The following is a 135,453-nucleotide window of genomic DNA, read 5'->3' as shown; positions in this document are numbered from 1 at the left end:
TCGCCTCGTTGTAGTAGACATTGACCCGCTCCAGCTGGAGATCTGAGTCCCCCTGATACCGACCCGTTGAGTCGATCCCGTGTTCGGCGCAGACTACTTCCCAGAACTTGGCTCCGATTTGGTTTCCGCATTGGCCTCCCTGTATGTGGAGAATTTCCCTCATTTTCTTGTTTTCCTTTCTAGTTCCTTTTTCTGGGTAAAATAATGGGAAATTTTGAGGGAAAGCTTTGGAGCTGGGAGTGGAGTGAAAGGTTGGTGAGAGAGACACTTATAAAGGAAGAGTTGACGGTTTCCGTTGAGGGAGTGACGAACGTTTGGTTTTTAGTGGGAACTTGAAATTTTTGAAATTGGTTTTTATTGCATGCTGGTGAAACTATTTTGAGATACTGCACTTTGACACTTGGCGACGAAATACTGGCCTCAAGATTCATGAATCATAAGTTGCTTGTGATGAAGGTAAGGTGCAATACACAAGAGGAAAGGTTCATTCAGAATAGATAGTGACAAATCCACTTTTGCTAAATTTATGCATAATAAATAGAACGAATTACAGTTTAATTCTTATATTTTAATAAAACTGACAAAACGAAATTTTCTGCTTTGTAAAATTAATTAAATGGTCCCTCTAATTTGAAGATAATTTTTTATTTGAAAAACCTCTCTTTAAGTGTAATTATTTTGCCATGATATTAATAAGACCATGATGATTAGCAAAAAATGGGGAAGAAAAGATTCATTGCCTATGGTATGGTCGCTCGCATTGGAAACTGTCCACTATGAGGGAATCAGAAGACACATGATGGAAGAAGATTTTGTGGTTTTGAAGCAACCTTCTTGTGGCTTAAATACGGTACAAACAGACTCACGGAGATGAAAGGAAACTTGGATTTTACTCATTGATGGCACTTGCTGTAAAAAGTGGCGCCCACCAGGGACAAGATTGTAGAGGATCACCTAACGAAAGCTGTTAAAATGGACAGCTAAGGATGCAAAGAGTTCATCATGCGAGAGCGAGACCAGACTTGACCATTACTCACAACTCACACAAGCACATTCCACCCACTGTTACTAACCACTACCCACCAGGCCACCCTTTTCCTTAATCTAAATTGTACAAGTGTAATTAGATTTTAATAATCATAAGACCATAAGATTATCATATCAAAGAAAATTGATATGAACAAAAATGACTCAAATCTCTTAAATAAGATGGAGGTAGAATATTCGGTAAATAAAAAAATTTCCACCAAAAAGACCTTTTTAAAATATTGAATTATTCTGTAATTTCTCGTATAGTGATGAGTTGTTAATAATTGTAATACGGATAATATTGGGATTTTTGGCCAAACAAAAAGCTGCTATTAATTTCATCAGTGTTTTGCTTCAGTATGGTTGTAATGATTGAACAATCATGAACTATACCTACTTGTTTAAGTGATTTTTACTCAATTATTTGACCAATTTCTCTCATAAAACAAAGGTCATTGATTAATCATTGGATGAAAGAATGTGGTTAATTTTGTGATACCCTTATCCAAAATATGCCTAATGTCAACAGTAGTCTTTCTATAAATATCATAATTAGCCAACCAATCATGATCTATGCATATGTCCAACCAAGTTAAGTTTCTTGTTTTGGTATGGAAGTGACCATATCTACCCAAACTGAAAAAGGGTAAGAGTCATTAATTTTTCACACTCTTCACTGACTGAGTTTAGGCAGTAATTACAAAAATTATCACTCCCTACTTCACTCTACTGTGAGTTTAGAGAGGAATTCAAGCTTTTTATATTTTCACCATCAATGCATATTTGGTTTCTCGAAAATATATTTTATTTTTCCCTACCTAGACTGTGTTATTTGTGCAATGAAGTTAATCTAATATTGTCTCTAGTAAAACAGATAAAGGTACTTAAACAGTTAATCTAATGTTGTCTCTACTAAAACAGTTAAAGCTAATATTAAGGTGCCCATAGTTTCTAGGAATATCCAAGTTGGAAGGATTGAAGCCCGGAAAGGTATAACGTAGTCAGGAAGCAGGAGGTAATGACCCTGGCGATTGTCAAACTAGTTATTGGTCCACTTAACCATTTCTTTTCCGTCAAGCTTGCTATATTGATGACTAAAGTTAAAGACAGACCTAGTCAACCTTTTTATTTATGTCTACTATCATAGATAGGTTACTCTTGCAAGAGCCAATAATAATGCTATTTAATTTTTGTTAGCAGACAAATTATGCATTTAATTTGGATCTAATCAGATTTTAGAAAAAAAAGGCAGTGAAAGCAAAAACCTAACATGACAAGCAGAATTCTGGCACAAGTGTGAAGCAAAGAGAATTTCCCAGTTTGAAACTCAATAGGAAATCATTAAACCAGCACTTTGCGAATTGTTGATACGATTTTCTGAAAGATGCACATCAAGGAAACAAGCAATACAACATTGCTGGAAATAACTCCACATACAGTAAACTCTTAGTACCAATATTAGAAAGGGTATAACAGAAATCCCAATATTCCATGTCTCTAGACCTCTTCTTGATATTCTTCTTCATCCTCATACTCATCTCCTTCCTCATCCGCTGTTGCATCCTGGTACTGCTGGTATTCTGACACCAAATCATTCATGTTGCTCTCAGCCTCTGTGAACTCCATTTCGTCCATTCCTTCTCCAGTGTACCAATGCAAGAAAGCTTTCCTGCGGAACATAGCAGTGAACTGCTCACTCACCCTTCTGAACATCTCTTGAATTGATGTGGAGTTGCCAATAAAAGTGGAAGCCATTTTCAAGCCTGTTGGAGGGATGTCACAGACAGTGGACTTGACATTGTTGGGGATCCATTCAACAAAGTAGGAAGAGTTCTTGTTTTGGACATTGATCATCTGCTCATCCACTTCCTTCGTGCTCATTTTACCACGGAACATTGCTGATGCTGTCAGATATCTGCCATGGCGAGGATCAGCAGCACACATCATGTTCTTGGCATCCCACATTTGTTGGGTCAGTTCTGGTACCGTGAGGGCACGATATTGCTGAGATCCACGGGATGTGAGAGGTGCAAAGCCAACCATGAAAAAGTGAAGCCTAGGAAACGGAATGAGGTTGACAGCAAGCTTGCGGAGGTCTGAGTTGAGCTGACCAGGGAATCGAAGACAGCATGTAACACCGCTCATGGTGGCTGAAATCAGGTGGTTTAAATCCCCAACTGAAAAAACAAGTTTTGCCAATTAGTTGACATGAAGAATCCATGCATTTGTCCATAGGGGAGGGAGTTTGCATCATTGCATTTTAGTGCAGAGCCAAAAGCACAAAAGAGGAAAGAATATCTCCTAATGAAATTTCTTAAATGTGTTTGTAAACAATGAGTACCGGACAAGCAGCTACTCATGGCTGTTTAAAATGCATACAAGCAAGGATAGAGTTGTTACATAAATTTACTCGGCAACACGTATGCTAATAATCTGATATATTTCTAGGAATAAAGCTCAGGTAATGAAACCCACGTGCAAACGCAGCATTGTTCGTGCGAAGATAATAAGAAAATAATCTTAAAGCCATGTGACCCAAGCGGCCCACACCTAGAACACAGAAAAGTTTACCACTTTTGCTTTTACCAAGAGAATACAACTGTTTATTCACACTTACAGATGCATTATTGAATATTGTTGCATCAGAACATTCAATTATCAGTGGCAAACACCCATCAACTCTCATAAACGAACGCACAAACTAAACTAAACTACAAAAAAGCTCATTAATCGGCCATTTTACTTCTTTATTGAACAAATGAAGTACAGATCAAGAACAATTAAAAATATATATATATAAACAAAGAGCAGAAAGAAAGAAAGGACTTACAACTAGGAGTAGTGAGCTTCAAAGTGCGGAAGCAGATATCATAAAGAGCCTCGTTGTCAAGAACCATACACTCATCTGCGTTTTCAACGAGCTGATGAACAGAGAGAGTGGCGTTGTAGGGCTCAACAACAGTATCAGACACCTTTGGAGATGGGAAAACAGAGAATGTAAGCATCATTCGATCAGGATACTCCTCCCTTATCTTTGAGATCAATAGAGTTCCCATTCCAGATCCAGTACCACCGCCCAAGGAATGGCAAACCTGAAACCCTGAAACCAAACAAAAACATTCACAGTGAGAAAGCATGTTTAAGATAAATAAGCAAAGAATCAGAGAGAACTGTATTTATTTGTTCTTCTGCTCATATTTTCTCTTCCTTTCCCACATTTACCCGAGAAACAAACAAGTAGCAAATAGAGTGGACAAGTAAGAAAATGCTTCGATTTATATTCTCTACATTACTCTTGTTTCCCCACCAACCAAACAGACCTCATCGAAGTTTCGCAGAGAATCAAACAGAATAGGAAACCAAAATACCAAAAGCAGCACCAAACACCCCCTAAAACATTTAAATAAGTTGCCCTCACTTTCCCCAGAAACAAACAGAAAAAGAAAATAGAAAACCCTAAAAGTCAAAATTACCTTGCAAGCAGTCACAGTTCTCAGCCTCCTTCCTCACAACATCAAGGACGGAGTCAATCAATTCAGCTCCCTCTGTATAATGCCCCTTGGCCCAGTTATTACCCGCACCGGACTGCCCAAACACGAAGTTATCGGGTCTGAATATCTGCCCGCAAGGGCCAGATCTAAGGCTGTCCATCGTGCCCGGTTCCAGATCCATCAGCACAGCCCGAGGAACAAAACGGCCACAGCTCGCCTCGTTGTAGTAGACATTGACCCGCTCCAGCTGGAGATCCGAGTCCCCCTGATACCGACCTGTCGAGTCGATCCCGTGCTCGGCGCATACTACTTCCCAGAACTTGGCTCCGATCTGGTTTCCGCACTGGCCTCCTTGGACGTGAAGAATTTCCCTCATTCTGTTGTTTTACTCTTTCTGGGGAAAATGACGGAAAATTAAGCTTTGGGGCTAGGAGTGAAGTGAAAGAGTGGTGGTGAGGGGGGATCTTATAGAGGAAGAGCTGACGGTTTCCGTTAAGGGAGTTACGACCGTTTGGTTTCAGTGGGAACTCGAAATTTTTGAAATTGGTTTTCATTGCAGGCTTGTGGCATTACTTTAAGATGCTGCACTTGGACACTTGGCGAGAAAATATTGGCTTAGTGATTACGTGTGTTTTTCTAATAAGATACAAGTGTCGACTTTTACCAAATTTATGAATAATAAAAATAATGAATTATTGTTTAATCCTTATAACTTAATAAAATTTACAAATCAAGATTTATATTTCCATATTAATTAAACGGTGATTTTAATCTTATCATTTAGTTATATAGTCTACTCCTTTCTCCTTTCTTCCGTTCCGTCAAATTTAATAATTTTTTACTTTTTACAAATATTATAAAAATATTATATCACTTCAATTTTTAAAAAATTAAAAATAATTGACTAAGATATCCTTTAATTAATGCACATTGAATTGAAACAATTTTTAGATAAATATGTAGATAAAAGTAAAATTGAAATAAAATAATTGATACTTTTATAATTTTTTAAAAGGGTCATCAAATTTAGTAGAAAGAAAGTAAATAATATTTATAAATTTTGTTAATTACTTTATTTTGTTAAATTACGATAAAACATCGATTTTTAATATAAAAAAATGAGACTTTTAGTTTAGAAAAGAAAATCAATTATCATATTTTATCGGTCATTAATCTTTATCAATAATCACAAAATCATATAATTAGCTAGTGATGCATGTTCACCACAAGGCTAATTATTTTACAAATTAACTAACTATTAGTCTTGGAATGAATATAACATTCAATGGAAGTTGAAAATGTACTTTCTTGAAAAACCTCATATTGGTGTGATGATTAGAAAAAATGGGAAAGAAAAATGACGATTCATCATCCATGAAAATGATGGCTCGCATTGGAACCTATCCGCCATGACGGAATCAGAAGGCACGTGATGGGGGATTTTGTGGTTTCGAAGCAACCGAACTTGTGGGTTCTATACGATAAAAACAGATTCAGAGTCACAGAGATGGGTGGAAACTTGGATTTTACTCATGGATGAACTGGGGGTCGCCCACCAAAATTGCAGATGGTCACACCTAACCCAAAGCTGTTAAAAGATGCAAAGGTTTCATCATTCGAGACCAGACTTATCTATCACTCTCTACTTACCTATATTCCAAGTCAATAATTAATTATCATCTAAAATATTAATTAATTTATTATTATTTTGTCCGTTTATTTTTTAATAAAAAAAAATATTACTTTTGCCTCTATAGTTCACGAAAGACATATGCATGGTCATGACCAAAAATAGACAATTTAATTTAAAACGGACATATATGTATGGCTAAGCATTAGAAGTTCCATAATGTGCAATGAAAACAAGAATTGCGGGCATCGTTCATCTTGTCCACTAAATTCTTTCATTTTCCACCTTCCAAAACTTCCACCATTAGTAGCTCCTAACAACAAGGATCTCTATTCTCTTTTTTATTAATTCTCACCACTCTCTTACCACCATTATTCTTACCTTCCTTCCTCTGCTTTCTTCTTACACATTTCACAACAGGCCCCTCCTTTCTTTTCTGGCAAGATGGTATGTTTTTCCTTCCTACCTTATCTATATTTCATTTTCTTATGAATTTGACTCAAATAATGGAATTAAAGAGATCTACCAACATTTTTTATTTGTTTTGGAATAGGCTAATTCTGCATCTGGAATGGCTGTTCATGATGACTGTAAGCTGAAGTTTCAAGAACTAAAGGCGAAAAGAAGCTACCGGTTTATTGTGTTCAAGATCGAGGAAGGGATTCAACAAGTGACTGTCGAAAAGCTAGGAAAACCTCAACAGAGCTACGAAGATTTTACTGCTAGTTTGCCAGCCAATGAGTGTCGATATGCTGTCTTTGATTTCGATTTCACAACTAATGAGAATGTTCAAAAGAGCAAAATTTTCTTCATTGCATGGTAATATCAAGAAAACACATAACAAATAGTACATGACATACGTAACAGAACTGTATTATGTTATGTCAGGAAAATGTTCGACGTGAACGTATAATTTCAATTGCATTGTTTCTCTTTTAAATAATAATAATTGTTTGGAATTTTCAGGTCTCCTGATACATCAAGGGTGAGAAGTAAAATGCTGTATGCAAGTTCAAAAGACAGATTTAGGAGAGAGCTTGATGGGGTTCAAGTTGAATTGCAAGCAACAGACCCAAGTGAGATGAGCTTTGACATTGTTCAAGGCAGAGCCCATTAAGAACATTATCCTTCAAAAAGTTCAATCTTGATGCTTTGGAGGGGCCTCTCACATTTAATTATTATATATATTACTATGAAGAGCTCACTTAAATTGCTATTAGTAGAATTGAATTTTTAGATTATGATGATGGGTAGGGACTAGCTAAGGGACTATATATATCATCCTTGTCCCACTTGCCAATGTGATTATTTTACTGCCCCTTAATTGGTTTTTACTGCTGGGGTGGATTTCCTTTTTCTTTTTTTTCTTTTTTTTTTTTTTTTTGTAATGCTTTATTTATTTTCCAATAAACAAATAGGATGAATTATGTATTTGTATAGTTATATAATTCATTGGCAATTGACCCAAAAAAATTCCTTAATTTTATTGCATGGGATCATTTTATTTTTTCTGTTTTTTCCCTTTTTAGTAAATAGTTTCTCATATATATTTATTTGAATATTAATAATTTTTCATACTTGGGTTTTATAGAACAATGTTACCAAAGCAACCAAATAGAAATTAATAATTGCTGATTTTATGTGGTGATACTTCCAATTTTAACCCCCCCCCCCCCCCAAAAAAAAAAAAAAAAAAAAAAAAAGGCTTCCAAGCATTCAAGCATGATGATTTTTTAATTGATTTTATGATTAAATGAACTAAGTTCTATTGGCCAAATGTACAATTTCATTGAATTATATAGTAGCTGCTTAAAATGTAAAGTGATATAATTATTTTTATAGAATATTTTTTATTATATATTTTTATTTTTAAAGCGAATATGATATTTTATATTTTAATATGTTATATAAAAATTTTTTATTTAATTTTATAATAATATTTAATAGTTATTTATTATTTTTAAATGGTTGTAAAAATATAAAATATAGAAAATGAAATAAATAACCGATTCAGATTTCTATATCATCAATTTTTTTTTCCAAATGCACGATTCAATTATTGATTACAAACCATGGCATTTTTCTCTTATTTATATTCACTTTAATTGTATTTTTATTAGATGAAATTGATTTTATATTTTAATTATTTATGTATGTTTCTTTGTTTTAAAAAATATTTTTCATATTTTATATTATGAAGTAATTAGGAAAAGTTAATTAAAATATTTTTTTAATTAATGAAAAATTTAAGTGATTTTAAGTAATTAAATTTGTATTTTCAATAATTTATTTTTGAATTTTGACATAATTGTAACCATTAGTTTACCATTTATCAATAACCACTAATATATATATATATATATATATATATATATCAAGGAACAAATGCACGTTTCAAAAATACGACGTCGTTTTACTCCTTCTTATTTGATTAATCTCCCTTGCTAGTTGCTAGGGTTTTATACTCATAAATCATAGGACATACTCGCCTCTTGCTTCGTCTCTTACCGCACACTGAGCCAAAACAATGGAGGCCTCATCGTCTCCATCCTCAACAGCTCCATGTTGGAGCAACATAGTAAAGACTCAGCAGCCACCGCAAAACAAGGAAATTTCAAACACAACAAATCAAATATTGGTTGAGAGCTGCAAGTCTATGAAGGGCATATCAATGGCAGTTATTGATGCTAACGCCGTTATCCAGGGCGGTGAAAAACTCCATGATTTGGCCGACAAGTTCGTTACTGTTCCCGAAGTTCTCGCTGAGATTCGTGACCCCGTTTCGCGCCACCGTCTCTCCTTCATTCCCTTTTCTATCGACTCCATAGAGCCCACACCTGAAGCTCTCAATAAAGGTTCAAACTTTTTTCTGTTTTTATCAAATTTGCATTGTCGTTTTAGTGTATTGCTATTATTGTTAATTTTATTCAGAATTTTATATGATACTATTGGAAGCATTAAACTTATTGATTTCTATTTTATTGCATTTTATAGTTTAATTGAAAAATTTGTGCTTGAAATGATTAGTATTTAGTTGGGGTGGATGCTATATAAAGTTGATCCTCGAAAAGGTAGTGGTTTGGTTACAAATTTGTGTATCATATGGCAGTTATCAAATTTGCAAGAGCAACTGGTGATTTGCAGACTCTGTCAGATGTTGACCTTAAACTTATTGCCTTAACTTACACATTAGAGGCACAGATTCATGGAACTAAACGTGTTAGGGATGCTCCTCCTCCTATACATACAGTTAATGTGAAGAGGCTTCCTGAGAAGGACTTGCCTGGATGGGGTAATAATGTGCCTAATTTGGAGGAGTGGGAAGCGTTGGAACATGAAGGTGGGGATGGATCAAATACTCATTCGCGGATCCTTCCCTTGAAAGAGATGAGCTTGAATGTTGTCCCTGGAGATAATCAATCTGAAAACGGGTCAACGGTTGCTGGAAGTGAAGCACATTCTGAGAACCATGAGAATGTTGAGAACGGTTTAAGGAACTATAGGAGATATCCACCAAAAAAAAGTGAGATAAGCATTGAAGGGAAGATGGTAGCAGATGGCATCGATGCATCTCAAGGGGAATTGGATGATAATGCTGGTGATTGGAGACCCGCTGTCAGTCGAAGTACTCATAGAAGATATCTTAGAAGGAAAGCTAGGCGTGAATATTATGGGGCGTTATCTGAAAAAGATAGTCAGCAAGATCTGGAGAACAATATGGATAACAACAATATTAATGAAACTAATATCCCAGGTTCACTTTTGCATCAAAATTCTGGAACAGTAGATGCTGGAAATGGTATTTCTGAGGAGAGCAAGGTAAAGAATGATAATGAAGATCTCACATCAATCCTACAACAAATGAGACTAGAAGAAGATTCACTGGAGGCTCATCAAGAAGGGGAAGAAGAGAACAACACTTCTGCAGGGCTTGAGATTACTGATTCTGAGGTGATGGAACCTTCTTCTGACAACAATGCAAGTAATGTTCTTGAAGCTTCAGAAGATGATATTGATAATGCAGAATTAGATGACCAAGGGAACTTAACCCAGACCAATGAAACTGTCGATGCATCACATGCAGATGATGATTCTAGTGAGCAGAGCTGGATTCTTAGATCCTTATCAGAGTCTAGTGTAGCTTGTGTAACTAGTGATTTTGCAATGCAGAATGTACTTGTGCAAATGGGATTACGACTGCTGGCACCGGGAGGAATGCAAATCCGCCAGCTGCACAGGTATAAAATTAAAGTTAAGCTTATATGGGTGGTTCATAAGTTAAGGTTTTGTATTCCAAAAACTATTTTTTTTATAAAGTTTTGCTTTCATCCGAAGTAAAATATGATAATAAGAAATTGTCATATTTTATTTGCTTATCTTTAAGATACTTGTACTTTTAGGTGGATATTGAAATGCCATGCATGCTATACTGTTACTGCTGAAATTGGAAGAATTTTCTGTCCGAAGTGTGGAAATGGTGGTACGTTACGAAAGGTAGCTGTTACAGTAGGTGAGAATGGGATAGTATTGGCAGATCGTCGGCCACGGTTCACTCTGCGTGGAACAAAGGTAAGTCTATTTCTAACTAAAAAGATGGGAACAATCTATGAGCAAATAGCAGGAATTTCTACTTATTCTTTGTGTATTGGTTTCGATTTATATTATTACTTGTTTGTAGACCTCTTCTCATGTTTTCCAATTTTTTGCCTTGTCCAATACTATCTTTTACTAGATTATGATGTTTGTTGAGTGAAATTATCCAATTATTGGGCGAGCAATAGTTTTATACTTCAGTCCATTTTACAAAATGTAGAACTCATGAAAGAATGTGCATTTTACATTTACATACTCCTAAATGGATAGAATTGGAGGAAAGTGCATTCCTGTTGATTGGTCGTGGCATTGAAAGCCAATCTGGATAGTCAGTCCACCATGTCTTAATTTTTGCATCATTTGTGTTCTTGGCCATACACATGAATGTGAATACTCTGATTTGTTTTTTCTTTACTGAGCACTTACTCATTAACATTTATTCCATTCAGTTTTCATTACCTTTACCGCAAGGTGGAAGAGATGCCATTGCTAAAAACCTTGTTCTGCGTGAAGATCAACTTCCACAAAAGTTCCTTTACCCCAAGACAAAGAAGAAAGTGAATAAACAGGTTGGCTTCCGTTTTTTTCTTTTTGTGTCTTGTTATCGTCGTTTTGGTCTGTTTTTGCATCACTAGATTTGTTTGCGCTTTTTCCTTTCAAAAAAACATAATTGTGTTTAAACAACTGATGCTGATGTATTTAAAATTAATCCAGGGAGATGATTTCTTTATTCCAGACAATGTCTTCAGCCACCATAATGATAAAAAGGCCCCTTTTCAGCCTCCAATGCGAAAAGCATTAGCAGTTTTCAGTGGAAAGAGGAATCCCAATGACAATCACTACTCGCGTCCTAAGCATTGATGGTAGTTTCTGTAATTTCGTTAATTTTTTCTTGATTGTTTATTATCTCCGTCTGTTGCTTGTGATAGCAATTACATTATAGTAACTTGGGGACCTAAGCCCATGTCTTGTATGTAAGATTGCTGATCAAATGAGCACAATTTTGGTATGGTTGTCTGCCGTCGTTCATGTACTCACTTGTGATATGCAAATGAATAATAGGGAAATTTCTTCAATCTGAAGAAACTCTGAGCCTTCTGCTTTCTTTATTCCGATTCCCTCTTATCGAATCTTTTGTTAATGTGGTGAGGCTGCACGTGAGAGAGAAGATGAAAATGAAAATTTGAGTTCAATGTCACTTTTGTGCAATTGGTTTAACTAAGATAAACTCTCGATGCTTGTAGGACAAAAGAAATTGCAGGGATGGTTCTTGTCTACTGTTTTTGTAAAATCAGGGAAAAAAAAAATTTGAGAGAATTTCTCAAGGGAAATAATTAGCAGCTGCACCAATTATCCAGGTCCAAGCTAAAATAAAATGACTGCAATAAATCATCTTTCACCATCTTCTTTTCCAGGGAGTGGGAGTTGTGACCCTGTGCACTCTTACAAAGTGGAGCTCTACTGTATTGGGCCCTGTAGAAAATTAGCATTAATGCTCTTGAAATATGTAAACTAGTAATACTCTTGAAATATGTAAAATTAACGTCGGAAGCAATTTCCATTATAATTTTGATGGAAGAGCTAATTAAATTTAAACTTTTTATTTATTTGATAATGCTACAATTATTATTGGAGATCAATTTTCTTTTGGACCACCGAACCACATCAAATGTCTGAAATTTGATGCATCATATCCTGACTCATAAGCTTGATAACCGGAGTATCTAAATATATCTCAACTTTTGGAGCGTTAACAGTTTCATGACCCTCGTTAACAATTATCAATCGTGCACAAAATGAATTATATAGTGTGCTCATCTGAGGTCTCGGGTGGAGGACCATATACTTCTCCATCTCATTCTATGTATGTAGCTGAATCTGCCGATCCAGTGAAAATTTTTTGCGGCCACCACCATCCAACTTGCGTGCTGTACTCTGACCCGAATTCAATTTGAAAAATCCAATCTCCGTATCTGCATCCTATACATAAGAGAATAAAAATTGTGTAATATATCAGCCTAAAATACTTTGAAAATGTAAGATTGAAGTTTAAGACAATAGCTTACTAAACAAAGAAGTGTTCCATATATGTTGGTCCACCTTTTGTAGAAAAGATCAGGGAAAGCAAAATCAAGAGGTATATATGCTCTATTAACATAAATCCATTGCATAAAATATTGAAGCACTGACTGTTTCGGGCCTATTATGAGACAAAGTAATAGAAAAATAGTTGTTAATATGGAATAAATACAATTAAAATAATTTAAAGTTATAAGACATAAAACACATAAGGCTTACGTTTGTATATAAAAATAGGCGAGTCCGAGTATCTCCATATACCATAGGATTGACCTAAGAATATCATAACATCACAAGATAAAATGAAATTTACATTTAGAAAAAAGGAATAACAAATAGTTTACTTTCAGTCCACCCAAAAATAAGACTATAAGGACCATTTTGGATTTTAATTTGACTTGAACTGTACTGAGATTTAATATCAACCAACTTTGGATTGTGCAAGCTAGTAGTTCCAGCTCCATAGTACTTCCCATTTGACAAACGATCACCTGCAAACTGTTTCATGCATTAATTACTAGACTAGTCAGATTTCAGCAAAATGTTAAGAGGGTATTAATGCAAATATGTAGACATAAACTTACATGAACACCAGGTCTATTAGCATTTTGAGGATTCAAATTTGAAGCATATATTTCTGCAGCTGATTTGGCTCTCATCTCATGTAGTTAGATGTTTAAGCTCCTCACATTCTAAATCCTCTTCTGCTGATAGTCTTCTACCTACAACTCCGTTCCATCTTTGTAATAAACACCGCGAAAACAAAATTATTAGAGCAAACTTCAGAGCCATAATAACTCTAAGAAATTAGATGGTTTATGTTTATTTGTTGATGAAGATGAATGATAACGATTTTTATATATATGGATGTAGAATAGGTTAATTTTTCGTTAGGAAAAAGAAGATCTTAACGTTATATTAGCTAAAATAAAACTGAATAAGTGAAAACAAGTGATAAATGGTAACTGTTGTTAATAAAATTTAATTTTGCGTTAATGAAATTTGAATTTGTCATATAACGACAAGATAATTCCTCTTAATTACTCCATTCATCCCAAGATTACTTCTGGCATTTCAAGATACAAGCGGACTGCGGGCATGCAGAAAGTTTCTTAGTTTTTTGACGTTCATGTAATTTGATGAAGATATATACAAAATCTAAGTAAATTTGATCTCGTTACTCAATCTATGAAGCAGCCTTTGTCTCCCGCTGATCATTTCCAGCAAAAGCACATCGAAAGGCATATACATTGCCTTGCACGTTAAGATGGCGCCCATTTAAGAGAATTTGCAAGGAGATGCATTGCATAACCAGTAAATGGACCAATAGTCCAAAAGGAACTGAGTTTCTAATTCCACCATTATTATTGTTTTGCTTTAAGAAATCTCCAGAAACTAAAACGAGTTTACTATTATTATTATTATCTTTGGCTTTCGTTCCAACTTCAAACCAGAATGACAAAGATAAAATATTGAGAGTTTTGAAAACAAGGTTCATTATAGTTTGTGGGGTTTGTTGTTCTTTGAAGTTTGCTTGAGTAAACCGCTTTTGGTAACTTAAACAGTTTGCTATCCGGAGATTCTTATTGTTTGTTGCTATGCACGTTATTTAACCAAAGCGGTTTGTCGTAATTAATATTGAGTCTACTGGCGAATCTTTTGATTACAATTTAGGTTGACATGGCTGTGTTTTGCATCACAGAATCAATGAAATTATTCATATTCTCATTTGCCATCATTCTATATAAAGATAAACTTTTCATTCACTTTGTCATATTGAACAGTTTCATGTTTTAAAATTGTGAATTTGTGAAACTTTAAGAAATTTCCCATCTTTTATTTCTCATTCTCCTTTCTTCTTTCCCATGAAAAAGATTCAAAACTCTAGTTTCTTGAAATAATGAAGTTTTCAGGTTGAAACTACCTAGAACACATTCTGACAGTAAATACACTCATGCTTGGTGGCTGGATTGATGCGTGCCTATTTCTTGGCAATTCTGTCAATAATATTTACTTTTTTGAAACTTCAAATAGTTCATCAAATTTTATGAGTTGCTTTTTTTTTTATCACTTCCAATTCAGACAGTAGGCTTGGTTTATTTTGCACTGTTTGTCAGGAATTATCAACAGATCTCTCTCTTGCTTAAAAAATAAATTAATTAAATAGATATTAATGACATCATTTATAGATATAGATATACATACCTTTCGAAAAACAAGGTATGGATATTAAAAAAAAAAAAAAAAGCAAATTTTCAAAATGGGAAAAATTTTTAAATATAATAATTAATATCATCAATTTCCTTATAATTTAAACAGATATTAATGATTGACGAATTAATATCCTAGAAAATTTTTATATTATTAACAATAATTTATTTATTTAGTTTTTGTTTAAGCTGCTACTCATTTATGTATTTTTTTTTTCCTACAGTATGAGGTGGATACGTATAGTGATCGTATCGAGTTTATTACCAGTGGTGGGAGTACAAAAGTAAATTCACCCGACTTTAAGTGTCCCGATTAATTGGGTTCTCGTTGTTGTTAAATGATATCGAGCTTGTACACTCAGTATCTGTTTTTGAATCATTCCCTGTTCATCCCTTTCACAACGAGGACGGCCATAAAATTGTTCCATCTGCCTAGTAGATTACACAGAAGGAGAAGATGTAAGAACTCTCCCCGAGTGTAACCATATTTTTCATCCTGGTTGTATTAAAGAATGGGGGAAAAACATATACTAGGTGCCCAAATTGTCGTCATAACTATAGAACCGTTAGAAATATATAGAATTGTAAATACTTTGTTAAATAAAAGAATACCACTTATATTTTTCCAAATGAGCATTATGGTTTTGTTATTTTCTCTCTGCAAAGTTCATATCATTGCCAGAGTTAGACGTGGTTGGTCTTATCAGGAATAGAGACCAAGTAGTGCATTAGTGGTAATTTATTGTTGATGAATAATGATAAAAGAAAAGAAAAATGACTATTACAAGGGCCACAGTCACAGATTAAAAAAAGCTCAAACTGTGATAAAAGAAAAATGAATATTACAGCTCTCTATATATCTATTTACAATGTGTTCCTTCCACTTGATCATCACGATGACAGTGCTAGCTCAGCCCAGGCTAAAGAAGATGCCTTAAACTCGAGGGACATGGATGTGTCAATTTTGCTCTCCAACATGTTGCTTACTTCCTCCATGGATGGTCGCTTGGCAGGATCCGGATGGATGCAGAGGCTTATCACTTCACATATAACTTTGAGGTCCTCGTATCCAAAATGTTTCAACTCAGGATCCACCACATAAGACATTACTTCTGGCATTTCAAGATACTCCCTGGCCTGCAGAAATAGTTTTTTGGCATTCATGTAATACGATCAAGATACATAATCAATGTAAATTTGATCACTTCAATTATTCCCAGAAAGGAAAACTGAGATATGTTTTTAAATTTGTTAAGGATTTCTTACCCAATCTACCAGGCATCCTTTGTCCTTAGAGTAGGGAGGTCTCCCGCTGATTATTTCCAGCAAAAGCACACCGAAAGCATATAGATTGCCTTGCACGTCAAGATGGCGCCCCTCTAGAGAATTTGGAAGTATACACATAGCACCTTGGCTGCCTATGGATCCTGAGTTCTTCTCCGATCTTGCAAGGATACTCTTCCAACTTTCAAAATCAACCAGCTGTCATAGACAGTAGAGATTTTTCTCAAGATCACAAATCTCTATGGCGTTTACAATTTTGTTATTCAGAAAGATAATAGAGGACGACAATCTATTCTAGCTGCTCTAGTAAGCTGATCAGCATTTTTATTTGCCATTTATCTGACATGCCTTACAGATAGTTTTATATTTGCAGTTCTGAAAGATTTCATTACTCAAGGGCACTTCTTCATGAGAATGAAAAAAGGCATCGGGTGTACCTTGGCAGAAAAGTCTTCTGTGAGATACACAGCACTAGAATTCAGCTCTGATATGGTAAATGGCGGATCAAGTTCTGTATGAAGGTATTTGAGTCCACGGGCAATGCCTATAACAATTCTCATACGTCTCGACCAAGATAACTGGCATTCTTCTCCATCTGTATATGCAGTAAGGTGACTGCTCAGCTTTGAGCTAATTAAACCCAAAACTAATGACCTTACAAAGAAACTTGACTTACAATGGAGGTGCTCATACAGTGTTCCATTTGATGCGTATTCAAAAATCAGCATCCTCGTAAACGGAGTGCTCTCTCTACAGTAGCCCAGTAATTTTCCTGTATTATCATGGTTTAATCTTGCCAAATCTGCCACCTGAATGTTGTTTGAACGTAAAATGTCAAGACCAGTCTTGAACTTTTCAGCTCTTGCATTTTTCATATTTGGTTCCTTTTACAGAAGCTCAAAGTTGATGCAGCAACAGTAGTAATGATCATTTACCTCTTTCTGAAAATAGAGCTCAAGATAGCCTGTCCAGTGTTCTTCTTTGATGCAGAGGGATATAACAGCAATCTCAGAACCACCTTTCATGGTTCCCTTGTAAACCACACTGTCTGGAGAAGAGCCAATAATGTTGCTGAAGTCTTCACAAGCAACTTCAAGCTCTTGTCTACTGAATCTCACTACATCTTTCAACAGCTCTGAATCTGTGCAGAATCAGCACTAACAATTCAAGTAATGTACTGCTCTAAAACAAACATCGTCGAAACTTCAGTAGCACAGAGAAACAAGGAAGTAAACCTGTGTATACTGCCATTTGGTCATTCTGACTCACTGATTTCTTCCAAGGGATTATTATAGAAGATTTGTTATTACATCTTTGAAATGCTGTTAAAACAGCAACAAGGAAAAGAGAGCCAACCATGGTTCCTGTTATGATTTCTAGAGCCAAAAGCCAGGCAGGTTTTGATGCCCCTGGATGCTGCTTGGATGCACTTTCAGCAGGCCGGTGCTTTGGGTTAAATGTTTGATGGGTTTTGGCGAGTGATTTGTGACCTACAAAAAGAGTCTCATTCATTTTAATTACCATAGCTGGTACTAAATTATTGCCACCCACAAGATACAGCTAGTATTATCAAGTTCAGTTTGATAAAGGGCCATGAATCTCAAATTACTCCAAATTGAGGGTCAAGTTGACTGTCACAGAAATACTGAGGAGCAGGGAGAAGTATAATTCCTCATGCAATTAGTATTTACCTTTGAAAATCTTCCCTGATTAAATACAGACCAAAAGCATACAAATGAATTTTTCTTTCAAAACATGGAGCCTCTGAAGGGAAACATTGATTAACAAAGTAGGAATGAACCAAGATCTTGAAACGTAATATTTATTTCTGGCGTGGACCAAATCAGACAGATAAGAGTCAGACTAATTAATAGAAGAAGTTAAGCACTAAGGAATCTCATACTCATGTTTCCATATCCAAGAGGATTGTTCTTCCCTTCAAATCCTTAAATGACCATTAAAATATTAATGAATTCATGTAATCCACTCCACGGTTCTGAAATGTAAGGAAATAATACCAAAAAGAAAGCTCGTTATACACACCACATTGTGCAGCCGAACGCTGTTTAGGATCTCTGTTTTGGAGGCAGTTTCCCTGGAAGCTTATGCTGCATGCATGACATAAATCAAGGAAAACATGAGTTTATAGAACATAAAAAAATAAGAAAAAGAAAAAGAATTCAAGAGAAAGAAACAGAAGCATACCTTGGAATATAATTCAAGCATTTAGGTATGCTCCCAACAAAGAAGTTATACGATAAATCTATCACTTTTAACTGTGATGCTTGACACAGGCCAGTTGAATTTGCGCTTGATGCGTACCTGAAGCAGGTATGGAATATGAGCAACAAATTTAAGGTCTTATATGACTTTATGTTCCATGTAATTCACCTACTTTAGTTTCTAGTATGATCCAGTTTTAAACTTGTGATTTTATGTTTACAAGAATTCGTAGATGCAAGAATCATTATAATAATCCTATTCAAAAGGGAAAATATGCCATGAGATTATGGACTAAAATTGACAGATACCACATCATCTGCCAGACTGATAAAGTGACATATATGCACTGAACATGTAGCCAAAAAGTCAAAATGGGTTAGGAGTTACGCAATCAATACATTGTCGTTAGTTCATCAACTATTCTGAGTCTCAGCCATGATGAGCTTTCCAAATTGAGATAGAAACTGTTTTTCTCATATTTATATGCAATCTATGATATTTTACATGTAAATCATTCTCTAAATAACCATAATCAACTAATTTTGCATGAACAAATTCCGGACTCGATAGAATGTTTCTAATTGGATATTCTACTTACATTCCGTGTGCATTAGAAGGGAAATCTGAATTGACACCTGCAGGAACGGCTCCTTGAAGTCTATTCCTATCCAGCCGAAGCTCCTCAAGGTACTTCAAATTGCCCAATTCAGCAGGCAGATGTCCTGTAAACCCATTGGACTCAAGGTTTCTACAATGAAATAAACTAGGAAGTAAGAGGAACTCAACAGTGCCGGGCACTAAAGTAACAATCACTAAACCAAATAAGAAAAAACTATTACATTCTCATAACACTGTTTAGATTAGCTATCTCTGGAGGAATAGGACCCGTTAATCGATTCATTCCCAAATCCAAAACCTTGAGGTACTTGAGCATTCCCAGCTCTTTTGGGATTGACCCGATCAGATTATTACCATGCAAGATTCTACAAACATCAAACACGAGAAACCAAAGTTCAAAAACAATGTATAAAGCTAAAATACACTGTAGATTCAGTATCATATGCAAGAAGAAACATACAGTTCTTGCAGGTATGTGATCCGACCCAATTCGGGGGGAAGAAATCCCCTCATAGATGACCCAGATATGTTTCTGCAAGAGAGAGAGAGAGAGAGAGAGAGAGGAGAAGAAGAAGAAAGACATAAAAGCATAACATCATTCACCTATACTGCAGGAAAACTCGAATGCAGCTTATCTTGAACCTAGTAAAATTGATAATCACATCTTACATTTTTAAAACATGGTCTCGAGAAACATTGCAGGAAATGCCAGACCAGTCACAAGGATCTGCGTCTAGGGTGTTCCAATCAGACAAAACCAGAAGTGGGTCTTCATATATAGCTTCTTTGAAGGTTGTAAGCGCCGAAACTGAGAAAAGACCTAGTCGGTAAAAGAAGAAATAGGACTGCAGGAACTGGCTACAAATGACATCAAAATCTAGAATTTTTCTAAATTAGTAAATCCTAGCATCAGCACATTGTTTTAGACATCAGTATCACACATGCTCTGTTTAGTCGCCAAGAAAACGACTAGAATGCAAAAACTTAAACCTTGAGACTTCATATTTGTCATATGCTCAGGAGACATAAATCTAGTAACACTCGATTTAGCCATATGAAATTAGTTAACTGGGCAGAAAAAGAGTATGTCCTACAAGGAAATCCAAAACTGCAAATGATATAAGATTAAGAATCCTAGCTACTTTAATTTTCCCCTATTTTCCCAGGAAGCAAACAGCTATTTAAACCCATGAAGAATCAAGATCTGAAAAAAAAAAAAAAAGCAACACATACCTTCATCTCTCGAAAATGACTCACAGGTCACAAAAAGAACAAGAAAAATCACAAAGAGAAGTCGTAATGAAGTATGTAATTTCATTTTCTCCGCAAAAAATCTCCACCAGTCTCTAATTATCACTACCTTCTTTCAAACTTAACGAAGAAGACCCACAAGAACTCATTAACCCAGCACCAAGGATCCACCAAGAAATGGGAAACCCAAGAAAGAGCAAAATGTTGAAAAGAAAAATGGATGAAGATAAGAGAAGAAAAAAGAAGTAGCTTCTTGAAGATACAGGTTCTGAACTAGGGAAAGAAACTAATCTTTAGATGGTGTAATAAAAAAAAGGGTTGGTCTGTTAATCCTTAAACAATACTTGTGTGAGTATAAATCCAAGAATTTGCAACTACCCGTGAAAGCAAACTCACTTGAATGATGAATAAAGAAGAAATGTGGAGCTGTGAAGCTTAAAGAACAGAAACCCAGATTTGAGGGAAACTTGGATTCAAAGAGAGGTTTTGTTACTACTTACTGGTTAAAAAAAATTTAAAGAAAAGAAAAGGACGATAAAGAGAATGTTGTTCTGTTCATTGATGTTAAAGATGGCGTTGGCGGTTCCATTTTTCTTTCCCCTTTTTTTTTTTAAACCTCCTTTATCTTTTTCTTATCATTTAAAAATTTATACTATACGTTTTAGATTTAGTGGAACTTTTTTATGTTTACTGCTAATGATTGCATTAAAACAGAGGCCTAAACTGTCCATCAAGAGTTATCATAAATATCGTGAGATGAGAAATTGAAAGCTATCTTTCACCTTTGGGTTTTTGTTATTGTGCGAGTCAGAACATTTTAAGTTTTTAGGCTTGCTGATCGAGCGGGCAGAACTAAGATGGGTCCTTCCTCTTCTCTTGGCGATGATGATTTCATTTTTTTTTTTTTAATGCAAAGTATATTTGAAAAAGAAAAGTGTTTTTTTATTTTTTAATTAGGTCAATAATATTTTTGGATTATATTAACCATGTTAATCCTTTATTAGTTAATTATATTAAATTCTATGATCATTTCAGGCCAATTTAAAATCATCTAAAAAATTAAATAAAAAATAATTTTATATTTCGAGTTAAAATGAACTAAAATCATATTGGAAAAAAAATCTCTAAATCCGATTTTTTATTTAAAAGAATCGAAATTGAAAATTCAATAAATTCTAAAATTGGCTAATTCCATATTATATTAAATAAATTGGAGATAATTGAAAGTGGGAATTATTATTATTATTATTATTATTATTATTTTGAGAAGAATGTGTAATTATGTATTGGATTAGAAGTTTTTGGAACGTAAGCTTTAGCAGTAAGCACCAAAGCAGCTTATGGGCCCTTAAGCGTTATTTGCGCCAGTAATCATGCACCCGCGTTCTTAGCGCACGTTAGTGTCACCCGGTTAATTATTAATTTATTATCATTATGGTCTACGATATAAATATTAATATATCTTATAGTGAAAATATCACGATATCATGCGAGTCAAAGACGTTAGTATTTGACATTTCACCGTCTAGGAGTCTTCTTCTACAGTCATTCATCCTCTGGCTAACACTCTCACAGTAGGTCTGTGACAATGACTTCGTTTTCATTGCGAGAATATCTTTTTTTGGAGTCAATGCTATTATGGGAAGGTATGCCTAAAAATTCATGTTCATGTATATTAATGTGATTATTAGTTTTTCTTAGTACCAACTTAATTTTATTTATTGTCCTAATTTGGTTAGTCTTTCTACCTCTTATAAAAATCATAGAGAGTGAGAAATTTTGAGTTTTAGTCGTCTCTACTCTAATAATTGAGAGCTATTTAAACAGTTAATTCTATGCTTTAAGAGAATAAAAGAATTTTATTTATTATCGTCATTTAGTTGGTCTTCCTATCTCTTGTAGAAAACGTAAAGAGTGAGAAATTTTAAGTTTTAATTCTCTCCACCGTAATAATCTAAAGTTATTTTATGCTTTAAAAGAATAAAAGACGGATAAAAAGATCGAAATTTCCACATTACAGTTGTTATCCAAAAGGGGGAAAAAATGTGAGTGACTATTAGATCCATGAGCAACCACTCCTTTCTTTTGTGTTTTAATTTCAAAAAGAGAAGGAAAAATTCCCATAAAAATAATACACAAAATTGGACAAATTTGACTAATAACAACATTAACACATGTCTACTAAATAAAATGAACATTAGTGAAGAGGCAAAGTTGTTACATATGGAGACCATAATATTTAATTTAATAGAGTTGTTGTTGATGACCTTTTTCTGTTTTGGCATGAGAGTAAGTTCCTATTGTTTATTTGTTTAGTGACACAACACAACATAATTATAAATAAAAAAGCATCACTCACAAAGCTTCCAAGCAATACCCCCCCCCCCCCCCCCAAAAAAGTTATTAGAGTAGTTTTAAAGCAATGATCCTTCATCTTTATAGTTTTATATTCTTTTTTTATCCATTGTCATAGAATATGTTCAATCCCATGGACTTGGCTAGTTGTCAAAATTTCATTGGTCCAAAAAAAATTTTAAAATTATCAACAAGTGTTGATTTGGGTGGTAAGTAATTTCTATTCCTCTGTTCGGCTTATATTGAAAGTATTTGGCTCTTATCAATTCCACTAAATAGCAAGACAAATAAGTGTAATATTGAAAATACGGTTACGAGTATACTGAAAGCATTTGGCTCCCATCGATTCTGCCAAGATAGCAAGACAAATAAATATAATATTAAAAATAGAGTTAAGAGGATAAAAGATGTGTTTATTGCAAGAATATAAATTCAATTTTTAAAAAACACACTTTATTAAGAGAATAAAAAAAAAAAACACTTTCCACTATACCCGGAGAGGATTACAGCTCCAGGTTAAAAAAAAAAAAAAAAAAAAAAAAAAAAAAAAAACTTAGAAATTGATTGATGGGTTGAATTGTTCACTTCACTTTAAATTTGAAGGATGAGACAAGTTGGGCCCCATGATTTGGGCTGGGTTTTCAATGGTTGCCAATTGCCATGAATACCGTCCTGCGCTTTCGCTTTGACAAGGACCCTCTTTGTCTTTTTAGTTGATGCAAATTATTTGCAAAATGCGAAAAATAACGACTTATTTGTTTTTATTTTTTCGGACCTTCCTCTTAGCTTTTGTTGCTCCAAATTAGTTATTATCATCATCCCTTCTTTTAATCTAGGCTGTCGGAGCTCTTTCAGCTATGGATTGGAACGTTAAGCTCCATCATATTGGTTTTACGTGTTTTTATTATTCCAATTTTCATCATTTTGGCATTCGATGTTATCTCATTTATAATAAATTAGGTGTAGCTTATATCCGTAATTTTATCTAATTTTCTTTGTATTAATTATATATATATATATGATTACGTTAAAAAAAATGTTCAAGTAACATAAATATTAGATTTGGACTAAGCATTGGATGAAATTATCTTGAAGGGTAACTTTTAATTTGACCTTGTAACAGACATACTACAATTTGTGAACAATATTGCGTTTAATCTCTTTTATTTATTAGTTTAAAATAGAGTGGGGATTAGATAGGTTGTTCCCTTCATTGTCAAAAATGGATTTTTCAAAGTTTGGTTAGACGTGAACAAGTATAAAAGATTTGGTAGAGCCAAACCTAGCGTACTAAAATGGCTAAACATCATTGATTAAGCTGTTTCTTATCAACGTCTCCTACTAATTACAAATGTAAATCAATATTTGTATGTCTGAATTCGAATTATGACTATCAATAATGATGTTCCTTCCTGGCAAAAAATAATAAAAAAAAAAAGAAAAAGAAAAAGAAAATTCTCGTTTGATACTATTTGTTTTTAGGAGCCTTGTTTGGTAATTTAAAATTTGAGATGATGTTTTATATAGCTCTAACGTTGTAGTTTGATAATTGACGTATTACACTGAATTGCATTTGTATATCGTTTCAATATTTTAAAAACATACAGAACTATATAAGATAGAATGAGAACAAGTTGTAAATCTATTTTCGAATCCTAGTTGGAGGGATTTGATTCATTCTGAATTCTTTAATTCGGAATGAAAGAGTTCATTTTGACCGTTAAGATTAGGTAATCCGTTCACTGTATCTTTCTTTCTATTGCATTCTATCTCATCATATCACACGTGGTAAGGTAGAAATGGTCATTTTCATTCATTCATCCAGATTTGAAACATAAGAGACCAAATCATTGAATCATGTGATATTTCAACGGTGATAAAGCTCACAGTCACAAGTTCTTGACTCAATTAACACTACTGGTCCCCAGAATTTGGTTTGGTTGGTCGGTTGGCTTCTTAACTGTTTGGTCACACCTATTTATTGTCCACAGGAAGCAAGGCAAATGCAAATGTGTCCGACAATGAATTACTGGACTACAGAGCCCAAGATTCAGGCCCAATCTATCTTTATTGGAGGAAATGAAATGGACCAGTTGAAGGCTTGTCTTTCGCTTTGGGAGAGAGTGGGCCGATTTGCAACTTGCGAGCCCAAATTCCTTCTCGATGGAGTTTCTCCTACCATTCATGTCTAATTGACCTTCTTATAGGTAATATATTGTTTAATATACTCATTTTCCTACTAAATTAATGGTAATAAAATGACACGTGACTGTAAACAAATTAAATAGCTGCACGTGGTTTTTCATTTTTCATTTTTCAAAGTCCATAATCATATGAATGATTATAAATTAAATCGCATTAAGTCATGATTTACATATTAAATGGCCATCACAACTAACCATAGCAAACGCGAGTAAGGATATTTTTTCTGTCCTATAATTTTTGTTCTATTTTCCTTAAATAAGGATATACAAGCAAATCATTTGTATTAATTAGACCTTAGAAACAAATAATTGTTTGTAGAATTAATACTAATTGCAATTAATGTCAAAAATATACAACTAAGAAATTCAAGATTAGATAATTAAAACAAAAATTAATAATGTGGTAGTTTGGATTGAATATAACAAAGTGGTTTAAATTTCATATTAACAAACAAAAATATATATTGAATTAAGAAATTTTACCTCTAAGGTGGAATTTTTCTCAATTCTGAAACGGTGAAATTGAAGTTATAATAAAAATTTTTCAATTTCTTGGAGTTTAATCTATTTTTGTTAAATCAAATGAAAATATCAAATAATTTTATAAAATGTTTAAATTTTATCGCTCAAATTTCACTATCTAAACCATCTTATAATTATATAAATTATTTCCTTAGATTAATGGATAAGATTGCATAATTTGTACATGAGGACCAAACGACATTCAAAATGTAAATAAATGGTTTGTGACTGTATGCATAAACGTCACCTTTTAAAAGTGGTTAATTGAAAAAGTAGATAGAAAGAAGGCAAGAAGGATAACTATATGCTCTCTTCAACACAAGTCAATTTCCTAAACGACAACATGCCTTTCACACGCTAGCTGAAGCCGTAATCAAAGCTGGTATGCTGCCTCCAGTTGACTCACTTCTCTGCCAATCGATTTGCTCCACGTCATCTTTATAATTGCCCTTTCGCTTTATTTCTTTGTTTTATCAAAAAAAAAAAAAAAAATAAAAAGGAGAAGCATAAGAAGTGGCCTACCATACTCTAACGTGGTCCAAAAAGCATGGTGCAAATAAAAATCAATTAATCCAATTTATTTATTTATTTTCAATAAAAAAAGAGCTTACTAATCCAGAAGCTTAATTTTAATATTACTTATTTTGATAATAAAATTATAGATTTGCTGTTAATTTATATTATATAATATAATTAACCCCCAATTATCTCTTATTAATGCACAATTATATATATTATATATATACACATAAAATATCCTTGAAGTCGTGCACACACCATATTAGCGTACGAACATAAATAAGTCATCTTCTTCGTCTTCAGAAACTCAAGTTTCCTTTTCTCTTGTTAATGGCCAAAGTTTTCCCTCAAAAACCCATATTTTCATCTTTCATGACATTTAAAAGAGAAACATTTACAGTATGGATGAAATCTTTAGTTTGCCATACAAATGGCTGCACTGTCTTTGATTCTAATGGTGAGATTATTTATCGCGTCGAAAACTATGATCAAAAGTGCAGCAATGAAGTATATTTGATGGATCTTCGAGGCAGAGTTCTTGTAACCATAAGAAGAAAGGTATATATTTAGTTATTTACATATATATCTTACAAAATTCCATTTCATTTTCTTTGGAAATGGCTATATAAAAGTATAAATGACGAAATGGGTTTTCTTGTTTCTTGATATTTTTGCAGAGATTACTAGTTTTTGGACGTTGGTATGGCTACAGATGGAATCCTTCAAATATAAATAAAGAGAAGCCATGGTTTCAAGTAAAAAAATATTGCAGAGTATGTATTGGAAATTCAGTTTATTTTAAAGTTACAGTAGGGTTTCAGAAGTACTGGGTTGTGAAATTGGGACATAAAGCAGCAGAAGCTTTCAGGATTGTAGACATAGATGGAGATGTCGTTGCAGAGGTAATTATTATTAATAGCTATACATAATTAATATTAATTAATTGGATTTTCTGATTTTGAGATGGTTAATATATATATTTGCAGGTGAAGCAGAAGCAATCATCTTCAGGAATTACATTAGGAGATGATGTGTTAAGTTTGATAGTGGAATCTCATATTGATCATTGTCTAATCATGGCAATAGTCACTGTATATGGATTAATTAATTACAAATTGTAGATATTATATATATATCGATTTTTCCAGGAGTTTTAACTATCGGCAGCTTCATTAATTTGTCTCCTTTTGTACATCTATACTAAATTTTTGTTCGACATTATTAATTAATTTATTACTTATTTCTATTTCTAGCAAAATTTTTGGAACAAATATAATACTCTATTGGTAACAGTTTATTCTTATGTTGGCACTTGGGATTGGAAAATATGGTTTCTATTACGTTGTAAAAGTTAATAGATTGGGGATTTGAATGCGAGATGTTAAGTCGTTGATCGAGAGTCTTTGACTTGGTAGCTAAACTTAACTTTCATCGACACCGTGGCTAATAAATCGGGAAGTGACTCCTTGGCAAATAAATAGCAGGCAAGAAAGCAGAGAGGTGTATAATCAAGAACATGATAATTTCCAACAATCTCACACATATTGTGTCGTAGAGATGAGGCCAAGTTTCAAGAAAAGACAAACTTTAGTTGTGTTTGGACATCAATCCAATAGCAGGTGGTCTGTTCTCTATTTGCAATAAATATAAAGCTAAAGCAACACAAAAATTCATTTACCCAGAAAAATAATGTATGTGACAAATACACTTCCACTTGTCACAAACAAAGGCAGCAAGAAAGGCCATTGAAAAGAAATACCAGTCCATCTGTAGAATTTTTAGACATAGCATTAAATAAATGTTTCCCATTTAGCCCAACATGCCAACTACTACTACAGTCTACTCGACAATTTGCTTCCTCTCTTTTTCACGGGCAGGCTTCAATTTTAAGTGCCATCATCCACAGCTGTATGCTATATAATTCTTTCTAGCCAATAGGAATTTGGTGAAGCTATTATTGCGTAGTGGCACCCACGTTAATTATAACTCTTGTGTATACACAAAAGTCCTATAATCCTCGTTTAGTTAGTTAATGCTGCTACTAATTTGTATTTCAAAGAGGTTGACTCTTATTGTTTAGAAATTTGAAATTAAACTATTAGTTACTTTCATTTTAATAATATTTACTGAAGCATTTGTTCTAACTCTTAATAAAACCGATTCGACAAGAATAAAATTTAATCCTAACATATTAGATCGAGAATATTTATCCGGTCGATATAAAAAAAAAAAAAAATCATTCCAATGTTTTTTGGGTATATGTGGACATATCACATTACCCTCAAACAAAATGTTTGAACATTGTGTAGCACATATATATCCTTTTTCATTAATTTTCTGTAATGCCTAATTGTACTAACATATCAATGTAATTGCGTACTCAATTTTATCTAGAAGATGACACAATCTTGTCTGTGTCTGTGTGTTTATACAATTGTAAAAGCAAAAGCGATCGTAAGCTCTGAGTTACTGAATCTATATATATATATATATATAGAAAATAAAGCAGCTTTGTGGTCAAAAACAAATTAAGTTCCAAGAGGAGAGGCTGCTTGGTGGCTGGGTGGGTCTAGTCAGCCATGTGGCTTTCTTACATCTTCCTACGAGTGAAAAGCAGTTTCAAACGGAAAAAGGCATAAAGTGATTTTTTTTTTTTAATACTTCTTACTTTTCTTTTATTTGTCTTAATTTATAGTTTTATTTGCTTTTTTTAGAAATAAATAACATTTAAAGTTTATTTTTTTATTTAATATACTTTTTTTCTTAAAAAAAAAAATTTACTACACTGCTAATAGTTAAATTTTAATATAAATAAAATTATAATATCAACGTTTAATCATCACCTTATAAATTAGTCAATTGGCTTGATTATTGAAAAAATAATTATAGTTTGATTGATCTCAATAATAACAATAAATAAATATGGATCATTTCGTTTTAATGAATATCAGTACTATATCAGAAAAAAATTAAACAAAAACTATAATTTAATTATATTAACTAAAATTTATTAATTTATGTGTATAAATCAAACCAAAACAAGTATTATAGATAGAGGAAATATTATTATAATCATCTAATAATTAATATCTAAGACTTATCTTTCAACCATATTAGATATATAAAAGAGTGAGAATTAATTAAAAGAAATGAAATGAAGAAATTAATATGAATAAAGTAATTTCAAATTTACGCACATTGGATATATGCACCTACATTATGTTAAAAAGAAACTTAAAAAAAAAAAAAAAAAAAAAAAAAAAAAAACATGTAGATAAGAATCATATCAATAAAGTCAGATGAACTAATTACTTAATTATATCTAATGAGAACTATTAAAATGAGTTAATGAAGTTCTCCTGTAAAGTAATATAAATAATAATAAATAATAATAATAATAAAATGAATGAACTGACTCACCTTTTTTTTATTCTCCCTTGTTTACGGCTTCACCATATATATTTGGACAAACCACAACCATTCAAAAACATCACCAAAGCTATAATTGATTACCTCTCTCTCTCTCTCTCTCCAAGAATCCAAAGCAACCTAACTCTTTCTCCCTCATCAGCTTCAAGAATGGCCAAAGTTCACCCTCTGCCTCTATCTACTGAATCTACTTCTTCTTCTCCTTCTTGTTGTTGCTCTAACTCCTCTGATAATTACTACACAACTTCAAAGAAAGAAACTTTTACCATATGGATGAAATCTCTTGTTATGCAAACTAATGGATGCACTGTTTATAATGAAAATGGTGAGATCGTTTATAGGGTTGATAATTATGATAAGAAAGGAAGCAGCGAGGTCTATCTCATGGATCTTAAAGGCACAGTTCTCTTTACTATTAGGGTATGTTTGTATTTGTGATTGATTTTTTTTTTTTTTTTTTTTTTTTTTTTTTTTTTTGTAGCTTTTTAATTACATGTTAATAAGACTAATTGTTATCATACTTAGTCGCAGAAACTGATTTTCTTTAACTGTTCTTTTGCAGAAATTATGGCTCTTTAGACAATGGAAGGGTTATAAAAGCGATGGGTTGAAATTAAAAGCTCAAAAGCCTTGCTTTCAAGTTAGAAAAAATTCAAGAATTTTAAAAGGAAGTTCATCCTGTGAAATTTCTATTAGATCTAGTAATGGTTGCTACAAGTTAGAAGCTTCTACTGGAAAGTCAGCTTTCAAGATTATAAACAGAAATGGAGGATTAATGGCTAAGGTGAACATTAACTTCTTATTCTTTTCTTTAAAAAATTTTTATTTTAATTCAAGATTCAAGATTATCTTTTAATTATAAATAATTAATCAGATTTTGTTTAATTTGCGTGCAGGCCACAAGAAAGCAAACATCAACAGGAGTAGTATTAGGAGATGATGTACTAAAATTGGTGGTAGAGCCTCAAGTTGATCACTCCTTTATTATGGCTTTAGTGACTGTTTACGGATTAATACATCACAGACTCTGAGCAGAGAGCATTCCTCCATAGTTCCTGTGTATACAACGATGTAGACAAAGAATTTTTTTTTTTTTTTTCCCATCTTCTTGTTTTGACTATCAAATTTTAACTAATCTTAGGTTATTTGATAGATTTTTCTCATTTTTCTCGAAGAGTTAATGTTTTTTTTCCCATTTTCTTGTGTAATACAGAGTTCAAATATATATGGCTCCAATTTTGTATTAAAATTTAAAATTATATTACAATTCGATCAAGTTTCAGTTCCTATTGAAATATTTCGTTGAGTTCCCCCTCAGGAATTACTCTTGCAGATCATTAGTAGTGTCAAATAATTATTTAATTTCAATTAAGAATGTCAAAAATGAAATATATAAACTATTAATCTTGATGAAATCGATTACCCTTTGTATCAAAACATATAATCCTCGTCCACTTAGACCTTGTTGTTTAAGATTTTAGTTGGGTGTTTAAAGAAATAATTAAACCACTCAAATTATAATTAATCTCACTTAATTATTCTAATTTTAATAATTTTCTCTCCATTAATCTTTCCCTAAAATTAAATTATTATGTTTAGTAGATATAAAGGTAAAATTGAAAAAAATTAATCAAAATTTTTAAATACTAGTAAATATAATATTGGCTTAATTACGTATAACTTTAACCACACTCAATTGTTAATTACTATCATTTTTTTTTAAACTTCAAAGTGTCAGATTAGTTAGCAAATCCCGATGTTTAATGATTTTAATACTCTCATAAGTCATAACATGACAAGCAGAAACGCTTTGGAAAGAGTTAAAATATTTGAATTTGATTAAACCTTGGAACTTAAAAAGGATTTGACTCTTGTAAGTTATAACTGGAACCTATAAATATTAAATATAATTAAATGTCTCTGTCTCCGTCCTCAAACCATCCTCCAAAAATTCAACAATACCTCATTTTAGTTTATTACAGTAATTGTTTTTTAGTATTTGCGGTCGAATAACAAGTCAAAAACAATAGATTAATAACCCAAAATAATTTAGTCTAATCGGTGAGCGAATTAGATCTTATCCACGTAAGTGTAGAATTCGATAGTCGAGAGATGGGAGAACACCTTTAATAATATATATATAAAAAACAATTATAGAAGAGAAACGTGCATAAGTATGATAAACATAAACATATAGCCAGATGCGTACTATAAACGTGTTGGAATCTCATCAAACAAAACATGGCTAATTATTTTTTTTTTAGAAAAAAAAAATCAAAATCTTGAGTGTTTTGAATTATAGCTCGTGAATCCTTAAGATTGGTGTCAATTGTCAGAAGTTCCGAAGAGAATAGTTGGTAGGTGTTCTTAAAAAAATAAATAAAATCAGAATAGAATAATATACCATACTTGAAGAGATAGAGGGAAGGCTCTGTGAGAAGACAAAGATTGTTGATTGTTCTTCCCTATTTTTTTGCATATATTAATTAAATCATAATTGAATATTTTGCATCACATGCTAATGAAAATGTATAGATTAAACATTATTTGTTTAAACATAGCATGCAAATCCAGAATTGTTGCCCTGACCTGACATTTCATATTAATTATTATTGCATTGTCTTTCCAATTTTCTTTGGGAATCACGAGAATCTCATTCAGGATTCTGTATTCTCTGCTGTTTATTCCCTAAAGTAAGAAGCAATTCATGAAGAAATCTTATGTCTCTTGAGCCTGATTAAGGCAAAAGAACCTTCATTTGTTATCAAAATTTCCTGTAATGGTACAAAGTTACAGAAAAGAAACCAAAATCCCTTCTTCTTAATGTTTCAACAGAGTAAAAATTGCAAAGAATTCATTAGTAGAAAATAGAAAACATCACCATATATAACAACTTGACAAGATGTGAAAGAATTACAAAAATAGCATGAATTAAAGAAATCTTACCTACATTTAGATTGCCAGTAATATTTTTTTTTTTTTTTTTTTGGTATTAATTTTGTACAAACTAATTATTCACTCCGATAGGACTGTCAGTGTTTAGAATTTCCATTTGGGCACAACCAACCATTTAAGCTATACAAAAGTATATAAGGTTTTCTGTATGTTCACTTCTTGGCATTCTTTAAGTTTCTTACCGTCATCACAAGCTGTTGCCTTTCACCTTCTACCTCTGCAAACTTGAGACTTATTTCTGAATATCTTTCTTGCATCTCCTTAAGTTCATTTTCCATTGATTTGTTTTTCTCCTTCAATGATTCTAATTCACTCAATAACTCATTAGCATTGTAATCGACATTGCTGATGATGCAAGTCTTCAGTTCTTTCTTTGACCCATTTGCACAATTGCTGGAAAAAGGTGAGATACAGAGAAATCAATAAATTGCTAGCAATGCGCTAAAGTTATATCTATTGCAATGGTCATAATGAAATACTGATAACTATGTGCAAAGCCAGAGCAGAATTCACATGACTTAAAACCTTCTTGTTTTAAAAAAATAAAAAATTACCTCTTGAATGATGATTTTGCATTTCCATTTTCAGTTAAACCACCATTTAAAGTAAAGTCACTGGTGTCCTCAGGTAACTGCATCCCAAACTTAATCAATCAGAAATGATGGAATAATATGCAATTTGATGCCGATCATGCCATCTAGAAGCAAATATAGATACTTATACCTAGATAAGCACTTGAGAATAGGGAAAATGGAACGCTGAAAACTGTTGATAAAAAACTCATCTATGTCTACGCATTAAAGGAAAGAGCAGAGATGGCCAAGTAATACTGTTCTATAGGGAGCAATGATTCAAGAAGCAATGCTAAAATGTAGTCATATATTTGAGGGTATATCAAAGTTGGACAATCAACATGGTGCAAACGAAATTGCTTGGACACTTAAAAAAGCATTGTAACCTTTTGGCATGAGTTGTCATGGAAAATGCTGCTTAGATTGAGTTCCTCCACTCTGCTCTCTAATTCTTCAATTTTGTTTAGAAGATCCCTTTCTTTCTCCAAAAACGAATTTGCTGAGTTTTCTAAAGCAGTTTCCTTTAGTTTTACCTGCCCCTGTCAGACAAAATTATAAATAATGAGTACTTAACCATCATGCAACTACAGGTCGCAAAACGTGAGATATTGTATGAAGATCAAAATGCACTTCAAAAGCCATAAATCTCTTGTGAAAATAACTATGCATTTTTCCTTCTGAGTAATCTAGTATTTAAGGTTTTAATTTTAGTGATTATTGTTGTCATCTACATGCGTCCACCGGAGAATATTCTAGTCAAAGCTTTTAAATTACTGCATAATTTGGAGTTATAGAATTACCTCAAGCACTTTTATTTTCTCCCTCAGATTTGCAGCCTCTTTAGAACCATTAGGAGCTAAAGCAGATTTATTGTTTCTCAGAGTAGTTTTTGTGTTGTCAGAAACTGTCGTACGTTTGTTGCTTTCTTTGAGTTTCTTCTCAATAGTGATGATGGTATCTTCCTTCTTCTTAACATCACCCTTTAACTGGAATACTTGCTTTCTAAGTTTTTCTTTCTCCAACTCATCCTCAAAATGAGAATCCTTCATGTCATTATACTGGGCTTTTAGTGTTTCTACCTCCGTCTGTAAGATATTCACCGTGGTCTCCTTCTCATCCTTAAGAGATTTCATTCTAGTTAGCTCCTCCGTCAACTTTTGTGCTTCTTTCTTCATCAAAGCAAGTGTACTCTCTAGTTCATTTCTCTCTATATTGCCTTTTTGTACCAGCTCTTCAGTGTGCTTAACTGAAGCCTTCAACTGTTCCAATTCAACTCTCATATTTTCTTTTTGTTCTGCTTGTTCAGAAAGCATTCTGTTGTCTATTGTTAATTTCTCAAGCTCACTTTTTAAATTTGATATTTCCTGAGAGAAAGATCCAACAAGTTCTTCCTCATGTTTCTTTTGACTTTCCAGCTGCTTCGATTTGTCATCAATTTCCATCGACATTTGCTCTATCTTGTCCATTTTCAATTTTAATTGGCTGGAAATGTTGTGCAGTTTTGTCTCATAATCATCCCTAACTGATAGAAGATCTTTATTAGTTTGCTGAAGCATTTCTTCAAATTGACTTTTCTGCAATCGTAGTTCATCAGCTTCTGCCAGTGCTTTCATAGCCACCCTCTCGTTTGCATCAAATGTAGAGGCCATTTGCATGGACAGCTTTTTAAATTCCTCCTGTAGCCTCTCAGCTGTATTAGCATTCTTCCATCTTGTCTTTCTCAAGGCCTCCTCTGCTTTGATGGCTCTTTGCTCCTGCATAATTTTTGCAGAAGTTACAGCTTCAAGATCAGCTTCAAATCCTTGGAATTGTTTCTCCAGTTCGTCTTCCAAGCTCTTGATATGGGTTTCAAGTTCTTTTATGGTCAACAAAGAATCAGAATATTCTTTGGACTGCTTCTCGAGTTCATTTTCAAGGCTCTCTATCTGGCTTTCTAGTTCATTTATATTTGTAAAAGAAGAGCATTCATACTGCATCTTCAGTTGTTCTTGCAGCTGACTTTGCTCTAATTTATATGACATGTCATGGTTCTCCTGCTTCAATATCTCATAGTCGAGAGCAAGCTGCTCTATTTGTATCTCTAGTTCATCTTTATCTCTCCTGTAGATCTCTATCTCACTGACGAGATCCATGACCTTTTGCTCTAGCAGGTATGTTTCCTTAGCATCTCGATGCTCCTTAACAAGCTCTTCCAACGCCTTCTGCTCCTCATCATCATCAGTGTCACTTCTTGATATGGCATTGTAAGAGGATCTTGATTTGTTTGAAAAATCGGACATCTCCTTATTTTTCTGTTCCACAATTTCTTCCAAGTCTTTTACAGCAAGTATCAGCTCAGCGTTTGATTCCTGGGTCTTCCGTAGCTGTAATCGAAGATTAACATTCAGTTCCTTCTCATAATTAAGTTCTTGTCTGATTTCATCAAGAAGAGCCCGAGGATCCCCACAATCAAATTGTGATTTGTTTTTGCTCTTTGTCTCCTCTATGCGTTTCTGAAAGGCCTTGAGTTTCTCACATTCTGCCTTAAGAACATCTCTCTCCTCTTTCAAGACTGTGACTTCTCTTGAGAGATCCTGCCCCCTTTTGCTTTCTTTTACAATCTGCTTTCGAAGGGTCTGCAATTCCAAATCTGACATATCTACTTGTCTAGTCAAAGTAACGATTTCAGCCTTGAGCTTTTCAATCTCAATATCTGAAGTGTGTTGAGACCTTTCTCTTGCAAGGTTGCCTGAACTGTTCATCGAGTCATCAGTGATTACTCCATGATCAGAATCTACTGACCACTCCCACTGTGATTGCTGATGCTCTTCATAGATTGTTGCTGAAGCTTTTGTGCTCGGTTTATGAGGAGCTGAGTTGAGGCTCCGAGATGATAGGAAGGTAGTCGGTTCCTGCAGGACGGTATTATTTCTTAATCCAAGTTCACGTGGAGTGTTAAGCCCAGAGCTGCTCTCAGAACTTGACATTGTAATGTCAGAACCACTGGATGTTCTGCAGTCCCCATTAACTTCTGAATTGTGGCTGGCGTTGTTAAGTGGTCTGACCTGAAAAATAAAAAAATGGACAAATAGATTTTCATCAATCATTTTGACACTTATAGATTTGTAAGATAGAAGAAAGGAAAGTTAGGATTCATATTTTTGTTGTCAATTTTTATCCTGCACTCTTTAATTTTCTCAATCATGCGAACCAAAAATGAAATGACTTCTAGCACTAGTTGGAAACTAACTTCATTAGAATTACTCTTAATGCCTTTTTCCACGTCACTATTGCTTAAGAGGGTGTTCAGAGTACTGTTCGCAATTTTGATGTTTGCATCTTCAGTTTCCTCCCCATCTCTGTAAAGCTCTCCAGAGAACGCAAAAAGCACGGTTAAAGTCAGTCCAAGCAAACTCCAAAAATTGGAAAAGTGCCATTATAATAACTACGATATAATTGTTACCTTTGGTCAACATTTCTGTGCAGCTTCTGAATTGAAACCTATTGAAAACCAATAACTTGAGTTAAATTAAAGAAATCAATTGAAGTCGCAATTTGCTATGGAACCTGGAGGTCTGAGACTAATTCCTAAATGCTAGAAAGAAACAGGCAGACACTCACGTGCAAAAACCCATTGGATTTTGAATTCTTCAGGGGCAGAGAAACAGTGGAAGATTTTGTAGCCTCTGCATAATTAGCAAGATCAATTGAAACTTCCCCAACCAAACTATTCTTTGACGATCCCTATAACAATCCAAAAAGATCGAATTACACAAAGAAACACTCAACAAGTATCAGAAAATAATCCAATTCATGCTAATAAGTTTCTTACAGTTGAGACAATGAAATGGTATGTTCTCTCATTGATCTTCCCAGTTCTTGAGTCCCGGGTGAATTTCACAGTTTCATAGACGGGATATTCCCACCCACAGGTTCCATCTCGGAATATACCCTTCTCTAATCTTGCTGTTGGCTTTCCAACGTCCCCAGGGACCACAGATATCACCAATGCATCCACATTCAGCTGGGTTACCTATCAGATCACCAGAAAATTTTAATTCCTCTGATTACTCGATTACATCGATTTGACACAAAATGGTACACATCCAAGAGGGAATAGATGGTTTTGAGTCAGTGAACCAAATCAAATCACTAGGTTAAGACTCAAGTGAGGAACTCTCTGGTTTGTGAGATTCCACTTAACACATCCAAAATTTTAGAAATCGTATTTCTTACTTTTCCCTGAAATTTTAAGCATTCAAATAGGACCTAGCTGAACTTAACTTCAATTATAGATTAAAAGGAAATGTGTCACTACATCTTTATACTGAATTTGAAAGCGAGAGTACCTGAGTTGCATGGAACTGAAGTTTGAAGACTGCTTTGATCTTATTCTTCTCGTTCCTCCATCTCGTGGACCGAAACATCTTCTCCACCGGCGAATTCGCCGGAAAATCCAGCCAGTCACACGAACTCCGGCTTAACTAACCAGAAAATCACCATTTCCACGATCAGTCCATCCAATGCAGCCAAACCAATCAGCCTCCGGGCACTATCTCAAAATGCACATCCACAGACAGACTGTGTACATATGATAAATAAATGTTAAAGTTAGAGTTAGAGAAGCGAGTCGACTGAGTGGACGAATGCGAAGTAGAAGAGCGGGTGAGAGAGCGAGTTAAGAAGACGGGTGAATAATCAACAGAGCAGATCTGATGTGAAGCTGCTCTCAGCTGTGTGCTCTTCAACTTCTAAGGATTTCTTCCTTTGCAACAGTATTTCAGATGATGACGCATGTTTTATTTTAAAGCTGGAAAAAAAAAATAAAAAGGGGAGAGAGAAGCTTCTCCTTTATTAATTATTTAAATTTAAATAAATAAATAAATAAATTATTAATATTGTATTAGAGCAGCTATATAGTATGCTTCGGGTCAAGGGAACAGTAAGTATAGCTTAGTTCCTTCATTTTGGCTTTTGACATATTTACCCTTCTACTTTTAACAGATGATATGATCCCTCTTCTTTTCTTTTGTTTTTTTTTTTCCTTTTTTTCCTTAAATTAAAAAAAATATATATTTCCATTCTTCACCCAATGCCCAATGGTGCCTGTAGTTTGTAGATTTAATAAAATAACAAAAAAATAAATATATAAATATAATTAATGTAGCTTTCATTTTAATGTTTCCCACGTGTCATCCAGCTAGGAGTGGGGCAAAATTCTATTGTAAGCTTCTAAAAAGCTTCTGAACAAGGCCAGAAAAGGAAAAAAAATACAACAAATTCAGAAATAAGTTTACTGAGACTAATACAAAAAAGAAGATGCTTTTTACATGGAGGAAACTACAAATCTAATTTTTGTATTTTACATATACAATCTTGCTTTGCTTCCATAGATGACCAAGCTCAAGTTGCCTTTGTTGCACTTATTTATTAATCAGTAATTAATGTACTGATTTTATTATTTACTTTGCCTAATTATCTTTGTCCATTGTAATTAGGGGATGAATCATGAAAAATTACTCTTCTGTCCACAAACAAGCGTCACATTTATATTTTTCTTATCTCTTAATAAAACCATTTAATTTATAATCAATTATTGAGTAAATTGATTATATTACTTTATTTACAATAAAAAATAGATTTTTTTTTTAAATTGTAATAATTAATATTGGTCATTTGCAAATGGTAAAAATGAGAAAAAATTTATTATTTTAAAATTCATAAATATGACACTTATTTGTGGACGGAGGGAATATTCATATATTTTGAATTTGATAAATCAATTTATAAATCTTGAATTATTGGTTTCTTAAATTTAAATTATAGTTAGGTGGTGCCATTATCATTATAATGTAAGCTTAGGGGTACTAATTACAAATTAATAAGACCCCATGTACAATTTTTCTGCCTAAAATGGTGAATGAGTAGGTGTTCATTAATCTAGCTACTTAAGCCATAGTCCTTGCATAAATTCATTATTATCCTGTCCTCGTTTGTCGAGTGATTAAGAAGTAATGTTTCATTAAATGTGGTACATGAAAAAGGTCAAAACTATGATATGGTCCTTAATAATTATTTCGCTTGCAATGACGAAAAGACCCTAGCTAGGACCATAGCACGATATGTACAACTCAATCATTTTGGTTGAATGACTAATGTTTATTTATTGAGATTTTTCATCAAACTATTATACAAGAATTTTATAAAAATAATTATATTTTTCTTTTTACTTATTGATGAGAGTAAATTGAGAAAATACTTAACAGATGCGTTTGTTATTATAGTATAATTAGACTATGACTGAACAAATAACTTTTATGATAAGAATTTTAATAATAAATACCGAACAAGAATCTCAATCATTTAATAACTTTTAATGATTCTGCTCACTGTACGTTACATTGAGCGTTACACTTATTTAAATGAGATTTAGTTACTGTCCGGAGCTTAACTAGTTGCTCGGTCTCTTGCACTATTCAGACTTTGGCTTGCTCAGCTGGGATCATTTTCCTATCACTTGTTATTATATTTGAGTGCAATGTAAAATAAATCCATGCCGTAAAAAAAAAAAAAAAAAAAAAAAAAAGGCTTGGCAGCCGGCATTGGTTTATATTAAAGGGTATTGTAGTCATTTGAATACTTATGACTGTAAATAGACATTTTATACCGCCGAGTGCCAAAAGCAAAATGCCAAATGCTGAGACAAGTGACGCAAAAAAAAAAAAAAAAAAAAAAAAAAAAAAAAAAGCAAAGGCCAACGGTCAGGTCTGACTTATTAATATTTGTTTGACAATTTTACTTTTTTTAGTGCTAATTTAACGAAAATAAATTCTTGTTTAGCCCTTAATATAATTTTACCAAATAACGTATCTATGCTTTAATTTTGTAACGACATAATTCATATAATGTTGTTGGACAAACACTAAATAAACTAATTTATTATTTTTAAAAAAATTGCTGATATTTAAGCATTTAATTAATCTCAATCTTGCTAGAGAATTTCTGAATTAGTGCATTGAGTTAATAATAATTCAGATGTTTAAGTTGTTATAATTTATCCTTTGAATAATTTTAAGAAAAAGAGAAATAGAAATAAAATTATTGTTCAATTATTTTGACTGGGGTTTCAATAATTTTGGCTTTAATAAAGCTGTGATGGAAAATTCTTTTATAAATGTAAACTTTATTTCCTTTTATGCATTGAATAATTGATTCATACCATATCTCTTTTATTTAAGCATTACAAATTTAAATTTAAATATCTATTAAATTGAATATATACTTAGAAAAAAAAGGGTCATTTTACATTGAATACACTATTTGAATTTTTTTTTTTTCGTGCTTTCATGTTCAGACCGAGACGATATTCATTTATTTTTAATTTTATAAATAAAACTGTTTTGGAGATGTAATATATTTTTATAGATCCGACCGTGGTAAGGACGGACAAATTAAAATTGGATTGAGGAGCAATTAACATTGAATTTGTCGATATTTGTTAAGTGAAACATATGTTTCCTGAGATTTTTGTTTTTTAGGTAGTTGCATATTTTGTAGGCACATAAAGTAAAGACAATGCTTAACGCAAACGCACTCTTACCGCACATTTATTTAGATTTTGGATTCTCACCTCTGATCATTTCTTAGTTTAAACTCATTCAACTTTGGATACTTGTACAATTGATAGAGACATTTATATATATAAAGTAGAATATTTTTTCTACAAAGTTAATTAACAAAAATAAATAAATAAATAAAATACCAATATTTTAAATTTGGCAGATTATTTATCAACAGAAGAGACACCAGAGCCTGTAAATATTTATAGTACGTATATGTACCTGCCGTTTGGTATTGTGAACAGAAATGTATATCCTTCAAACGGCAAACTCAGCAAAATATGTTACTGAAGTATAAAGCTGGTAAATGATTACTGACAGGCATATCATTTGAAGGCATACGACAACAACTATTCAACATTTTTGTTAGGTCGTCTAACAAAATGGTTGATTCTTTTATCGGAATTTTTTTTTTTTTTTTTGAAAAGTTCTTTCAAATCATTAGTTAGAAGAGGACTTTGAATGTAGTCCTGATATCATTCTCGATTCAAATCATAAGTTAGAACAAGACTTGGAATGTGGCCCTAGTTTCAATCTCGAGTCAGTAAAAGTGGCAACGATGATGCTTTGTAAATATAAATACAGTTTACTCTTGTTGATCAACTGCGTTTATTTTAGTGAAATTTGATTTTAAACACTTAATTTTAACTAATCTCATTTTAAATTTTAGATGTTTACATCGCATTTGTATTTGTATTTTTTTATGATTAGAGAAAAGAGGTAAAATGACCCGAAAAGATAAATGAAAAATTAAAGTTAGATGGGTATTTGTGGCAAAGAAAAAAAGCTTATTGAAGAAAAAAATAGAAGTGGTTGCTTTCTTCATATTTACTTAGTTGCTTGGCTTTAAAGCTGGTCATGGGCAGAGCGTGAGGGTCACAGGCTGATATCAAAAAAGAGTCTCCGTGACTCCATGCGTGCGCGTATACCCAATTAATACCGTTCTTATGGATTTTACATTTGGCGACGCTCCATCTAATCACTAATCTCCTTCCCAAGACTTCCACAACTGCCTGCCACTCTTAACGACCCTTTTCTATTGGGGTCCACTTGGACTACCAAATTCTAGTTTCTATTGTCTTTTAAAAATTTAAATTATATATTTTTATATTCAATTGAAAATAAACTCGAAAAATAATATTTCTAAAATAATTATACGAATAAAATTATTAGATAATGTACAGACCAGTGAGAAAATGAAAATCATGAGATGGTCCCCTTCAACCTTTACACGTTATTTTAGAGAAGGACTCTTAATCCTCTGCTTCATCATGACTTCCATCCACTACCCTGTGCTACCATAAAAATTACATTAATGGATTAAAATTATTGGTCGGGTTCCCATTCTAAGTACGTTTAATTGTTACTATCAAATTGCAAACAAAGAGAGGGACCTTTTTAGGGTTATAATTACTTTTTAGTTTCGCTAATCCCAATTAACATGCAAGAGAAAATTATCTGCATATCTTCTTCCTAACCTTTCATAAAATTGGAACTTTTTTTTTTTTTTTTTTTTATTTTTGCAATTTTTTTAAAACTCGATTTACGTTAAATTGAAGTTGGTTAATTAGTCAAATCAAAGTCTTGATTAACGGCGAAAAAGTTGAAAAGAAATAGTAGATGGATTTGGAGAAAGAGGGGGACGTCTCATCAAATTTTGATAAAGGAAAATGATGAACACTCTCTTTGTCAACTTTTGCCAAACACACTGAATGCAATAAGAAGCTTCAGGTTCACAAAAGTCTGGATTTGTAAAGAAATTGAATTTGATATTAGTCTTCAAAGTATTGCAAATGCAAATGAATTTCACAAGGTAGAAGCCATAAATTTTTGTTTATTTTATAATTATTTTACTTTTTTTTTACCTGATAATCGATTAAACTACTATGAATTATGCAATTAAAAATAATTTTTTCCACATCATCAATTTGATAAAAGTTTTCATCAGAATAATTGATTAAAATATCTAAATTTTTAACATCTGTCACTTTGTTTTAGCTAAAAATCAACGTATTAAAAAGTCATTTCATCTATAATATCTTCCAAATAATTTAATTCACTATTATTTTTGGCCGCATTTTCTGCTAAAATTATGGATAAGCATAAATTTTTATGGCGCTCAGACTAATTGGTTTCGCACCTGACAAACCCATAAAGGACGTAAAATATTTAAAAACTTTGGTTAAGAAATAAGGAACAGTTATAATTCCATCTTACATTTGGAGTGTAAATAAATATAAAATTTATAAACTTTAAGCAATGTTTCATTCAGGTGATTTATTTTTAATAATTAATTATTTTAGGATGTAAGTAATATAAATCTATAATAATCAATGAGTCTGAAGATATTTAGGCAACACTATAACATCACGCACACACATAAAAAAGTTGAAAATGTCATAAATCTGTGTTTAGAAAAGAAGAAAAAGAAGACATTGTCACAAAGAGAGAAAAGAGAAAGTGAGAGCAATGATGAGCTATCTCTCCACATGAGAGACAACAGAAGGTGCTCACGTGATGGTTGGTGGTGGATCCCATTTAGTGTCACAATGTGCCCTACGTTTTAAGGGGTCCCTCCCAATTGAGAGCCTACGACTTTCTTTAGAAGGGTTTTATCACATTTCTTGATTTTGTTTTGTTCCAATTTTTATCCCATTTAGGGTTTTGTTTGGGAAAAGACGAGGCAAGAAAGAATAGATGCAAAGATATGTAGTGTTAGTGCCAAGAAAGAAATCATCACGTGCCAAGACAACCTAAAAGCCTACAAATCTCATGTGATCGAACGAGTTATCCCGCAGTCCACATGTATCTGCTTTATGGGAATGGGTGGAAACTGGCTACTAGAAAATCTTGTGTTGTGTGGGTCATGGCGGGAGAGAGTTTTATCCACAACTCACATGTGCACCTTGAAGCTTTAGCTGGATCTCCAAGTGGGAGCTGCGGGTTATGTCAATCTGGTCTCATCGCCCGACTCAAAAATTCATTTTTATTTTTGCTCTATAATTAAATCAGGATTCCACGATTATAAGATTATTTCACATTGAATGTTTCAAACTGAATGATTCAACTCTCTTTTCAAGAAGATTGTGATCATTCGAAAAAAATTTTATCTTAACTTGAGTTTACTTGAAAAATCTAAGTGATTTGCTTCCCCTCGCTCTAGGCAAACTACCTTAATATCCCATTCTTGTATTGAAGACTAGGAAGACGAAAAACAATAATACCTCATAGACCCACTTGTTTCCCTCGTTTAATTTAGTTTATCGTTTTTGTACTTTTCCGATTACTTATTTTATAAAGGCATCAAGACAAATCTTAGGTAATTTGATGACTTTGACCTTCTTCCTTTAGGCTAATTTTTCTACTCAACCTACGTTTAGGCTTGTGTGTCTGAATCAATATAATACTTTCAAATTTGTGCCCCGCGTGTGATCAAATAGGTATCCCATTTTGTTTGGAAAGGATAAATAAAAGGTATGAATAGGGAAAGTTGAATTCATTAATTTTAAATAGAATTAAATTTCATGGATTTGAAATATTTTATGGTCTCTAATGACATGGATGATTATTTCTGCTATCCGTTGAATGTTGTTGAAAGATTTTCTTTTGGTTGAATTTTCCGATTGCGATTATGGAGAAAAGAAAATATGATAATCGTAAAATTAATCCATTAATTTTAAGAAGCTTATGCTCCTTAGGAGTTGGAAGTATACCCGAGCAGCAATGGCAGCCGGCCAAGTACCCGTTTAAAATACAATATCCTAATCCGAACCGAATTAGAAATTAGAAATGTAAACCAATCGAAGTTGCCATCCTTGGAAGAGTGCACATGATAGCTCATTGATGAGCTCAAGATGAACGGGCGGGCTAAGCAATCTGCCGCAATTTGGGCTGGGCCTAGAATGTGTGGTACACCGGCCCTATTAATAAATACATGTGAAGTAATTGTGCTTTCTTCGGAATCTTTCAACAATGCAAAATCCTCCTGTTGATTGACTTTCTCACCAGCCACAGAAGACTGGCTTGACGCCTTCGAAACACAAAGATCTAGATGGCAACCATGATTCAACGCGAAGAAAATAATAAAGCAAGGACTTCATCTTCTTCGTGGTTACAACTTCCTTCCGATCTTTTGTGTGAGATCGCGAAACGGATAAACTCTTACGATGATTTTATTTCTTTTGGCGCAGTCTGTCCGTCATGGCGATCCGCTGCGATCAACGAAAATTTCAACAGATCTCCTCAAATTCCTTGGCTATTACTTCGAACAAACGGTTGTAGCCCTGTACTGTTCAACAATTCAAAACGGAAATTTCATAAACCTTATTTACCTGAAGCCAATTCAAGGTACGATCCTTGTTTTTCTTTTGCTTCCCATGGCTGGCTCTTGATTCAAACTAGCCAAATCTTTCTTTTGCATCCTTTAACTCGTCGAAAGATTCTCCTTCCGGAGGTGATCAAAAAGAGTGTGGAACTTATTCACTTCACGATTGAGCTCAGCTTTAAGGCTGCCTTGTCTTCTAGTCCAACTTGTACTGAAAATTTTTCTGTTGTGGTTACTTATCATCGTGGATTGGCTTTTTATAAATCAGGCCACTCAAATTGGACATATTTAGTTGTAGATGGTGTTACTCGCATTCTTGATGTTATATTTTTCAAAGATCAGTTTTATTTTCTTGATAATAGAGGAAGGATTTTAGTTTTGGAGGTTGAAGATGATTTTAAGACTAGAGTTATCCTTCAATTACCCTATGCTGTGTTTATTCATGCGGTTTATGAATTCCAAAAGTGTTATCATCTAGTCGAAATGGAATTATCAAAATCAAAGTCATTGATGCTAGTTTTGCAGAGAAAGCGAGATTTTTCTCACACAGAAGCATTTGAAGTTTTTAAATTGAACTTTGAGAATGGTAAGTGTGAAGAGGTTGAGAGATTGGACAATAAAGCATTGTTTTTGGGTCAGAATTCAAGTTTGTGTGTTGATGTCAAGAGGAGATCGTTTAGGACTGGGTATATGGCCAATCGTATATACTTCATTGATACTGAAGCTGCAAGTCGTTATAGGGTTGGTAGGGAGAAGAATTTGGGTATCTATAATATGCAGACTGGGAGAATTGAGAGAAGTTTTGCAAATAATTGTGCATATCTCAGTCCACTCATGTGGATTGAGTTATTGCCTTGACCTTGTTTCAAACTGTAGTAAGATATACTTGGTTTATGAATATGTTAAGAAGATTGAGTATGTAATGTTTTCCCTTTTGTTTGTAAATAAATAACAGACACCACTTACTTAGATACCACTTTATATTGATCTTTCTTCCAACTCTGCAGGGCTCTCTAATTGCATGTTACATATTCTTTAGTTTTTTGAGCTTCATAGAAGGACCAATTACCCGGGACACTACAGAGTGTATGAACTGCTTGTTGAGAGTAATATCTTTCAATTCAAGTATTTAGTTTTTAATAGATTGAAAACAGGGGTAGATAGAAGTAGAGAGATTACAGTTTTGTTCGGCAAAATTAGTAGTTTTAGTAGTATTTAGCTGTCTATTTTCGTAATTTTTCATAAAATGCTGTTTTAATCTATAGACTATGTCACCAACACAGCCTCGGCCTGTAAACTTTTCATTGCCATTTTTGGATTTGCTTTGCCTGCCTTGCCAAGCAGTAATACGGGATATAAGTGTGGTATTGGTATCTACTACGATACTACATGGAAGATGGTGGCATATAAACATGTTCTTAAAAATATGGACAGTGGGAGTTTATATATATCTAAGCTAATGTGAGAATTCCAATGTAGGAATGACACACTATATCCAAGCGGTCGATTCTGACTGTAGTTTAAGAATTTCTGAATCTAGAGATCTTTAAATGCTGTTAATACAAATTTGGGCTTTTTGTTGCTATCTTGGGTTCCTTCCTAGATGGTACGGTACCAATCAGTCCATTTCTATCTGCCTTGCCTTGCCTTCTTACTAGGGGTGGGTAGTATTTCCCAAAAGCCTAATTTTACAGTCGAAAAAGCTATAAAAGATCTGCAACACCTAAACTGCGACCAAACCCTAAAAGCAGCACTTCAATGCAGATTTCTGATTGGCCTTTTCAACATGTCAAAATGGTCACAGCTCCCTCAGGATTTTCTGCTTTGAATTGCAAAGCTAATAAACTAAAAAAATTTTGAAATTGACCAATTTTATCAAATCCACGTACTTTAGAATTGTTGATGGCCCATTAGTTAATTAATTAGTGAATAGTTGGTGAAAATGAGTGTGCATGACTAATTGGGGGATTAAAAATATAATCAATCACATCTGAAATGTAAACTAATCTATTAAACAACTTAATTTTGACTAAAAAATATTGTTTAAGTAATTTAATTTTAATTTTGACCATATCTCAACAAAACTTACATGTTTACAATTAGAAGCATTGCAATAGACTGAACCTTAGGTAGTAGTATTTTTATTTTTATTTTTTTTATGTAGGTCAGATCAAATCTCAACCGACTAATTCTTTTTGTATTGAAGCTACGGCTGCCAATGATTTCCCCATATTAAATTCAAGACTAGGTTTGTTTTAATATGCTTCGTCAAAGAGTAGTAATTTGTCCTTGTCGATCATCCACAACGACACTCAAACAGTTTAGGGTTATTATTGCTTGAAAGGCTGACGGTTGCAACAGTAGAACTATATTCTATCCATCTCCCATTTTCTCCCAACTTGCAAACATGGGATTAACAACATCATGAAGCTAATTGCTTGATTCGCCTCTCTAAAATGAAAAGAATTTTCCACCTGATCTTACAGAGATGGTTCTTTGAAATCTTATCATTTAAATCACTTTTCATATGTATAATTGAAGGAAAAAAGATTCATGAAAATGTATGGAAAAAGATTAATGAGAACACAAACAATTTGCAATTTCCCCTTTTAGCACTCTTCTATTTTAGAATTAAAAAAAAATTTTAGAAAATAAATAATAACTTATAAAAATACATGACTTTTGCTAGCCGGCCTAATCAGGCTGCCGGCCTTAAGCTTGAGCACCGCCTCATGTCATGCATGACTAAAAGTGAAAACCTTTCTCTATATATATATACGTACTCTCTCCTCGCAATCCTTATAATTAACTTCTCTTCTCTGAAAGATATTCTCTGTGTCTTCATTATAATCGTTTACATAAAGAAGATGAGGCAAGCTGGGACTTACTCAGGATTACTCTGTGGTGGATTATCCGGAAGAACTGGCCCCCACTCTCTGCCATTGGCAAGGATTAAGAAGATCATGAAGAAATCGGGAGATGATGTGAAGATGATATCTGGTGAGGCACCGATTGTGTTCTCTAAAGCATGTGAGCTCTTCATTAAAGAGCTTACACAAAGGTCTTGGATGGTGACTATGCAAGGCAAGAGAAGGACTCTTCATAAAGAAGATGTTGCTTCTGCTGTTATCGCTACCGATATTTTTGATTTTCTTGTTAATTTGGTGGATAATAATCATTCCACCAATAATAATTCTTCCATGGACAAGCCTCAAGAAATAGAATCCATTAATGACGTAGTAATGCATTTACCATCTACAACTGAATACCTATTTTAGAAAATATTTTTCTAGTGTAAATTTACGCTAGAAATATTTTTAATTGTATTACATTTTCTTACGGCTTACCAACTATACAATAGTGATGTATCCGAACTGTACTTAAATATTTGAATTTAACCATGTTTTATGGAATATTAGGAAAACAAATGTTTGAGGAGCAATTGTCTGGTTGTACTTTTGGAGATGACGTACATAAATTATTCACTATGTTTCAATAGTTTATATACAATAGACAAGCAATGTCTTTTCAACAATTGCGGCTTAATAGTTAATGAAACAAAGAAAGTAAGTTTAATAATTATAATTTACGTATCTTTCAAATGAAAGAAGGATGCATTATTGATTTTAGAAATTAACCTGATAAGAGCAGTTTAACCTAATGTACAGTATATTGATATTGTAAAATGACATATATATTTTGAATCCATAAAGTAAACTGTATTTTGAATTCATTCCTGTCGTCATAGAAGAGAGAGAGAGAGAGAGAGAGAGAGAGAGAGAGAGAGAGAGAGAGCGAGCGAGCTAGTTGAAGTTAGATTGTAAATTTCTCGATCAGTATCACCATATAACTTGAGCAAACTGATTAAACTGACGAAATAATCGTTCACTGAAATGTCTCAACAACAGTTTGCAGACTGTCTTTTTCCTACAAGAAGATTGCCAAAAGCCTTACATATATGTATAGAGAGAGACAGCAACAGCAACTGTCCAATGCATGCCGTGTTGTTATATTTACGTCCCAAGTGGAATACGAGCTAACAAAATAACAACAGCTTTTTTTTCTTAATCACAACTATTAATATGGCCCAAAAATGTCAGAAGTGGGATTTGAACCCACGCCCTCTCACGAAGACCAGAACTTGAGTCTGGCGCCTTAGACCACTCGGCCATCCTGACTGTTTTAAACAAGTTTTATTACTAAAATACAAAACCTAAGAATGAGTTTTACCAAAAATTTCGCCCATTGTAAGATTCTTTTTCATACGTTATTAAGAAAAAAAAAAAGAAACGATTGTGCATCAATAATAAGAAAGACCCAACACATAGTAATTAAGACATTCAAAAAGAAAGTTAAATATCAAATGTGGTTTACCTATACTAATCCAGGCCACAAGAACACCCATTTAGAGTATTTTCAAAAATTACATTATATTACCCACTAAAGCCAAGTATCATTCATTAATTATGCAGAGAAACAGCTGAACACTACATTTTCACTCATAAGCCCACTATTGACTAATACTTCACGATTCTCTACTCTAAACGGAGCAGGTGACCGGACCTTTTTCTCCTCAGTAATCCTCTTTCTCGACTCCTCCTCTGTCCTTTTTCCGGCAATTGCAGCTGCTCTTCTTTCACTCCTTCGCCGTATAACATACTCCTCGGGAATAAATACATCCATTAATCGTGTCCCGAGTTTATGCTGCACGCCTCAAAATTTTTTTAAAAAAAATATAAGAATAGAGAAGAAGTTTAGGAGACACTGGGTATAAGGACTTGAGTCTAAAGTAATGGTAAAGAAGGGTGAGATATATAATTTTATAGAAGGCAGATACACGAATACCATGGGCGTCAGTACCCTATGTTTTTTGTTCAAACAAGCAACACTTGCTAATTTGGTAAAAAAAAAAAAAAAGGTAAAAGTATTAAAATTGTAACCTTGTAACGTTATGAGTTCAAAATTTCCATTTCCGGTCACTAGACTGGTTTTTAGAAATCTCACATGGGTTGTCAAAAGAGTTAGCATAGCTTTACAAAATTGCTATGATTTTATGAAGAAACCCTTGGAGAATATAATTAATATATAAAATATAAAGGTTGCAATATTCCGAAAAGTGTAATGAAGTGTTTAATGATGGCGTGTAAGGCATTGAGGAACATACGGAGAAGGGAAGTAGTGCATGTGAAGAAGGCAAGACAACTGTGCTTAAAAGAGTCAAAGTGTGTCTTTGTTTTTCTTCCTGTCTACTTCTTGCAGTTTGTCTGCTGATATGGAGAAGTATGAATTTTGGGTTTGAGAAATTTTTTAAAAAAGGCTGATTCAGTTCAGTGATTCTAGTAGTTAAGTCGAAAATGGAAACAATGTCCGTGGTCGGTTGCTTGGTTATTAAAGATAGATAATGTACGTAAACAGTAATATAACCTTGCCGACAAACTTTGAAACCAAGATTACAGGCAAACGACGTTAAGTTAAAATTAATATAAAATCAAGAAGCTACAGTGCAAGAACGTGATAACATTGACGACGAAAAGCTTTTCTCTGAATCCAAGATAGTATTGTGGATTGTTGAGTATGTATATGTATATGTGTGCGCCGGTGCGCGCGCTAACGAGTTTTGAAAACGGAGGGCCCCTTTCTTAATTAACAGTGGGCTCAATCTCTTACTGGCTCGTTTTGTTGTAATTCCTCCCAAGGAAATCGACCAGAAATTAAAACAAAACTAGTCAGAATAGGTTAAAACCAGGTGAAGTTGGTCAAAATTAATTGAACTGGCCACAAGAAACCAATTTTGGATCGAATTTAAAAAAGAAATCGCTAGAACTTTTGATTTATAATTTGTTGATTGGATGCTACTTTTGAAAATCTTAATTAATTCAAAAAAAAAAAAAAAAAGAATTTGGATTTAAAAAATGTTATGCTGCAAAAATTGTAAGACCATCAAAATAGATGAATGCTTTAAAAAAATTTTATTTGGCCACCACTGGATATTAGTGGTTTGAGATTAATTTGAGGATGTCCTAAAATTAAGTAGAACCTACAATTTCGAGTTCTTGTCAGTAATGACACTTTAAAAACTCCAACAATCTCTATAATTCTGAAACTATCTCCATGCGTGAAACGGTTGGTTCTATGAAATATTTCTTTTGAGAGTAGGGATTTATACGATCATCTCGTCTCTTCATCCACATAGAACCAACCCATTCCCGCATGGAAATAGTCCGCAATAGCTGACATAGACAGGACCAAAGCAAGAATCTCATTTCTTGGAACTCCCAAGAAACCCACATCTTGTTTTCGTTTTCTTGGTTTATAATATATCGAACTTCCATTTCTAACTATCATTACCAAGGTTTTTCTTGAGACATTTTACGACAGTCATTTCTTTCTCTATTTTTCAATTGAGTCTTGGTGCCTAAATTAATTCAAATACTATATTATATGGCGGAGTAGAAGCCAAAATCAGCTGAATGTAAGGATGTCTCTGTGCCTATACAAGCTGAAGAGCAGAAAGAAATGGTTGAAGAGAGAGAAACTGTTGCTTAAAGTATGTGCTCTCTGTCTTTCTGCTGTGTGTTTGGTTCTCAAGAAAATTCGAACAGAGAACAGAAGGAAGATTTACAGAGAATTTCTCATGCAGAATTCTTTTATTTTCAAAGAAAAATGAACATCCATTCACGATTTCCTTTTAGCATTTCATAAATCATAATCATTAATGATTTTCTTATGTTATTGGGCAGATTCAGATGCTGCAACTAAGGCAACTTCATGTTAACCGAATGACAAAGGTAAGTAAAAGTACTAAAGTTGAATTTATTGTGATCAAATCTTGAAATTTGTCTTTCTTTTTTCTTAAGAAAAAAGAAAGAAAAAATAAAACTACTTATATTTTTCTCTCAGAAAATGAGCTTGCAAAGATTGAATGGGATAAAAGATATGCTTTAATCAAGGCATGGGAAGAAACTGAAAAGGCTAAAGTGGAGAACAAGTAAGATATTAGTGTATTTAATAGTTGAGCTATTGCCATTTTCTATCTATGTCAGAAAAACTTAATAGACATAATACAATGTCAAAACAGGACTTACAAAAAGCTCTCTGCCCTTGGTTCATGGGAAACAAACCAGAAAGCAGTTTTGGAAGCACAAATAAGGCAACATGAGGTAATAAATTTAAATCACAAAGTTTCTTTATTACATGTTGATTTATGATCCTGCTACTCGAAAACATAACAGGAAAAATTAGAAAGGAAGAAAGTCGAATTTGCAGAAAAAATGAGGAACAAAATAGCAGAGATCCAAAAAGAAGCAGAGGAGAGAAAAACAATGATTGAAGCAAAGAGAGGCCAAGAAGCAAAGAGAGAAAAACATTTACCGTCTACAGCTGGAAACCTATTTTAGAAAATATTTTTCTAGTGTAAATTTACACTAGAAATATTTTTAATTGTATTACATTTTATTGCGGCTTACCAACTATACAATAGTGATGTATCCGAACTGTACTTAAATATTTGAATTTAACCATGTTTTATGGAATATTAGGAAAACAAAAGTTTGAGGAGCAATTGTCTGGTTGTGCTTTTGGAGATGACGTACATAAATTATTCACTGTGTTTCAATAGTTTATATACAATAGACAAGCAATGTCTTTTCAACAATTGCGGCTTCATAGTTAATGAAACAAAGAAAGTAAGTTTAATAATTATAATTTACGTATCTTTCAAATGAAAGAAGGATGCATTATTGATTTTAGAAATTAACCTGATAAGAGCAGTTTAACCTAATGTACAGTATATTGATATTGTAAAATGACATATATATTTTGAATCCATAAAGTAAACTGTATTTTGAATTCATTCCTGTCGTCATAGAAGAGAGAGAGAGAGAGAGAGAGAGAGAGAGCGAGCTAGTTGAAGTTAGATTGTAAATTTCTCGATCAGTATCACCATATAACTTGAGCAAACTGATTAAACTGACGAAATAATCGTTCACTGAAATGTCTCAACAACAGTTTGCAGACTGTCTTTTTCCTAAAAGAAGATTGCCAAAAGCCTTACATATATGTATAGAGAGAGAGAGCTAATTGAAGTTGATTGTAAATTTCTCGATCAGTATCACCATGTAACTTGAGCAAACTGATTAAACTGACGAAATAATCGTTCACTAAAATGACTCAACGACAGGTTGCAGACTGTCTTTTTCCTAATAGAAGATTGCCAAAAGCCTTATGTATATGTATAGAGAGAGACAGCAACTGTCCAATGCATGCCGTGTTGTTATATTTTACGTCCCAAGTGGAATCGAGCTAATAAAATAAAATAACTACAGCTTTTTTTTTCTAATCACAATTAAAAATATCAGAAGTGGCATTTGAACCCACGCCCCTCTCATGTGGACCAGAACTTGAATCTGGCGCCTTAGACTACTCGACCATCCTGACTGTTTTGAATAATTTTTATTACTAATATAAAACAATCTTAAGAATGAGCTTTACCAAAATTTTCACCAATAGTAAGATGCTTCTTTTTCATACGTTATTAAGAAAAAAAAAAGAAACGATTGTGCATCAATAATAAGAAAGACCCAACACATAGTAATTAAGACATTCAAAAAGAAAGTTAAATATCAAATGTGGTTTACCTATACTAATCCAGGCCACAAGAACACCCATTTAGAGTATTTTCAAAAATTACATTATATTACCCACTAAAGCCAAGTATCATTCATTAATTATGCAGAGAAACAGCTGAACACTACATTTTCACTCATAAGTCCACTATTGACTAATACTTCACGATTCTCTACTCTAAACGGAGCAGGTGACCGGACCTTTTTCTCCTCAGTAATCCTCTTTCTCGACTCCTCCTCTGTCCTTTTTCCGGCAACTGCAGCCGCTCTTCTTTCACTCCTCCGCCGTATAACATACTCCTCGGGGATAAATACATCCATTAATCGTGTCCCGAGTTTACGCTGCACGCCTCAAAATTTTTTTTTAAAAAATATAAGAATAGAGAAGAAGTTTAGGAGACACCGGGTATAAGGACTTGAGTCTAAAGTAATGGTAAAGAAGGGTGAGATATATAATTTTATAGTGTTGTGTTGGTGCCCACTCAAAGGAGATCCACACACAAATGAAAAGAAAAAAAAAAAGAAAAACGTGTTATTTGAAACAGAAAAAAAGTTGGCAACCAACCATTGAATAAATGGAAAGCCGTGTGTGATTCACACGGGGATCTCACATCATCTCTCCGATAAATAGGAGATGGCTGAGCTCATCTCTACACAGCCGAAAGAAAAACAAAATGTAGCAAAAGAGAGTTTATTATTTTTAGGATGAGTTTTCTACAATTAGGAGAGAGAAAAATAGTGAGTAAATTATTATGAGTTGTTTTTGAGAAACACTTTATGTGCCACTATTTTTGAATTACTCTTTTAATAGTGGAAGAATGATTCGAAGTTTGTCCCTTGGACGTAGCCCTAAACAGTTGAGGTTGAACCGCGTAAATTTCTGTGTGTCCATTTCTATTTTTCGCTGCGTTAATTTTCTCTTAATTCTTTGAAAGTACCCAACAACTGGTATCAGAGCTGATCCCTAACAAGTGGTATCAGAGCCGAAGGTTTCGGCAGGTCCAGCCGGTCAGGTAGCGGTACCAGATCCGTGGATATATTTTAAAAATAAATATACCACGAAGAAGAGAAAATTACGAGGAGTCCATTGGTGCTGTCCGCTCGGAAAGATGTTGCAGAATCGACTTAGTGATGAATAGTAAAATAGTAACTCAAAGTTGATGGTGAACAGTACATTGCAAGTCCGTTTCAAGTAAGCCCAGCACTATTCACGCATAGCACTATTCACGTGTACAGTTACTATTCATGCATACAGTTACTATTCGAGTAGACTATTACTATTCATGGCCACTATTCACGTATACTATTGTTCACGTATACGGTTTATGTTGGTGATGATATTCTGCACAAGTCAAAATAGAGAAACAAAATGATCAGTCTAAATGGCGGGAATTACCATATATGGAGAAATGAGATATCTCCTTATGGTAATCAGAATGCATTTGCCCGTGTTTAGTTGAACTAAACCAGAAGACAAGACTGATGATGAATGTGTTTTTCGAGCATGCGTCCAAATCTAGGTTGTAGATTTGATGATGAAGGTTTCTGTAGCACCTTCAGAAATGGTCAGTGGAAGCTCACAAAAGGTTCATTTGTGGTAGCTAAAGATCGGAAAAGATCTGCATGTGGTGCCTTGTGTCGAAAGTCTTCCCGATAAAAGGAGGTTGGGCGGCGTGTCCCGCAGAGTTGTAGCGACGGTACAAGATGGTTGGCAGATCTAATAGATTATCGCTGGAAAGGAATATTGGACTGCAGTGAAATGGAATTTCAGGATATCCAATCACATTTGCAGGGGGAGCCGTGTCGTGGCAGTCAAGATTACTGAAGCGTGCAAAGAGTTGCTATGCAACAACATGACTAAGACCGGAAAAAGATCTGCAGGTGGTGCCTTGTGTCGAAAATCTTCCCGACAAAAGGAGGTCGGGCGGCGTGTCCCACAAAGTTGTAGCGGCGGTACAAGATGATGGGCAGATCTAATAGATTATAGCTGCAGGAGAGATGATGGCTAACGTCTCCACTTGAGTGTGCAGGGGAGATTTGTTGTGGTGGTGCCCACTCAAGTGGGACCTACACACAAATGAAAAGAAAAAAAAAAAAAAGAAAAACGTGTTATTTGAAACAGAAGAAAGGTTGACAACCAACCATGACTAAATGGAAAGCCGTGTGTGACTCACACATGGCTCTCACATCACCTCTCCTATAAATATGAGATGGCTCAGCTCATCTCTACACACACAGCAAAAAGAGAAACAAAATGTAGCGAAAGAGAGTTATTATTTTTAGGATGAGTTTCCTAAAATTAGGAGAGAGAAAAATAGTGAGGAAATTATTATGGGGTGTTTTTGGGAAACACTTTATGTGCCACTATTTTTGAATTACTCTCTTTGTTTACCTACTATTTTTAATAGTGGAAGAATGATTCAGAGTTTGTCCCGTGGACGTAGCCCTAAACAGTTGAAGGTGAACCACGAAAATTTCTGTGTGTCCATTTCTATTTTTCGCTGCGTTAATTTTCTCTTAATTCTTTGAAAGGACCTAACATATAGAAGGCAGATACACGAATACCATGGGCGTCAGTGCCCTATGTTTTTTGTTCAAACAAGCAACACTTGCTAATTTGGGAAAAAAAAAAAGGTAAAAGTATTAAAATTGTAACCTTGTAACGTTATGAGTTCAAAGTTTCCATTTCCGGTCACTAGACTGGTTTTTGGAAATCTCATATGGGTTGTCAAAAGAGTTAGTGTAGCTTTACAAAATTGCTATGATTTTATGAAGAAACCCTTAGAAAATATAATTAATATATAAAATATAAAGGTTGCAATATTCCGAAAAGTGTAATTAAGTGTTTAATGATGGCGTGTAAGGCATTGAGGAACATACGGAGAAGGGAAGTAGTGCATGTGAAGAAGGCAAGACAACTGTGCTTAAAAGAGTCAAAGTGTGTCTTTGTTTTTCTTTCTGTCTACTTCTTGCAGTTTGTCTGCTGATATGGAGAATTATGAATCTTGGGTTTGAGATATTTTTTCAAAAAGGCTGATTCAGTTCAGTAATTCTATTAGTTAAGTCGAAAATGGAAAGAATTCCGTGGTCGGTTGCTTGGTTATTAAAGATAGATAATGTACGTAAACAGTAATATAACCTTGCCGACAAACTTTGAAACCAAGATTAGAGGCAGACGACGTTAAGTTAAATTAATATAAAATGAAGAAGCTACAGTGCAAGAACGTGATAACATTGACGACGAAAAGCTTTTCTCTGAATCCAAGATAGTAATGTGGATTGTTGAGCATGTACATATATATGTGCGCGCGCGCTAACGAGTTCTGAAAACGGAGGGCCCTTTTCTTAATTAACAGTGGGCTCAATCTCTTACCGGCTCGTTTTGTTGTAATTCCTCCCAAGGAAATCGACCAGAAATTAATGCAAAACTAGTCAGAATAGGTTAAAACCAGGTGAAATTGGTCAAAACTAATTGAACTTTTGATTTATAATTTGTTGCTTGGATGCTACTTTTGAAAATCTTAATTAATTCAAAAAAAAAAAAAAAAGAATTTGGATTTAAAAAATGTTATGCTGCAAAAATTGTAAGACCATCAAAATCGATGAATGCTTTAAAAAATTTTATTTGGCCACCACTGGATATTGGTGGTTTGAGATTAATTTGAGGATGTCCTAAAAGTATAACCTACAATTTCGAGTTCTTGTCAGTAATAACACTTTAAAAACTCCAGTAATCTCTATAATTCTGAAACTATCTCCATGCGTGAAACGGTTAGTTCTATGAAATATTTCTTTTGAGAGTAGGGATTTATACGATCATCTCGTCTCTTCATCCACATAGAACCAACCCATTCCCACATGGAAATAGTCTGCAATAGCTGACATAGACAGGACCAAAGCAAGAATCTCATTTCTTGGAACTCCCAAGAAACCCACATCTTGTTTTCGTTTTCTTGGTTTATAATATATCAAACTTCCGTTTCTAACTATCATTATCAAGGTTTTTCTTGAGACATTTTAGGACAGTAATTTCTTTCTCCATTTTTCAATTGAGTCTTGGTGCCTAAATTAATTCAAAGACTATATTATATGGCGGAGGAGAAGCCAAAAACAGCTGAATCTAAGGATGTCTCTGTGCCTATACTAGCTGAAGAGCAGAAAGAAATGGTTGAAGAAAGAGAAATTGTTGCTCAAAGTATGTGCTCTCTGTCTTTCTGCTGCGTGTTTGGTTCTCAAGAAAATTCGTACAGAGAACAGAAGGAAGATTTACAGAGAATTTCTCATGCAGAATTCTTTTATTTTCAAAGAAAAATGAACATCCATTCACGGTTTCCTTTTAGCATTTCATAAATCATAATCATTAATGATTTTCTTATGTTATTGGGCAGATTCAGATGCTGCAACTAAGGCAACTTCATGTTAACCGAATGACAAAGGTAAGTAAAGAGTACTAAAGTTGAATTTATTGTGATCAAATCTTGAAATTTGTCTTTCTTTTTTCTTAAGAAAAAAGAAAGAAAAAATAAAACTACTTATATTTTTCTCTCAGAAAATGAGCTTGCAAAGATTGAATGGGATAAAAGATATGCTTTAATCAAGGCATGGGAAGAAACTGAAAAGGCTAAAGTGGAGAACAAGTAAGATATTAGTGTATTTAATAGTTGTGCTATTGCCATTTTCTATCTATGTCAGAAAAACTTAATAGACATAATACAATGTCAAAACAGGACTTACAAAAAGCTCTCTGCCCTTGGATCATGGGAAACAAACCAGAAAGCAGTTTTAGAATCACAAATAAGGCAACATGAGGTAATAAATTTAAATCACAAAGTTTCTTTATTACATGTTGATTTATGATCCTGCTACTCGAAAACATAACAGGAAAAATTAGAAAGGAAGAAAGTCGAATTTGCAGAAAAAATGACGAACAAAATAGCAGAGATCCAAAAAGAAGCAGAGGAGAGAAAAACAATGATTGAAGCAAAGAGAGGCCAAGATTTTCTTAAAGTAGAGGAAAATGCAGCAAGATACCATTCTCTTGGATATCTACCAAGAAGGTCTCTTATATGCTTTGCCACCTGAAATGTTAACTGCGAAAAATTTTTGTTTTTGCCTCTCTTCAGTTTATTTTTTCATGTCTCAGCAAATTAATTCTGGTTCTGCGTCTTTTACATATCCATAGAGCAAGCAACGAGTCAAAAATTTATAGTACATAAAATATAAATCTAAATATTATAAATGAATAGTGTAAAAATTTTTTTTATAAAATATAATATAATTTGGTATGTACAAGCTCTAAAAATAATTGTTATTCTATAATTTAAGATTAAATATTTACTTAATTTAAGATATAATGAAAAATAAAATAAATAATTTAACTGAAATAATACAGAATACATTATTTTCCAAGATTAGACAAGCAAAATTAAAATATGTAGTTATTTGTAACTTTCAGGCGTTTTATTTATTATAAATTTTTAAAATTTGAAAAATAAAAAATGTAAAAATTGAATTACGAACTAAAACTCTCTGTCGGTCTGGCAGCAAACGGCGCCGTTTTGCTATTGATTACTTTACTGTTAAAACAGTTTTTAATATGTTTGGGGCAAAATTTAAAAGACAACAAAAAACTGAAAGATTATCACCCTCAAAAAAAAAAAAAAGAGAGAAAAAAAAGAAAACAAAAATGAAAGATCATCGTGTTTCCAAAGTCCAAACCGTTGCCTCTACTAAAAACTGTAGCTTTGATATCGGGCCAGTAAGTTTCAAAGAACAGAGATAGACTAAAAAAAATCAAAAGAAATGAAAGGTAAAGCTAATACTTAATCTTAACCAGTCGCTTGAAAACACATTAAAAATCAAATATACAAAAAATTATTGAAAACCCAACAGAGAATCTATGCCAATATTAGATAACCAATTCAAACACACATGGCAGCCCAATTTGAACCTGATAAGGGATGCAGCAATTTCAAGTCTTAGCAACTTCTTGTTGCCAATAACTAATTCTTAGAAGGCAGGCAATTTTTCCATGAGCTTCAGGTAGTTTCATAATAGTAGTTATTTTTCTGATAAGATATACTGAACTCCAGTAATTCTCGTAAGGTTTCTATGACTGTAGCTATATATTAGCTAACTCTGAGAAAGAAAAGATCCAAATCACCAAAAGATATTTTTCTGCCTATGCAACGCTCTACATATGAATTGGATGCATCACATGTTATCAAGAACATAAACTTTTAGTTTCTAAATCAGGAACTCAAATTATGATTCTTGACAAGAATTGTTCAAGCATAAATAATGATCTTACCTGTCCTAAACTATGTTACAACAGTATCATCATATCAATAAAATAAGTACAACCACATACATTTGTTCCTTCTCACAATTGTTCCTTCTCACAATGCATCACGGACAGCTATGCGGCAGGTAATGGCATCTGCAAGAGAGGATATCCCTGCTTCCACGGCAGAAATTTTGTAGTGCTGAAAAATTTTAAAAATATTGATCATCACCAGCAATAAGCAATATCAGGACATAGAAGTACATAACTGGTACAGTATTAATTAAGACTATAGCACACAACTAACCTTTTGTATTTGAGCTTGGTTTGCCCTCCCTTCCAACTCCTCCAAATCAATTTCTTTTCCATTGATTAGTTTCTCTACAACTTTCATCTACGAGTAACACAATCAATGTAACCAGAAAGGCCAAAACCTTTGAATTACTAATTCAATACTTAAACTGTTGTGCTATGTTTATAAAAACACCTCACCTCATCTAAAGAAGAATTGAAACGAGCTGCTAAGATGTATGTAGAGCTTTCAGAGATTCCACATCTTTTCAAGGACTCTGTTATCTAGAAAAGTTCAAAGTATTGATTTAAACAACACACGAAAATAAATGATAAAAAAAAGATGTATAAGATATTGAAAGGTAGTTACATGTTTAGATCCTGAGTAATTATAAACAAGCTCAGAATGAAGAGTCCGTGTCGTCAATGAATCCCGAGACTTGGCAATAAGTGTCTTATGTGCAGCGGCTAGAACAGGGAACACATCTGGAATCTATCACAGTAATTATCAGAATTGCATTAGAATAACATTAACACAGTATACAAGGATGACGGAATGCTGAAAGGGAACAAGAAATGAGGTTTATTAGAGTCTGTATGTAAGAAACCATACAAGTGAGGCATTGAGTAGTGCAACTTCTGGTTCCAGGGTTCCAGCTTGCATAGAATCTAGAAGTTCCCTGCATAAAGGCAAAGTATTTTAGGAGCTAAGCTAAAGAGCAAAAAAAAAAAAAAAAGAGTTTGTTTTTGTTCCCTCAATTCTCTCCTTAAGATTCACATTTATAGCAAGTTGCAGCTTTTGAAAGATAATTAGTGAAATGCACTGGATACTCTCTCCAAACATTAGGTAAAACAAAGTACACACATAATGCAGGAAACGGAAAAGACATAACTATAGTCCATGAAAACTCTTCCATGGACACATATATATTGACATACTAAAAGAAATATCAGGTTTTCTTTCAAGAGATATGTGTACCAAAAACTACAGAGGATACAACCATACAAAGATAACTTGCAATTACTAGCAAGCAGTGAAAGGATGAACGTTGGAATCTGTAAATTATGGAATAAGTGAAGGTAAAATTAAGTGTTTCCATGTTTATCTTCAGTTTACAGATTCAGTTCTTAACATCAATGAAAGGCTTGAGTTTGAAGAGTCAACTGACCATCAATGTTATATTGGTACTAAATGATATGACTCCATTACAATCAATTATAATGTTAAGACCAAATATCAGTTAAAAAATTGAGTATTAAACTCAAATTTTTAGAACATGAAACAAATGGCTACACTAAACTGAGTTCAAGCAGTTACTTGTCATTTTTTTTCTTTTTTTTTTCTTTTTTTTTTTCTTTTTTTTTTGCATATCTCCAATAATTTTAGAGAAGAAGAGCACCAAATACAAATTCCATATTCAAAATTTTCAAATTTCTTGAAAAACATAGCATTCCCATCGCACTCGATGTCCAGTTTCTAAAGCCTGTTACCAGCTATGCAATAATATTAAACTGCCTTGCCTTTCTATTGAACTTATAGCAGCAAAAACATAAACTTTTTTCTGTCAGGCAAGTAACTAGCAACCTTTATATTATGCCCATCTCAGAGCAGCCTCACTGGAACTCTTAATGCTAAACCGTAATAAAGCCCAACAATTCGTCTTAACTAGCAAAAATTTCAATAAAAAATCAAGAATTCTCCGTTAGACATTCACATTGCTAAAATGACTACAATAACCAGAGAATTGTACAAAGTATCCATATTTGAAAATAAAAACAATAAAAAGCAAAAGAAAGTATACAGCGAGAGTTACTTGGAATTGGTGACATCGGAGAAGAGAGCGAGAGAAAGGGTGTTTCCTTTGATATCGTAAACCTTCATGGTTGACCGGCCGATCTAGCGGCGGCCGCAGCTGACTGCGGTTGTTTATGGAGCTTGGATGAGAAAGCTTTTGCAAAGAAGAAAAAAACCGCCGATGGGAGATGGAACCAAGGTAGGTTTTTGTGGAATGATAGCATGTGATGTCACCATAGTAAATGTACAATTGGTCAACGAGTCATCGTTTAATTTTGGAAGTAAAATCGCGTGCAGAGAGACCGAACGACCGAACCTAAAAATTAAATAAAGATGTCGTTTGCTTTCTTTGATAGTTTAAAGGGTGTTTTGTTTGGTTATGTTGTCGCTTGTGTTAACCGTTGCGTTGAAGTAAAATTGTATTTCGCGCGGACAAAAATTACTTACATCGGAAATGACATCACCCAAAATTTTCTGTCGTCTAGAAGTAGAACACGGCAACGTTTTATTTATTGGTTCCGTCTTCATCGCCTCTCCATAGACAGATGAGGGACTGATGCTGGATGGTTACTCATTCTGTTAACTCAATTTCTTGTTTCTAATGGTTTATCGAAGTAATGAGCACTACTAGTTACAATCTTTTTTCTGGCGAATTTTCATGCTTTACACGTAATTATATTAAAAGTTTTTTGTGCTTTCGAACTGTGTGATGAAATGCCTCAACGACTTGGAGCTTTTTAAACTGTAACTTTGAGATTTCTCTTTTTTGATGGGGAATGGTTAAGTGTTCTTGATCTTTTATTTCTCCTTTCCTGAGTTTTGAATTTGACCTTTCCTAACTTCACCAGGCAACCAAAAAGATGTTGTCTTGAAGCTAGAGGCTTGCGGGAAGAAAGCTACAGAACTGCATTGAGCTTGTTGATTGAAAAATGGGAAGGTGAAAGTTCTTGTAACAAATAAACTATCAATAAGGGGTTTCAACTTGAATGTTCCAGAATTTTATTTTGTTAACATGCACTTTTCTGCAGATTCAATTTACTGCGCACATCGAGCTGGCAGGACAGATTGGCTTGGCAGGAAGGGCACTGTGGTAAGTTTGGTTATATTTTAAACACCATAAAATTAAAGAAAAATTAGTTGTGATTTATCCCTTTTTTAAGGACTATATCCTTGGTCAGGAATTTGATCCGTCTTTGCAGCGGATATAGACCCTCTATTCTTAGAATATTAATTTTGATCTCCTGTCTCAAATATGGTGAATTATTCTAATCCATTCTACTATATAATCTGATCTTTAATCTGCAAGAGACCATAGAAAATAAAAAATAAAAAATAAAACAGGAAAAAAAACCAAAATTTGAGGGTTCATTCTATCTCAAGTTTTCTGAGATAGAGACCTGAACTCCCTATTGTTCTTCTATTTTTGTTGTTGGAAAACAATTCCCATTTAGAAGCTTTTTCTAGCTCATATTATATTCAAATTAAATAAAATACAAATAGTTAATAATGGGGTTCAGTGGAACATTAGAGAAATGCAAGGCTTGTGATAAGACTGTTCATTTCATCGAAATGGTAACAGCTGATGGAATTAATTATCATAAGACGTGCTTCAAGTGCAGCCACTGTAATGGACTTCTTGTGGTAATATATCCATATTAGCTCTAATCATTTATAGCCTTCTTTTTCTTATTTTTCTATTCCACTGTTTCTGTGACATTGAAAATTCTCTCAGAGAAACCTTCTGCATTTCAAGGCAAACACTTGACCACAGGGTTTTTAGCCTTGAAGCAAATTATAATGAAATGGTCTCAATGGATTCTGAAATTTTGTTGTTTACAATCGTGTTTACAGATGGGCAGCTATTCCTCAATGGAAGGAGTCTTGTACTGCAAACCTCACTTTGAGCAACTCTTTAGGGAGACTGGAAGTTATGCCAAGAAATTCCCATCATGTAAGAGCCTTAATTTTCCTTTCCTTCATTTTTTTCTTCTTTTCCTTTTTGTTCTAATGGTTTGTTCCTTCTGATTATGGTCATATTAGCTGGAGAAAAGAAAAATGCATTGGTACGTGTTTTGAAATGCCTAATTATTATTCATTTGAAAATGTCCAAATTTTTCCTTGCAATTGAAACTAATATTCCTCTTCTCTGCAGACAAGGACTCCTAGCAAATTTTCCTCCATGTTCAGTGGCACACAAGACAAATGTGCTCGTTGTAACAAAACTGCATACCCTTTAGAAAAGGTTCTCTATTTTTTTGCCTTTTAATTTCTTATTTGCCTAATAATATAGTAAATTAAAATATACCGGAAATTAATTTTATAAAAGCCCTCATATATATATTTTTTCTTTTTGTAACACAGGTGAGCGTGGAGGGAGAAAGCTATCACAAGTCATGCTTCAGGTGCTCTCATGGAGGTTGCTATATCTCACCTTCATCTTATGCTGCTCTAGATGGTGTTCTTTACTGCAAGCCCCACTTTGCTCAGTTGTTTAAGGAAAAAGGAAGCTATAATCATATTCGAAAGAGCAATTCGCAACACCAAATCGATGCATCAGAAGAAACCAAAGCAGTACCAGAAGAAACCAAAGCAGCACCAGAAACTGAAACAGAAGATGAACCTGAAGCAGCCCATGCACAAGAGCAGTCTTAAGCCATTAAAATGTCCTGCATCATATATTTGTCCTCAATTAGGCTAAAGCTAAATATGGGTAGATTTTCGTTTTCCATTTTTGGCTAGCTATGATCCATCTGAACCATAAACATTTTTGTTTGAGGAGGCTGCTTGGAAGTTGTTTACAGTTGCAAAACTGATGGGGATGTTTTTATTTTATTTTATTTATTTTGATTATTATTATATGACAGGGGCAAGAATAAGGAGTTGAGTTTATATTAATTTTCACAATCAGGGACAGATTTCCATATGGTACTTATGTTGATCCAATCAAAATATTGACTTGCACCTTGTATTTGAGAAGATATTGTTTGATTTTGATGTTATGATTTGTATTTGTTGAATTGATGAGAAGTTTAGTTCATTTGTACTTATCTTCTATTGTTTGAATGTAATTTCATATCAATGGCTCAGGTTCCTTTCTAAAATTTATCATAATGTATAAATTGTGGAAAGCATAAGCTAATTTCCAATATGTTTGCACATACTTGAGAAATTTCTTACATCTATATTTGAAAATTGCAAAATAATTTCTAATGAAATTCCAACTATTCATTTTGAATTTACTGATTAAAACTGTTAAAACATGATATTTCTTGTTCATATAAGTTGCAACTTTAGGTTCAAAATATGAAGTTCAATTTCTTCTTAAGATTTTTTTCACTTTAGATGGGTTTAGATTTTGAATTATGACATCACCTAAAAATATTATTTATCATTTCTAGGCAAGAAAATCAAAAGTAAAGTTTTTTTTTTTTTTTTTGTTATTGAGCTCAACACATTTCAGAATTTTCTCTCTTTCTGGTAAAACATGTGGTGGCCAAAAGTGAAAAAAAAAAAAAGATATTTGGAATCCGTGTGAGAAAATCCCATTGTCGACGTGGCACATTTTGAGAGGATATCAAATTAAAGTATAGTTACAATTAAATGACATGTAAGCATTATCAGTAATCAGACAGATAAAGCTCCCTTCGTAGACCCATTGTATTTCCTTCCTCTATCTTCCTCTGCAGCACTGCCTGCTCTAGCCCTTCTACACCCAACCTTAAAACTATATACAGTTCGCAAAATCAAGAATTTGAATAAAATTCCAATGCTATTTAACGTTATCTGATGAAATTACTCTTCAATTGCCAAAAATGGATGGCCTTACACTAGCCACCGCCACTGCCACCAACGCCACAGCTAGCTCTTCCTTGTATATTAACAAATCGCTCTTTTCTGTGGTTTCGGTTGAAGGAAGAAGAATTAGAGGTACAAGAAGGGAAATATGTTGCCCTAGAAAGGGTAAATTTGTTGTTTTGGCGGCAAAAGAAGAAGAGCCCAACCTTAACCAGTGGGACCAAATGGAGCTCAAGTTTGGCCGAATGCTTGGCGAAGACCCCAAACTTACCCTTGCTAAGGTTCCTCTCTCTCTCTCTCTCTCTCTCTCTCTCTCTCTCTCTATATATATATATATATATATATATATATCTCTACACACACACACAATAGTGTTTCTCCTTTTAATGATGTATTGGGTATCCAACAGAATCGAAATTTTTAACTTAAATACTACAAAGTTCAACCGTTTATGAGATAATGGTTTTATGTTTCTGACATGGATATATTTTGGTTGATAGATAATGGCTAGAAAAGCAAACCCGGATGTTTCGTACCTTGAAGTCGAGAAATCATTTTATAAAAATAAGGGTAAAATTGTAGAAATACAAGAGCTTCCATTTGATGTCTCAAAGGATAAGAAATCGTCAGATTCATTGGATGGCTTGACTTTGGCACGACCTGTTCCTAAAGAAGGGTTTAAGTTTCAAGCTGATGATAGGCCAGTAGGAGCAGAGATAAAGAAGCCAAGGCAACCAGTTGGAAAAGCTATGGACAATACTAAAAGCAGTGTTCCTAATGTTATATTGAGAAAGCCATCTATGTTTGTTGAGGATGATGTGGAAGACAAGCCCTCTTCAAGGTCTAAAGTGAGGATTAAACCAAATTTGACGTTGAAAATGAGGAATGATCCAGCTAAGGAGAAGTTTAGTGATATGACTCTGTTGAGAAGGCCAGAAATACTGAGTGTTGAAGAAAAGCAAGAGTCTTCGGATAATGCAGAGTCCAAAGGTTACAATAAAGTAACTGAATTGAGAACAGGGACAGAAGAAGATGAGAATAACTATAGTGGTTTTACTTTATTAAAGAAGCCTGAAACTACGAAGGATAATGTTGAAGTATCTTCGGAGACTGGAGGTGCATCAGTTGTGATGGAGCCAGGGCCAGAAGCTAAACCCAGATTAGGTAATGAACTATATTGGTTTAAGCACTTGTGTGTCTTTGACTATGTGGAGGCTTATTTTCATAATTTATCATTTTAAATTTTAATTGCTAGGAAGATTCAAAATTTGAATTAATATCTGTGTTACGACAACCTGCCTTTTGCCTCTGAAGCTATATAAATGCCTTTTAGCTGAAATTGTAGAATATGATTTTTTGCTGGATTTTTAAGGAATACAGCCAATTGAGGTGAGCAATATTGGGTACGGTTCTGACAGAAATATTGTTGATTCTGCTGTGAAGTCCTCAGTAGAAGCTATGCTGCAAGGGAAGCCAAAGAGGTAAAATTACTTGAAATTTGATCTCCTGTTTGCCTGTCAAAATATTTATATCGTTTTTTTAACATGCTGCTTTGTTATAGATTAGACCAATCTGTTAAAAAAACATCAAGCTCTGATATCGAAAAGACAGCTATTTTGAATGATGAGAGTTCTGGAAAAGTCGATGAGCTTAATAATCTCCCTACTACATCACCATCTGAGGTCGGATTATATTATATCATCAAACCTCATAGATCGTTTAATATGAAATATTCTGATTATCTGGGGGTTTCATGAACTTGTAGGATGCTGATTGGTCCAGGGCAGAGGAGTTGCTTAGGACGGGATATAGAGGGGATGTGGAGTTAGTCAGCGCCAGCACAAAGGGTTTTGTTGTAAGTACAGTTCAAAGCAATGGTGAAATAAGCTTTGATATCTTTCTCCTATTTTACATGCCACTAGTTCTTTCAGTTTTTAAAGCTTTGGTGTCTTTATTTTACAGGTATCTTTCGGCTTATTGATAGGATTTTTGCCATACCGAAATCTGTCTGCCAAATGGAAGTTCTTAGCATTTGAGTCATGGTTGAAACAGAAAGGGTTGGACCCATCAATGTATAAGCAAAATTTAGGAATTATTGGAAGTTATGATAATGTAGACAAGAACTTCTCTCCTGATTCGAGAGCTGATCCAGAAAGTGATCGAAGCATTAGAGGAGAAATTACACCAGATATGAAGTTGGAAGATCTTCTTAAGATTTATGACCAAGATAAACTCAGATTCTTGTCCTCATTTGTTGGTCAGGTTTGGAGAAATTGTCTTGACTTTTGAACCTTAAATACTTCTCCTTTGGATCCTGATGACTTTTATTTGCAGAAAATTAAGGTGAACGTGGTAGCAGCTGACCGGAATTTGAGGAAACTTATAGTTTCTTTGAGGCCAAAAGAAAAGGAAGAGTCAATTGAGAAAAAGAGAAATCTCATGGTAAGGAGCATTTCTAATTGCAATATTTTTTTATGGTCATTGTACTTTAAAGTGCAAACTTTACATTCTTACAAACATTTAGCCTTTTTTACACTAACTACTATATTTGGAGTGAGGTCGTTTGGTATTCAAAGTGCCACTGTCTAGAATTTTCAGTACAATACGCTCATTCGAAATGAATTTTGAGATCCATAACAATCCGTATTAAAATATAACTGAATTTGCTTGTTGGACTTGATGTTGAATGAAATCATGATACTCCTTAACTATCTTCAATTTCTATTGCCCAAAAACTTCTTGTTCATTGATTATCAAGTAACTTGCTGGTCTTCTGGCACTTATGCTATTTGTTATTGCAGGCTAAACTTCAAATTGGAGATGTTGTGAAGTGCTGCATCAAGAAAATAACCTACTTTGGAATTTTTGTTGAGGTAAAATCTTTTTCTTATATCTATTAAGATGTTAAAGGTTACTATAGCTCATGTTTTGAGATGCTAATGAATTGTTTGCACAACAAAGATATTTAAGTAATTTTTTATGGAGATCAGTGTTTACCAGTGTAACATTTAAGCACCATGCTCAATCTCATTTTCTGAATACAACTTCCTAAATTGGAGTGATAACTAAGAATAGCCCACAATTAGTGTGTTTTTTTTTTCCGTAGAATCTTAACTTAAACAAGCTCATGTAGGTTGAAGGTGTGCCTGCGTTAATTCACCAGACTGAGGTGTCATGGGATGCAACCTTGGATCCTGCATCATATTTCAAAGTTGGTCAGGTATATCAATTTATTTTGGATTAGATTTCAGAAATTGATGTTTGTTTAATTTAAACTTTAATGCTGCCATAGACATGGAACAATAAGTTGGATAAGTCTTGGCTTTTGAAAGCTCCAGATCCTTTTTCCAATTTCTTCTTTCCATTCGCTATCTCATATCAATCCTTTACCTGTACTGAAAATGATTAAACACTTTGTGTGTTGTTTTTCCTTCTTCGGTTTCCTATTCCTTTGTTATGTTCCAAATTAACATTGTCTTTCTGGTCTCAGATTGTGGAGGCAAAAGTCCACCGATTGGATTTTTCACTTGAGCGTATTTTCTTATCATTAAAGGAGATTACGGTAACTATTCTTTGAGTAGTTTATGCATAATCTGGTTTCTATTCTAACCTTAGCATTCATTTGACTGATGTTTTAAATGTATTACTTGTTTCTTCACATGACAGCCTGATCCGCTGATTGAGGCCTTGGAGTTTGTGGTTGGTGATCGTGATCCCTTGGATGGGAGATTACAAGCAGCGGAGGCGGATTCTGAGGTTTTCCTTCCCACTCTATGAGTAGAAACTTTAGTCCTCTTTTCTATTTCATTTCTTCGAAGTATAAGGCTTTTGCCTTTTCTGAGATGAAGATAAAGGTTTTATCATTGTGGATACATTGAGAATAAATAAAGGTTCTAGAGTATTTAACTTATAGTCCTTCAAATATGAACTTTGGATTAAAAGCAGCCACAAAGAAGGGGTTTCCAACCATGGATGTTTAAAGCTTGGAATGATTTACGGAATAGATTTTATTCATAACCTTGAATACATTTTGTTCTCTCTTCTCCAATTCTATCAGTGATGTTTACGGCTGAATTGGCTTAAACCCCTGAATTTTGACCAAAAAAAAAAAAAAAAAAAGCTTTTGACCCCCTGAACTATAAAATTGATCTTGTAACACCCTCAACTTCACCTTTATATTAATCTCACATCTTATCAGGCTAGCAATAAAATTCCTATTTTTTACTTTTATATGCGAAATATTGATTTCATATATGGTTAGTAAAACTTTTAGAATAATAATTATCACAATTTTCAACTATCTAAAGTGATATAACTTTACAAGTTGAAGTGTTCAATGAGTCAAATTAAAGTATTTAATATGTGTAATTTTATGTTGAAGTGTTAATTGATCAAAATAAAAGTTGAGGGTATCACAAAGTTCTTCATGAAAAGTACAAGGGTGAATTTATGTATTGAGCTTAGCAGAATTTGAATGTGATTTTGTGCATCCCATTCTTATTGAAAAAGTATATGGTACCCATATATTAATGTGGAAGTGATACCCTGCGTTGTGGTTCTGTTAGCTAGTGATGTAATACCATGTTGTGATGTGCTTGTTACTGTTGCATATTGGTGACTTCCCAGTCTGCTTTTTTATGTTGAAGCATCTGTAATTAGTTTGTTGTTTGATTCCGTTCCCTGTTTCTTTAGTTAGTATTGTGGCAGCTGTTCCTGACCCTTTGATTTGGAATTCTGATAGTGGGCTGATGTAGAATCACTTATCAAAGAACTGCAACAAATTGAAGGAATCCAGTCTGTATCTAAAGGCCGTTTCTTCTTAAGTCCTGGTCTAGCTCCAACATTTCAGGTAAATGCTTTCCTTAATTAAGAATGATTGATGAAGAGTAAAATGGAATTATTAGCTCAAGGCCAATTTACTATTAAGCCATATTTTGCATGAAGTTTACTCATTAAGCTCTGGGAATTTTGGGTTTTCTGATTTACGTTTCCTATTAATCCCTTTAAGCATATGTCAGTGATTTTAATATTTACTTGAGTACAACCCTAGGATCCTATTTGATGGATCATGGACCAAAAACATGGATGATATACATGCACGCTATAAGGATGGTACTTCTTATCATTTATCGGCTATTCCCCCACCCAAAGTTCATATTCTTTTTCCCCCCAGTTTTAGCTAACCTTTCAAGTCAATCTCATTTTCTTTCTTTCTCCATCTCTCCCTCCCTCGTCTCAAGGAGCTCTGGGTTTTATGTGCATTAGTATCTTTAGTATAGCCTTGTATGCCAAACCATGCGAATAGTGGCATTTTTTCACTTATATAGAGATCATAATTCTCAAAGCTAACATAGTGTTTGGAATAAATCTATATAGAATCCATTTGATTTGCAAATGAATTTAATAGAAAAAAGTTCATTTGCAAATGAATTTTCATATTTTTATCAACTACAGAATTTATTTCAACTATGTAGCTTTACTAATTTATAATTAGAAGTCATTAACTTTAATTAATACCTTGTGCTTTTTTATGTTTACAGTTCATTTGTAAATTATGTCAGTTTTAGTAGAATTTGATCCAAGTGTAATCAAATCCATAGAATTAAAAATATTGAATTCCAAATGAATTTTCATTTATACCAAATATGAAAATTTGGATTTGCAAATTAATGTCATAAAATTCATTCTATACCAAATAAGTGCTAGTTGTTGGTGCACCAAAAATACATTTATCAGTTCAAAGTATAATTCTCATCCATCCATCTTCTGCTGCAGGTCTATATGGCGTCCATGTTTGAGAACCAGTACAAGTTGCTTGCTCGATCTGGAAACAAAGTGCAAGAGGTAAAAATTTCATATATGTTGCTTGTATATGCTGCACGAAGCAACATAACTAGATTGCTTATGCTCTCTTACGCTTCCCTTCAGGGATATGAATTTTGTGAACTGAAAATATGATCCCTCTAGAGAATATAAGTTCATCTTTTTTTTTTTTTTTTTGCTGCGGCTTAATGAGTTTTTTCTTTTAAATATTTAGGTATAATACATGATAAGAGCTTGTTTTTAGTTTGACTTCAATGTTAAAACTTAAAACCATACAGATTCTGCTATTTTTATACTGTTATGTTTAAAGCCCTTGACTTTCACCTGATACAAAATTTTCTTAATGAAATCTTACTTGATCAAGAAAATGCCAATGAAGTCAAGGGCTGAGGTGTGGCCATATACAAAGAGGAAAAAATGACTTTTCAAAGCTGAACTAATTACATTATAAAACATATTAAAGAATGAGTTACAGATGATAATTCCTCTTATTTATTTATTTATTTATTTATTTTTGAGCAGGTGATAGTTGAAGCATCACTGGGTAAAGAAGAAATGAAATCTACAATTTTATCATGTGCTAGTAGAGTAGAATGATTGTTCGCGGAATCTTAAATTTTGAATTCCCTCCTAATTATCCCGTCAGTGGGAGACCTTTCCTGCATTGAGACTCCAGGTTTAACTCTGAAGTCTGCTAGATAGTCAAAACAAGATCTTGTTTCAGTGTTTTTCATTATTTCCTTTTTTCATCTTTTTAGGATTTTTTTGCTTCTTTGTTGGTGGTAATCCCTCCTATAGTTCAATTGACAGGTTACATTGGTGTTCAAATTTAATAACGCATTCAACTCATGTTGGATAATTTATTCTCACTCTTTAATCAAATGAAGAGCTCTGGATTGTTAAATGGTTATATATGGAGTCTGTAGCTGCAACTTATTCTACCCTAAAATCTCACATTACCACTGTTTAATTTTTAGTATAGGTAATGGGGGATGTACGCTGATAATTGTGACTAAATTATTCATTTGTTTATCAGTTCTCTATGACAGCAGTGTACTTATTTAAGTGAAAGACTCAGTATTCTTAAGTAAGGGTTTTATGGAAAATTCTAGACAAACACTGTGTTATACATTCACGTGTGTATACAAGATATCCAGTCAAAGCATAATTATTGGTCTTTGTACTCTGAACTACAATAACATCTGTGAAGGGCAAAAGACTAAATAGCAGTTGTGTAGTCTGCTATCAATGATCAAGGCTTTTCAGTTGTTAGTAATTGACTAATTGATTGATTAAAATACATAAAGAGATTAGCTTTTTTTCATTATATCAAGGGGCAAGATAAGGTTGTTTATTTCTGATTGGCAAATTAGCCAATATTAGTCCTAAACTCTGATATTTCATTTTTACCCGCTCCAACTCATTGCCATAAGTTCGGTTAATCTCTGCAGGTCGCGGAATATATTTTTAGACTAGTTTTTGTATTACAATTTTAATTAACAGGTACTCCTTTTTTTTCGTCAAGTGATAATAATAGGATTTCATTCCAACAAGCAAAGGATTATAAAGGAAAGACCAAAGGCTAATAACAGTACAATCTCATCAGAGCATCAACTCCTGTTAAGGGAAACAAGCTGATCTAAGACTACTAGAAGTAAAAAATTATGTGGGGTCAGAATCATGTTATTCAGACATAATTATAATTAACTTTTTTTTTCTCCAGTAATTTCATATTTTATTTGATGTGAAATTAGTTTTATTTCGAGATTCGCAGTTATTTCTTTCATAAAAAAAATTTTCAATTTGTCTTCCTCGCTCGTTAAATTGGTTTAAAATTATATTAAATTAATTGTATAAAATGCTTTAACAACAATATATATTTATATTGTTTTGGCTTCTTGCCTCTTGCTAGATTCGGATAGGCTTGTAGCAAAACTTTTAGTTTTGGAAATTTTGAACTTTAAAAGTTCCCATTTTGCTTGTATTTTTTGTTGCTTCCATGGCTTTTAATGCATTACTGCAGTTAAAAAGAAGGAACAATAAAATAAAAGTCGATTAAGACAGAGATGGGCATCTGATATTTTCCGGTTAAGTTTTCGAACGCAGTGTTGTCCTAAAGAAGCTAACTTCTTGCTTACATATCAACATACCAACAAAACATCACATGACAATGATTAGTATTATACATTGACCAACAACAGCTTAAAAGAAGAAGAAAATGAATTGTGTTTAAGGATTAGCTGCGGTTTCTGTTAGAAGGGTATCGTGTCGTGTCCTGTGATACAACCACTGGGAAACAAGATCCATGTGCAGCTGTATTTTGTGGACCAAAATACCCTCAATTTTCTGGCATTATCCCCACACAACCGCACAGCCGGCCTGCTTGCCCTCCTATTCCCCTTTCCGTTGCTTGTAGTGCAAGTGCCACTTCAAAGAGCTAGCTCACAAGGAACTACTGTCGTCTTTCTTTGTTTCTTGGAAAATATCTTTAAAATTCTGTTATTTTTCCCTTTCTCTGTTGCTTTCTTCCTTTAAGTGAAACCTCACAGAGAAAGCTAAAATAGAAAAGGGAAAATGGGTATAGGCACCAGCAACTTTGTGATCAGATGGATCAACTTACTCACCATGGTATGCTTTCTGATTCTCTCTCTCTCTTTCTTGCTTTTGTTTATTTTGCTCCTATTTTTTAAGCTTTTCTAGTAGATTATATACCACATTCTTAATTGGCATTTCAAATTTTCTTGGTTGTCTTTTGGTGTTGTCAATTTTCTCTTTAATGGGTTTTTCTGTTACTGGGAAGTAATGACTGCTTCATTTCCTGGAAAACTCTGAATTGAAGTTTGTTTCTTTTGGTTTTGTGTCTTTCTTTTTTTTTTTTTTTTGTTGTATTTTTTTTAAATTTTTATCCTTTCTTCATTTTTTCGTTTTGAAGTTGTATACTTTCTTTCACATTAATAATTATTTTAGGTTTCACACATCTTACTAATTGGTTTTGTAGACAAATACTCAAGGTACATTGCATAATCCAGCAAAATTTTTAAAATTTTCAAGCTAAATTCTTAAAATTTTCACTTGCTAGAATATCTGCTCAAAAGTTTTGGTGCTTAGCTAAATTTCAATATAATAGAGGTAAATTTGCTATCTTTCTTGTAGCATTTTAGGTTAATGCTTACTTCGATTCCTTAATATGTAGCTTTTAGCTATAACTGTAATAATTTTTGGGGTATGGATGAGCACGCATCATGACAGTTGCAGAAGGTCTCTCACCCTCCCTGTGCTAGGCCTTGGGGCTTTCATATTTATAATGTAAGTTTTACCATTTATCTTTCTACTTTTTACCGTTTCCATAAAAACACTAATAGATAAAGTCTTTTCCTTGATTTTCAGATCGATAATTGGTTTCTTGGGTGCATTGAAGAACAACTCCGTACTGCTGTGGATTGTATCCTTACTAGTGGAACTTTTCATATTTAAGTTATCCATATATATATATATTTTAAATTTAGTGTAGTCTATTTGTTCTAGTATTCAAAGGATACGCCTTGACGGGTCATTTGCAGTATCTCATTATGCTGTGCATAATTTTGGTGGCAATACTTGTTTTCACTGTATTGGCGTAAGTGTTTTGGTTTTGCTTTAGTTTGATTTGCTCGACATATAATATATATATTTTCAACACAGATGTAGACTTGTTATAAGATGGATCAACTTTCTCACCATGATAACTCCTTATTTTGTTCAAATTTGTGCATGAACTTGTCCATTTTTCTGCAAACGCATTGTTGTTTCTTTTTTCCTAGTTTGTCTATTGGTTTATTTATCACGCATAGTTTCGCCCAACTAATTCAGGAGTTCATCGTCATGTTATTGTTCAACCTTTCCTTGTTTTAATGAGGTTGATTTTCAGATCCACTCTCTGCAGTAAAGACTAATATTTGTACTAATTGGGCTAACTTCTATGTGAAGCCCATCTTTTCATATGATCAATTTGCTAATTTTTAAGCTTTTTTTTTTTGCTTGAAATTTAAAATCTGTTCTTTATTTATTAAGTGGATCAGTTTCATGTTTAGATGGTGTTATATTCATGTTGACCCTAATTGTGTTATAGGTATAACTCGACGTGACATGAATACAACCCACTAACATGAATTGCCACCCCTAGCAAGAGTAATAGATTCTAGCTTCTTATCCGATTCCCTTATTTGCTTTTTAGAGGTCGCCTAAGAGAAGTTGAAGAATTAGCATGGAGTTTCATGGTTGTAACATTTTATGTATATCCTACAGAGGAGGCATGCATCTCTTATTGTGATTTGTGCATTATTCTTATTATTTGGAATTTATAATGGGTATATTTTGCTACTGGTTGGACTTTGTTATAGGTTTATTGTGACAAACAATGGATCTGGTCATAACGTCCCTGGTTTGAGGTAAGAAAACTTGCAATTTCCAAACAAAGTACCTGTGCTCATCTCTTTCTTTTTGTTCTAGTTATCCCCAATCCCACTGCAAGCAAGAAGGATAAAAATGAACAAAGAATATGCTAATATCATATCTTGTCCAGTCCCCTTAATCCTCTCCCTCTCCCTGTATTTTTCACCCTCCTCTGATCCTTTTTATTTGCTGTAAAGCATTTCACTTCCACAGTATACTTCATGGATGTTCTGCTAAACTAGGTATGATGTCAATTACTGATATATTGTTGTCTGGTCAGGTACAAGGAGTATCAACTTCAGGATTTTAGCTCATGGTTTCTTAAACAGGTAAATGGCTTTACCTTATCAGCTGTATATAGTATTTATAATGGAGTGTCTACTTTTTGGTACACACTGTAGTATTAGTTTAAACTAAAAAATTACATGTGATTTTACTAACTTTGGACTTTTTTAGTTGAATAATACCAAAAACTGGAAGCGATTGAAGAGTTGTCTTGTGAAGTCTGACGACTGTAATAATCTATCCAAAAAGTATAAGGTCTGCCTCCTAGATTCAAATATGCTAACTTGCCAATTTCAAATTTCTGAAACATCAAATTTGATGCTTTTTATTTTTAAATGCAGACTCTTAAACAGTACAAGTCAGCAAAACTAACCCCTATTGAAGCCGGTTGCTGCCGACCACCATCTGAGTAAGTGCCTTTATTGAATTCCCTTTTCTGCATTCCTTCAATCACATTCATGTTAAGTTTTTCGATCTGTTATAATGTAGAAATGAAATGCCATGTTTTCTTGTTCCTCCTTGTTGATGGTAATGCACCATATTAAGTTTCATTGCTCTGGAGATTTACACGATAGTCCAATGAATATTTGAATTTACAGATCTTACAAAACAACTATTGATAAAATTGATAACGATATCTACTGACTACTGAAGTTACTTTGTGTTTAAATTACTTGACAGATGTGGTTATCCTGCTGTTAATGCTTCATACTACGATTTGAGCTTCCACCCAATTAGCTCCAATAAGGACTGCAAACTTTACAAAAATTCTCGGACTACAAAATGCTACAACTGTGATTCCTGCAAGTAAGTATCACTTTTGATGGTCTTTTCACTTCATATTTTCCTGTCCTATTTCTGTAATAACATTTTTCCTAATAAACTCTTGCAATCATGTTTTTAGGGCTGGAGTTGCAGAATACATGAAAACTGAGTGGAGAGTGGTTGCAATATTTAATGTCATTTTATTTGTTGTGTTGGTAAGTTAATACATTTCATCATGTGTCTACATTCCATTTGCCGTGTGTTGTTGTGAAGGTCACAAGGGCTTTCATTATGAGATCATATTTTTCAAGTTTATGATTGTGTTGTTCTTATTTCTTCATTTTACACTCATTTCTGGATAGTAAAGTTTTTTAACTTTTTTTTCCCCTTTCATCTGCTGTAAATACCAGTCAATGATTTACTTTGTGGGATGCTGTGCAAGACGAAATGCTGCTAGCAATCGATCTAAAGCCTGAAGAGAGAACCTTTTTATTGACTATTCTGATTCATTAGTTGATGGTTTTATCGGTGTTAAAAGAATGGAGAGAAGATGAAGTCTGTATTATGTTCTGCAAAGAAGTAAAATTTGGGTCGATGTCTTCTGTTTGTAAGCAGTGCCTTAGTTAATGTAAAAACATTTGTTCTTCTGATACTAAGAAGGAAATCATGCAATTAATGTTCTTGTTCTTGCTTTTTTTTTTTTGACATGAATTAATGTTCTTATCTTATTTCCATTGCCTTCATGCTTTTAATTAACATTGCAACTTAGTTCTTACACCAAATGAAATTGATCGTTGATTGTCTTCCATCAAAAGTTGGAAACATCCATCTGATCAAAGTAGAGGCCTGAAGGACCAGTATAAGGCAGCAAAGCCAATGTCACTGGAACTCTTGCACATTCTTCAGGAGTCAAGTTTCCTCTGTTTGCTGTCATGTCTCTCTTGACCAACCCAGGATGCACGCAATTTACCCAGAATACAGGGAACTTTCTTGCAATGACTGGTATAGGCATTTCTAGCAGCTTTGGAAACTTTGTAGGCAGATACAGTAAGAGGCCAGCCATTTTCCAGCAACTTTTCCTCCTTGAAATCCTTTAAAAACCATTGCACAATCTCATCTAGTTTTTCCACTGTTAAGCTCTCAACATTTTCTGGCTGCACTTTAGCATTCTCATTGTTGATAAACTGCAAAGGGAGGAGTACAAGACTCAAGATATTAGGGTTTCAATTCCATTTTTGTTACTTTTTCATGAATCTTTCTCTATTACCTTTAGTTATCCATAGAAGGATGGAATATTCACTATTCTTGCAGAGTCAGAGAGTTACAGAAGTGGAATAAGTGATTCAGTTACATCTTTGGTTCCATAATAATTAGTTTTCAGGCATTCTTCGGTCATCTCGTCTGTCTGCTGAACAATGCCTTTTAACAATTCTGCATTCTCATCTGTTAAACTGCATCCATTTAATAAACTCGCAATGGAATGTAATGAAATAAGTCTATAAAGTACGATGAAATATATATTTCGGTAACAGCTTGAGGACTTACTGCACCTCCTTTAACTTTGAAGGCTTCTAATGCTTTCCGGTCTATGAAGAGTCCTCCAACTCCTGCATTGTTTACCTGCATTAAAATTGAACTGAGAAATCTATCACCTTATTCTTTTGTTCAACTAATTAAAGTGTTCTTTTTTTACTCACCAGAATATCAAGTTTTCCATATTTGGTTCTGATAAACTTTGCCAGTGAATCAATACTAGCTGCATCAATGACATCAAGTTGATGAAAAATCACATTGGATAATCCATGTTCTTGAAGTATTCTGGTAGCTTCTAAACCTCTCTTCTCATATCTAGTCGTTGATATTACTAAAACTCCGTTTGATGCTAATTGATGACATATTTCTAGTTCAATTCCTTTATTAGCTCCAAGAACAACAGCATATCTAAGTCAAGAGCTTAATATAATAATCATTTTTTAATATATTAGATATGGTAGAATCTTAAGATTAGATAAACTTGCCTTTGTTTTGCCGAATTGGTGTTAACGTCCTCCATTTCTGATGATCCAGATCTATAGACTCGTCTTCATTTCGAAGACAACCTTTAATCTGTAGGGATAGTTTGCTAAATACTAAAATAGTAATTAAACAAATATTTTTAATAATCGCATGTAACTCCTGTATGTGATATTTTATCTATTGTTGATTCTGTGAGACTGAAATAGTGGCATTAAATTTTTAATTATCAATTTCAACCAGAAACTTCATTCCCTAAATGATATTTATGTTTCACTAGGCACTTCATTCCCTCAAAATACCTGGTACTGAAGCCTACATAGGAAGGTCAAACCCATAATGTTTTGACTCCTACCCAGTATCCAATGGAGAGCCAAAAAAAAAAAAAAAAAAAAAAAAAACGAATGAATATGGTGATACTTGAAATTGTTAATGGTGGTTCATATTACAGTGATTTCACTTCATTCCATATTAACAACTTGAATTTGTTCCAAAGCAGGCTTCTTCTGTTCTTCCATTATCGATTTACTGTGGTTCATGATTCAAAAATCTGTTTTCCTTCTTCAATTTATGTATATATTCTACTTGAAGCTTTAGTAAGGATTATCAGAATCTTTGCTTACAATTGATTTAAAAATTCTACAAAATGTTTATGAAATGCACGTGAATTTCAAGTTTCATATTTGGTATAGATGAAAATGGTCACTTGTAAATTTATTTATACCGAAAAACGGGTTAGAGTAATTTGAAGATTATAGAAATTGGATGGAAACTTATGTTGCATAACCTGCTGCTACTGCATTAATTTGATAAGTGATGTTTAGCTGCATATGGATTCTAAGAAAACAACCATATCACTTTGATTTAAATTTTCTTCTTTTTCTAAATCTTTAGACTAGTATGATAAGTGAAATTCACATTTACAACAGTAAAATGATGTGAAACTATACAATCAGAACCAGACATTCTGTGCAAACAATATATATATATATATATATATACCTGTATTCTTATATGTGCAGAAGGGCATTTCCTAATCCTTATTGTGGTTTCTGTTTGAACCTACATTTTTCAGCCACTCGACAACTTCCTTAATAGTTGGTCTCTTTGTAGGGTTCTGATTTACACACTTACAGGCAACATCTAGCACTTGCAGCATTTCATCATCAAATCCCTTTCCTTTTAAGATAGGATCAAAGATTTGGTCTTGTTTGCCTTCGCTCCTCATTTGCAGGACCCAGCCGACCAATTCTCTTGACATTTTTGGCTTGAATACCTCCACAGGTCTCTTTCCAGTCAGCAACTCAAGCATTACAACCCCAAAACTATACATGTCTCCTCTCAATGTGGCTACCCATGCTTGCCCATATTCCGGAGGAATATAACCTAGAGTACCAACCAGCTCTGTTGTAACATGAGTATGATAGGGAAGAATCAACCTAGACAATCCGAAATCTGCTACGTGTGCTTCGAACTTGTCATCAAGAAGGATGTTGCTTGACTTTATATCGCGATGAACAATGTGTGGCTCACATATTTGGTGCATGTAAGCAAGACCACGGCTTGTTCCTCTTGCAATCTTAAGTCTAGTTGGCCAGTCTAACAGGGATGCACCATCAACCTTCTCGTGTAACCAGTAATCCAAACTTCCATTTTCCATGTAGGAATACACAAGCAGCCTAAAACCTTCATACACACAGTAACCTTGCAATGAAACCAGATTCTCGTGTTGTGCTGTGGATAAAGCCTCTACTTCTGCTTTGAATTCCCTTTCCATGAGACCCATTTCTCCCGAGAGTTTCTTAATAGCCAGCTTGGTCCCGTTTGCCAATGTTGCTTTGTAGACCAAACCAAAACCACCACAGCCAATAATGTTTGCTTGATTGAAATTGCCAGTGGCCTTTAAGAGTTCAGATATGGTCAGATCCTTGAGTTCATCAGTATTGTTAGGGAACAATATAACCAGGCTAGTATCTTTGTCAGAGTCAAGAGGCAATATGGAGTTGCTAGAAAGCGTATCCATCTCTATGTTTTCCATGTCCCCTCCTGGAATGATCCTTCTCTTTGACAATATCCACAGAGCCAGCCCAGCAATAAATAAACCGGTTGCAAAACAGCTTCCAAGTACAAGTCCAACAAGAAGTTTTGTGTTTGTTCTTTTATGGCGCGTACTAGGATGGGAAGGTTCTGATGAATTGGAGCACGAACGCTGTAAAATTGGACCACACAATCCCAGATTTCCCATAAAGCTCGAAACTGGAAAGGTATCAAACTGACTTCCAGATGGTATAGGTCCTTGAAGATTGTTATCACTGACACTAAATGAAGATAAGAAATGGAGAACATTGAGTGATGCAGGGATTTCTCCAGATAGCTTGTTTCCAGAGAGATTCAATTTCTCTAAGTTGGTGAGATTTGATAGTTGATCAGGAATGTTGCCAGAGAAGTTGTTATTACTAAAATCCAGCACATGGATAAACTTTAATTGGCCAATCTCTATTGGGATATCTCCACTAAGGCTGTTGTTTCCCAAGTATATAGCTGGTGGTAAGTTATACAGTTGATTGTACTGCTGATAGGTAGCGTTATTGGGCTGTGCAAACACAGGTAATGGAAGATAACTCCGACCAATTAGCTCACTAGTCCCTTTAAATGCTAGTGTTGGCAATCCTGTGAGTTCCTTTGGAAATTCTCCAAATAGGAGGTTACAAGACAAGTCTATATAGAAAAGACTTGGCAGACTACCTAACCAACTGGGAATCAAACCTGTGATTCGATTAACAGACAGGTCCAAGATTTCTAGGTTCTTGAGCTTGGCTAGCCAAGTGGGTACTTGGCCAGACAGTTGAGAAGCACCCAGGGCAAAAACCTGGAGGTTCTCGAATCCAGTTGAGTTTAATGCCTCTTCATCTGGTATGGTTTCATGCATGAAATTCACAGAGAGTATAAGAGTAGTGAGGTTACTACAGCCCATCATAATTCGGATTGCTCCAGTAAGGTTGGTTAAGTTGTTGTAAGAAACAGACAGAAAAGACAGAGACTCTAGTGCTTGTATTTCAGGTGAAATCTGTCCCTCCAGCTGATTATAGGCAAGTCTAACTGCTCTTAGCGATTTACAAGCATAAAGACTTTTAGGAAGATTACCTGTGAAGTTGTTGTTACCGAGATCAAGGATGCTAAGTCGGAAAAATGAAGAGAAATTGAAGGCAGAGAGCTCCCCTACTAAAAAATTGACCCTCAAATTCAATGTCACTAGTTTAGTACAATTCATTAGAGATGGAGGCAGAGAACCTGTGAGATTGTTGATGTGAAGCTGCAACTGTTCCAATTCAGAGAGCTTGCCAATATCTTGTGGTATTGAGCCAGTCAACTGATTAGAGTATAGATCAAGAATTCTGAGGTTCCTCAGATTGACCAAGGAATCGCTGATGATACCATACAGGTTGTTGAGAGGTAATGAGAGTTGTTCCAGCAAGACAGCGTTGTAAATATCCTCAGGAATTGTCCCTGAGAGATTATTGAAACCTGCAGAGAAAATCCTCAGATTGGAACATTCCCCTATTCCAAAGGGAATACTGCCATTGAAATCATTGTCAGAGAAGTCGAGAATGGTCAGGGTGTAAGAAGAAACAATGCAGATGTTGGACGGAATTTGGCCAATGAAGCTATTGTTGCTAATATTGAAGCTACTCATATTCCTAGCTACCTGGAGAATCGAGTTGGATGGAATTACCCCACTAAAGTGGTTGCTAGATAAGTCCACTATCTGGATAGCTGTATTGGTGCTATTTTCATGAGAAGACGGTATTTCCCCATATAGACGATTATTGCTGAGATCAAGAATCTGGAGACTATCGAGAGAAGATAAAAAGCTGGGAGGAAGAGGACCAAAAAGTCTATTATGAGAGAGATTGAGTTGAGATAGATGGGTCAAATTGGCAAGAGAAGGTGAGAGAAAGCCAGTAAGGCCTTTGAAGGGTAACCAAAGACGAGTGACTCTACCGTCAGTTACATCACACTCAACTCCTTCCCAAAGGCAGCAATCAATAGTAGCAGACCAATTCAAAGGAGAAGAAGAAGAGGATACGTTAGAGAAAAAGGGCAGAAGAGAATCATGATCATCTTGATTGCAGAAAACTGCAGCATGGCTAGAAGGCAGTGAAAGTAATATTATTAATACCAGAACCAACAAGACCATGATTCTTGGTCTTGGTATTATTGGATAACCCAAGCAAGAAAGACCAAGAAAGTTATTGTCTTTAACATCAATCGTAATCATCCCCATCACTGGGACAAAAGAACAAAAGCAAGAACAAGGTATAAGGAAGGGGAAGAAGAGGAGGAGAAAAAGTAGACCAAGTACATGATTATCTGATCTCAAAGGTAGCTTGTAGTTGTAGAATAACAGAGATATGAAGATTGCGGTAGAACACCCATTGACCAAAGAAAGAAATGGAAAATGAAGTAAGAGAGGTGGAGGTAGGAGACAACGTATTTTTGGGGGGCATGACGTTAGTCATTGATATTATAATGGCACCAAGGCAATACACAAAATATTAGTAATAAACTAAAGAACAGAAAAAGTATGCACCACCCAAATATTGAAGTAGCAGTATATTAGTATATATCATGAGCGTTTACTTTTGGGGCGGCTGGTAGTGCGTCGTGGTGGTGTGGACTTTTTTCTTTGAAGGATGATTGATTGATTGATGACCGTACCCATATAAAAAAAAACAACTGTGTTATTGAACTATAAAAGAAAGAATCAAAGTCAGGTTAAGATAAAAAAAGAATCAAAGGTCCAAGAACTCTTTTAATGGCTAATAAACTCTTTATTCTGAACCGAATATTGATTCTTGTTTATATTGATTTTCTTTTGGTGTAAATATTTTAATGGCTGCCCTGACCCTCACTTTTGTTTTATGTTATATTGTATGGAAGGTATTGGTTGCTGAGTTATTTGGACTCGATTATATAGTTGTTTAAAAAATTGGTGCTTGGAGGGGATAGGCAATGGTTGCAAGTGGCAGACAGAAACAAGTGGCCGAGTATGAATATCATATTTGCATTAGAGTTTGGAGCTGACCACATCACCATCCATCACCAATAAAATTGCCACTCCTGCACTACTTAAATCTCTATTCCTGATAAGTCCATGTCCTAACTTTGCCAAGTTAAGATCTTTACTTCAGATGCTGCAGCTTGCAGCAGAGAAAATAATTATCAATAACAATTTTTTTTTTTTTTGAAATTATTATTAACAACAATAGTAATAAGGCTACTTGATGGATAAAGGTAGAGGACAATACCAAACAAATATAAATACGACGACGTGATTGGTTTTAAACGGCGTGCGATGCGTCGTTATCATAGACCGTCAATGGATCTGTGGCGGTGAAACACCCAGCTCCACCATCACACCAACTCCACCAGTCCGAAGCTGTAAATCCTCGGCTAACTCATCGCAGATCAGTTACCACTGTTCAACTTCATTTTTTATTGAATCACCTCTCAGTTTGACTGTACATGAGTAGGTGAGTTCTCTCTCGGAGCACAAACTATTGAATTTGAAAATTAAAATCAGAAATAGAAGATCTGAAACTCATATTACTCCTACAGTAAAGAAAAGAGCAGTTCCCAATTAAAATTATGAATATAAGATCTGAAACTCATATTAGAAAACGATGAGAAGAATACAAAGACCATGTTATTTTGTCTGTACATAATTACTTCCGAAAGGCTGCAATTTTTAATGTTTTTTTTTTTTTTTTTTTAGGAGAATTTTAATATTTAAATGCTCAAATAGTAATTTTCTTAAGATGTCATGTGGTAGTAATAGAGGGCCAGAGAGAGGAGCACGCGAGAGAAGACAACAATCCTGTCCAAATCCAATGCAGAATTACTGGACTTCCAAGCCCAATATTTAGGCCCATATACCAAATCTGGCCCAATACAGAAGAAGCGGGCTGAGAGTCGCTTCTATTGTGTCGTGAAATGCCAGAAAAAAGTAATTTGGGGAATAATTTTAGGATGGATGGAGTAATTAAGAGGAATTTATCTCATACTATTATAAATATGATTCTCATTCCTTTTATGCACAACTTAAAAGGAATTATATCTTGTCGTTATATGACAAATTCAAATTTTATTAATGCAAAATTAAATTTTATTAACAACAGTTATTTTATTAATAGAGTCGTAGGCAGAAGACTATCAGCAGAAGAGGATTTAGAATTGGAGGAGGAGCTTAAACGCCTTACTAAGCCAGCAGTAGAAACCATTCTCGTCAGAAATTAACCCTTTTTTATATAATTGATTTATATCATAATATTCTGTCTTGTTGATATTTTCATACATGCAGACAACATATGGAGATACATATGATTGTGTTGACTTCTACAAGCAACCTGCATTTGATCATCCTTATCATTTCAGTTTTTTTTTTTTTTTTCTTTTTCTTTCTTTCTTTTAAATCTTCTTCATTCTTTAATCTAAATTAAATATTTAGTATTTACGGTTGAAATATTGCAGATGAAACCTACTTCCTATCCTACATGAAGGAGGCAAAGTAATTATTGTGGGGTCCCTCCGACATGTGGGACCCACACACATTTAAAAAGAAAAAAATATAAAACACGTTTTTTGTTTTGGTGGCAGTCAAAAAGAGAATGCCGAAGAAATAAGAAAGAAAGAAAAAAAAAAAACACGTTCATTTTGTTATTCAAAGGATGGTGCCAAAGAAAGAAAGAAAAAAAGGACAAGTGGACGCGTGATTAACGCGTCCACTGCGTCCCCTTCTCCTATAAAAAGGAGAAGGTTTTCCTTTATTAAAGCGTACAAAAACAAAAGTATAGAAATATATAGAGTGTATAGAAAATTTTAGGAAAGGGTTCCTAAAATTGGAAAAGAGAGAAAATAGTGAGGATTGAAATTTTGGGGTGTTTTTTGTTAAACACTTAGAGTACCACTATTTTTGTAATCTCTTTTGTACCTACTATTTTTAGTAGAAGATTTATTCGGAGTTTTTTGTGCCGTGGAAGTAGCCCATAACAGTTGAAGGGTGAACCACGTAAATCTCGGTGTTCTTATTTTTTCATCTGGCATTTACGGTAATTATTTAATTTTTACCGTGATTATTATTTCTGATGGATTCGATCGTCAATATTCAACACGAAATTATTAGAGGTATATGTAGTAATAGTAATTTTATTTTACTTTTACCACCGGTATTTTTCCACGGGTCCCACTCGAAATCGGCTATAATCTAACAGTAATTATTCATCAGTCTTGAAACATAAATTAGACATATGGCAAAACGGTAAAGATTGTCCAGTTGGTATAGTTCCAATCAAGAGAGTTACTAAAGTTGATCTTATTCAGAGCCAAATTAGTTGCAGAAATATATGCTTCAAATTTGAATCATCAAAATGCTGCTTAGACCCGGTGTTCATGTACCTTAATTTCCACATATTTGCATTATTACCCTCTTAACATTTTACAAACCCAATAAGAATTTGTTGAAAACTGACTAGTCACGTAATTAATGCATGAAACAGTTTGCAGGTGGTCGTTTGTCAAATTTGAAGCATATATAAATATTGATAAGCATGACATTAGTAAAACGGGAGACCATAAAGAGAGATACTTCAAGGGAAAAAAGAAAGAATCTATTGATATAAAGAAGAAAAAAAATCAGATAAATCTCTGCATCTAAAGATAATCTCTTAATTTTAAAATTCAATATATTGTTTTGTTATAGAAAATATGTAAATATGGTTTTATAATTATATAATATTAACATCCAATCAAATTATAGTAAAAAGAAATAAAATTTGAAAGAAAATTCAAAATTCTATGAAAAAAGATAAATAGAAATGCTGACGTAGAAAGCGTCTTGAACTTATTTTTTATTTCAGGATTATATATATATATATATAGATAGTAAGATTTTATATCAAGTGAAAAGTTGCACATACAATAATTCTATAACTCACATCAAATTACGACAATTTGAATTACCCAATAAAATTACACCCTATATATGTGTAACTCAAATTTCAGAAACCCTCGTGAAAAATAAAAAGAGTAAATATAAACACATATATAAACTTGTTTATCTCCTTCTTTATATAAACACATATATAAAAATCCATAAGCTTGTCAAACTTTTCATTTAATAAAATTCTAAACACAAAACCTTATCAATAACACCATATCTAATTAAGTTGATTCCATTAAACAAAAGAAAAACCAAAATCCAAAAATGTTCAGAAATAATTTTTATTTGAAATCCAAACAAAGAAACAAAAAATGAAAAGAGTTTGTACCTTGAGGAGGAAGAAAAACGAGTTGAGGCTATTGGTGGTTATAACAGTCTGGTTTTGTTTTAGATGAGAGAGATCTGAGGTTTCTGTTGCATGAGATTTGGAAGAAGATTTGAAAGAAAGGCTGTAATGGAGAGTTTAGGGATAAGGTATTCCTTCGCTAGCAAATATCAAAAAGCTGAAAAGTTGATGTTATAAGAGTATAGATTTTAGTAGCAAACAGCTAAAACTAAGTTAAATTTGAAAAAAGAAACAGAAAATAAAGCAAGGCTAGTTGCTGGGATCAAGATGATTTTTTCTGTGGAGTACAGAAATAAGGTAATTTTTTTTGGGCACTCTCAAACTGTGGCTTCCCTTGCAAATAGCATTATGGGACATCGATATGCCTTTGAAGTTACATGCGTGAAGCAAGGCCAAGTTCTCAGTCACCGTGATCGGCCTCTGCGGTTGCAGCAGTGGATAAGTTGGTGGCCTCCACCCTCAGATTCGTTTAAAATGAATACAGATGTGGCATTATTAGAGATGGGTATTGGCTTTACTGCCAACTTAGGGGTCTGTTCAGTCCCTATGGCTGAACTATGGAGCGTTTATGAAGGTCTGAAGCTGGCAAAGAATGGTGGTTTTCTTTCCCTCCTTCAAAGTGATAATGAGCTGGTGATGAAGATCGATGATTAAAGGGCAGGTCACTGTTCCTCTGGTGTGTCAGTCGCTCGTGGAGTTTATCAAGCGGGAGTCAAAAGAGCTTGGCATCGTCGTGTGTCTCAGATCTACAGGGAAGCAAATGTGTGATCTGATTTGTTAGCTAGTTTTCGGGTTAATTTTCCGTTGGGTGGCAAATGGAGAGATTGCAAGAAGAGAGAAAACCGATTGTATATTTATACATCAAGGCAGTGAGATATTTTATCAAAATTTTCTTTTTATAGGATTTCTTTTATTTCATTTCTTCATCTAAAGTAGTAATTACTTGGTTTCTATTGACTGTGTCATGTTTTTGCTTGCTGAACTACAGAAATTAATAAACTGATTGTTCAGAACAAAATATCAATTCATTCAAGGAAGTTCTATGTTTAATATAATAGAAACCATTTACTAAACAAACTATATATAGCTACTATATAATACGTTAGTTCCGATTCAAATCACTTTAACAAATAATTCAATGTGCTGAAAAGTTTCTTTTTAAGATACAATTTTAAAATATTAATAATTTTTAATATGTGGTTTTATATTTTGAATTAGAATATTAGTTTTTATATCTCCTAAAAAATAAATTAATAAAAAGGCCAAGTTTTAAGAAGGTTATTTTTATTTTCTCAAAAGGAAAGAAGATTGTTAAAAAATTAAAATGGTAGTGGTAATCAGATGGTGGTTTGGTTGGAAAGAAATTAAAATAAAGAAAGATAAGATATGATTTGAATGTCAGAAATTCATTATTGTAATTAAATAGATGGACAGTGAAGACAAAAATTAAGATCGACAGTTATTAATTTTAACCGATAACCACGGAGTCAACTCTTTTTAATGTCTAAAATGAGCACAAAACATTTATGTTGGACAAAGAGGAACTTACTATTATTAGTGTGTTGGTGGATGGATCAAGTCATCACATCAGGATTATTCGTGCTAATTTTGTGGCTAACTCAAACCTAGTTCACCTATTTATCTAAGAATTTACTTTTGTAATATCCTTACTTTTGTATTATTTAGATGAAAGAATAAAAATAATTAAATAGAATAATTTTTCACATTTATATTAGTATTTTCTTTTATTTTTAATTTTATGTATATATTGAAATTTAAATTCAAATTTTTTATTCATTTCAAATGTAAATTTCCACTAAATTAAATTTGGATAACAGAATTGGATTTGAAATTATAAATTTGGTATTTGAATAATATTAATAATTTAAAATTGCAACTTATTTTGGTATGATTTGTAAAATTTATTTCCATTTATGGAGGATTGAGTTTTATGGTTTGCTTAATTTGTTTCTATGTTAGTGGTCACTTCAACAATTTTGTGACAAGATAGATCAATTTGCTTAGTGAAATTGACTTTATATATAGTAAATTTCAATATAAAATTATGTAAAATAATAATAATTAAATTTTATTAATTTGATGAGTAAATGAGAGAGCTATCTGTATTGTCTAATCTAAAAATATTTCATTTGCCCATTGAGCCACTCCGTAAATAAAAAAAACTTTTAACATTAAAATATTAGTAATTCTAAATTCAAATTCATTTTGAGATGATTAAACCTTTGGTGTGTATATATATGTATATATAAGTGGAAATGATGAGAAATAATGAAATTGCTGATATTATGTTTGTGAAATTTGAAATATTCTAAAATAACATTAGCTTTAATCAATTAAAAAAAATTTTAACTTATATATATATATATATATATATAATAATTATATAAATTGATTGATGTTTTTTTTTTTTAGTTTTTTTAATAGATAAATAAATATAAATAATTAAGCATTTTAAATGTTTTCATATTTCATTATATTATTATATAAAATATTAATAAAAAGTTAATAAATTTTAATAATTTATTTTTATTATTATTATTATTTATAATTTAGCTTCAACTTATTATTTTAAATAATATATTTAAATGAGGGATTTAAAAAATTTTATATTTTTTGAATTTATTTTAAATAAATATATGTGGATGATTCAGATTTGATTTAAAAATGATATGATTAAATTTTTTTTTAATTATAAATTGCACTCTAATTTGGTTAGCCAAAAAATGAGATGAAAAATTATTATTTTTAAACATCTCAAATTTAATTAGCTATATTGACATCTTATATAATTCAAATTCTATTTCTATTAAAGAATATAATTTTATTAATAATTTTTTAAAATGCTTCATGATTTTGATTGGGTAAAAAAATAAAAAATAATTATTATTTATAAATATTTAATTTGATCTATTAGATTGTTTTCTTATTCCTCTATTAACTTATATTTATTTACTACAAGAGATTGCAGTGAAAGTTATTAACAAAATATGTAAATTAATTATAAAATGTATAATAGAAGTTATATGATGATTTTTATAAATTAATTTGATTTTTCTTGAAAATAAAAATGAAAGCAATTAATATATAATAAAAACTATATGAAACAATATATTGACATATAAGAAAAAAAAAACTATTTGCTATATATATTAAGTGCAACATAATTTAACCACTCAATCCAAATAAGAATTTATACTTTAATATTATATAAATAAAAAAAATAAACAACTATAAATAATGAACTTATAACGAGCATAGTTAATGTGCAACACATGTCATAAAAAAAAAACTAATATATATAAAAATATGAATGAGGAATATTGAGTTTCTAAAGTGCCCCTACTAAATGTATGGATCGACAAAAATATCATTGAAAACTTTAATATTGGTTAAAATAAATATAGTTTAATTTTTATTGTTATATTAATTTCTATTTAATCTAAATTCTATTAGAAAGTTTAATTTAATTTTAAATAGAAAAATGATATATATTTATAGCGTAGATTATAGATATTTTTTATTCAATTTTGGAAATGCTAATTAACGTTAAATATATAATAATAAATAAATTTTATTTTTAATTATTTTAATGTTATAAAACAAGGCTATGTATGAAAATTAAAAAATTTTTTATTTAATATATATATATATATATATTTATTTATTTTGCACGGTATGTTTTTCATTTTATTCAATTAGAAATTTTAAATTAAATTATTAGGGTTCCCTCCTCTCTCTCTCTCTCTCTCTCCTCCATTGTTACTTGACGCCACGAGAGAGGTGCCTTCTCTTCGTATCTCCGTCCCGAGATCCAACCTCAAGCCCAGCCCAGTAACAGTCTCAAACCGGACCCAACCCGTTATTCCCAAGATGCTCAACCCGTGATCACTCGTTCATAGTAGGCTAGTAGCCACCATCCTCCTCCAAATTCCGGCCAATTAAAGGTCAAGGCCGGCGCCAGGAGCTGCTCTCTCTTCATTCTCGACCTCCTCTCCTCATCCCAGGCTCTGTTTTTTGTTTGCGAGACCTGCTATTTGCGAAGCAAGGAAAGGAGGAGAAAGGTTAGGTGGTGTTTTCTAGCCTGGCGTGCCATTTCCGGCGACTCCGCCTGATTAGGTGAGTTGACATTTATCCCTTTTAGCTTAATAGTCCATTTGCATCAACTAATTTCCAGTTTTGTTGAAGAAATTGCTAAGTAGAAAGATTAGGGATTTGAATTAAAATTTTTGGGGATTTTGAAGTTGTATCACAGAATGGTTAATGAAATTGATAAAAATTTGGTGATTACCATCTCTAAATATTCATGGATATGTATATGCATATGATCATAATTCCGATAATTGCAACGGAGGAAACAGAACCTCTCATGGAGTAGAGAGAGGATGTGGGAACCCCATTAAAATTTTTTAAGCTGAATTTTGACCAATTTTGATTTTAGGGTGCATTGTGACAAAAGTTTGGGGTACTTGAGGGATTGAAGTTCAATTGAGGGTGCAATAACAACTGGTAAAGTTTGTGGTAATTGGAACGGTTTAGCCATTAAAAAGATATTGTTTGAATTTGTAAACAAAGGTCAAATTTGTCCATAAATTTTTTTTTTTTCTTTGGTGTTAACAGTATGAGCTATAGCAGTAATGCTACTGTTATTTTTTTAGCATCAGATATCAAAATGATTATTTACGAGCATCTATAAGTGGTTTCATGCCTTACCCTTAGCTGTTTGATCTTATGTTTTTATGTTTTTCCACTTCTGTTTATGGAATGTTTTGACATTGTTAGATGAGTTATGAATTATGATATTATTGTCAATAGTTATTTAATTGATGACAATTTGGCAAACAGTTATTCAATTGATGACCTTTTAAATTTCGATTAGCTTGGATTTGGATAAAAATAAAATTTCTGGATTGAATTGAAAAAAAAAATTGAGATAATTGAGTTGTTGAAAAAAATTATATATAAACAATTAGTAAATCAAAATAATGGCTTCGAATATATTTTTGGGCCTCTTAACCTGATCAGAAAACACTTATGACTTGATTGCAAAACCGTTTTGTGGTTGTTTATTTACCTTTAGTTGAACATTGAAGCCAATGATGTGGTGATGAGTCATTACAATGAGCTGTGATGTATTTTAGCATCAAGTCTTGTGAAAAATTATGAGAAAGGTCAATTATGACATTCTTTGCATTTTATTATAAAGAATACATATACATGAATCTGACAAGTAATATCATGTGACCGAGAACAAAGGTTATTGTAATTATATAATTGAAACCATTATTCATAATATACTATTGTAAGTTGCATGTAAACTGTCAAACATTGAAAGATAAACCAAATTAGGTAAAGCAGTTAATAAAATAAATTGTGCTTTTGATCACTCAAATTTGAAGTCTTATAGTATTTGCAAAACCTGTTATGCTATTTCTTAATTCTTAACCCTAAAACCTTGCTAATTCATCTTCTTGAAAGCAGTATCTTGTCTGGTTTCTACCATGTCCACGTCAATCCTCCTTCAACACTCAAGAACCATCTCAGGTATGCTCCATACCCGAATATTTGTCCGGTTCATGGGCGGCGGTCCACGGACTTTCCCCGGTGGACTAAACAAGTGGCAATGGAAACGCCTCCATGAGAAAAGAGCCAAAGAGAAGGAAAAGCGACTTCTTGATCAAGAGAAACAACTCTATGAAGCTCGAATCCGCTCAAACATCCGAGCCAAACTGGCGGGAAAACCTGACCCGAATTTGAACCCGGATACAAACACTACTAGTTACAGCCCCATGAGCCCCGAGAACCACATCAAAGCCCTTGCTGATCGTTTCATGAAAGAAGGAGCCGAAGACTTATGGAATGAAAACGACGGCCCGTTGAAATCTTCATTGGCGAAATCAAGTGAAAGGCCTGAACTAAGCGGGCCAAATCAACGGCCGACATCGATCAATTCGCCAATTGATTTGAGGAAACTTATATCAGGGGGAGTTAACATATCTCAGAATTGCGAGAACTTCACTAATAGTCATAATTACACAAAAACAAGGGATTATTCAATGCAGAGAGGTTCGGATTTTGGCTCTAAAAGTGATTCGATGAAGCACTTTCAACCTAATTTGGTGCCAGAACAGAGGAAATTTAGGAGGAATAAGAGTACCAGCGACAATGAATTGGGTCATGGTTTGGGAGATCATTCAGCAAAGAATTTCGCAGATGACTCGGCAGACAAGCTTGGGAACGCAAGTAATTCAAGAAAAGCGAGTGATTTAAAGAAGCACAGGAGCTTCTCTTCTCATAAACTGAGGAGATCTTGGAGAAATGAGAGTTCTTCTAGTGATCACGAGGATGAAGATTATGGGTTTGATTCAGATGATGAGGGAGAAAGGCGAGGGAGAAGTGTGGGGGCGATCGGGAGTAGAGCTGCTTTGGGGAAGTATGATATGAAGATGACGAAAAGGGTGCCACTAAAAGAGCTTGAGGACGAGACAAATTTCGCAAGGGAGGTGGAGTTGCTAAGGCGTGAGCTCGGGAAGAAAAAGTTGGCTAGAAACGAGGAGGAAAATAGTGAGAAAGGTGAGGAAGAATCGATTCTCAGTCATAGAAGGTAAGTGATTTGATCATTTCATAATAGTAAGTAGAAGTAGAATTGATTGTTTTCATCTACTTAAATTTTCTCTTTGCTAATATGAAAAATAATTTGAAAAAGAAAGAACTTTTACAACTTGTGACTGGCGGTGGCTTTAGGATTTAAGACTGGGAAACAAAATGGTTTCTCAATTTTATAATGTAACTACTTTGTGGGTCAGACTGTTAATTGGTGATTTTCTGCTTTTCTTTCCTCAGATTTGATGAATGTGGATTGTCTTCTTTGACTGTGAAGGCACTTACAGCAGCTGGCTATGTTCAAATGACCAGGGTGCAAGAGGCGACTTTGTCTGCTTGCCTTGAAGGTATGTTGTTTTTGGCTTACGTTTCATCTTTAGTCCTGCTGTTTATCCACTTCAGGAATTTATTAGCTCAAAGTAAAGCTGTTATTATCAATGTTAAATTTCTTAGTCATGGTGGCATGATCTTCAAAAACACGTTGTCTTAGAAAAATAAAATTCATTGTAGTTATAAGTAGTTGTAAATATTTTATGAAGAGAATATATGTGATTTCTCAATGTATGTCAAAGTTAGTAATCACAATTTTCATAGATCACATGCTTATTATTTGAATTGCTTAGGATGATATTCTTTTTGCTCAATTTAATGAATAAATGAATTATGGTTCTGATTTGAATTTGAAGCAGGCAAGGATGCTTTGGTTAAAGCCAAAACGGGAACAGGCAAAAGTGCAGCTTTTTTGGTAGATTACAACTTCCATGACATTCCTATGAATTAAATTGTCATATTTTAGGTTCTTTCTTTCTGTTCTGTTATTAAATACCAACAGCTTCCTGCAATTGAAGCAGTTTTGAAAGCAAAAAGTGGCAATGCCAATCCACGGGTTTCTCCAATATACGTTCTTATTCTTTGCCCCACAAGAGAGCTAGCGAGTCAAATAGCTGCTGAAGCAATTGCTATGCTGAAGTATCACGATGGCATAGGTGTACAAACACTAGTTGGAGGTTCACGCTTCAAAGATGACCAGAAACGCCTGGAATCAGATCCTTGCCAGGTTTGTCCATTAGCTATATTCGGGTAAACTTTGATCCAGTTCATGGAGAGTGCTAATGTGGACACAAAATGAGCAATGGAGGAAATCCTTTAAAACCTGCTGATAGTCATTTCCTCGTTCTTTGAACTTTTTCTAGATAATTGTTGCAACTCCTGGTCGGCTGCTGGATCACGTTGAGAACAAAGGTGGTATATCTGTGCATTTGATGGGTTTGAAGATGCTTATACTCGATGAAGCTGACCATTTACTAGACTTGGGGTTTCGGAAAGATGTGGAAAAAATTGTAGACTGTTTGCCCCGTCGGAGGCAATCCCTGATGTTCTCAGCAACAATTCCAAAAGAGGTCAGAGTTTCCATTATGCCTTCGTTGATGTTTTAAATATGCATATGCTTTTATGTTTCATGACATCACTCAAAATCTAGATTTTGTTTAATTATGCAGGTTCGCCGAATATCTCAGCTTGTGTTGAAAAGAGAACATGCTTTCATTGATACAGTGGGACTTGGTTGTGTGGAAACTCCTGCTCAGGTATGCTATCATATACATTGTAGGATAAATTACAAATGGAAATTACTGGTCAATTACTATCATGTCCAAATTTGTCAGGTGTTTCAATACCATAAATCACATGCCAACCTTTTTGAAGTGGAATTGTCTTTTATAAATTCAGGTTAAGCAGTTTTTCCTGGTGGTTCCACTTAACTTGCATTTTCAAGTCGTGCATCATCTCTTGAGGGAGCATATCCGACAAACACCTGATTACAAGGTAAAACGATGTAGATTTTTGGAGTTTGTTTTATTCGAAAATGCATGTCCCTGAGGCTAATAACTTGGACTTGCACTCAGGTCATTGTTTTCTGTACAACTGGGATGTTAACATCACTTATGTATGCACTCCTCCGGGAAATGAAAATGAATGTTAGGGAGATGCACTCTAGAAAGCCTCAATTATATAGAACACGCATATCTGATGAATTCAAGGAATCGAAACGGTCAATTCTCATCACATCTGATGTTTCAGCCCGTGGAATGAATTATCCTGATGTTACTTTGGTCATTCAGGTATTCATCAAGCTTGGTAAATGTATTCATGTTTTGCATGTGAACTTCTTAAATATATGTTTGGCATATGAAACAGTACTATCACAGAGTGATGTAGAAGAATGACATAATTAGATCAATGCTGAGACACCTAATGAAATTGTAGCTCAATTGGCTCGGTTTAGTTCTATTCAGTTACAGGAGATAAACATCTCATTGTTTTTTTTTTGGTTACAATTACTTCAAAATTGATACTTAAAGCAAGTAAATTTGTAAAGAATAATGGATCATGTTATTTGAAGTAGATGCCTGGACTCATATTGATGTCGTTCATGTCACGTTGAGCTAATTAAAATTGAAATTTACTTATGAAAGGAGTATTTGTATATTTAACTGTGCATGCCTCACTTTGAATTTCTGCTAAATGTGTTGATTCTAACTATAACCAGGTTGGCATTCCTGCTGATCGGGAGCAATATATACACCGTCTTGGAAGAACTGGACGTGAAAGCAAAGATGGAGAAGGGATAATATTGCTTGCACCATGGGAAGAATATTTCCTGGATGAGTTGGAAGACCTGCCTCTTGATAAACTTCCTTTACCTGATATAGATCCAGAAACCAAACTTAAGGTCCATTTCGAACTTAGTTTAATTCCATTTGTGTGTATATTTTATACTAGATTCTGTTTAAACGTTTAAATGTTTAGGTTGTGGAAATTGAAGCTAACAACAAAACAAAAGTTTCTTATTTGAAAGGAAATGTAACATTTATAAGTTAAATGTAGAAGCCAATAAAAGATGGTCTATATTGTCATGCCATTGATTGAACAGTAATTTTTTGGGGGTTTGACTCCGTACTTCTGATGCACTCGAAACTATGGAATTATAATGTGATTTGATGGCCCTTTTATTGACAGATGCAGCATATGCTGTATCTCCTCTGTTGAGTATGTAAAATACAACCTTGATATTGACACTATCTAAACATTTTGTCCAAAATTTTGCCCTTGTCGACTGATGATGATACATTTCTCCTAGGATTTAGGTCTCTTGTATCTACTTAGTGAGATATAACGTTTTGCATGTTTCTCTTGCTTGACCTTTGGAAACTATTTACCTTTTCAGGTGGAGGATTCAATGTGGAAGCTTGACAATAGTGTCAAAGAAGCAGCATACCACGCTTGGCTAGGTTATTATAACTCAATCAGGGAAATTGGCAGGGATAAAACCACACTTGTTGAGCTGGCCAACCAATTTTCCAAGTCAATAGGTTTGCAAAGGCCTCCTCCTCTGTTCAGAAAGACAGCACTAAAGATGGGTTTGAAAGATATACCTGGTATCCGAATCCGATCCTAATAATTATTAGGAGCTCAAGCATTCAAATTTCTGTCTTTGGCTGGCTTAAAATGAGTGAAATCATTCAGGTTCAACTTTTATTCAACCTGAAAACTTTGTATATGCTAGGCCTAGTTGCTGGATTTGATTTTCTTGCTACTGTGAAATCCTGCAAGTTTTTTGTTACCATTTTGAAGAGTTTTTGTCGCATTAGGTTGCATCTCTTCTTAATATGAAATCCTGTATATTCATATCATTATTTTATTAACCATTCAATGGATGATCCCAAGCCACATTTACGATTCATACAGATTACTGGGAAAACCGTCGGGTAGAGTGCTTGTTATTAGGTCGAAATTAAACTATTTATGGTTGTAATAAACTCTTATGATAACAGAAAGCCCATAGTGGAAAGGGCATAAACAAAGTCCATAAAAAACAATAATGCCCAGTTTTTGTTTATGTACCCTTGTTTGCAATATTGAGTTGTATAAAATTTTATGGAGTTCCTCTATAAAGTTAAATGTTTGTTTTTGGTATGAAAAAAAAAAAAAGGATTTTATCAAAATGTTTAGTTTTTTTTTTTTTTTTTCAATTATATTCTTTTAATTCAGACATTGATGGCGCTGAAATTAATATAATTAATGATGTATATGATATTGTTTAATTTCTTTCTTTGTATGATTATTGATGAAGTTAATAATATAATTAATATATTATGCAAAATAATAATAAAATAATGATATTATTAATACTTTCATTTTTTTCTCTCTGTCTCCCTTTTTTTTTTTTTTTCTCTTCTTTTCTTTTATTTTCTATTACAAGATCAAAGTCTTCGCTGTTATTTCCTATTGAATCTTTTACTATCAAGCGTGTGGAATGACTTTCCATGTCAAACATTACGATTGTAATTTTCATTTTCATTATTATGCTTGGTTGACCCGCAACTTTGAACTTGAAATGCAATTAGACTTCCGTAGAAGAAAGAAAAACCAGGAGGAAATATTGATACAATGGTACTAAAATGGTGACCTCGAGCTTTCCTTATGTCTGAGTAAAACAATTTTTCTGCCTTACAGTTGTTTATTTTAATGTTCTTGCTATCAGGGCAAGAAATATAATATATCTGCACTTTTTCCCCTTTAATTTCTCAGTATCATCATTCATTTTGCAGTACTCAAAACTTTTTTTCTTAAAACTATTTCTGCACTTTTATTGGAATATTTCTGTGAATTGCTCAAGATGGTTACTTGTAGACATGAACAGCCTGCAACTTATCACACACCCTGTAATGGCTTCCACATATGCAAAAAATGCATAACTATTGGTCAAACCATTCTATATATTATAATTATGTTTCCAACAGTTCATTAATTATGGAATGAAAATATATAATTTACATATAACTTGCTTATATTCTTAGATGTTGACATTCATACCTCTTTGAATTTTGATATGATCAAAACATTGACTCTTCCTTCAAAACATACATTTCTTTGAAATTTTTTATTACCCCAAATAAAGATAATCTATCTGATATGTGAACAGAGATGAAATTTTTTTTTTCTAAATTCTTTTTTTAGTCTTGACTTTTTGGATCCAAATTGCAAAGCCAATAATGTGTTCAAGATGGGTAGGTAGTGAATAACTTGTCTACACTTCTTCTCCTTAATCTAAATCCTCCATTTGTCACCATAATGTTAAAAATCGCTGTTGGATTAGACTTGTCTCGATCGAGTCTATAGAACGAAAACAAAAGTTTTTTATATATTGTTCTATTTCTTCTTTTTTTTTTTTTTTTGTTATAGCCAAAAATACTTTTATTTCAATAAAAAAAATTCTTTTTCATTAGTTCGATCCATGATCTGGTCTAGTTGCTCTTATCCTACTTTCTCAATAATGCTTAGTGGCAAAAATCCTTCAAGAAACACAACATTCTAGGTTTTGGAAATAATGTTCTATATAATAAAAAAACTTACCTAACCATTGTAAGGAAAGAATGTGTCTGCAGATATGTTTATCTTGTCATTATCAAATCTGATTTTTGGACCAACCTTCTGATTGAGGCCCCATTAGTACCTATTTAGGAGGCAACAACTACAAATTAAGGAATGTTGCAACAACTAAGCTATTGATTCAGAAGAAACCATTTGAAATTATTAAATTTGATTCTTATATAAAATAATTTACTTTTAACCTAAACAATAAAATAAAATACAAAATGTACACTCTTGGCATTTTGACAAAAATGGCACGTTGGGTCAATGTGGACCAAACCCTACCCAAATCAAATCCTCTTGAAGGTGACATTTTTTAACATGGATTCACCAAATAGGCAAATAAATACCCTGCCCAAACAAGCCAATCTCCAAAACCACCATTACTCAGCTATAGTTATACACTAACACAAATTTTTCACTCATACCATGTTCGGCAACAGTTTTTTAAGTAATTTTTAACGTTTTGATCAATTAAAATGGTAAAATTAATTTTTATGGTGTTCAATAACTCAATGTTTGAACTAGATTTTAGAGGTTAAAATAGCGTTTTATAAAAAGTTAATTCACATAACATTTAACACATAAAACGCTATTCAAATAACTAACAACTATCAAAACAGCTGATTTTGCCGAACAGATTCTCAATCGGGAAAACTAACTCAGAAATAATAATAAAAAAAAACACCCTGTAGCTGATGTGGCATGAAAATTTTGGGCACCAAATTTATTTCACTTGGATTGAAAATAATTTATTATTTATATTAATGACACCAAATGTCTCATCCATCCTTTATTGACCAAAAGCTAGTATTATCTCCTGATAATCTAAACCCATTACCTCATTTTCTTGCATATTTCATGATGCTAAACTATTTAATTAAAAAATTAAAAGATTTCCCACTATTTAATAATCATATTTAAACTATTGAAACGTGCTTAATTAAATAGTCCAATCAAGTATTTAATAAGATCCTAATTATGTGGTACCATCTTTTATTGTTGCATGAGATTTTGTATTATAAACTTGGAAGCAAGAACATGTGAGGGAAGCTAAGAATTCGAATACAAAGAACGTGTGAACCACTAGATCTCAATGTCTGTGCAGCACGTGTCTCACGTGTCTGTAGAAATGTTACCCCAAAGTGTTGACAAATAATAATACTTGTAACAATAAAAATCTTAGAAGCCTATATATATATATATATATATTTATATCTATACATGTAAGTATCAGAACCCTAATCAGCAAATGAAATAAGAGAGATCTATTTTATATGTATGAAGTCAACGCTCCTCACCTATACTGTTTTCCAAATTAGCACTCAATTGGGTTCTTATCAAAAAGACTAGAATGTCCTTTTGATAAAAGTATTCAATTCATATAACATTAATCATTTATGATAAAAAATTATTAACATCATTTAAACTGTAACGCTATGATTAGTTCCGGTAAAATCAAAATTTTGATATTTGAAATCTGAATTTGAACCATAGATCAATATAAGTACAATTTTGTGCTACAAAATAAAATGAATGGTTTATATATAATAGAAATTAATACCCATAAGTTCAAAGTATAAATTAGGTAAATCTAAAATCCACAAGAAATCAAATTATTGAAAGAAACAAGAGCTACCAAAAAAGTCTAATAGAATTCCTTTTCCTTTCAAAATTGACATGCAGTTTGGCCTGCTCAATACTATGATAGTAATGTGATGAAATGAGAAGGGCATTTCAGCCACTTCAGAAGCTTAATTGTGAGTTCTGGCTCTATGCTTGCCACAGGTTAAGACAGAACAGTAGAACACACCCACCTCTATTTATATACCTCAACTCTAACCATCTCCCTTTGCCTTATTTTTAGTGCTACCTTTTCTTTCTGCTTCTGAAAACCAAGAACCATGCGGATTCCTAGTCCAAATCTCACATTTCTTGTCTTGATAATCATCCTTTCTGATAGCCAGCTCTCAAGTTGCCGCCACCTGAAACTGCAAAGAGAAATAGATGATCAAACCAAAGAAACACCAAAACCTGTATTATCTCCAGAAATTTCTTGGCATTTTCCTGCTCAAGCTCCTCAAGGATCTGTCAAAGATGAGATCGACCCTGTTTATGGAGTTTCTTTTAGAAAAGTTCCAGGGGGACCAAACCCACTTCACAACTGAATTATATAGTTTTATTTCCAAATGCCAATCTTTATTTATTGATATGTTTTTCTCAGTCATAGACAGTTTCTTGATTTTTTTTTTTCTTTTTCTTTTTGCAGTTTATAGTTCTTTCCTCTCTTTCTCTTTCTTTTCCTTTTTTTTTGATGTATGACATAGTTGAACAAGGAAGCAAATTTGATAGTTTCTACATAGTTGTAAATTTTTGATTGAATTCTAGAAATTGTAAAATCTAGATATATAAATTGAATTTCTGAAACAATGCAAAAACTTGACCTGTGTAATTTTCTTGATCAGTTGCCTTTCCTATTTCTTGTTTCCTCTGGTAGAGCTGCAGATTAGATTAGATTAGATTAGTTAATAAATTATCACTAACAGATTAGAAAGGTCAAAGTTTATGAACAGAACCTAATAAAAAAAAAGATTAAAGGGTTCAAACACCGACTAATCGTAATTAACATCTGTAAGTACTTTAGTGGGTTTGCAGAAGAAGTCAAGTGTCATAGATCAACAATTGGGTCATTGGGTTTGGATTTATTATAAATTGTTGTCAATAAGCTTGAGGTGGGGTTGGAGTTTAGCATGCTATATTGTGCAGCCAGAGAACCTTTTTGTTTTTTAAAAAAATGTTTTGGTTTCTTTTGAATGCTTCTTAATTGTTTTTTTCCTCAAGGGGTCAAACTATGCTTTTTGTAAGCATTCCAAAATGTAACTTCCATGATTAAAATATTAGATTAAAATATTAAATGAGGAACGTGAAGGATTTTATTGCTCTGCAACTTCTTTCTATATACAATTTATATCTCCTCTGTTTTGAGTAAGCAAGCAAGCGAGAGGCTGAAGTCAGGAAACTGTGACAGAAATGGGCCATGTATAAATATATATATATATATATATATACGGACAGATCAGAATGAACATTCAATGGGTCCCTAAAAGGGGAAGAAAGTGTATGGTATCGTATGGTGCACATCTTTTCTCAATCATTAGAATGGATTCTTAGAAATGTTTGATTTATGAAGAAATGTTGCTTTCTTGTGAGATTTTTGTGAGAAAGACGCTCAAGGCAAGATGCGTATTTACTTCAATCAAGAAACAGCGTTTCATCCTGGAGTTTCCGCATGCATTTTCTGCTGAAATATATAGCATTCTTACACTTGGAATGAAATTTTATAAGGAAAGAAAACTGAAGGGAAAATGATACAAGAATCAACTTTCCCTTGTTTGGAAACAAAGAAGAAAAAGTTGGAGGAAGGAAAATATGATTTAAAATCCTTCGAGACTCACAAATACACAATAGAATATCTTCAATATAACTTTTGTAACTGTCCCCAGATGATCAATAAATGAAATAAGAATACTTCATGAGCTTCTGTTACCAAAACTTTAATTTGGCAATATATGTGACGCCATCTCTTTTCTTCACCTTTGAGAGATGATGTGCTCAATTAATGTAATATCAATAGGCAGACTTCTTGATGCTATGTTTGATATGAGATCATTTCGAGGAAACGCTCAAAATGGTTTTAAACATTGTTATCGTTTATGCTCCCCAAAAGATAACGACAGCTAGTCATGAATAACTCAAATCCTTAATTTGCTGAATTCAAAACCTTAAGGCGTGCGCAACACAGAGGGAAGTAACTAAGCTAACTTTGCTCGAATAGCGGTCATGAGTAATTAATTGTGCCAATAAATGGCAACTGCTTACAAAATCAAATCAATATCATTTGCAAACTGAAATCCTGCAAAAGGAAGAAAATTATATATATCCACCACTATGATGACAAAGGTTCACCGCTCTGCATTTTAAGTTACATGATTGAATCACACTGGCTTTCAGAAACATGATCACTGTTGAAAAAAAGAAATCTGATTGAGGAAGGACGTTATGAACTCGAAACACATTATATCTCTGTAGCTCTGTAAGCTCATCATATACGAATAGGGCAACTTAACATTTAACTGTATACTCTTGAAGCTTGTCTTTGTATCTCAGTGACATATTCCACCTCAGTCCATATTTGATGATTTGCAAGTGGTTAGGTCAACAACTTCATTTTTCTGACAAGTTCTATGAACCAAGATTTTGAAAAAGTTCCGGAAGATGTGCATTTGTAAGCTTAGTCCTCTTGCTGATTTCATGCTTCTTCTTCTTGGTCTTTGGCTTGGAGGAAACGCCCTGTACCTGGGCTGCTGCTCTCCTCTTTGCTGTGTTTGTGGCAGGCTTCATGCCATTCTTCTGTAGATCCTTTTCAATGTCAAGCATATCACGAGGCAATTCAATCCCCCTAAAGAGCTGCTTAAGATCATCATCCACCTTAATAACAGCCCTAGGGTCGTTAGGATATGCAATGTCCTCCTGTGAATCAAAGTTTGATAGCAACCAAATTTGTCCAGCAGCTTTCAAAGCCTACCAAAAAAAAAAAAAAAAAAAAAAAAAAAAAAAAAAAAAAAAAAAAAAAAAAAAAAAAAAAAATCGATCCAATTGTTCATGCCAGAATACAAAAAAATTTAGTTATGATAGCACCAGTGGCTAACGATATGTAGTACCATGCAGAGAAGACAAAACAAAGTAACTAAGAATTGAGGGTATTCTCAATTCAGAAGGTCGCTGCCTTGTGAGGGTCAAAGAAATGTCATCCATTTCTACACATTTTAAGTTTGCAAAGGCAAATCATCCATTGTAAGGCTCACTGCCTTACAATGCTAAAGAGTAATCACAGTAAATAATACTTAAATCATTGACAAACTTGTGATTTAAAAATCAGCAACTATTCTCCAAAAAAAATAAAAACAGTACCAAACACTCATCAAGAATGCATTTTCACTGACCAGGAAAACATTTTCATCCTAGTGGGCAGATAGACAAAATGATTTAACTGATAAAAAATTTGAAGCTTGTTTAGGCAGCCATTGAGTTCCACCAATCTATAGATGTATGCTTTGTAGTTGTCCTAGATAATGCCATGCCAGCTATAGATTTCTCTTTTTTTTTTTTTTTTTTTTTTTTTTAATTTGATCAACGTGATGGGGTCACCCACCATTATCTGGTTTAGAGACAGAGAGCGGAAATCCGAGTGAAGATAAAAGTACTTGTAGGAGAATACACAACTTATTAGGTGACAAAAAAAAAAAAAATTTAGGTGACAGAAAAAGACCAGTTGAAAAAATAGAGGAAAAGATTTTCTTTGACAAACACAAAGGAAAACATAAAACCTAAACTCCAGGATTAAAGAAAATAATTTGCAGAGTCAACAGCCAGCAGGACTCTTTCTCTTCTCTCAAAAAGACCAGCCATTTTTTCCCAAGTAAATCAACTTTTAAGATAGCTGGATAACAAAGGGTAAAGATTTCAGAACAATCATTCAAATCATAGATATCAGTTTGGAATCACCAAGACCAACTTTACTTCATATGATGTTTATGAAAATAGATTTTGCTTCAGCAGATTTAGGGAAACATGGAAGATTGAGTGAATAAGGATAAAATTCACCAAATGCAACAGCTGTATTCAGTGATTAGATATACCTGTAAATCCTCCATAACTGTTGGGTATGCATCCTTGAGATCAATGACAGCAATGCCCTCAGGATATTTCCGTATCAAGACAAGTAGTTGACTCTTGTCCTTTAAATCATGCTTGGACTATAAACATTCAAAACCAGAATATTATCTTACTTGGGGAAAAGAAGGTAGATATTAAAACAGTGACAAGGATTTAAAGACTGACCCAAACCTGTACAAACCTATCATGATTTGTGAGCGCAATGTTTTACCTTGTAAGAAAAGCGCTTTCCATCATAAGTCACTTTTGGATTGTTCCTCAAACTGTCAAAAACTGCCTTGTTTGAGGTCACATCAACATAACATGCCTCATTTATTTGTTCTGGTGTATAAGCTAGCCTTGTCTGCAAACATGAAAAAACACATGCCAGGAGACAGTTAATGGCTTGCTGCTTCTCAACTTGTTGCAGAAAGGTCAAAACACATTTTTAACAAAGCCTAAAATTTCATAAAAGAAGCTGAGAATAAAAAAGGAGAGTAATAAACAGGGAGACTGGCGAGCCGCAAGGATAGCGAAGCCCGTCATTTGTAACAATCCTCGTGTGATTAAAGGTTAACTAACACAGAAAAGGGAAACTCCAAAGAACAAGCAAGTAAAAACACTATGGTAAATTATGAAAATCCCCACAAGGTTTGTCAAAATACACTTATGCCCCCTTTTTTAAAGGGAATTAAAAATAGTCCATTTTTTTAAATATATATTTTAGTACCTCATTCGCTCAGGTGAACTAAATTTTTGTCTCTTAGCTCTTAGATTAATCAACATTTTAGTCTCTTAGCTTTTTTTAACTTGTTAAGGATTGAAAAGTTGTTTTATTTAAAATTTTCAGAAGAATTAAAATGTTATTCACAATAAAATCACCCGCACAACATATCCAATGTGTTCTATTTTTCATATGTGTTTATTATTTTTCATAAAGTGATACCAAAAGTGTACCGATAAAAATGAAAAGAATAACAAGATGAAAAGTTCAATCTGCTTTATAATCCTCAGACAAATCCAAACATTATGAAGAATCAACAGACAGCAGGAGCAACATGAACTAATACTGTTTTCAAGACTCAATACGCCAACAAAATAAGTTGGCCATTATGAGCATTTATGATGTGACATAAAGCCTAAAGTTTAAGAATAGACATCTGAAAAATAAAAATAAGAAGAGGAACTTAGAGTCGAACCTCTAACAGCAAGTCTATAACACGCTTGATTTGAGCACCAACAGGCGCTTTTCGAATGCTGTTGATGTGTTGGAGTCTCTCCGTGTCATTTGAAAATTTGACAGGTGGACCTGGAGTCCTTGGATTTGTTGGTGCAGCTAAAGGTACATGTTTTTGAGCTGCAGCGGGTTTAGAAGGCCTGGACGCAATGCTGGTAAGAGTCGTTTGGCACTTCTCTTGCTGCTTCTTGAATCTATCTAATTTTTCTTGCAGCGCCATCTATGAACAGAAACATCTACTTCAACATCCGATATTAAGAAAGTGGTCTTCCTTGTCCAATTATAAAAGCTATTTTAATAGAAACAAGTATGATATAGGTGAACTTCTGCTTTGAATAAACACTTAAATCCAACTCATAGTAGATCGACTCCTAATTCTACCTCTGTATTGATTGTGGATTCAAAATGTCCGATTCAAGTAAATCAATCCCAGAAACCCTAACTTCAAATGTCAATCACAAAATATGCAAAATCAACTGATAATACGGAGATTCATATGCGTATAGATACGTAGCTACCTATACGTTTGGATCGCGGCACCCAAGAGGATTTATCAAGAAAGCAGACGGAAAACCTTCGACGATGCAACTCCTCCTTATGCCTTTACTGTGTCGTTTGTTTCCACTCCAGCGCTGCAAATATCGCGCCTACCAATACAACAACCGCCCCAACCTGGTTTTCGTGCCGATTAAAGTGCAATTATAAGCCGTGCGAAAAGAATAATTTCAGGCCTTTGACATGGGTCGGACGCCATAAAACCCAAGCCCAATTAAATAGGGTCCACTGGATTAGTGTTTCTTATAAGAGTAAATTATGATCTTTTCCCTATAGTTTATAAAATTTACAAGTCAAAAGGCTTCTGTTTTCAAAATTTTATTTACTGTAAACATCACCATAATCCATAAATTTGAACTCATTGAAAATAATAAACAACTTACATGTTGGATTAAATTATTAAATAATAATTTCATTCTTTCACCAAGTAAGATCAGACAAAAGTGTCTTATTTATCTTTTTTTTTTAAATTGACTAAAAAAAATCAACAAAACTTTTATTTAGTTGAAGGGAAAAAATAAATGAAATATTTAATAATTTCTGAAAACATATATCTTAATTTATAAATTTCATTAAATTATAGAGACTAAATAAATACACTCCTTTCATGATTAGATATAACCAATTAATTGAATGAAAACATTTATAATGGTAACGAGGTGAGATGAAATTTAAGCTAGAGATCGCCTCTTTCGTACCTGCACATTTTTAAAATTTATCTGTTATTTTCTTTATCCTAATTGTTAGTCTACGATTTTATGTTGCAAATTGAAGCTATTGGTTGTTTCCTTTCAATTTTTCTCTTTTTTTTTTTTTTTGTTATGTGATCTAAATTATGGAATTGTTAAGGTGATAAGAGTAAAAATTTATTCACTTCAAAAATTCTGTAATAAAAATAGTAATATATCTAGAATAGAGATGCATATTAAATAAAAATAGAATAAAAAACTATAAATTTTATTATTTTTCAAAAAAAGAAATTAAACTATAATTTGAAACAAAGTGAAAAAGGAAATTCTGTCTACTTGGGAGGGAAGAGAATGCGTATATTATTACATTAATATCCAGCGGGAGGATAATCTAAGTAAATACGCAAAAATCTTTTTACCTTCCCACCCTACACTACACAGTAACGCCTAGCCTCTCTGTTCCAATAATAATAAAAAAAAAAAAAAAACACGTGGCCTCAAACTCGCATTATTATTTATTATAGTCGAGTCTTGGACATTTCGTTCTTCACTTCAGACCTCTACATGCTCACAGAGAGAGCGACACGACAAATAGAAAGTAGGTATAGGACAATACTGATTGCCGGAGCTACGCCGGATTCTTCAAATGACGGCTGAATACTCGCCGGAGGAGCTTCCTCATGGCTGGACTGTGCAATTCAATGTTCTAAAAACGGGTCGCAAAATTAAGGTACAGCTAAAAGTTAGCGGTTTCCTAATTTAGGGTTTTTTTATGCTCTGGAACTCTTATCTTTAAATGTTTTAGCTGGAAAGATTGTATTTTTAAAATTTTTTAAGAGCAGGTGCAAGTGCATGGATTCATAAAGTAATGAATTTTAAGCTTGTGGGTTGAGGCTGTTGAATGCCTGAACTTGGCAATTGTATAACGCTGCTAGTGGTTTAATTTGATAGGTTGATGTTTAGAAGGAAAATTGAAGGGTTTTACGTGATCAAATGGGCCACCGTGCTTTGGATAGTTCATATACTGGCATTGGTTTCGATAATTTATCTGCATGTTGCATTATTTTGCTTTTTTCTTTTTTTTGTGTCTGCGTGTGTAGGAAGATGGTGCTTTTAGTGGAAGAAAATGGTTTGCATGTTGGCTGGCACAATGCTTATTATATTGGATTTACATTTATTTTACCAGCCATGTGAAACCACTTGAAATGCTGTCTAGCAATGATTAGAAAATTCTTTCTCAATCCAAGGACTTCTTTAGGGGCCACACAACTCTTGTTATTCAGAGAATTTTGGGGCAAATTCTGTGTTTTTAAACAAAATTCTTAACTTCTGACCTACGTACTTTATTATTGATGAATAAACTAATTTGGTTATTCTCCTTATATTAAAGGTAAGTGCACGGGAGTTGGAAACTTGATCGCGATGCTTTGCTTTGTTCATATTGACAGCATAAGCTATTTGCATGTTAGATAAGCCTTCTTATGCCCTTCATCCCCCCCCCCCCCCCCCCCCCAAAAAAAAAAAAAAAAAAAATATTTTGAGTTAATTATTTTTCAAAGAAAGAAAATTATATGACGAATTTGTGCTTGAGGGTAGGAAAAGGTTGCATGTGAGCTGGCACCACTCATCTTAGGTGAAGCTTTGATTTTAGGGTTAGTATTTAAAATTTAGAGGATTATTTATTAACATTTTAGTTTGATTTCATAAAATCAGTTAAAGTGCCAATATCGGGGCTAGTGTTTCTTACCAGTAGAAAAGGGACGTGCCATTTGAATGAAAGGTCATAATCTCTCTGTCAGCCTGCATGTGAAGAAGATTTGATGATATATTTGGAATTTGTCTTATATTCCATAAAATGCTTTGAGAAGGCATTATGGATAGTATACCTCGCTGTTCAATTACATGTTGAGATGAATCTTACATAGATCAGTTCAAAGGCAACATCACTGTATTTTGACTTTTGGGGAATCAAATGTCACATTTGTGGTTATGATGACTCGTTGTTGGAGTAAAAGTAAATGATGTTATGCTTTGTTTTTTCAATTTTATTTATAAATGGTAAATGCTATGGCCCCGCGAAAAGTACTTAGTTTGCTTATCAAGTTATTGTGTTCATTAGCGTATTAAGACTGTTAAAATAAAAGAAGATTCTGGTCAATTTTGTTGCCGAAGCTAACTGGCAAGTTGTCGTTAATATTTTTGAGCTGTTTTGGAGAATTCACGTTAAAATGGAATTTTAAAGATTACTGTATTAAACACAACACTAAATATAAAATCATTTAACTGTCACAATGTTGGTTTAATTGCAAGTTTCATGCTTATTTATGGTAACTGGTAATGTCGAAAGGCGATGATAAAACTTAATCTTGGCATTTTTCAAGTCAAGGACATTATTGTGGACATTTTTTTATTATGACAAATGAAATTGGCAATAAAATTTGTTAGTGAAGGCAGTTGAAATTGCAATTTACAATTAATTTCAGTGGAAAAATAATTGAAATTTTGTTGCTTGGTTATCAGTATGGCCTCAAAGTATTTCTTTAATCAAGATAAGAAATCACTACCTTGTCGCTTGCTATATTTTCTTTGGAGTTCCTGTCAATTCCATGATTTTGTTAGTCAGGAAAGAACTTGGCTCATACAACCTTCAATTCAATGATTTACCGACAGCATAAGAAAATTATGAAAATTGGAGATTTATAATACCTAAAAAAAGAATTATATATATATATAAATATAAGAACTTTAAATTAAATTATCTGCTTTTATAGTCACCACCATATATTTGGCCTTTGTAGTATTATTTGAACTCTGGAACTGGTCAAAAATACTTCTCCACGGATGATTTCATACGCTATTTTAGAGGACAAGGGACTCAACTTGACCAACATCACCCATCTAAAAGTCTCATCGGACTGCCCTCAAAAAAAAAGCAGGTGCATATGATTATGATGGATGTGAAACCTTATTCCTACCTGCTCTTTTGCTTCCTTCATTTCTCTTTATCTAATTGGTCATTTTTAACATTAGCAGCTTATAGAATATGCAAATGAACGTCCTGAATGGTTACCTAATGGTTGGGTTGTGGAATTAAAAACCAGAAAAAGTGGTGATGCCAGCGGAAAAGTGTACAAGGTATCAAATGCATTTATTTAAGAGTGGTTTTTAAATTTAAATGAATTTGTGGTTTTGCTTCTAACATTTTCGGATGGAACTTTTCTTTTCTTTTATGGATATTTACTTGTTATCTTGGAGGCTACCAAACATTAATGACTACAATTTCTGATAGCATCATTAGCATTTTACATGCTCATGATATGTGCGTGAGATTTCAAAATATTCCCCATAATTACTTGTTTTAGTGACTTGATTCCGACCTAATATATAGTACTAAATAAATAAATGCCTTTTAGACTAAATATTTTCTTGAACACGTAGAATTTCTTTCCTAGAATGCTGTAGGCAAAGATATTTGCTTGGATAACTCTTTTTCATATGAATCAAATTTTTTGATGATTAGATGAGTACCAGATGCTAAACTGTTTTAGACAGTATCATTGCGGAAGATTATTTGATTGCATTTGAATAATAACATTTTGTGCTTTTACTATTAACATTTGAATATCTTTTTTACCCAAAATCAATTGATGGTATTTTCAATGCTGTTATCTTGTATTTATGATTGCATTTTTTGGTTGCAGTGTTATGTTGACCCGTCTACTGGGTGTAAATTCTATTCCAAGCCGGCGGTGGTTAGATATCTGGAAACCATAAAGCAGAGAAGTTACACACCGAAACAGAAGGAGACACTGAAGAGTGCACTCCCCACGAGCGAAGTCTGTTCGTGATGTCCTAATGCCTTTTTCCTTCTTTGCCAAAAACTTCATTTAAGTCATGTCATTTTGCTTTGATGTCAACTATGTGATATATGTATCAATACTTGTTTGCATGAAATCATGTGCACTATTTTGGCAAATAATTAGAAGAGGGATACTGATTTAGGTAAATACCCTATTATTAGCATTAATCATAAAATAGAATCAAGAGATATAAAATCTTTTATGTGTGTTGAATCATATGGGAGGAACCTCCATAAATGATATAGAACAGGGATGCAGTTTCCCAGTACAACAACAACAATAACTAAGCCTTAGTACAGCTTCATACTAGATTCCAAAACATTTTGGATGTTCGGGAAGAGGACAATCTGCACCTCTGAAAGTTTAAGGTGTTTTCGACACTGGATCATAATCTTAGAGGGATGTTTTTTCTATAAATTTTTTCTTATCTTTGTTTTTTTGTAAGATTGTACATTAATCCATCGGTTGACTTTTAGCAATCCAATCTAAGTGCACAGGAGGCTCGTGCAAAGAAAAGAAAAAGTGTTATGAAATGTGATTTCTCATTTATAATGAACTTATATTAACAATTTTTACTCTATTAAATTTATTTGATCAAATATTTTGTATTCTAGTTCTAAACCTGCATTCCTGTGCTTAATATAGGTTAAGTTTGAGAAGTCTACAGTGGACGATTTACCTCCAGGGTGGATCAAAGAGATCAAAATTACAGCTAATGCAAATGGAATCAGAAAAGACCCAGTAAGAACTTGTGAGAATTTTTATATGTTATTTTTATGTAAGTTTTTCAAGGGATGAATATATCTTACCATTCGTAATGAGGAGGATAAATTGATGTTGATGAGCACTTTTCGCCACAGTATTACATAGATCCAATAAAAGGATATGTATTCCGCTCCAAAAGGGATGTCGAACGCTACCTAGAGACTGGAAAGATTAGTAAACATGCATTTTTACCAAAGAAAAGGCACACCGGTGAAAGAATATTGGTACATGTGAATCTCACCTGTTACTTCCTAGTTAAGTGATGTGTTATAGTTAGTGTTGCTGTTCATTACCTTTTGGAATTTATATACCATGTGTGATGAATTTGATAGCTACATGTTTGGTCTATGGGGTGTTTATGTTAAATTAAATATATATTGGTAATGTGTTCTAATACCCTTAAATGAATCCTAAAACGTCGAAATGATACTTGTAGACCCCACAATTTCTTAGGGCTCATTAAGAGACTTCTTGTTACGGTTCCAAGTTTGGATCTAGTTACGGGTCTATATGATTGAATTCAAAGATAGAATTGGGTTTTGTTAGGAGAGGACCCCACGATTTCTTAGGGCTCATTAAGAGAGAACCCTACGATCTCTTGGAGCTTGTTTGAGAGAATCCTTCAATCTCTGAGTATTAGGAACTCAAACTTTTGTTAAGAGTTTGTTTACATCTTTCATTAATCTACAATCTTTTAAAAAACTAAATGAAAAGCTAAAGATGATTAACTACCCACTACAATAAAGAACTTGCTTAACTATCATCCACTTATAAAGAGACTGATTTCCACAAGAATGCTATATAAACTACCCTAAATACAGCAGCTCCATGACAGTCTTGTAGAGCAAAATTTAGCTTATAATGGAGTCACAATAACTTGGGGTCACCCTATTAGAAAAATTATGTGAATCTTACTTGTAGTAAAAACATTTTGCAATCCAATTGAAATTTTTTTTTCAAAATGAAGAAAATACAAACCAAACATTTTGTATATGCTAGTTATGTTGTTACCAATGGGAATGCTTCACTTTATATATACACTGAGGGTATAGTTAAAGGATAAAATACTTGAACCATCAAATATTTGTTACATTTTCTCAAATAAAGTGAAAGCCACTTAACCATTTTTTGTGATAAAATACTATGAAATCTAGTGGATTGCTTCTTTGTGGGACTGCAACTTAGGGTTTGTGCAAGTTGATTGCAGAGTTGGCAACCCTGGAACAAAACAGTAGAACTTTAATCTGAAGACATGATTAAAATTAAATGAACTTTTAAAAATGTACGAAAGTGTTTCAATGTTACAGAGTCATATTCTCAAAAAAAAAAAAAAAAAAAAAAAAAAAAAAAAAAAAAAAAAAGAAAGGAAAAACACATTCCATAAATCATCATAATAGTCATGATTTGTAAATGTGTAATCACATCCAACAAGCATGAAAATTATTGTTGACTTAATCTTTCAGTATCAGGTATTCAAAGTCAAATAAGTATGAAGTTTTCGTAACTTGACAATTTGGAAGAACATTGTTGTCTTATGATCACATACAGCATATTGCAAGAATCCTAAACATGTAACATTTTTATGCATACTGTTGAAGCGGGGTGGGAAGAGAGAGAAAGTTGCTAGAGCAGTCCTTCTAGATAACTGATCAAAACAACAGCATAATTTACCTTTTACATAACAACTCACATCAAACCATCAGTATTTTCTTACGTAGCTTTTACATACCTTAATGTAAAAGCTAAAAGCAGCAGGCGACACTAAGTCAAAAAAAAATTTATTCAGATAGTCTATTGCAATTGTATTCATCATCACCTTTTCTCCTTTAGAATTTTTTGTTCACCCTCCTCCCTCACTGATGAATTTTAAATTATTGGTTATAAAATTTCATAAGAGTATTCATTAAAAAGGGTTTTAATTTCATTGATTTGTTCTCAAGTCAAATTTTAACCTACATAACTTCAGGAACGTATTAATCAAGCATTGTGCCTCATCTACTTTAACAATTAACCAGAAAAACGTGGTGCTGGTGCAGAATATTTTAGCAACCATATTCAGTTTTCTTATTAATGTTTGTTTTCTTCTGTTGTGGCATTTAGTGCACATTTTTAAATAATATGGTGTTTTTCTCCTTTTGTTAGCCATCACCTGCAGCTAAAAGGCAGAAAGTAAAGCACCCTGCTCATGGTCAACAGCTTCTTACAGGTGAGGAAGTTTAATAACTGTGATTAATGAATTAGATCAAAAAATAATCAAAGCCACGAGGGCAGGGATATATTTAAAACTCCATTGCTCTGATGTGGAGGAATTCACTAATGCCTTGATGCAGGTAAAGGGAGATCTGATGTGGACAGCAGAACATCTTCAGAAGCTGACTCCTTAAGGAAAAGCAGAGGCAAGAGTGTAACCAGTGTGACTATGCTGCCTGTGGTTGGCACACTTGATAGACCTTCACAGAAGAGTCCAAGGGACAATGTGATGGATAATGATGTTAAATACAAGGAAAACTCTAACAGAAACTTCTCAGCACCAACAAAGGCTGAAGTTTCCAGGAGAAATCAAGACAAAAGGACCAATGTCTGTGATGGATATGGGCTTTTAATTCCCAAGGGTAATAATGAGCAAGGGCAGTCTCTTGAGAGTGAGATAAGCAGAGACGAAAGCTCGAAAAGAAAAACTGAGAATAGTTTGTGCAAATCCAGTGGCAAGAAATGGTTTAACTTGCCTCGTCGATCTTCAAGGAGACTTGCTGGTATTGAGCCTGAGCTGGTGGACAACTCACTGCTTGTGCAAGCAAATTCTGAAGCTGACAACAAGCAAGGGCAGAACTCTTATGAGAGTGCAATCAAGGGGGATGAAAGCTACAAAAGAAGAACTCATACAAGTAAAGCTGATAATAAGAGAGGGCTATTGCCTTGCCGGTCTTCAAAGCGACTTGCTGGGATTGAACCTGAGCTGGTGGCCAACTCAGTATCCATTGTGCAAGCTCTTCCAAAAACAATCAAGTCTCCTAAAATTGAAGCCATTCTAGCTGTGGGATTGAAATCAGATGTTTTAGCAGATAAAAAATGCGACCAAATCCAGGCTGAATCCATTACACAGATTTTGGATCATAGTTCCTCTAATGCTGACAATCCTTTACTTGAAGATACATCAAAGAAGAACCCAAAGTATGATACAACCTGCTCTGTATTGTCTGAGGCCAATGTCTCCAAGAGAAACCAATGTGAAATGGTTAGTGCTGTTGACAAACCTGTTTTGACTCCTACAGCTGATACCAGGGAAGAGGAGAATTCTCTTGAGAGTGGGGCCAAAGGGAGGGGCCAAGGAAAAATTCAAAATATTTTGATCAGAACCAGCAATAAGAAAGGGATAAATTTACCTCGTCGTTCTTCAAAACGACTTGCAGGTCTTGAACCTGAGCTGGCAGCAAACTCAGAGTCCAGTGCACAAGCTGTTCAAAATGCAAAAACATCCTGTAGAAGTGAATCCATTCAAGCTGCGAGTTTGACTTCAGATGCTTTGGCAAACAAACCATCTCAGCCACTCAAGGCTGAACCTAGAACTGATTTTACCCCTCATGCTTTGACTGACTTCAGTAATTCATTAACTGGAGAACTGTCAAGCCAGAATCAAGTGTCCATTCATGGCCAAGCTTTTTCCAAGGACCAATCACAAGTGCTGAAAACAGACAAAACCAATAATGAGAAGTCAGAACCACAGCTCATCCCTCCATTTGGGGAGTTCTTGTCAGACCCATGTCTTGAATTTGCATTTAAGACTCTTACAGGTGAAATACCAGTTGAGATAGCTGCTGATAATGGGCAGGTTTCAACTCCTGCAGCTGATATCATTGATGAGAGGAAATTCCTCGTAAAAAAGACAGATAAAAGCGTCAATGGGAAAATTCTGAAAAACTCAGGCAAATACAAAAAAAATAAGAAGCTTCATTTGCCTCATCAATCTCCAGAACAACTTTTAGGGCTTGAACAGGAGCCAACAGCCAGCTTAATCTCCAACCAACTTGCTTTCAAAACTAAAGGTAGAAAGTCTAGTAAAACTGAAGCTTTTCTAGATATGGGTTTGGCTGCAGACAACTTAGCAATGGGTGCTTATCAGCAGTTCAAGGATGGGACAAAAGCAGAATGTGTACATCATCAATCTGCAAATGTAAATTCTGTACCACAAATTGAGCCATCAAGTAACAGGGTAGATCACCTCAATGACATTGCAAATGAAGAGCATTCACGAAAGCTGGAAATTGAGAAGAATGTTAACAAGCCGGAGCAGCAGCCTATCTTTTCCTTTGCAGATTATTGGTCAGACCCTTGCTTTGAATTCGCATTCAAGACTCTTACAGGTGCAATACCAATAGAGGATAATTTGCCAGTCCAGAATTACTTGCAGCAGCAAGTTGACACTTCTCAAACTCAGAGGGATGGTTACTTCCCGCAACGAGTTGATTCTTCTCAAACATTTACGGATGGTAGTTTGGCACTTCCAGATTATGGCCTACCCAGCTTTTTTCAAACAGATATATCAGTTCACTTTGATGCTCCAGAGAAGCAACTTACATCCCAACCACAAGTGCCCCTAAATAATCCTTGCTTCCTGCCTTCTGGGAATGTGAGCTTACCAACCTGCAGTAGCATTGGTTCTCAACAACCGGAACGTTTGAAGGAGAACAAGGGACTGCGCGGGAAGGTGAACTCCTAGAGTTGAATTACCTCTTACTAGTTGTATTATTATAATTATCAGCGATAATATGCAGCTTTTTCCATCAATAGCCTTTCATGTTGTATAATGGCTTTGTAATTTACCCGGAAGTGCATTTTAAACTGTTGTAAGGTAGTCTTTTAACTTGATAGTTTATTCAGAAGATGTAGGAGCGAAACTTGTAAGGTGTTGTATTTTCTTTCCATCCCTCATTAATGAATAGAAAATGAAGGTTTTTTCACCATTTTTTCTCTGTTTTTTTTCCCTCCCTCTATCCTTATTTTGATGAGTGAAAGCTAGAAAGCTTTTGAGATGATCCTGGTTAGTCCATGTGCGCTTGTACATAGATAATTTATTTGTTGAGCGCCTGGCCTTGATGTCACTGTGCAGTCTAGGGATTCAAGCGAATTGAAACATAAAAGGTGAGATTAATTGTAGTGGAGAATTATTTTGCCTCTATGCATTTTGCTCTCCAGTTGTTTCATATTTTCAAGTATAAAATAATAGACAGTGACATGTTGAAATTAAAACATGACATAGGATGAAAAGAAATCCATGGTAGATCTTTCTTAAATTTTATTTTATTTCTATAACGTTTTAATTTTTTATGCTATAGATTAGATAATACAATGGGAGTTGCTTTTCCAATCTATTACAGCCTCCGCAATACTTGAAGTTATCTGTTGTCTCATTGTGTCTCAAGATTCAAAATGTACTTCTGAATGCTTGTGTGTGTGTGTGTGTGTGTGTGAGCAAGAAAAGACATTCACCTTGAATTCTGTAAATAGGCAAATGAGAAACATATTATTATTAAAGCCAGACATAAAGCCAAGTCTATCTCAACATTAATACGTTATCTGAAACACATTGACATTAACACATCAATATAGATCCTCACAATACATTGACCCAAAAACATCAACAAACCAAAAAGCCTATTCATGCCACCATGCCATCCCCGCACCAAGCTACTTAATAAGATATTGACGACTGCTTGTATCCTCCCCAGTTTTCCTCTTCTGCCTGGAAGCCACGGTTTGTGCGTTCCTACAGTGAGGAATAGAAACAATAAACAAGATCTTGAGTTGGCTGAATAATATATCAAAAAAAAAAAAAAAATGTTCTTCATTTATATTACATTTAATGCCGTCTATAAAAGCATAAATTGACATGGAGTGATGAACATGTTTTACTAATTGGAATCAGGCACTCATTAACTGACATTCTCTTCAAGAATCTTACATTCTCTGCCTTTCCATCAACCAAAGTGAAAACTATTGGAGGCGGTAGCAAATACCTGTGGTATGAAGTTGAGACCAAGTCTAATCTCTCCCTTGTATTCTTGATCTTTGACTACATTGTATGATGTTGTTGGCAAGCTTCCTTCCATAAACAGTGGTTCAAGTGGAATGCTGCAACAACCAAAGAATTATAAGCAGTGGTTCAGGTTTTCCTGTCCCTAAACTATGTGTGTGTCTTGTGTATTTTCTATTTAACCAATCAAATCTATATTTATGCAATTAAGATAAGGGAAATTATATACTCACATTGCTTCTCCGACGAAATCATCTGCAGTACCAACATCACTATCCATGATTTTCAGTCTAATATCTGTCACAGTATCTGATATAGTAAATACAAAACTTTCATTCCATTCTGGATTGCTTCCTTTCCCTGCATCATTTCTTGTTTGTCAATTTATTAACGCAAAATCATAAACATTATTTTTTTTTACTACATAAGGAATCTTAATTAAACATGAAAGAATATGATCTCCTGCATTATGAAGAGACATTCCTCCAATGAACTACAAGTGCAATGGCAAATATATATGGACATATTGAAGGCATAGCATTTGCTAACAATTGATTGTGCTTGATCAACATATGATTTGACCTTTTCTAATCTAATCAGTAAAAATATGAAATGTAGCTGAAAATTCATTCAAATGAAGTAGAGACCAAACCTGAAGCAACACTGCTTTTCTGCTCCTGGCTACGGCAACTGAGGATGACATAAGGATCCATATTATCTGTTGACATTTGAATTTTAACCGTATCATATTATCAATCCAGAAATATAAACACAAGAATTTAGGGGGAAAAAAAAGAAAAGAAAAGAAAAGAAAACCTGAACGGAACACAAAATTCCAAGGGTTTACGGTACAGATTGGTTAAGAAAAAAAAATGATACAAAATCTCAATTTCAAAATGAAATTATCCTAATTCTATGTAGATCAGCACAAAAAATGTAGATCAAATAACAACAGTAAATCATAATTGTCTATAACATCACCCGTAATGTACACAAACGATCTTATTCTTGAAAACCCATATCTCAAATTTTCAAGATCAGCAAATGCAAAAAATTAAATATAAAAACACCCAAGATTTTGATTGATATATGTTAGGCTTACTGAGGAAATCAGTGTCTTCAAGACCCTTGGCGTTAACAAGAAGGACTTCAAGAGTTCCTCGAGGCATTTCTGGAGCAGAAAGAAAATGCCAAAAGCCTTAAATCTCAGAAATGGAAATTAAAACAGCTTTTTCTTGGATCTATCTTTTTTGGGTATCTTTGTATGCACCAGGAGAACGAATGATTGTTGACAAAGACTATTACAATTGTTTATTTATACTGTAAGGTCCATGCAGAAACCAGTTAGGACACCCGCCTTTCAAGGCTAGTGCACATTTTTTTCGTGGTTAAGTAAAGAAAGGCAATTGGGATGAGCATCGGGTCCCATCGAACCGAATCCAACCACTCCTAATTGAATAACACTAAATCAATTAATTATTAGTATACATGTAATTAAAAATGAACCAAATTGATTGGATTCAATTTTAATTATTTGGAATAAATTTAGATTTATTTTTTGAGTTTAATAATCAAATTAAAAATTATATCTTTTTCAAATAGAAATTTTAAATTAATAAAATCGAACTTAATTTCGATCTTTTCGAGATATTGCTCATCCTAAATCGAATTTAATTATCACATGTAGTTTTGAGAATTGTTTTAAAGTTGGAAAATAATAATACTTTATAATATTAAAGTAATTGATTGCTTATGAAAGAGTATTTTCTAGATTTAAATAATTGATTACCATGATTTTCAAACTTTATAAAGAGTATCTTTTAATATTAATATATACGCGTCTATAGTTACATATTTCCTATTTAATCAATAAAAGAAAAGAATGTAATTGAATTTTTATGTTGAAATTTCAATTAAAGGATAATAATTATATTTCTTGAGATAAAAAATCTTTCTCACGCATCATTATTTGAGAGAGAATGAGATAGCAAGAATTTATTATGCAGTCTAGCCATGTGAAAGGTGGGACTAGGCAAAGGCAAAGGCAAATAGAAAAAATTTAAAAAAGGTTTTCTTTCTAAAATCTTTTCTTTAAATTAGTGTAAAGAAAAGGTGGAGATAAGGCTACTTATTTTATATCATCTGATGAAATTTCTGAACATGGGGATTTTAATTATAAGAAAATGAAATTTAACTATCATATTCTGAAAGAAATAGGAAATTGTCTGTGTAATATTTGTAAATTTATTATTGAAAATAAAAAAGAGAAGCTAGTTTTAATTAAAAATATTATTTCAGTTCACCTATGAGCTGGCTCAAATGACCAGTAAGTAATACAGTAGCTGCACAATACTACATGTGCTCAAACACTCTCTTATTTTTAATCACTTGCTTATTCCAAATTGACACATTCGTTTCTAATAAAGCTTCGTGGTGGGCAGAAAATGACCTTGTAGTTAGTTCCAGTAGGGCAAGTAAACAAACTTGTAGGGTCATCTTTAGGGTAACTGTAAGCATCAGGGCACCTTTCCTTAAAGTACTTTGACAAATTTGTAGGGCCACAGTTACCAGAATTGCAGCAATGTTCTTCAGTCTTTAACTGAGGGCAAGGGCCATTGCACCCGCCAGGGACCTTCAATTCATTAGGGCACTGTCCTACTAGATCTCCAACACATTTGATTACACTTGTACAATTTCCCGAAGCTGCACTAAACTCCATAGGGACATTGAACCCATCAATAACAGATATATCAATAAAATCTCGATGTTCAAATTGGTCAAGTGCGTATTCGGCTAGAGTGTTAGGTGCTGCACCGAAGCCTTGGCAAGCTAGAAGACCGTTACAGTCACCAGTCTGGCATTTGCCTTTTCCAGAAGCATCAAATTGGCAATTGGTTCGAGCCCAAATGCGAGCTCCTTTAGTTCCTGGGTTAGCACTAATGGTCCAGGTTTCGCCGGTGTTGAGCTGACAGCCCCCACCAGGTACGGCTGCTGCCCAGACTGTGTAAGTGCATGTGTTGGTTATGTCAAATGTGGTTGCACGGGCAAAAGTGAAGTAAAGAGTGGCAAAAAGGAATGAAAGGGCAGCGAGTGACTTAAAGAAGCTCATTTTTGGGACAATGTAAGTATATCTTTTGTTGTGTGGTGGCGATGAAAATGTGCAAGGATTACATGTATATATATAGCGGTCGGGTTGGGTTTGGGAAGTTTGGTTTCATGAGATAGGGTTTGTGATTGCGTAAAGAAGTTTGATTAGTAGGAAAATTGCAGAAATGGTGATGTTAGTGATGGCTTGACTTGAAAATATGTACAAGTCAAGAAATGGAGTCACTCGTCTTGGGTTAAAGAATGATCACGACGTTGCTAATTAAAGCATAATTTGATCAGTCAAAATCTGAAAAATAAATTGTTTAGGATGGATTTCTTTTATTCCCCATTGGTGGATTTCACATATTGATAAGAGTTGTTAAGGATTACACTGCCTTTTATTGTTTATAATAATTTTATTTATTTATTTGTGTATTTTTTATAAAATAGGAGAATCGAGACTTAAAAAAAAACTCAAATTATATATTTACGCTCATAAATCACTCATTAATATTATAAAAACTCATTCATTCAAATACGGAGAAGTTAAGAGAAAACGGACTCTCACGATAAATAAATTTTTTAAACCATATTTATTATACTAGCATGGTCTCGCAATTTGTGACATTTAAAAATCGAAGTTTGGTTATGGGTCTAGATTACTATGACCATTCTGTTAGGCAGAGCGGCTTTCACTTCCCTTAACCATCTGGCTTGGAAGCAGAAACTTCTGCATTGACTTCAAGTCTTTTTTATTTTTTGACATTGCATTGACTTCAAGTCTTGCTTTTACCATTCACCCTCAAATCACGGTCTTAAGGCATATAATAATATGTTCATGTTTCTGGACAATATTATCTGTTTGGCCTGTATGTGGAATTTAAACTAAGAGATAAAGAGGAAGGTACATCATTTCATTTGGTTAAGTTTCTTTGAAAAGGTTGTAAGATATTTGTATTCGTGTAGTAGTCAAAACTCAAAGCATATGAGCAGCCAGTTCTACATGATCTTGGGCTTTTAATCAAGGCCCATCTTCTCAAACTTCTTTTCGAATGGGCTCTTTTTTTAGGTTGGATTGGTAATACTCGATTTGTTTCAACGGTTGTTGGATTATAAGTTAGAGCCTAATCTGACGGCCCTCAAAAATCAAATTACACTCTACTGCTAATCTAAACATGGATTGGAATAACTTTTTTGTGAAAAGTTATTGAGCTACTCTTAAGCTGCTTACGGCAATAATTTTTTATAGTATTCGGTAATATAAAATTTAAATTAGCTTTTAAAGGTTAAAATAGCATTGTGTGAAAAGTTAACTTATAAGAAAATGAAATTTAATTAACTATCATATTTTGAAAGAAATAGGAAATTGTCCGTGTAATATTTGTAAAATTTATTATTGAAAATAAAAAAGAGAAGCTAGTTTTAATTAAAAATATTATTTCAGTTCACCTATAAGGTGGCTCAAATGACCAGTGGCAGTAAGTAATACAGTAGCTGCACAATACTACATGTGCTCAAACACTCGCTTATTTTAAATCACTTACTTATTTCAAATTGCCATATTTGTATCTAGTAAAGCTTCATGGGCAGAAAATGACCTTGTAGTTAGTTCCAGTAGGGCAAGTAAACAAACTTGTAGGATCATCTTTAGGGTAACTGTAAGCATCAGGGCACCTTTCCTTAAAGTACTTTGACAAATCTGTAGGGCCACAGTTACCAGAATTGCAGCAATGTTCTTCAGTCTTTAACTGAGGGCAAGGGCCATTGCACCCGCCAGGGACCTTCAATTGATTAGGGCACTGTCCTACAAGATCTCCAACACATTTGATTACACGTGTACAACTTCCTGAAGCTGCACTAAACTCCATAGGGACATTGAACCCATCAATAACAGATATATCAATAAAATCTTGATGTTCAAATTGGTCAAGTGCGTATTCGGCTAGAGTGTTAGGTGCTGCACCGTAGCCTTGGCAAACTAGAAGACCGTTACAGTCACCAGTCTCGCATTTGCCTTTTCCAGAAGCATCAAATTGGCAATTGGTTCGAGCCCAAATGCGAGCTTCTGTAGTTCCTGGATTAGCACTAATGGTCCAGGTTTCGCCGGTGTTGAGCCGTCTGCCTCCACCAGGTTTGGCTGCTGCCCAGACTGTGTAAGTACATTTGTTGGTTATGTCAAATGTGGCTGCACGGGCAAAAGTGAAGTAAAGAGTGGCAAAAAGGAATGAAAGGGCAGGAAGTGACTTAAAGAAGCTCATTTTTGGGACAATGTAAGTATTTCTTTTGTTGTGTGGTGGCGATGAAAATGTGTAAGGATTGCATGTATATATATAGAGGTCGGGTTGGGTTTGGGAAGTTTGGTTTCATGAGATAAGGTTTGTGATTGCGTAAAGAAGTTTGATTAGGAGGAAAATTGCAGAAATGGTGATGTCAGTGATGGCTTGACTTGAAAATATGTAAAGTCAAGAAATGGAATTACTCGTCTTGGGTTAAAGAATGATCACGGCATTGGTAATTAAAGCATAATTTGATTATTCAAAATCTGAAAAATAAATTGTTTAGGATGGATTTCTTTTATTCCCCATTGGTGGATTTCACATATGGATAAGAGTTGTTAAAGATTACACTGCCTTTTATTGTTTATAATAATTTAATTTGTTTTTTTTATAAAATAGGATAATCGAGGCTTAAAAAAACAACTCAAATTATACATTTAATCTCATGAATCACTCATTAATATTATAAAAAGTCATTCAGACAAAGAGAAAACGAGGAACTCTTATAAAAAAAAATTCATAATGTAATTTACAAACCAATCCACACTAAAATTAGCTTCTCTATAAATACGAGAGATTTTATCTCTCAATATATCATAGTAAAGATAATTCTTCATAAAATTATAATTAAAAATTTTGTCAGAGTGGATAGTTCTGAATTTTAATATTTTATATTTCAAAATAGATATAGCAACCATAAATAAATTTTTTAAACCATATTTGTTATACTAGCATGGTCTTGCAATTTTTGACATTTAAAAAATCTAAGTTTGGTTATGGTTCTAGATTACTATGACCATTCTGTTAGGCAGAGCGGTGTCCGCTTCACTTAACCACCACCTGGCTTGGAACTTCTGTATTGACTGACTTCAAGTCTAGCTTTTACCATTCACCCGCAAATCATGGTCTTAAGGCATATAATAATATTTTGGTGTTTCTGGACAATATTATCTGTTAGGCCTGTATGTGGAATTTAAATTTAGAGATAAAGATGAAGGCGCATAATTTCATTTGGTTAAGTTTCTTTGAAAAGGTTGTAAGATACATGTATTTCGTGTACTAGTCAAAACTCAAAGCATATGAGCAGCTAGTTCTACATGATCTTGGGATTTTAATCAAGGCCCACCTTCTCAAATTTCTTTTCGAATGGGCTCTTTTTAAGGTTGGATTGGTAATACTCCATTTGTTTCAACGGTTGTTGGATTATATGTTAGAGCCTAATCTGACGGCCCTCAAAAATCAAATTACACTCTACTATTGATCTAAACATGGATTGGACTTGCAAACTCGAGCTTATTTTTCATGAAGCCAATTTTTGCGACGATTTTTTAGCTACTCTTGAGCTGTGTCCGGCGATAATTTTTATAGTGTTCGGTAATATAACGTCTGAATTAGATTTTAGAGGTTAAAATAGCATTTTGTGAAAATTTAACTTATGTAACGTTTGACTTTCAGCATTTTATGAAATTTTATTTGAACAACTAAAAGTTAAACATGTCACTAAAACAACTAACAACTGTTAAAATAACTAATTTTACCGAATAAACCCTTATTGGTTCATATCAACCCTCTCATAGTTTTTTTTTTTTTTTTTTTACTAGTTTATACATATTTTAGTAGTTGTCAAGTGTTTCTTTGAGTTTTTCTCTCTCTTTGTTTAAAAAAACAAACTGTTATGTTTGATTTTATATGCTAATTTATTGTTATATTTTCAAAAATATATTATTTAGTATCCAAAATTTGAAAAAAATTAATTATTTAATCATTCTGTTTAAATTAAAGAAAATTTTCTGTGTTAAACATGAGAGAAAAATTAAAATATTTCATATATTAATATCACCCAATACATTCAAAAGATAAAACGTTTAAAACACTGTAAATAAAACAGAAAGAAAATAATTCTCCCTTTATAACGCTCGCATCCAAGTGATGCACTTATTACACCATATATTATATATTTTTGACATCCTTAACACCTGAAGGGCAGAAGATGACTTTGTTAACATGCAGCTCCTTAATTATAGTGTTCAAGGGCAGAAGACAACCTTATAATTAGTACCTCCAGGACAAGTAAAGGTGCTTGTCTGATCATCTTTGGGATAACTATAAGCATCTCCACATCTATCCTTGAAAAACCTTGAATAATCTGTAGGTCCACAGCTCCCACTGTTGCAACAATACTCGTCGGTTTTAAACACAGTACAAGGGTTATTGCACCCTCCAGGTGCCCTTAACACATCAGGACACTGTCCATTTATATCAGCACTACATCTAATCCCTCGGCTACAACCACCAGATGTTGGACTAAAGTCCATCGGGACGTTAAATCCATCAACAAGAGATATGTCGAAGAAATCCATATCATTGAATTGGTTTAGAGCATATTCGGCTAATGTATTTGGCGGTTGACCGTAGGCTTGGCATTCAAGTAGACCGCCGCAATCACCGGTTTGGCATTGGCCTCTGCCGGCTCCGTCAAAACCGCAGTTGGTTCGAGCCCATATGCGAGCTCCTTGTGTACCAGGATTGACATCGAGGGACCAGGTTTGTTGAGAGTCAAGTTGTCGGCCACCGCCAGGCACAGCGGCTGCCCAGACGGTGTAAGGGCAGTTGTTTGTGATAGCAAAATTGGCTGCATGAGCTGAAATGAAATTGAGAGCAATTAAAATAAAGAGAATCGTGGGAGTTTCTTTAAAGAAGTTCATTTTGATAAGTTTAATTTGCTACGTTAGTAGTTATGCATGTTTGTAATGAGGATGGAGTTGCCATTTTATAGAGTTCATGGGACACTCCTTCCACTTGTGATAGTGGAGAAAAGGTAGATACATCATCAATTCTTTTTTTTTTTTTTTCCAGGACATGTGAAACTCCAATGTAGTTGTTGGGATTATAACTTATCCGAGTGGGGCCCGTGGAAAAATACCGGTGGTAAAAGTAAAATAAAATTACTATTACCACATATACCTCCAATAATTAAATATTGGATATTGATGATCGAATCCACCAGAAATAATAACCACGATAAAAAATTAAATAATTATCGTAAATGCCAGATGAAAATAAGAACACCGAGATTTACGTGGTTCACCCTTCAACTGTTATGGGCTACGTCCACGGGACAAAAACTTTGAATAATTCTTTGACTAAAAATAGTAGGTACAAAAAGAGATTACAAAAATAGTGGCACTCTAAGTGTTTAAACAAAAACACCCCAAAAATTACAATCCTTACTATTTTCTCTCTTTCCCAATTTTAGAAACCCTTTCCTAAAATTATAATCTTTATTTTTTTGTTTTGTTTTTGTACGCCTTAATGAAGGAAACCCTGAGGACGCAGTGGACGCGTTAATCACGCGTCCACTTTTTTTTCTTTTCTTTCTTTCTTTGGTTTGGCACCATCCATTGAAAGAAAAAACTAAACGTGCATATATATATATTTTTTCTTCATTCAAACGTGTGTGGGTCCCACACGTTTGAATCCTTCTTTCCTTTTTTTTTCTTTTCAAATGTCTGTGGGTCCCACATGTTGAAGGGACCCCACAACAATTCTCCCCCTCCCGACTACATGGTGGGACTCTCCATCCCTGCTGCTTTGACACATAGCTCGAACTTCTCCTTTGGAACGACCTTTGTCAATATATCTGCAGCATTTCTGTCAGTGTGGATTTTCCGCATCTGGAACTGCTTCTCTTCAATGACAAGTTTGAGCCAATGATATTTTACATCAATGTGCTTCGTCCGTGCATGATACATAGTATTTTTGCTCAAGTCTAACGCACTTTGACTATCACAATAAACTATATATTCTTCCTGCTGCACACCCAATTCTTGAAAGAATCTCTTTAACCAAAACATTTCCTTTCCTGCTTCTGTTGCTGCAACGTACTCTGCTTCAGTCGTTGATAATGAAACACATTTCTGCAATCTTGACTGCCATGAAATAGCTCCCTCTGAGAATGTAAATAGGTATCCTGATGTAGATTTTCTTTCATCAAGTTCACCGGCCATATCTGCATCTGTGTAACCAATAAGTGCAGACTTTTCACCTCTAAAAATTAAACATAATTTTGAAGTTCCTCTCAGGTATATGAAGATCCACTTCACTGCTTCCCAATGTGTCTTCTGGGGATTTGATAGAAATCGGCTCACAACGCCAACTGCATGAGCGATATCTGGTCTCGTACACACCATTGCGTACATTAAACTTCCGACCGCTGAAGAATATGGAACATTTGACATATCTCCTTTTTACTTCTCTGTTGATGAGTAGGATCTCTTACTCAACTTGAAGTGAGCGGCAAGCGGAGTGCTAACTGGTTTAGCATTATTCATATTGAACCTCTCTAGAACTCGTTCAATATATTTTTCCTGCAATAACCATAACCTGCAGGACTTTCTGTCTCGAATAATCTCCATTCCGAGAATTCGCCTTGCCGATCCCAAATCCTTCATGTCAAATGCTTTTGACAAATCACTCTTTAACTTGCTAATCATGTGTGCATCTGGTCCAATGATTAGCATATCATCAACATATAAGAGAAGGATGATAAATTTACCATCAGGGAATTTCTGAACATATACACAAGGATCTGCATCTGTCCTTTTGTAGCCTTGATTCACCATAAAAGAATCAAACTTTTTATACCACTGTCGCGGTGCTTGTTTCAACCCGTACAAGCTCTTCTTCAAGCGACAAACCATGTCCTCTTTTCCCTTGACCTTGAAACCTTCTGGTTGTTCCATATAGATTTCTTCCTCTAGATCCCCATGCAAGAATGCGGTCTTTACATCAAGCTGCTCCAACTCAAGATTCAAACTGGCTACTAGACCTAGCACAACTCGAATAGAACTCATTTTCACAACTGGTGGAAAAATCTCATCAAAGTCAATACATTTCTTTTGAGTAAAGCCTTTGACGACCAATCGAGCTTTGTATCTTACTAGGTTGCTGTCATCTTTCTTCAGTTTGTACACCCATTTATTCTTCAGTGTTCTCTTCCCTTTTGGAAGTTTCACCAGCTCATACGTGTCATTCTTTTTCAAAGAATTCATCTCTTCTTGCATGGCCTTTCTCCAGCAATCTCTATCTTTGCAAGATTGCACATCTTGGAAGCTCTCTGGCTCCCTCTCATCAGAAATTAAAATGTAATCAGAACTAGGGTACCTTGTAGATGGTTGGCGTTCTCTGGTTGACCTTCTTAACTGAGGTTCAACTCCTTCTGGTGGAATGGGGTTCTCTGGCTCCCCCTGCTCAACACCCTCTGCATCACTGTTATCATCTACAATTGTCTCTTGATCCCTTACGACTGGCTCTTCTTCTTCTTCTTGTTCTGATTCTGGCATTCCTCCTCCTGTGACATCTTCTGTAGGAATGCTTCCTGGTGTAATATCAACAACACCATCACTTGTGGATTCTTCACAAGTTGTATCTCCCACGATCTCATTCTCGTGGAATACTACGTCTCGGCTCCAGACAACTTTCTTTTTCACTGGGTCCCATAACCTGTAGCCAAACTCTTCGTCTCCATAACCAACAAAAGTGCAAGGAACTGACTTGTCATCAAGCTTTAATCTCTGCTCCTTTGGAACATGCATAAATGCCTTGCAGCCAAATACCCTCAGGTGAGAGTATGAAATATTTCTACCTGTCCAGACCTTCTCCGGGATATCAAAATCCAATGGTGCTGAAGGTAGTCGGTTGATTAGGTAGACAGCAGTATTGACAACTTCTCCCCAAAATGGCTTAGGTAAGTTGGTCATTTTGAGCATGGATCTGACTCTCTCAATAATGGTGCGATTCATCCGTTCAGCAACGCCGTTGTGTTGAGGCGTACCAGGAACTGTCTTTTCATACCTGATACCGTGCTGACTACAATAATCTCTAAACTCCTTAGAGATATACTCACCACCATTATCCGTGCACAAACACTTCAAGGCCACTCCAGTCTCCCTTTCCACCATAGCATGAAATTGCTGAAAGTGCTTGAATACTTGGTCTTTTGTGCGCAACAAATATATCCATGTTTTTCTTGAGAAATCATCAATGAAGGTAAGAAAATACCTACTTCCTCCAAGTGATTCTACCTCCATGGGACCACATACGTCAGAGTGTACCAACTCCAACTTGTTGTCTCTCCTTCTAGAGCTTTTCAAAAATGAGACCCGATGTTGCTTCCCAAATAAACAATAATCACAAGGGTTTTTTTTACCTTTGGCTAATGGGATGAGGGACTTCTTAGCCAACATATTCAACCCTTTCTCACTAACGTGCGGCAGTCGCCTATGCCACAAATTTGGTGAAGCATCATCTTCAATTGTATTCAGTTGACCCGCACATATTATTGTGTGCGTCTTATACAGCCAGCAATATAATTTTCTTCTCGCCACCACCAAAGACCCTTTGGTGAGTTTCCAATTACCGCCACCTGTATGATGGTGATAGCCTTCCTTGTTTAGTACACTCACAGACAACAGGTTCAACCGAAGATTGGGAATATGTCGCACATTTTTAAGTGTTAATGTGCACCCTACACTTGTTTTTATGCATATATCACCGATTCCCACCACTTGCGAGACATTATTATTTCCCATTTTAATGGTGCCAAAGTCTCCTGCTTTATAAGTGGAAAAATATTCCTTTTTTGGAACACAGTGGTATGAAGCACTGGAGTCTACTATCCACTCGGTATCTGCATCTCCAACATGACAGCAATCTGCATCATGAGTGACTAAAGTCACCTCACCATCTTCTCCTGAGACTGTAGCAGATGTATTTCTGTCATTCTCCTATCTTCGGTCTGCATTATCCTGTTTGAGTGAACGACAATTTTTTTTTAGATGACCCTCCTTACCACAATGGTAACATTTTCTCATCTCTCTGGACTTGGATCTACCACCTGACTTTACATGCCTTGGACTTCTACTCTTGCTCCAGCCCCTATTCTCTGTGACAAGGGCTTGTGAACTGGTACTGGCAACATCTCTTCTTCGTAGTTCTTCATTAAGTAGTCTATTCTTTACCATAGACATCGTTATCACACCATTTGGAGCTGAGTTACTCAATGATACCACAAGAGTATCCCAGCTATCCGGTAGAGATCCCTATAGTAGGCATGCTTGCATCTCATCTTCTAAGGACATACCGCTAACTGCTAACTCAGTTACGAGTCCTTCAAAATCGTTCAGGTGTTGTGTAATTGATCGTCCTTCTGACAGCTTTAAGTTCATGACTTTACGCATCATGAAGACTTTTCCTTCAGCATTTGTAGCCTCGTACATGTTCTCCAATTTCTTCCAGAGAACTTGGAGATCTTTTTCATTTCTCACATGGTTGTACAGGCTAGCATCTATCCATTGGCGTATTGTACCCAATGTCTGCTTTTTTAATTTCTCCCACTGCCTTTCTTTCATTTCTTCCGGCTTTGCACTATCACCTTCAATTGGATCGTATAGATCTTTACAATTGAGGTAGTCCTCCATTCTGGATTTCCACATTGAATAATTCGAATCTGTCAATTTGATCATTGCCCCGTCGTTAGCCATGTTGAATTCTGAATTTGACAAAATTTTACTATTCACGAAATTTACTATTCACGTGAATAGTAACTTTGACAGAATTTACCAACCAAAGGCTCTGATACCAGTTGTTGGGATTATAACTTATCTTGAGTGGGGCCCACGGAAAAATACCGGTGGTAAAAGTAAAATAAAATTACTATTACCACATATACCTCCAATAATTAAATATTAGATATTGACAATCGAATCCACCAGAAATAATAACCACGATAAAAAATTAAATAATTATCGTAAATGCCAGATGAAAATAAGAACACTGAGATTTACGTGGTTCACCCTTCAACTGTTATGGGCTACGTCCACGGGACAAAAACTCCGAATAATTCTTCCACTAAAAATAGTAGGTACAAAAAGAGATTACAAAAATAGTGGCACTCTAAGTGTTTAAACAAAAACACCCACAATCCTCACTATTTTCTTTCTTTTCCAATTTTAGAAACCCTTTCCTAAAATTATAATCTTTATTTTTTTGTTTTGTTTTTGTACGCCTTAATGAAGGAAACCCTTCTCCTTTTATAGGAGAAGACGTCCAATTTTTTTTTTTTTCTTTCTTTCTTTGGTTTGGCACCGTCTATTGAAAGAAAAAACTAAACGTTCATATATATATATATTTTGTTTCTTCACATGTGTGGGTCCTACACGTTTGAATCCTTCTTTCTTTTTTCTTTTCAAATATCTGTGGGTCCCACATGTTGGAGGGACCCCGCAACAGTAGAGTCATAGAAGCGGATATGAGAGTGGAAGACCTGGAAAAATATACCGTAGTCTATCCTCTACATAGTGGAAGACATGGAAAATAAGAAGTGCTTTGAGTCCAAAAAGGTCTTTTAACCTCTTAATGAGGAAAAAACCAAATCTTAAGGATATGATAAGAAGAGCTGCTTAATGAGGTGTAATTAACTGTTAATAATTTGATTTTTTACAGAAAATAATTTTAAGCATTAACCACAAACGAAAGTATGATTTTTCAATTAAATCATTTTTGACCTCCTGCTAAGGAAAAACAAAATCATTTTTTACACAAAAAACAAGATAATTTTAAGTATTAACCAAAAGTATATATGGTGTTTGAATTAAAAACTCCGTCTGATATAATTAATTTTTATTTTTAATAATCAAAGAAAAAAATATGATACTCTCTTCGTTCTAAGTGTTAAGTTGTTTTAGGGTAATTGTCGACATTTTGTATGATACTCTCTTCGTTCTAAGTGTTAAGTTGTTTTAGGGTAATTGTCGACATTTTGATTATTTTAACGAGTAATATATAATCTTTTTCTAATTTACCCTTATTTGGTTGAATTAATTTTGATTGTTGTTAATAATTTAATAATATAAATAATGTTACTTACTAAAAAATTTCAAAACATGGCATAAAAAATCAAATTAATAAAATATAATAATTAAATTACATATTTAATTTAAATTAATTATAGTAATTTTTGGATTGATAATATATCAAAATATTATCCATGTAACAAAACACAAATAAATAACTTTCTAATTATTTTAGTTGCACATGTTTTAAATTTCATATTTCTAAATCTATAAATGAGTCAATGAATAACACTTAAATTTAAAGAATATTTAAAATTTTATTTTTTACAATTAATTTAAAAAAGGAGAGAGAAATATTTTTTATTTATTATTCTATCGTTAATTGCAAGTAACAATACTATTGTATAAAAAGTCAAAATTAAGATAAAATTTATAAAATAGGGTGAAATTGCTCTCCAAAGTTAGGATATTTTAATACACTAGTGGTAGTGGTTACAATATTTTATTGCTCTGCATTTTTTGATATATAAATTACTTTTTTTAGAGTATATAATAATAATAATAATAATAATAATAAAAGAAAAACATAATTTGAATATGAGAATCAATGTGAGGTAAAAGACGTGAGAGATAAAGAAAAGAGAAGGAGGAGAAAAAAGAATGGGAGAAATAAAAGAGTTTCATATATTCAAGCAAAACATAATTTATAGACATAAAAAATAAAATACGGGGAAATTATGAGTAGAAAAATTATAAATTAAAATATTTATAGAGGTTAATTTGTACACATATCATAAGAAGAGGAAGGTGTTTTATTTTTAATTTGATAAAGGCGCATTTTTCTTTTTTTGAATTTTAATTTTAGTGATATATATCTTACAAAAGACTTGTTATTTAAATTTTTAATATAGGAAACACCAACAGCCACATAAAAACATATTTTGTACTTAAAAATCATGTAAGCTAAATTCATAAAACCCTATAAAATTAGATGATAATGTTTGATGAGGAAAGCTATAATTCTCTATGTTTTTTTTTTTTTTTAACATTTCAATTTTAAAGCTCCTTAGATTTATAGATTTTAATTGTATTTTAATATGTATATAAATCTATTTATATTTATATATAATAAATCGGAAATATAATAAACAAAATTTTTCCAATTAATCCACAAACCGTCATCCATTTAATTAAATAAGATAAAAAAAGTGAAAATGAATAAATGCTACAATGTGTAATGCATAAATTATCATTAATTAATTTCATTAAAAAAAATATGAAAATCTTTATGTAATTTTACAAAATTAAGAAAATGAGAGAAATCATAATTAGGCAACATTAATTATATTTTATAATATTGAAGACAATAAAGACAATATTAAATAAATGAGTTATATTTTCTAATTTGCAACTCATATAATATAATTTTAAAAGCCAAATTTTTTTTAGCCTAACTAAAAATTAAATACTCAAATTTTATATGGAGATGCCACGTAAGCTCACATGAGATAGCTATGATTAAAAGTATAAAATCAAATAAATTAATGTGTTATGAACTAGATAACCAAACGAAATTATGATAATTTTTTAACAATTAATTGTGCCAATTCATACAAACATGTAATTATTTATTTTTATTTTTGTTAATCGGGTCGTTTTGTTGTTACCCGTTTTTTTTTAAAAAAAAAAAAAAGCCAAAAATCAACGTTTTACGAACGTCGTTAGCTGACAGTTCCGTAAAGCGTCAATGGCTTCCAACATAAGCTGACCGTCAAGCTTCCAACGCAAGCTATGACCGTTTAAAACGAAGTAGCGGAGCGGTTACACACACTAAACACTTCCATTTCCACTCTCTCTCGCTTTCCCGCGCGCTATTTGCTTTCTCATTCATTCCCAGTCTTTCTCGAGAAATCTTCACATTTTGTCAAATTCAAATAGATCCTCTCGTATCTTTTTCTTGGAAGCGTTATTGCTTTTGCTTATAGAGTCTTCACTTGAAAAGGTAAGATTTTCAGTTTCTTATGCCCATCTTATTTTTAGGTTTTTTTTATGCTCCATTGGTGTCTGTGTGCTTGCTCGATTTCTAGATATTTTCCTATGTTTGTTTCCTGAGAAAATGTAATGGGAAAGTAGAAAACATAGTCATTGTAGTTGGCTGGGTTGCTGTTCCAGGGAAAATGGTGATGAAAGTTAAGAAAGAGGAGGAATTTTATAATGTAGATTTGGGAGACCAAGTTATAGATGCTCAACCTTTCTCAGTCTATTTTGGTACTTGTCGTACAGCTATTCCAAGGTTCGTTCCCTTTCAAGTTTACGCTTTTGCAACCTTTTCTTCTAATTTATACACCAATACTAATATCTCATTTCGATCAACAATAGTTTTTCCCCATTAACAAAATTTGGAGCATTTGCTTCGGGGATTAAGAATAAGAATTGAATAATGCTTACTTAGGTCATTACTATTATTTTAAGTTTTGATAAATTGTTCAACGACACTACTTTCACTATTTATAGGAGGGTAACTGGTCCAGCTCGACAATCAACAAAAGGGCATTGGACAGAAGCAGAGGTTAGTCGTCATTGGACAATCTTGTTCTGTTCTAAAAGCTGAATGCTATTGTTTTTTTTTTCCTGTAATAGTAGCTCGGTTAAAAATCCTGTCTTGAATCAGTTATTCAAAATTTGATGTGATTGTGTTATGGCTAGTTTGTTTGATTTATTCATTAATGCATCTAATAGTTCAATTTTATTAAGGGACGGAAACTTGAATTTGCTACGACTTTTCAATTTTGTAATTGTAACCTCAAGGATTTTGATTAACAGGATTATCTTCTTATGGAATCAGTCAGAGAGTTCCATGGGAGGAATTGGAAGAAAATAGGTGGCTGCTCCTTGAAGTTTTGTCTAGTTTTTATATTATGATTAATGAATGTCCTAAAAAATTGTCACTATCATATCTAAAGCAGATGATGATCAAATTTTTCTCGGTGTTTCTC

The 135,453-nt window shown here is 33.7% G+C and overlaps 25 protein-coding genes, 1 non-coding gene and 1 pseudogene across 36 annotated transcripts in view; 14 read left to right on the top strand and 13 right to left on the bottom strand.

Annotated features, from left to right (window-relative positions):
• LOC105645834 (tubulin beta-1 chain) overlaps positions 1 to 257 on the bottom strand; it is a 2,856-nt gene extending 2,599 nt beyond the window's left edge. Inside the window, exon 1 of the mRNA XM_089720130.1 lies at positions 1 to 257. This exon is cut by the window's left edge and continues 231 nt beyond it. Within this exon, the coding sequence (XP_089576256.1) occupies positions 1 to 163 (163 nt within the window). The 5' untranslated portion in view covers positions 164 to 257.
• A 2,069-nt stretch (positions 258 to 2,326) lies between these two features.
• Positions 2,327 to 4,968, bottom strand: LOC110008589 (tubulin beta-1 chain). Its single transcript, XM_012231546.4, has 3 exons — positions 4,503 to 4,968; positions 3,860 to 4,129; positions 2,327 to 3,206 (listed from the first exon to the last, which is right to left on the bottom strand). Exons 1-3 carry the CDS (start codon positions 4,894 to 4,896, stop codon positions 2,527 to 2,529), a joined length of 1,344 nt encoding a protein of 447 aa, XP_012086936.2. The 5' UTR covers positions 4,897 to 4,968; the 3' UTR covers positions 2,327 to 2,526.
• A 1,350-nt stretch (positions 4,969 to 6,318) lies between these two features.
• LOC105645832 (actin-depolymerizing factor) lies at positions 6,319 to 7,631 on the top strand. Its single transcript, XM_012231544.4, has 3 exons — positions 6,319 to 6,597; positions 6,704 to 6,969; positions 7,117 to 7,631. The coding sequence occupies exons 1-3, from the start codon at positions 6,595 to 6,597 to the stop codon at positions 7,265 to 7,267; spliced, it is 420 nt and encodes a 139-aa protein (XP_012086934.1). The 5' UTR covers positions 6,319 to 6,594; the 3' UTR covers positions 7,268 to 7,631.
• A 975-nt stretch (positions 7,632 to 8,606) lies between these two features.
• Positions 8,607 to 11,819, top strand: LOC105645830 (RNA-binding NOB1-like protein). The gene is made up of 5 exons (XM_012231542.3): positions 8,607 to 9,005; positions 9,260 to 10,388; positions 10,551 to 10,719; positions 11,193 to 11,312; positions 11,458 to 11,819. Exons 1-5 carry the CDS (start codon positions 8,678 to 8,680, stop codon positions 11,602 to 11,604), a joined length of 1,893 nt encoding a protein of 630 aa, XP_012086932.1. The 5' UTR covers positions 8,607 to 8,677; the 3' UTR covers positions 11,605 to 11,819.
• A 3,913-nt stretch (positions 11,820 to 15,732) lies between these two features.
• On the bottom strand, positions 15,733 to 20,999 carry LOC105645836 (putative LRR receptor-like serine/threonine-protein kinase At1g63430). Its single transcript, XM_012231552.4, has 13 exons — positions 20,391 to 20,999; positions 19,827 to 19,965; positions 19,618 to 19,689; positions 19,379 to 19,522; positions 19,138 to 19,287; positions 18,522 to 18,638; positions 18,360 to 18,424; positions 17,552 to 17,806; positions 17,252 to 17,457; positions 16,993 to 17,125; positions 16,754 to 16,911; positions 16,299 to 16,514; positions 15,733 to 16,169 (listed from the first exon to the last, which is right to left on the bottom strand). Exons 1-13 carry the CDS (start codon positions 20,473 to 20,475, stop codon positions 15,924 to 15,926), a joined length of 1,986 nt encoding a protein of 661 aa, XP_012086942.1. The 5' UTR covers positions 20,476 to 20,999; the 3' UTR covers positions 15,733 to 15,923.
• A 5,271-nt stretch (positions 21,000 to 26,270) lies between these two features.
• LOC105645837 (protein LURP-one-related 4) lies at positions 26,271 to 27,158 on the top strand. The gene is made up of 3 exons (XM_012231553.4): positions 26,271 to 26,566; positions 26,686 to 26,910; positions 26,995 to 27,158. Exons 1-3 carry the CDS (start codon positions 26,339 to 26,341, stop codon positions 27,127 to 27,129), a joined length of 588 nt encoding a protein of 195 aa, XP_012086943.1. The 5' UTR covers positions 26,271 to 26,338; the 3' UTR covers positions 27,130 to 27,158.
• Positions 27,159 to 29,487: 2,329 nt separating this feature from the next.
• On the top strand, positions 29,488 to 30,732 carry LOC105645838 (protein LURP-one-related 4). Its single transcript, XM_012231554.3, has 3 exons — positions 29,488 to 29,857; positions 30,000 to 30,221; positions 30,334 to 30,732. The coding sequence occupies exons 1-3, from the start codon at positions 29,588 to 29,590 to the stop codon at positions 30,466 to 30,468; spliced, it is 627 nt and encodes a 208-aa protein (XP_012086944.1). The 5' UTR covers positions 29,488 to 29,587; the 3' UTR covers positions 30,469 to 30,732.
• Positions 30,733 to 32,294: 1,562 nt separating this feature from the next.
• On the bottom strand, positions 32,295 to 37,758 carry LOC105645839 (uncharacterized). Its single transcript, XM_012231555.4, has 9 exons — positions 37,293 to 37,758; positions 36,776 to 36,976; positions 36,565 to 36,687; positions 36,407 to 36,444; positions 36,194 to 36,302; positions 33,765 to 36,008; positions 33,351 to 33,503; positions 32,947 to 33,023; positions 32,295 to 32,785 (listed from the first exon to the last, which is right to left on the bottom strand). Exons 1-9 carry the CDS (start codon positions 37,368 to 37,370, stop codon positions 32,545 to 32,547), a joined length of 3,264 nt encoding a protein of 1,087 aa, XP_012086945.1. The 5' UTR covers positions 37,371 to 37,758; the 3' UTR covers positions 32,295 to 32,544.
• Positions 37,759 to 44,519: 6,761 nt separating this feature from the next.
• Positions 44,520 to 45,855, top strand: LOC105645841 (F-box protein At2g17036). Its single transcript, XM_012231556.4, has one exon. It carries the CDS (start codon positions 44,614 to 44,616, stop codon positions 45,742 to 45,744), a length of 1,131 nt encoding a protein of 376 aa, XP_012086946.1. The 5' UTR covers positions 44,520 to 44,613; the 3' UTR covers positions 45,745 to 45,855.
• Positions 45,856 to 47,443: 1,588 nt separating this feature from the next.
• On the top strand, positions 47,444 to 48,328 carry LOC105646052 (uncharacterized). The gene has a single exon (XM_012231820.4). It carries the CDS (start codon positions 47,562 to 47,564, stop codon positions 48,162 to 48,164), a length of 603 nt encoding a protein of 200 aa, XP_012087210.3. The 5' UTR covers positions 47,444 to 47,561; the 3' UTR covers positions 48,165 to 48,328.
• A 652-nt stretch (positions 48,329 to 48,980) lies between these two features.
• TRNAL-CAA (transfer RNA leucine (anticodon CAA)) lies at positions 48,981 to 49,064 on the bottom strand. Its single transcript has one exon. It is a non-coding gene; the product is annotated as a tRNA-Leu (tRNA).
• Positions 49,065 to 51,364: 2,300 nt separating this feature from the next.
• On the top strand, positions 51,365 to 52,447 carry LOC105646053 (remorin-like). Its single transcript, XM_089720020.1, has 5 exons — positions 51,365 to 51,433; positions 51,627 to 51,674; positions 51,744 to 51,874; positions 51,965 to 52,046; positions 52,119 to 52,447. Exons 1-5 carry the CDS (start codon positions 51,365 to 51,367, stop codon positions 52,281 to 52,283), a joined length of 495 nt encoding a protein of 164 aa, XP_089576146.1. The 3' UTR covers positions 52,284 to 52,447.
• A 5,152-nt stretch (positions 52,448 to 57,599) lies between these two features.
• On the top strand, positions 57,600 to 58,697 carry LOC105646054 (remorin). Its single transcript, XM_037637466.2, has 5 exons — positions 57,600 to 57,705; positions 57,932 to 57,946; positions 58,060 to 58,147; positions 58,238 to 58,319; positions 58,392 to 58,697. Exons 1-5 carry the CDS (start codon positions 57,600 to 57,602, stop codon positions 58,590 to 58,592), a joined length of 492 nt encoding a protein of 163 aa, XP_037493394.1. The 3' UTR covers positions 58,593 to 58,697.
• A 1,033-nt stretch (positions 58,698 to 59,730) lies between these two features.
• On the bottom strand, positions 59,731 to 62,093 carry LOC105645842 (EKC/KEOPS complex subunit tprkb-like protein). The gene is made up of 6 exons (XM_012231557.3): positions 61,899 to 62,093; positions 60,698 to 60,764; positions 60,455 to 60,577; positions 60,286 to 60,369; positions 60,101 to 60,187; positions 59,731 to 59,995 (listed from the first exon to the last, which is right to left on the bottom strand). Exons 1-6 carry the CDS (start codon positions 61,964 to 61,966, stop codon positions 59,909 to 59,911), a joined length of 516 nt encoding a protein of 171 aa, XP_012086947.1. The 5' UTR covers positions 61,967 to 62,093; the 3' UTR covers positions 59,731 to 59,908.
• Positions 62,094 to 62,449: 356 nt separating this feature from the next.
• LOC105645843 (LIM domain-containing protein WLIM2b) lies at positions 62,450 to 64,916 on the top strand. Of its 2 annotated transcripts, XM_020684074.3 has the most exons (7): positions 62,450 to 62,623; positions 62,728 to 62,816; positions 62,908 to 62,969; positions 63,731 to 63,830; positions 63,920 to 63,942; positions 64,032 to 64,121; positions 64,241 to 64,916. In XM_020684074.3, exons 1-7 carry the CDS (start codon positions 62,589 to 62,591, stop codon positions 64,529 to 64,531), a joined length of 690 nt encoding a protein of 229 aa, XP_020539733.1. In that variant the 5' UTR covers positions 62,450 to 62,588; the 3' UTR covers positions 64,532 to 64,916. The 2 variants fall into 2 exon arrangements, with proteins under 2 accessions (XP_020539733.1, XP_012086948.1); XM_012231558.3 differs by lacking the exons at positions 62,450 to 62,623; positions 62,728 to 62,816; positions 62,908 to 62,969 and adding an exon at positions 63,186 to 63,520.
• Positions 64,917 to 65,509: 593 nt separating this feature from the next.
• On the top strand, positions 65,510 to 72,407 carry LOC105645844 (Nucleic acid-binding, OB-fold-like protein). 2 transcript variants are annotated; one of them, XR_002285742.3, is made up of 15 exons: positions 65,510 to 65,955; positions 66,175 to 66,838; positions 67,047 to 67,155; positions 67,236 to 67,356; positions 67,440 to 67,529; positions 67,637 to 67,936; positions 68,009 to 68,116; positions 68,476 to 68,547; positions 68,808 to 68,894; positions 69,165 to 69,236; positions 69,341 to 69,430; positions 70,416 to 70,523; positions 71,450 to 71,518; positions 72,020 to 72,173; positions 72,296 to 72,407. XR_002285742.3 is itself a non-coding variant. In XM_012231560.4 (14 exons), exons 1-14 carry the CDS (start codon positions 65,692 to 65,694, stop codon positions 72,092 to 72,094), a joined length of 2,229 nt encoding a protein of 742 aa, XP_012086950.1. In that variant the 5' UTR covers positions 65,510 to 65,691; the 3' UTR covers positions 72,095 to 72,407. The 2 variants fall into 2 exon arrangements, 1 of the variants encoding a protein (XP_012086950.1); XM_012231560.4 differs by having other exon boundaries at positions 72,020 to 72,407.
• A 1,047-nt stretch (positions 72,408 to 73,454) lies between these two features.
• TET10 (tetraspanin10) lies at positions 73,455 to 77,672 on the top strand. 2 transcript variants are annotated; one of them, XM_020683876.3, is made up of 11 exons: positions 73,455 to 74,125; positions 74,577 to 74,803; positions 74,885 to 74,939; positions 75,058 to 75,113; positions 75,877 to 75,924; positions 76,209 to 76,257; positions 76,385 to 76,468; positions 76,555 to 76,622; positions 76,895 to 77,020; positions 77,118 to 77,193; positions 77,389 to 77,672. In XM_020683876.3, the coding sequence occupies exons 2-11, from the start codon at positions 74,727 to 74,729 to the stop codon at positions 77,452 to 77,454; spliced, it is 705 nt and encodes a 234-aa protein (XP_020539535.1). In that variant the 5' UTR covers positions 73,455 to 74,125; positions 74,577 to 74,726; the 3' UTR covers positions 77,455 to 77,672. The 2 variants fall into 2 exon arrangements, with proteins under 2 accessions (XP_020539535.1, XP_012086951.1); XM_012231561.4 differs by having other exon boundaries at positions 73,457 to 74,125; positions 74,691 to 74,803.
• A 3-nt stretch (positions 77,673 to 77,675) lies between these two features.
• LOC105646055 (short-chain dehydrogenase/reductase 1-like) lies at positions 77,676 to 78,924 on the bottom strand (annotated as a pseudogene). The gene is made up of 4 exons (XR_016320452.1): positions 78,676 to 78,924; positions 78,525 to 78,598; positions 78,246 to 78,429; positions 77,676 to 78,162 (listed from the first exon to the last, which is right to left on the bottom strand). The product of XR_016320452.1 is annotated as a short-chain dehydrogenase/reductase 1-like (transcript).
• Positions 78,925 to 79,826: 902 nt separating this feature from the next.
• Positions 79,827 to 84,672, bottom strand: LOC105645846 (tyrosine-sulfated glycopeptide receptor 1). Its single transcript, XM_089720199.1, has one exon. The coding sequence runs from the start codon at positions 83,274 to 83,276 to the stop codon at positions 80,025 to 80,027; it is 3,252 nt and encodes a 1,083-aa protein (XP_089576325.1). The 5' UTR covers positions 83,277 to 84,672; the 3' UTR covers positions 79,827 to 80,024.
• Positions 84,673 to 91,074: 6,402 nt separating this feature from the next.
• On the top strand, positions 91,075 to 97,911 carry LOC105645847 (DEA(D/H)-box RNA helicase family protein). 3 transcript variants are annotated; one of them, XM_089720596.1, is made up of 11 exons: positions 91,079 to 91,473; positions 92,836 to 93,958; positions 94,198 to 94,304; positions 94,644 to 94,702; positions 94,790 to 95,014; positions 95,151 to 95,357; positions 95,457 to 95,543; positions 95,686 to 95,781; positions 95,862 to 96,077; positions 96,506 to 96,688; positions 97,184 to 97,911. In XM_089720596.1, the coding sequence occupies exons 2-11, from the start codon at positions 92,856 to 92,858 to the stop codon at positions 97,412 to 97,414; spliced, it is 2,514 nt and encodes an 837-aa protein (XP_089576722.1). In that variant the 5' UTR covers positions 91,079 to 91,473; positions 92,836 to 92,855; the 3' UTR covers positions 97,415 to 97,911. The 3 variants fall into 3 exon arrangements, with proteins under 3 accessions (XP_089576724.1, XP_089576722.1, XP_089576723.1); XM_089720597.1 differs by having other exon boundaries at positions 91,080 to 91,473; positions 94,647 to 94,702; XM_089720598.1 differs by lacking the exon at positions 95,862 to 96,077 and having other exon boundaries at positions 91,075 to 91,473.
• Positions 97,912 to 103,199: 5,288 nt separating this feature from the next.
• Positions 103,200 to 107,027, bottom strand: LOC105645848 (Transcription initiation factor TFIIE, beta subunit). Its single transcript, XM_012231566.4, has 5 exons — positions 106,861 to 107,027; positions 106,305 to 106,562; positions 105,338 to 105,469; positions 105,090 to 105,206; positions 103,200 to 103,971 (listed from the first exon to the last, which is right to left on the bottom strand). The coding sequence occupies exons 2-5, from the start codon at positions 106,560 to 106,562 to the stop codon at positions 103,633 to 103,635; spliced, it is 846 nt and encodes a 281-aa protein (XP_012086956.1). The 5' UTR covers positions 106,861 to 107,027; the 3' UTR covers positions 103,200 to 103,632.
• A 1,094-nt stretch (positions 107,028 to 108,121) lies between these two features.
• On the top strand, positions 108,122 to 117,172 carry LOC105645849 (hypothetical protein). Of its 5 annotated transcripts, none has more exons than XM_012231569.4 (8): positions 108,122 to 108,316; positions 110,385 to 110,522; positions 110,620 to 110,721; positions 111,288 to 111,422; positions 112,092 to 112,187; positions 112,307 to 112,465; positions 114,354 to 114,417; positions 114,542 to 117,172. In XM_012231569.4, exons 1-8 carry the CDS (start codon positions 108,233 to 108,235, stop codon positions 116,926 to 116,928), a joined length of 3,165 nt encoding a protein of 1,054 aa, XP_012086959.1. In that variant the 5' UTR covers positions 108,122 to 108,232; the 3' UTR covers positions 116,929 to 117,172. The 5 variants fall into 5 exon arrangements, with proteins under 5 accessions (XP_012086959.1, XP_012086960.1, XP_012086958.1 ...); XM_012231570.4 differs by having other exon boundaries at positions 110,617 to 110,721; positions 112,307 to 112,435; XM_012231568.3 differs by having other exon boundaries at positions 110,617 to 110,721.
• A 541-nt stretch (positions 117,173 to 117,713) lies between these two features.
• On the bottom strand, positions 117,714 to 119,597 carry LOC105645850 (Calcium-dependent lipid-binding (CaLB domain) family protein). Its single transcript, XM_012231574.4, has 5 exons — positions 119,345 to 119,597; positions 118,895 to 118,960; positions 118,476 to 118,602; positions 118,226 to 118,340; positions 117,714 to 117,975 (listed from the first exon to the last, which is right to left on the bottom strand). The coding sequence occupies exons 1-5, from the start codon at positions 119,409 to 119,411 to the stop codon at positions 117,901 to 117,903; spliced, it is 450 nt and encodes a 149-aa protein (XP_012086964.1). The 5' UTR covers positions 119,412 to 119,597; the 3' UTR covers positions 117,714 to 117,900.
• A 916-nt stretch (positions 119,598 to 120,513) lies between these two features.
• LOC105646056 (thaumatin-like protein) lies at positions 120,514 to 121,384 on the bottom strand. Its single transcript, XM_089720442.1, has one exon. The coding sequence runs from the start codon at positions 121,349 to 121,351 to the stop codon at positions 120,635 to 120,637; it is 717 nt and encodes a 238-aa protein (XP_089576568.1). The 5' UTR covers positions 121,352 to 121,384; the 3' UTR covers positions 120,514 to 120,634.
• A 1,362-nt stretch (positions 121,385 to 122,746) lies between these two features.
• LOC105645851 (pathogenesis-related protein R major form) lies at positions 122,747 to 123,647 on the bottom strand. Its single transcript, XM_012231575.4, has one exon. The coding sequence runs from the start codon at positions 123,585 to 123,587 to the stop codon at positions 122,910 to 122,912; it is 678 nt and encodes a 225-aa protein (XP_012086965.3). The 5' UTR covers positions 123,588 to 123,647; the 3' UTR covers positions 122,747 to 122,909.
• Positions 123,648 to 125,407: 1,760 nt separating this feature from the next.
• On the bottom strand, positions 125,408 to 126,332 carry LOC105646057 (protein P21). The gene has a single exon (XM_012231825.4). The coding sequence runs from the start codon at positions 126,308 to 126,310 to the stop codon at positions 125,633 to 125,635; it is 678 nt and encodes a 225-aa protein (XP_012087215.1). The 5' UTR covers positions 126,311 to 126,332; the 3' UTR covers positions 125,408 to 125,632.
• Positions 126,333 to 134,299: 7,967 nt separating this feature from the next.
• The window catches only part of LOC105646058 (transcription factor MYB3R-5), a 3,482-nt gene continuing 2,328 nt past the window's right edge, over positions 134,300 to 135,453 (top strand). The window contains exons 1-4 of the mRNA XM_012231826.4: positions 134,300 to 134,459; positions 134,630 to 134,750; positions 134,972 to 135,026; positions 135,281 to 135,338. Of these exons, the coding sequence (XP_012087216.2) occupies positions 134,635 to 134,750; positions 134,972 to 135,026; positions 135,281 to 135,338 (229 nt within the window). The 5' untranslated portion in view covers positions 134,300 to 134,459; positions 134,630 to 134,634. The remainder of the gene's footprint in view (positions 134,460 to 134,629; positions 134,751 to 134,971; positions 135,027 to 135,280; positions 135,339 to 135,453) is intronic.

This window comes from Jatropha curcas, chromosome 4, assembly GCF_041381405.1.
Source record: "Jatropha curcas cultivar XTBG-Jc1 chromosome 4, XTBG_Jcur_1.0, whole genome shotgun sequence".
Lineage (NCBI taxonomy): Eukaryota > Viridiplantae > Streptophyta > Magnoliopsida > Malpighiales > Euphorbiaceae > Jatropha > Jatropha curcas.
This window is presented reverse-complemented; position numbering and strand designations above follow the sequence as displayed.

Bases quoted from the DNA above. Each gene is read 5' to 3' on its own strand.
- LOC110008589 (XM_012231546.4), bottom strand. From the start codon at position 4,896: ATGAGGGAAATTCTTCACGTCCAAGGAGGCCAGTGCGGAAACCAGATC. The intron at 4,130-4,502 runs GTAATTTTGACT...GTTTGGTTTCAG, and splicing joins GAACTGTGACTGCTTGCAAG to GGTTTCAGGTTTGCCATTCC. The intron at 3,207-3,859 runs GTAAGTCCTTTC...TTGTTTTTTCAG, and splicing joins GAAGCTCACTACTCCTAGTT to TTGGGGATTTAAACCACCTG.
- LOC105645832 (XM_012231544.4), top strand. The intron at 6,970-7,116 runs GTAATATCAAGA...TGGAATTTTCAG, and splicing joins AAAATTTTCTTCATTGCATG to GTCTCCTGATACATCAAGGG.
- LOC105645830 (XM_012231542.3), top strand. From the start codon at position 8,678: ATGGAGGCCTCATCGTCTCCATCCTCAACAGCTCCATGTTGGAGCAAC. The intron at 10,389-10,550 runs GTATAAAATTAA...TTGTACTTTTAG, and splicing joins CAAATCCGCCAGCTGCACAG to GTGGATATTGAAATGCCATG. The intron at 11,313-11,457 runs GTTGGCTTCCGT...AAATTAATCCAG, and splicing joins AGAAGAAAGTGAATAAACAG to GGAGATGATTTCTTTATTCC.
- LOC105645836 (XM_012231552.4), bottom strand. From the start codon at position 20,475: ATGAAATTACATACTTCATTACGACTTCTCTTTGTGATTTTTCTTGTT. The intron at 19,690-19,826 runs GTAAGATGTGAT...TCTCTCTTGCAG, and splicing joins CGAGACCATGTTTTAAAAAT to AAACATATCTGGGTCATCTA. The intron at 18,639-19,137 runs GTAAGTAGAATA...TACCTGCTTCAG, and splicing joins CCTTCTAATGCACACGGAAT to GTACGCATCAAGCGCAAATT.
- LOC105645837 (XM_012231553.4), top strand. From the start codon at position 26,339: ATGGCCAAAGTTTTCCCTCAAAAACCCATATTTTCATCTTTCATGACA. The intron at 26,567-26,685 runs GTATATATTTAG...ATATTTTTGCAG, and splicing joins TTGTAACCATAAGAAGAAAG to AGATTACTAGTTTTTGGACG. The intron at 26,911-26,994 runs GTAATTATTATT...ATATATTTGCAG, and splicing joins ATGGAGATGTCGTTGCAGAG to GTGAAGCAGAAGCAATCATC.
- LOC105645838 (XM_012231554.3), top strand. From the start codon at position 29,588: ATGGCCAAAGTTCACCCTCTGCCTCTATCTACTGAATCTACTTCTTCT. The intron at 29,858-29,999 runs GTATGTTTGTAT...GTTCTTTTGCAG, and splicing joins CAGTTCTCTTTACTATTAGG to AAATTATGGCTCTTTAGACA. The intron at 30,222-30,333 runs GTGAACATTAAC...ATTTGCGTGCAG, and splicing joins ATGGAGGATTAATGGCTAAG to GCCACAAGAAAGCAAACATC.
- LOC105645839 (XM_012231555.4), bottom strand. From the start codon at position 37,370: ATGTTTCGGTCCACGAGATGGAGGAACGAGAAGAATAAGATCAAAGCA. The intron at 36,009-36,193 runs GTTAGTTTCCAA...TTTATTTTTCAG, and splicing joins TTAAGAGTAATTCTAATGAA to GTCAGACCACTTAACAACGC. The intron at 33,504-33,764 runs GTAATTCTATAA...TTTGTCTGACAG, and splicing joins AGAAAATAAAAGTGCTTGAG to GGGCAGGTAAAACTAAAGGA.
- LOC105645841 (XM_012231556.4), top strand. From the start codon at position 44,614: ATGGCAACCATGATTCAACGCGAAGAAAATAATAAAGCAAGGACTTCA.
- LOC105646052 (XM_012231820.4), top strand. From the start codon at position 47,562: ATGACTTTTGCTAGCCGGCCTAATCAGGCTGCCGGCCTTAAGCTTGAG.
- LOC105646053 (XM_089720020.1), top strand. From the start codon at position 51,365: ATGTCTCTGTGCCTATACAAGCTGAAGAGCAGAAAGAAATGGTTGAAG. The intron at 51,434-51,626 runs GTATGTGCTCTC...GTTATTGGGCAG, and splicing joins GAGAGAAACTGTTGCTTAAA to ATTCAGATGCTGCAACTAAG. The intron at 51,675-51,743 runs GTAAGTAAAAGT...TTTTTTCTTAAG, and splicing joins ATGTTAACCGAATGACAAAG to AAAAAAGAAAGAAAAAATAA.
- LOC105646054 (XM_037637466.2), top strand. From the start codon at position 57,600: ATGGCGGAGGAGAAGCCAAAAACAGCTGAATCTAAGGATGTCTCTGTG. The intron at 58,148-58,237 runs GTAAGATATTAG...ATGTCAAAACAG, and splicing joins AAGGCTAAAGTGGAGAACAA to GACTTACAAAAAGCTCTCTG. The intron at 58,320-58,391 runs GTAATAAATTTA...AAAACATAACAG, and splicing joins CACAAATAAGGCAACATGAG to GAAAAATTAGAAAGGAAGAA.
- LOC105645842 (XM_012231557.3), bottom strand. From the start codon at position 61,966: ATGAAGGTTTACGATATCAAAGGAAACACCCTTTCTCTCGCTCTCTTC. The intron at 60,578-60,697 runs GTATGGTTTCTT...TTACTGTGATAG, and splicing joins CACTACTCAATGCCTCACTT to ATTCCAGATGTGTTCCCTGT. The intron at 59,996-60,100 runs GTTAGTTGTGTG...AAAATTTTTCAG, and splicing joins ACCAAGCTCAAATACAAAAG to CACTACAAAATTTCTGCCGT.
- LOC105645843 (XM_020684074.3), top strand. From the start codon at position 62,589: ATGAAATGCCTCAACGACTTGGAGCTTTTTAAACT. The intron at 62,624-62,727 runs GTAACTTTGAGA...TAACTTCACCAG, and splicing joins GACTTGGAGCTTTTTAAACT to GCAACCAAAAAGATGTTGTC. The intron at 64,122-64,240 runs GTTCTCTATTTT...TTTGTAACACAG, and splicing joins CTGCATACCCTTTAGAAAAG to GTGAGCGTGGAGGGAGAAAG.
- LOC105645844 (XM_012231560.4), top strand. From the start codon at position 65,692: ATGGATGGCCTTACACTAGCCACCGCCACTGCCACCAACGCCACAGCT. The intron at 66,839-67,046 runs GTAATGAACTAT...TGGATTTTTAAG, and splicing joins AGAAGCTAAACCCAGATTAG to GAATACAGCCAATTGAGGTG. The intron at 69,431-70,415 runs GTTTTCCTTCCC...GAATTCTGATAG, and splicing joins CAGCGGAGGCGGATTCTGAG to TGGGCTGATGTAGAATCACT.
- TET10 (XM_012231561.4), top strand. From the start codon at position 74,072: ATGGGTATAGGCACCAGCAACTTTGTGATCAGATGGATCAACTTACTC. The intron at 75,925-76,208 runs GTAAGAAAACTT...TTGTCTGGTCAG, and splicing joins CATAACGTCCCTGGTTTGAG to GTACAAGGAGTATCAACTTC. The intron at 77,194-77,388 runs GTAAGTTAATAC...TGTAAATACCAG, and splicing joins TCATTTTATTTGTTGTGTTG to TCAATGATTTACTTTGTGGG.
- LOC105645846 (XM_089720199.1), bottom strand. From the start codon at position 83,276: ATGGGGATGATTACGATTGATGTTAAAGACAATAACTTTCTTGGTCTT.
- LOC105645847 (XM_089720596.1), top strand. From the start codon at position 92,856: ATGTCCACGTCAATCCTCCTTCAACACTCAAGAACCATCTCAGGTATG. The intron at 93,959-94,197 runs GTAAGTGATTTG...TTCTTTCCTCAG, and splicing joins TCGATTCTCAGTCATAGAAG to ATTTGATGAATGTGGATTGT. The intron at 96,078-96,505 runs GTATTCATCAAG...AACTATAACCAG, and splicing joins ATGTTACTTTGGTCATTCAG to GTTGGCATTCCTGCTGATCG.
- LOC105645848 (XM_012231566.4), bottom strand. From the start codon at position 106,562: ATGGCGCTGCAAGAAAAATTAGATAGATTCAAGAAGCAGCAAGAGAAG. The intron at 105,470-106,304 runs GTTCGACTCTAA...TCATGTTTGCAG, and splicing joins TTATAGACTTGCTGTTAGAG to ACAAGGCTAGCTTATACACC. The intron at 105,207-105,337 runs GTAAAACATTGC...GAATGTTTATAG, and splicing joins GAAAGCGCTTTTCTTACAAG to TCCAAGCATGATTTAAAGGA.
- LOC105645849 (XM_012231568.3), top strand. From the start codon at position 108,233: ATGACGGCTGAATACTCGCCGGAGGAGCTTCCTCATGGCTGGACTGTG. The intron at 108,317-110,384 runs GTACAGCTAAAA...TGGCCTTTGTAG, and splicing joins AAACGGGTCGCAAAATTAAG to TATTATTTGAACTCTGGAAC. The intron at 114,418-114,541 runs GTGAGGAAGTTT...GCCTTGATGCAG, and splicing joins TGGTCAACAGCTTCTTACAG to GTAAAGGGAGATCTGATGTG.
- LOC105645850 (XM_012231574.4), bottom strand. From the start codon at position 119,411: ATGCCTCGAGGAACTCTTGAAGTCCTTCTTGTTAACGCCAAGGGTCTT. The intron at 118,603-118,894 runs GTTTGGTCTCTA...GAAATGATGCAG, and splicing joins GAAAAGCAGTGTTGCTTCAG to GGAAAGGAAGCAATCCAGAA. The intron at 117,976-118,225 runs GTATTTGCTACC...TCCTCACTGTAG, and splicing joins GTCTCAACTTCATACCACAG to GAACGCACAAACCGTGGCTT.
- LOC105646056 (XM_089720442.1), bottom strand. From the start codon at position 121,351: ATGAGCTTCTTTAAGTCACTCGCTGCCCTTTCATTCCTTTTTGCCACT.
- LOC105645851 (XM_012231575.4), bottom strand. From the start codon at position 123,587: ATGAGCTTCTTTAAGTCACTTCCTGCCCTTTCATTCCTTTTTGCCACT.
- LOC105646057 (XM_012231825.4), bottom strand. From the start codon at position 126,310: ATGAACTTCTTTAAAGAAACTCCCACGATTCTCTTTATTTTAATTGCT.